This window comes from Micromys minutus, assembly GCF_963924665.1.
Source record: "Micromys minutus genome assembly, chromosome: 15".
Taxonomy (NCBI): Eukaryota; Metazoa; Chordata; class Mammalia; order Rodentia; family Muridae; genus Micromys; species Micromys minutus.
Window position 1 is genome coordinate 48,093,320 of NC_137984.1, and position 144,179 is coordinate 48,237,498.

A 144,179-nucleotide genomic window follows, 5' to 3' on the forward strand; every position below is an offset into this window, starting at 1 on the left:
AGTTCAAAAATAGTGAGGAGTCCTTCATTGTAAGAGCAAAGTACCTTGTACTTTGTCATGTGTGTCTCGTAACATGGTCTCTGGAGAAGCAAGAGGCTATCCAGCATCTAGGGATGAAGCCATGAAAATGAGACTTGCAAAAATAAATGTCAACAAGGCCATTTGTAAGATCAAAATGCTTTAAAGTGTGAAATCTGTCCAATAGTTTAAGTCAAAGATGCCTCTCCAGAAGTAACAAAGCTAAGAAGAAAAAGCATTGGTTAATTCCTTTTGTTAGTAGACTTGGTTGTTTGCTTTTTTTCTTTTCGTTCTAGTAAAGAGATGAACTTGAGAAATACAAGTCTTTAAATTAAATTTTAGTAGTTACTTAGCAATAATTAAAATAAAATCATGGTGAAATGGGAAATCTCATTCAAGTCCCTCATTAAGGTCTCACTTTTCCCACCATCTGTGTCCTTCTCTCTCAAGGTAACAGAAAGTTTCTGACACGCATGCATACAGATTGTATGTTCTTGCTTCTGGTTCTACACATGCATAGATTCCTTTCTGTATAGGATACCAAGTATCCTTTCATAACTTTTTTCCTAATTAATTCTGTGATCTCAAAACTTCTTTCCAGACTTTGACTTTTACAGTGACCCCATATTCATCATAGTCTAATTTTATTCAGACATTCTCTTTTATTCCTACAGAATTATAGTGACTCTTTAGCTAAAAACTGCCAGATATCATGGCCATAAGTAGCAGGCTGATGCTCAATTACTTTTACTCTATGGAACTTCGCTTTGGTCTGAATTCCATAATGTACTAGACAAATACAACACGGCTGCCAGTCATACATCTGTCCTTCACCAGGGAGATCAGTCTCTAAGCCTGGCTTCTGGGGGTGGAATATGTAAGCGATCTTTATCCTGTCAATAAGAAAATAGATTTTCAGGGGAAAGAAACATGTTTATGAGTGGTTCTCCCTCTAGGGTAAAACTGTTGCCAAAGAGGGCAACATGGAGACATGACAGTTGGCAAGTAAAGTTCCAGTAACTGTCCAGGGTTTACCAGGAATTTTTAAACTCAATCTTTGTCTCCTGGGGAAAATTTTCTTAAAACACAGAAAGTAATAGAAAAACTGCATATTAGGAATGAGAGAAAAATCTTGCTACACATATAAGTAAACATATGGAACAGTTAAGGATAAAGAGTGAGGTATATTTAGATAATCCAAAAGTTGAATAACACCAGAAGCATGTTCACTATGAGATCCAGACAAGATGTGACCAGGAATTCCTCAGAAAAGCATGTCTACTTTCCCTAGCCTTCTTCAAAATGGTACTGCCTCTTCAAATGCTCACCTACAAACACTTACACTCAAACAATTGTCAACACTCATCTGAAGTCCTTTTCATTCTTCCTTCTCTTTGTAAATCACATTTATCTCATAAAGTTAAACCTCAAGCCAGATGAAATCTCTTGACAAAAGAATCGAAGAAGACCAAATTGATCTCTTAAGTGGATCAATAGAAACTTAACTGAAATGGATTGGGGATTTTATCAAACTTGATGTAGTAGAACACTAATAAAATCACTTCCAATTCACACATATGGAGTTAAATTTTCAGCAGAAATTTATCTGATTACCAAGGATGACTGGTCACCTTTAATAATGGGTTAAGGTGGTAAAGAATTCTTTCTCTACACACAAATGCCTTCTTTCAGCGCATGAAGACAGCTTTCACTTTTCTACTTCCACAAAACTGTATTTACATCTTACATTATCAGGTCACAATTTTAAAATGTTCTCAATTTTTAAAATTTGACTCAACTTGGAAACGCTTCCAAAAGAGAATTTTGTAGCAGCCAACAAAGTCATGAGACTTGTATTCTTGTAGGGAAACATGTTATCCCTAAAAGCTATATATAAAATGCTACAAATAATAAGAAAAACATTAGTATAACAGAAAACTCCCTGCTTGAAGTGCTTACTTTGCCTATTTTATGTTTATTCATTTGATAATTCTGGTGGTGTCTTTTAACATGTTACATATTATAATTTGTTAGTAATCCCCAAAGATTTTTACACAAGAAAATTCCCGATGATGTTGACACTATATTATAGTAAAGATTTAACACAATGCTGAGAAGACCTCGATGTGCTTTCTCTCCAGCTGAAATGTTAGAAGACTCCATCTTTTCAAGACTCAACAATTGTATCAAGTGTTGGCTGCAGGATGAACAAGCCTTTTACTGAGGAGTGCTCTGACCCTGGATATCTTTTGGTCCCTGTGCTCATGAATGCATTTCAGTGAAAGCCACGGAGGGTCTCCTCCTCACCCTTCTAGGGATCATTCTTTTTGCTCAGACATTGATCTTTGAGGTTTTGTTTCTCTCTTTTATAATCTTATCTTTGTTAGGGAAATAGACCCCATAGATAAAGAATTCTCTGTCCAAGAAAAAAAGCTGTCAAAGTTGAAAATAATTCTTGTGCCCCCCACCCCAAACAAGCCCCTCTAAATTAAGAATCAGAATGCACAAGGCATGCACAAGTCTGCATAAAATGATGTCTTAAAGCTGAAAGGAGGTGTAGACACATGCTTTCATCCCTAATGCACAAGCAATCTCCAATTGATAACCATTTGCAAATGCAAAGTTATTTTTCTCCAAGGGAGTTGCATGGGAAAACAGACTACTCTTAAGGGTAGGCTTCATGCCCAGGACTAGATTATCAGCAAAAACCAAACTCAAGGACACCTTCTTTTTGTTAAGTTTCAGACCAAGGGAAAGCAGCTTTGACTTCTATCAAACAGACCAGGGCTCCAGCCTCTCCCAGCCTCTCTCAGTTCCTACCTATTACAAGGTATAGCTGCCATATTCTGCCCTCTACTCTGACCTCTCCAGTCCAGATGTTTAGGCTGCCTTATCACCAAGGCTCTTATCTATATAATCTAAACATTTTGGTTACCACCTCTGTGTCTCCTTTTGCTCTGTTTTGTACCTTTGACCTCCTGGCTACTGTACTTGGTTCCCTTCTCCTATCCCTGCCCTCTCTCCCCTCACCTTTCAGGGTCATTAACAATCTTGGCTTTGCCAGATGTGTCTACCTCTGGCCAGTGCTCTTCTACATATCTGCACTGACTTTTCTCTTCCACCATATGTAAGAGCAAACATGTCCTTTCCTTTTTCTTTCTTTTCTTTCTTCACTCATCTTGTTTCATAATGTAGTGGCAGGGTCTTTGTTTCCTTTTTTTAAATTATAGATAGATAGATAGATAGATAGATAGATAGATAGATAGATAGATGGATGGATGGATGGATGGATGGATGGATGGATGGATGGATGGATGGATGGATAGATAGATAGATAGATAGATAGATAGATAGATAGATAGATAGATAGATAGATAGATATAGTGTTTATGGAATTCCTGAATGTGTGAACAAGTGGGTTTTTGTATCAATTATCTTTTTCTTTTGCTTTTCCTTGGGTTCCTTTTCTACTGTTTTTTGTTGTTGTTTATTTGTTTTCTCCTATTTTAATGTTACATTCATCATAACAGATTATATATTTTATTATTATCCTTTAGAGGCCTGTTTGTTTTATAGTGAGGGATAGAAAGGGGGTGGATCTGTGTAGGAGGAGAAGTGGAGAGGAACTGGAAAAATAAAAGGACGGGATATTCTAATACAATTTCATTCATTCATTCTTTGCAATATTTATTTTTCTTTAATTTGACGAATTTTCCTATTTTTAAAATTTTGTCTTCCTCATGGCATTTTAATTTTTTTATTAAATTGAACAACTTTATTTTAAAAAACAAAGATAAATGTACAGATTTTAAGCATTTTTGCATAAAAGTATATGAATACATTTTCAGTGCTTGATTATTTTAAAGCTTTAATAGTATGCATTAAAATCTTACTACTTACACTGAGCATAAAGTACATGTAAAACAAGATGTAGCCAGGAAGTAGTGAAAGTTTTTTTTGGTGTGTAAAGATGAAGCATAATGATTTTTTTTTTTTTGGCCTTTGTTTTTCTTGAACTTCATATAGTCTGTGAGTTGTTTCTGGGGTGTTCAGAGCATTCAGGGGTTAGTATCCAGTTATCAGTGACTGCATATTATGTCTATTCTTTTGTAACTGGCTAATGATGTCCAGCACTTACTTAGATGCTTCTCAGCCATTCAATATTCCTCAGTTAAGAACTTTTTATTTAGCTCTCTACCCCATTTTTAATAGGATGTTTGATTCTCTGGTGTCTAACTTCTTGAGTACTTTGTATACCTTGGGTATTAGGCATCTATCAGATGTGGGGTTGTAAAGAACTTTTCCCATTCTCTTGGCTGTTGTTTTGTTTTCTTGACACTGTCCTTGGCCTTACAGATATTTTGCAATCTCATTAAGTACCATTAGTCAATATTTGACCTTAGAGCATGAGCCATGGGTGTTCTGTTCAGGAAATTTTCTCCTGTGCCTATGTGTTCTAAGGTTTCCCTCTTTTCTCTTCTAAATGTTTCACTCTACCTGGTTTAATGTGGAGATCTTTGATCCACTTCCATTTAAGCTTTGAACAAGGAGATAAGAAAGGGTCTATTTTCATTCTTCTGCATGCTGAGTGCCAGTTGGACCAACACCATTTGTTGAAGAGGCTGTCCTTTTCCTATTGAATGTTTACAGCTCCCATGAAAGAAATCAAGTGACCATACATGTGAGGGTTCATTTCTGGATTTTCTATTCTATTCCATTGATCCACATGCCTATCTTTGTACCAGTACCATGCAGTTTAGAACAATTGCCTTGTAATATAGCTTGAGGTCAGGAATAGTGATTCCCACAGATGTTATTTTGTTGTTGAGGATGGATTTCGCTGTTTTAGGTCTTTATTATTCCAGATGAAATTGCACATTGCTCTTTCCAGCTCTATAAATAATTGGTTTGCAATTTTGATGGGGATTGCATTGAATCTGTAGATTGCTTTTAGTAAGATGGCCAGTTTTACAATGTTGATCCTTCCAATCCATGAGCATGGGAGATCTTTCCATTTTCTGAGAACTTCCTCGATTTCCTTCTTTAGAGAATTAATGTTCTTGTCATACAAGTCCTTCAATTGCTTAGTTAGAGTCACACCAAGGTATTTCATAGTTTTTGCGACTATTGTGAAGGGTATCTTTTCCCTAATTTCTTTCTCCCCATGTTTGTCTTTTCAGTAGAGGAAGGCTACTGATTTGTTTGAGTGAATTTTATATCCAGCCACTTTGCTGAAATTGTTTGTCAGCTGTAGAAGTTCTCCTGTGTAATTTTTGGGGTCACTTACGTACACTATCATGGAATCTGCAAATAGTGATACTTTTACTTCTTCCTTTCTGATTGGTATCCATTTGATTTCCTTTTGCCATCTAATTGCTCTGACCAGGACTTCCAATACTATATTGAATAGGTAGGTAGAGAGTGGGCAACCTTGTCTAGTCCCTGATTTTAGTGGGATTGCTTCAAGTTTCTCACTGTTAAGATTGATGTTGGCTCTTGGTTTGCCATATAGTGCTTTTATTTAGTTTATGTATGAGCCTCGGATTCCTGTTCTTTCCAAGACTTTTAGCACAAAGGGGTGTTGAATTTTGTCAAATGTGTTCTCAGCAGCTGGTGAAATGACCATGTGTTTTTTTCTTTGAGGTTGTTTATATGGTGGATTACATTGATAAAATTCCATATATTAAATCATCCCTGCATCCCAGGGATGAACCTTATTTGATCATGGTGAATGATCGTTTTGATGTGTTCTTGGATTCACTTTGCAAGGATTTTGTTGAGTATTTTTGCATCAATGTTTATAAGTGAGATTGGTCTGAAGTTCCCATTCCTTGTAGGATCTTTGTGTGGTTTAGGAACGAGGGTTACTGTGGCCTCAAAAATGTGTTGGGTAATTTTCCATCTGATTGTATCTTGTATAATAGTTTGGAGAGTATTGGTATTAGGTTGTCAATAAATGTCTGATAGAATTCTTCACTGAACACATCTGGACCTAGACTTTTTTTGGTTGGGAGGTTTTTGATGACTGCTTATAATTCTTTAGGTGTTATGGGATTATTTAGATGGTTTACCTGGTCCTGGTTTAATTTTAGTATCTGGTATCTGTCTAGGAATTAATCCATTTCCTCCAGATTTTCCAGCTTTGTTGAGTATAGGCTTTTGTAGTAGGATCTGATGATTTCTTGAATTTCCTGTTTCAGTTGTTATGTTTCCACTTTCCTTTCTGATTTTGTTAATTTAGATACTTTCTCTTTGCCCTTTAGTTAGTCTGGCTAAGGGTTTATCAACCTTATTATTTATCTCAAAGAACCAGCTCTTGGTTTTGTTGATTCTTTGAATGTTTCTTTTTGTTTCTATTTGGTCAACTTCTGCTGTGAGTTTGATTATTTCTTGCCTTCTACTCCTCTTGAGTGTATGTGGGTCCTTTTGTTCTAGAACTTTTAACTGTGCTGTCAAGTTGCTAATCTATGCTCTCTCCAGTTTCTTTTTGGAAGCACTCAGAGCAATGAGTTTCCCTCTCAGTACTGCTTTCATTAGATCCCATAGGTTTGGGTGTGTGTGTTTTCATTTTCATTAAATCTAGGAAATCCTTGATTTCTTTCTTTATTTCTTCTTTGACAATGCTATCATTTAATTGAGCAATGTTTAGTTACCATGTGTATATGGGATTTTTGTTGTCTTTGTTGATATTAAAGACCAGACTTAGACCATAGTGATCTGATAGGATGCATGGGATTATATCAATCTTTTTATAAATATTGAGGCTTATTTTGAGACTGATTATATGGTCAGTTTTGAAAAAGGTGCCGTGAGGTGCTGAGAAGAAGGTGTATTATTTTGTTTTAGGATGATATATACTGTAGATGTCTATTAATACCAATTGGTTCATAACCTCTGCTAGTTTCACTGTTTCCTTGTTCAGTTTCTGTTTCCATGATCTGTCCATTGATGAGAATGTGGTGTTGACATCTCCCACTATGATTGTGTGGGGTGCAATGTATTTTTTGAGCTTTAGTAGGGTTTCTTTTATGAATATGTGTGCTCTTGTATTTGGAGCATATATGTTAAGGATGGAGAGTTCCTTCTGACAAATTTTACCTCTAATGAGTAAAAAGTGCCCTTCCTTATCTTTTTTGATAACTTTTGTTGAAAATCTACTTTATTCGATATTAGAATGGCCACTCCAGCTTACTTCTTGGGGCTGTTTGCTTGGAAGGTTTTTTTCCCAACCTTTTACTTTGAGATAATGTCAGTCTTTGTCTCTGAGATGAGTTCCTGAATGCAGCAAAATGCTGGATTCTGTTTATGTGTCCAGTCTGATAGCCTATATTTTTTTATTGGAGAATTGCATCCATTTATGTTAACAGATATTAAGGAATAGTGGTTGCTGTTTTCTGCTATTTTTGCTTTTGGAGGTAGAATTGTGCCTTTGTGTCTTTCTTCTTTTGATTTTCTTTCTTAGGTATTTTCTTGTTTTTACTAGGATGTAGTTTCTGTCCTTGTATTGAGTTTTCTACCTATAATTTGTTGTAGTTCTGGGTTTGTGGTCAGATATTGTATAAATTTAGTTTTGTCCTGGAATATCTTGGTCTCTCCATCTATGGTGATTGAGAATTTTGCTGGGTATAGCAGCTTGGGCTGACACTTGTGTTTTCTTAAGGTCTGAATGATGACTGTCCAGGATATTCTAGGTTTCATAGTGTCTGTTGAGAAGTCGGGTGTGATTCTGATTGGTCTGACTTTATATGTTACATTACCTTTTTTCCTTACTGCTTTTAGTATTCTTTCTTGGCTGTGGTCACTTGGCGTTTTGACTATTATGTGTCGGGAGGAATTTCTTTTCTGGTCCATTCTATTTGGAGTTCTGTAGGCTTCTTTGATGCTCATGGTCATCTCATTTTTAAGGTTAGGGGAGTTTTCTTCTAAGATCTTGTTGAAGATACTTACTGTGCCTCTTAGTTGATATTCTTTGCCCTCTTCTATTTATATTATCCTTAGGTTTGGTTTTCTCATTGTGTCCTGGATCTCCTGGATATTTTGTGTTAGTAGCTTTTTGGCTTTTGCATCTTCTCTGACTGTTTTGTCTATCTTTTCAATGTTGTCTTCAGCCCCTGTGATTCTCTCTTCCATCTTTATTAGTCTGTTAGAGATGCTTGCATCTGTAACTACTGATTTCCTTTGTAGTTTTTCTACCTCCAGGGTTGTCTCTTTTACTGTTTTCTTTATTGTTTCCATTTCCATTTCAAATTCTTTCTTCAATTCCTTCATCTTTTTGGTTCTGTTTTCCTCTAGTTCTTTGAGTTCTTTGAGTGTTTTTCTTGTTTTCTCTTTAAAAGCTTCTAATTCTTTCTGCCTTTCCTCCCGTTCTTGTTTAAGGATCTCTATCATCATCTTGAGGTATGATTTTGGGTCTGAGTCTTCTTTTTCTGGTGTGTTTGGCATTCTGCTGTTTGCTTTGATGGGAAAGCTGGGTTCTGGTGTTGCCAGGTTGTCTTGGTTTCCCTTGGATAAGTTCTTTTGCTTTCCTCTTGCCATCTTGTTGTCTGTGGTTATATGTGGTCTTGTTTTCAGTGATTGGTTCCCATCTCTCCTGTGTACCTGACCTGTGTCCCTGGATCTCTGCTGTTCCTGGTGGCAGATGGCCTGAGCGTTTGTCCTGCACACACGGGCCCTCCGGGTGGAGACCAAGTTCCTATGGGAGAGTTCCTACTCTCCTGAACCACTGGTGAGGGGCATGCTTTCCGGGCACTCAGCCCAGACTTCTCTTTGTCCCAGCTACTCATAGCGCAGTCTCACCAGGCTTGTGTCCCTGAATCTCTGCTGTTCCTGGTGGCAGATGACCTAAGCATTTGTTGTGCATGCAAGGGCCTTCCAGGTGGAAACCGAGTCCCTACAGCAGAGTTCCTGCTCACCTGAACCACTTGGGGTGATGTGCTTTCTGTGTGCTCTGCACAGACCTCTCTGCTCCCCCTTAATAAAAAATTTTTAATAAAATATTTTATAAGAAAAATATTTTTTCAGTGAAAGGAAGCAGAACCCACTAAAGTCTCATGTTTTAAGATCTGCTTATTGTCAGTGGTGCTTTGAATTAAGAATATTTAAATATTGTACCTCACCCACACAAGAAGAGATTAGACTATGCAGATATGTTTTTCCTGCAGAGAATTTTTCCGTGTAACCCTGGCTGTTCTGAAACTCACTTGGTAGATCTGGCTAGCCTTGTACCTAAGACATTCATCTGCCTCTGTTTCCTGAGTGGCTAGATTAAAGTGTACACTACTACCACACAGCTTGTCCCACCCCAGGTTTTCTGTCTAAATACATCTAAATGTATCCAAATAACCCCTGTTCTTTCAGCTTAGGACAACTAAGAATTAGGAATTCTTCTTCGCTATAATGTGTTCTTTAGAAATGTCAATAGTATTTCCCCTTGTTTTAGTTTCTCTGTTATTTCTCAACAAGATCTCCACAATAGAGTTGATTTATCTAGCATAGATTCGGAACAATTATAACTGTCACTCATATTCGAGACAGACATTTGTTGTCCTCAGTCATTATGATTTGGGGTCATTCACCTGCAGTGTGGCAGAACCCATTCTGACAAACCTCCACACTCTGCCAAAAGTTTTATCAGCTCATGGATGGTGAAACAGATGATTCCAACAAGAAGTGCCTACTGGAGCTGTAATCACCACATCATAAAAGAGAGTTTAGAGCGGTGGTTTTCTATGGACATTGAAAAGGGAATGTCAAGAGGCTATGATGAACAAAGTTGATTTTTTTTCTTCTCTGATTTGTGTTTTCAACATTTTGTAAGTTATTATTTTAATAACTATTTTGTCAATTTATTGTTGCTTACCACTTATTATTACATTATTGGCAATTGGTTTATCTTCTGTTTATCTGTCATTGAAACGGAAAAAAAATTATCTTCCCTATGAAATCAGGTTTTCAAAGCGTAATCTTAAAAACTTAGTTGGTTATAAATTTTACTGTTTGAAAATATCTTTTTGTATCACCTTTGCATTAGCTTAAGGATGATTTTTTGCTATTGGCATCCTCCTATATTTACTATGGTGGGTTTCACAGAGCTTGTAGCCAACTGCGAGTGTCTTATTAATATATTTTCTCTGGCTCTTAAAGACAACTTACAGAAAGAAGAGAGAAAAATTTCTGAATGGTAGTTGTGTCTATTATAGTGGCAGTATGGCAGGCATGGTGTAAGAGGAAGAGCTGAGTACTACTTCCTGATCCACAGGCAAATGGAGACTTGTCCTGGCATGAGAAAGGCCACCCCACAGTGACACACTTCTTCCAACAGGGCCATATCTACTCTACCAAGTTCTCACCACTCCTTCCCCTCTGGTGACTGAACATTCAAATCTATGAGCTTATAGGGACCATTCTCACTCAAAGCCCTTCACTAATCTAATTGGAAAAAATATTAAGAATAAAAGAAAGAAAACAAGACCTACACAAGTCATCTGTAAATGATAGATACATATCACCTAGGTAATTATTAAAATAAGCAAAGGAGAAAATATTAACATCCCAAAAAATGGTCTTCTCTACATTCTAACTAAACTCTAAATTTTCTAATGTTGAACATGTATAAAGCTATGGAGTAGTTGAGAAAATAGACAAATTTCTAATTTGAGCAATAGATCATCTATTAATATGATTCTCTAGAGAGAAAACAAGTGGAAACACTTGAATTGAAAGGGGCAGGTCTCAAACAGAGAGGGTGAGAAAAAATTCAGCCATGGAAGTTGATATGTGTGCATTTGTTTATGTGTCTGTAAGTGCAGGGGCAATGTCCTACACTTATCAAACTAGTTGGCACAGTGTTAATACCATTTATTAGCTTGTTCCATGCTGTGATTTAAACTTCCAAGAGAACAGAAAAGCAGAGGAGAAATGGAAAGTGTTTTACCAAGACAGTAAAGTAGTGAAAATAAATGCGCACACAATAACATGCTTTAACTCATTTGGAGTAAGTGCTGGCCGTTAAATATAGTCAAAGCAGACACTGTGCTGTGAATTACAAGGTTGTAAACATTCCTTTAACTGGTATTTGACTTGTTAGAGTGTGATGGTGGGCGGAGACAAGTCTCACAATAAATAATAATAGACCAATGCTAGGCTCGTCAGCAAGGTTTTCTTATCTGTTATTTTCACTTAAACATTGAAGGAAATGACAACGGCTTAAATAGAGCCAAAGCCAACTTAATGAAGTCTCTATACAACTCAGCAAAACTGAATCTAAACCATTTTCCAAACAAGGCACACAGGCATTTAAGTCAATCTCAGCCTGGATTTCCTAGGATGAAAACTTAAATAGATAAAATAGAATATCATGGAATTGTATTTGTTAGGTTTATTAGTGGGTCAAAATCTCTGTGTCAGGAGCTTTTTGCATTTTTTGCAATGCTGTGGTTTTCTGCTCCTCAACATTGATTGGGTTTGCTCTGTAGTGAAGATATGCTGGGGATTAATGTTGACTTAGTCATGCCGGAGGTTTGAATACAGCAATAACTCTAAAGAAAAAGAAATACGGTGAACTCTCAAAGGTTAAAAGGCCTTCAGTCAAGCTAACCCAACTGTTAGCTTCTAAAGATAAAGCTATTTGAATTGGGATTGATCCAATTTATGCTCTCACTGGAAAAATCAGAACATGTCAAAGATAGTCCTGAATTAATTTCTAAAGAGCAATTGTTGTCTGTGAATGAACATGCCACAAGAAATTTGATTGTAATGGATTAGTATATTGTACCATTTCACTACAGTTCTCCCTTATGTCACACACCCTGTCATACACCAAGAACACAAAAATTTCAGTGCATCTTCCCTGTACATCTTAGGGACATAGTTATATGGCTTGAGTTACATGTCCTACCATTGCTGTAATTCCAAAGACTTGCTATTTCTTGATGCCATCAATACTTGCAGACTCATTTAAAAACATGTTTCTTTAACAGGGAATAGACACATAGACCCCTTTGCCTGTTCTCTACAGTAAGGATGCCAAACACACGTATTCACAGGAATGGATATTTTTGCAGGCCACACAACTTCCTCTCAGTTTTAAAATTCTCTGAGTCTCTATTACACCTTTCTTTCCCCATTCTTCCTCTTCTCTCAAAACCCAATCGCCTTCTTACTTTCATATCTAACATCTCTGCCACACTTCACTGGAATGTTCTAACAGAAAAGAAAATGATCTTTCTGGTTCATGGCCCTCAGTACAATCTCCATCTCCAGGAGGAGTTTGCACAGCACCTGCTGAGATGACTCCGTGACTTACATTCATCTCATGGCCCAAGAGACACAGCTGTGGGAAACTGCTGACCATTTTCAGTGTGGGCTGGTGCATGTGATGAACTGAATTGCTGACAATTTGAGTTTAAATTATTACATGCAGTTAGTGGCTCGTGTTTAAGACAGCCCAAGTGGTCATACATATGACACGTACATATGAGTAACACTAAAGAGACTCAGCATGATATATAGATACATACATTCACATATTTGTGCATATATATAATGTGTATATGATATATATATCATATATACATAGTATATATCATCTATCACATATATTTGACATACATGATATATGCATATGTTGCACATATGCAACAATAATATTAAAGAATAAGATGCTACGAAGCTGAAAGGAAGAGGAAACAGAAGTGGAGTTGGAGGAAGAAAAGTAAGGGGAAATGGTATAAATACATTACTAATACATAAAACTCTCAAAGTAAATAGAGATGAATGCAGAAGGGTGGCTTTCAGTTAGAAACAGAAGAAGATTAATAACAGTGAACAAGAAAGAATGGTGGGGTGAATATGGTCCAAATGCATGATGTATATATGAAGTGAAGGAACCACCCCCTGAAGACACTGTCCTCACTCTACTACCTACAACATACTTGCTTAATAGCCAGGGCTGATTTGCAATCAAACCATTAAACATATCTCCACAGGATTCATTTTCTTCCTATAGGTCATCAAATCACACATGAGCACACCATTTTACTAGCATCTATTTAAAGGGCTCCATCTACAACCCTCCCTCATTCCTACGCAAAGTCAGTGTTATTTCTCAAACTGTCAATAACAGAAAAGCTTATTTGATAAGAAAACGTGGGGGGAAATCCTCAGTTGCATTTTCTCTTGACATCTTATAGGTAGAGGAAGAGAAATGGATTGGAGACCTGATGTCTAACTGTTTTCTTCTGACACGAGAAACCACATGCACTGATGTTGGCATAAGGCAAGAACCACTAACCACAATGGGGAGAATGTGCTTCTATTTGTCCTTCAAGAAAAAGCACTGTTTTATCCAAGTATGTCAATCACAAAGAAACCCTTAAATACTCATACTCAATGCAAGTAATCTATGCTATTGAATCCTGATGTTTTAATGTTGTGGAGACCATCCCTGTATGTACAGAATACATACCAGATCCCTAAAACAGTCCAAGACAGAGTGTAAGATATATCATTTCTTTCCATATAGCCTATGTACTGAGGTAATAATGCTTTAAATGTTGTTTTAGCTCGCTTTCTATTGCTATGAGGGGCCCCTGCAAACACTACCCATTCCCCTCCCCAGGAATGATCCACAAAATCAGGAAGGAAACCTACTTCACCACAACTTAATTACACAGTTGTTTCAAACTCTTAGAGCCTCAACTAGAGCAGTTTATTTCTTACATATTTCAGCACAATCCAGCTTGGACAAAATGTTTCTTGAGAACAGTTATCACAACAAAGCTTAAGGTGTGACAGCACTGAAACATCCTTACAAAGTACCTAAGACGTCTTCCATAAGAATTGCTTCTATGACTAATGATGTTTGGGATAAGAGTCTAGGGAGGAAGACTCTAGAATAAGCATAGTTAGTAGATTCCTTTGCCAAGTACATGGGACCTCTTTCATAAGGATGTGTTCTATTGGCTGAGAAACAGTGCTCCAGAGTCTGGGGGATTCCAGTGAGGCAAAACGATCACCAGGTTATTAAGAGCATCCATGCCCAGACTTCTGGGTAGAAAACACTGTAAATCTCTCCTATCAAATAGGTAAGTGCGTGTTTATTGGTCCTGATTCTTCTACTGTTTATCTGGGAGCATGAGAGAATCTCATGCTGTCTATATAATGCTGTGATAAGCATATGGCCAAAAGCAACTTGGGAAACAAATGGTTAATATTACAGTTTATAATCTACCATGAAGGAAAGACAAGGCAAAACCTCAAATCAGAAACCTAGGGGCAGGAGCTGAAACAGAGGCAGTGGAGAATCGTTGTCTCCTAGTTTGCTCCCATGGCTTTCTTATGCATCCACAGTACTCATACCAACAACCAATCATCAATCAGGAGAATGCCCCCACAGACTTGCCTATAAGCCAATTTAATGGAGGCAATTTCTGAATTGATATCAACTGAGATACGAATTCAAAAAATAAGTCTAGGTTTGTGTGAAGCTTTTAAAAATCCAATCAGCATGGTTGTATTGTATTAAATTAAAAGTTATTTAAATTAATTGTCATCTGTTTATTTTTACTTTATATGTTTAAATGTGATTTCTAGAACATTAAAAAGTGTATGCTTGGTTCATGTTTGGTGGTTAGATTTATGCCAAATGAATGTCTCTTTGTGGTCCTTTTGAATTTTGAGATATTCTACTTTTATGAAACTTTTTTCAGATATTTTCTTTGTATGCACATTGTTTTGGGTTTGTTTTAGCTCAACCAAAAATTTAGAATATTTATACTAGGAGGATGGCTCAATGGATAAGGTGCTGTCTACACAAGTATTAGAAACTGATTTTGAATTTCTGAACACAAGTAAAATTGGGTGCAGTCATGCCCACCTGTAATCCTGCTGCTGTTTTAGGAAGATGAGGAGAGATGAAGATAGGAGAAAGAAAGGAGGATTGCTGGCCAGCTGTGCTCCCCTACTGCATGCAGGGATCAACCAGAGAACATGTCTCAGACAGGGTAGGAGGCAAGGACTGGTGAATCGCTGATCTCCACATGTGTGTTTTAGTCCTTGTGTGTTCTGGTCCATGTGCATTTACACTCACACATCATACATACATGCATGCACATATCACGCATGCACACACACACACACACACACACACACACACACACACACGCACGCACGCACACACACACAATTTTTAAGAGTACTGGAAGATAAGGATTGACAGTGAACAGACTGCAGAGCCATGGGAGCCTCTTCTTCTTCCTCCACCTCCACCTCTTTCAGCTCCCCCTCCTCCTCCTTAGCACTACCTCTCCCCTCCCTGCTTCTCTCTCCTCTCTGTGATCATTCTCCCCTCTGTCTCTCACTCCTCAGGAACAAACCATTCCTCTCCTCCCTCCTGCACCGCACTTTACTAACATGTCTCTTTGAGTCTGTGGTTGAGATCTGCCTCTCTCTTCTGAAGACAGGAGGTTTGCTCTTTGAGACTCTAGTGGACAGAATGTCCTTATCTTTTTACTCTCAAAATGCAAAGATGAAAGTTTGGAGTGTGTTCTGAATCCAGAGAAGTCAAAACCCAAATGGAAGAAGGGATACTCTGGCTGTGAAGTGGGAGCTGCCTAAGGGAATTAGAAGCAGTGGAGTGCCGTAGGCACACTGTGCTCTGGTCCAGTGATTTAAAAAAAATCTGTCACTCACTCCACATTAAATTCTCTGCACAAGAAGTTTTCAGAATGTAAGTATAACTTTGTTTAAAAACTAGACAATTAAACAAAATGCTATAAAAATTCATACAGATCACACAAATTAAAAGGTAGTATCTTTCACATTCGTAAGTGATTATTCTTACTTTTTTTTCTGCTGTTACCAAATGTTATCCAAGGAGGGCTTTCGGAAGCACCGTGTCTTAGGTTCGCAGAAAGCAAGTTGGGAAAGAAAGGATTTATTCAGCTTTCACTTCTACAACACTGTTCATAACTGAAAGAAGTGAGGATAAGAATTGGAACACAGTAGGAACTTGGATGCAGGAGCTGATGCAGAGGCTATGGAGGAGTGCAGCTTACTGGCCTGCTACCCCTTGCTTGTATAACCCACTTTCTTATAGAACCCAGTACCAGCAGACCATAAATTCCATTACCCATAATGCTCTGGGCCCTCCCCCATCAATCAATTAAGAAAATGCCCTACAGCTGGTTCTTATGCAGGCATTTTCTCAACTGAGGTTCCTTTCTTTTAGTTAACTCCAGCTTGGGTCATGTTGATATAAAGCTAGCCAGCATACATGGTATCAAAGTCTCTGGGTTCTCACCTTCCTAGACCCTCATTTTCTACTGCCCCAATATCACAGTCCTCAATTGCAAGTGATTATTCCCAAATATTGTGATCAGTGGATAACACCACCATTATTGAAGTCAACAAAATTAAATACTAGCAAGTGGTTTTTGTTGCTACATTGGTTTCAGCCTTTATTTCTCCTCTTATCCTCTATTACCACATATATAAATTATTCCACCCTTCCAAATATGTTTTTAGCTCATGCTTTTTGATAGACATCCTAACAGTGGACCTGGATTCTCGCCCCCTAATGCTATTAGTGTGTTACCTCGAACAACAGCATGTTCTGTAGGTGCAACTGCTAAAATTCAAGCTATTGTGATAAAAAGTATTTGAGGTCCAGGTGGGTGGGCACAACTCAATGTCCCCCCCAAAGGGTCTTTGTAAGAGGGAATCAGTCAGATAAAGAGATGTGACAAGAGAAGCCAGTGAGCCAAGGAATGGAGTAACTGGGAAAACTGTCAGCAAACAGAACAAAAACAAATCCACTGAAACATTGATTTTTATGTTCTCACTTTAAACTTCTGACCTCCAGAATTTCAAGATAGTAAGTATGAGTTGTCTCCATACATTCAACTTATAATAATTTAAGATCAAGGCAATAAGTACAGAATATACCGCTCATCTCCATTTCTGTAACTCATATCCCTGGTTATATTCTGCCTTGCCCAGAACACCTATCAATCTTTTCATTTCAAGAGTTCCTTTAGAAAAAGTATGTGTTCATTTATTTTATGCATATGTGTCTTTCCTACATGTATGTCTGTGCCCCTTGTGCATGCCTGGTACCAGCAAAGGACATAGGAGTTCCAGATGGCTACAACTACCATGTGGATATTCGGAATTAAACATAGATTCTCTAGAAAAGCAAATGCTTTTAACCACTGAGACATCTTTCTAGTTCCACTGTAAGCTTTCTTAGCCTTCCTGCCAATGTTTAGGAGGAACAGTGGTGCTCCCCTTTACATAAGCACCAGGGCCTGCAAGACTGCAAAGGCATCTCCTGCAGGAGGTTCTAATTGAGGACTGCCTTAGAGACCAAAAATTGCTGATGTAGATAATGCCAGGCACCAGGAACTGCTGTTTAGAAGAGATGCTTTCTTGGAACCAATGGGGTATGAGTGGGGGTTACTAAAGGAGCTTGCAGCAGCTTTAGGACCTTCAGAGTTTCTCACCTGTTCCCGGGAGTACATGATTTTACACACCTCACTTTCAACCCCCAAGGGCAGGTAGGGTTGGGCAGGGAGTAGTCCAGGGCTCAAGCAGCACCAATAGCAGGATTCTAAACTTCTTGCAGCCCACCCCAAGCAGTCATATAGGGATTCCTCCTCATGATGACCCTTCTTTGGCTGTCTTTGCAACCTGTATCTTCTTCCCCTTTTGCTTGCAAGAACATGATCTGTGTGTCCTTGACTTTCTAATCATATAACCCATAGCCAAGATGTTTTCACAACACAATCCTTCATAGTCCTTTGTACACCAAACCTTTAGAGCCTTAATAATCAGTCATCCCTCCAGAGTCTCATCTCTTGGTTTCTTAGATGTCACAAGGTGTGACTACCAGTTATTTGAGGGTATGCCTCTTCAGAGCCCTTCCCTGGTGTTCTACATACATCGGTTTACTGCTCTGTCTCTCAGCATCACTTAAGACATGATAAAACAGTTACTATGGAAAAATTGTGGTTTGTCTCTGGTTGCACAGCATACATCCTAAAATATAACAGTTGTTTATTATTTGTTGAAATGAGTTAAATTGTTGAATTAAACTACATAGTACTGTGTTTCTCTTAAAAGATTCGTTCCTAGCAAAGGAGAGAGATTATTTAAAAGTTAATTGAAATAACACTGAGAAATTGTGATAGAGGTATCTGTCGTGAGGGAAATAAATTTTAATGCATTTTATTAAGTGTCACAATGCATTCTGCTATTTATATTCTGGCAAAACCTCTGCATGACAAGAAATAGTGTAAAAGTAATCAAGATTGCAGTGGCAGATTTCAAGCTCAAAAACACAAATTAATAGACTAGAGAGATGGCTCAGTGGGTAAAATGCTTGCTACATAGCAATAAGAGCATGAGTTCAGACCCCAGGCATCACTGTAAGAGCTGAGTGTGGTGGTGAGACCTGTTACTCAAGCTCCGGGTGATGGCAGACAAAACAGCTCACAGGCCAGTTAGTCTAGTCAAATAGCAAGCCCCACCTTCAGTAAAAAGGATAATTTCTTGGGTCTCTGTACATGTATGCTCAGCCACATGCATACATTATGTATTAGACACACACACACACACACAGAGAGAGAGAGAGAGAGAGAAAGAGAGAGAGAGAGAGAGAGAGAGAGAGAGAGAGAGAGAGAGAGAGAGAGAGAGAGATTGTGTCTGTATGATTCTAATTCTAATTCTACTAAGATTGATTTAGCAAATGAAGGAGAAGAAAGATGTTTCAGGTAATGCATAGTTTAAAATCTGCATTTTTATTGCAATTCAATGAAACTCTCCTTAATGATATCCCATTGGCACATTCATTGTATTATATGGCTAAAAGGTTAAGAGGGCCTTCTTGAGCCTTATTTTTGTTGCTTCATTTACTGCAGAGCTAGAAATAAATTGTAAGAGATATCTTACTTGAAAATTACTCTACCTGGGTACTGCAGATTATTAGGCCATAGATCCTATCAGAAAAGCTGGAAAGTGAGCAGAGCCAAGCTAACTTGGCTTTTCTCTATAACCCAGAAAACACTAGTAAATTCCCTTAACAGGGAAGCAGGGACTTGCAGCGTTCTACTTGGGAAATGGACTTTTTGCTAAAACAGCAAACTAAGTATCTTAGCTCTTTTTCTTTATTTTCCCCTTTCCTTTTCAGATCTCAAGATGCACACATAACTGAGGAGACTTGGTCATTTGCCAGGCTTTTGATGATGTTTCCATTAGCACACACACACCTCTAACTATTCAGCATTATCCTCTGTTCCTGTTAAACACCTTCCCTTCCTGTCTCTAACCCGATGTTAATGCACTGTGCTCCTAATGTATTCAACTCAGCTCCTTGCACTCAATTGTCTTTGCAGTATTAAAAATATTACCCAGCAGTACCTCGTCCCATAGCCCTGATTCTTGATGAACTCATTCAGTCTCTCTACTGGCTGCTACCATTGTTCTTTTCCCTATAACCACACCTTCCTCTCTAAGCCTTCCAAATTTCCCTATGCAAACAGTTCTAAGTTTAGCTTGAACATGGAAGATTGCCATTTTCTTTATTATTTTCTATTTCTAAATATATTTAAAGGCCTTTTCCCCATGATTTAAAAAAATATTTATAGACTTGTAGAAATGCAGAAATTTAAGCCATCCTTTTATACCATATGTATAATTCTGCTACATTGTCTATATAATACCAAATCATTGGAATTTAATATAGAAACCTAAGCACAATTCTTGTGCCAGCTTCAGGGTTAGAAGGTATCTGCTAGATTCCTGCCTTAACAATTCACCTAAATTATCAACATAGCTGATGCGATTTAGAATCTCATGTTTGATATCCCTCAGTGTGTTTATGAAGGTTTGTCCAGAGAGTTTTCACAGATGAAGAAGTGTGGGACAATCGGTGGGCGATGAAGAGTACCCTGGTTCTTTGTCAAGATAAGTGAAACCCTGGGTGAGATGGTAGGAAGCTCCCAAGTCTCCCAATAAATCAGACCCCTTCACACTGCCATGAGCGCCACACTGCCCCCTGTAAGGTGCATTGACCATGCCCCAAGTCCCTCCTCTGCAGGGGAGGATGTGACATGGACTTCAGGAAGATCAGCCACACCTCAAATTCTTCCTCCACAGGTGAGGTAGACTCAGTCACACCCCAAGACCCTCCTCCAAAGCTCCAGGAAGAAGCAGGAATACACCCCAAAAATGCAAACAAGGTTTTCCCAAGCCCTCAGTCCAAGCCAATAGGGGGCACCTGTTGTCAGACTCCAAACCATTTCCAAAGCTGTATATATATGAGTGGTTGCTCAAGAGTAAAGGTGTGCAAGAATCATTCTGCCTTTGAGAGCTTCTGTCATAAGAGCTGTTAACACTGCCATTTGGGAAGAGATTTCCTCTCTCGAAGCTTCTTGCACCCTACAGCAAAGCCTCTGGCTGGCTTGGTTCAGCCTGGCTCAGCACCTCGTTACAGTGTTGGAAACAGGGACAGGCAGGACCCAGCAGCAGAAGCCGCAGAATTGGTTCCTCCTTCCCTGTCTGGGGCTTCTCCTCTCTGCCTGATCCTGTGGGCTTAGCTGGACCTAGCAGTGGAGGCAGCAAAAGCCACTCCCACCTCTGACCAGAGATATGTGTGGGGCTTCCAGCACCCAGCCCAGACCAAAGTCACACAAGGAAAAACCCAGGATGCATGTAGGCAGTATCATTCTATGGACCAAGGAAAATTGCAATAATCTAACTATTCATCTCGATCCTTTCAGTATCTCAACTTATCTGATTGATAATCTTTAATTGATGTTTAAAAGGAAGAAAGCAAACATATCTATACAAATGTCTTCTTAACAAAAATAAAACAGACGCATTCATATCATAGTTAATATGTGGCTCTGCAATGAATCATATGGCTTTGCAATTAAAGTAGGAACTTAATGGAGGTCAAAAGATTAATGGAGTTTTGGTTAATGTCTGTCTCAGAGTAGATCCAGTGGGTCCCCAAATACATCCTGTGGTCATTTTTCCAGTTTCAGAATGTATAGCTGCAGTAGAGATACTTACAAGTTGGAAGAATTCTCACATTGGATCCCTGACCTGTGGAGTAAGGACTATTATGGTTGGAAAGGCTAAAAAGAAGCCTAAGAATTGCCTCTGCCAAAGAAAATAGTGAATCAAATACAGTATTGTATTGTTGGAGGAATTGCAGGGATTTCTGCCACTATCAATAACTTGAAAGATGCAGGGGTGGTGGTTCCCACCACATTACCCTTTAACTCTCCTATCTGGCCAGTATTGAAGACAGATAGCTCATGGAGAATGACAGTTATCTTTCGAAAACTAACTCAGGTAGAAACTCCTATTGCAGCTCCTGTACCAGATGTAGTTTTGTTACTTGTGCACATTAACACATCTCCTGGTACCTGGTATGCAGCTATTGATTGAGCAAATGCCTTCTTCTTAGTACCTGTCCATAAGGATCATGAGAAGAAATTTGCTTTCAGTTGGCAAGACCAGCAAGATTCCTTTACAGTTTTGCCTCAAGGATATATTAACTCTCCTGCCCTGTGTCATATCTTAGTCAGAAGGGATCTTGACCATCTGCCTCTTCCACAAAATATCACAATGGTGCACTAAATTGATGACATTATGCTGATTAGACTAAGTGAGAAGAAGACAACAACCACTTTGAATTCATCAGTAACATATATGCATATCAGAGGATGGAAAATATATCCAACTGAAATTCAAGGACTGTCTACCTCAGTGAAACTTTTAGTAGTTCAGTGGTATGGGAAAAGCAGATATATTTATTCTAAGGTGAAAGATACCTGGCCCCTACCACCACCGAGAAAGAAGTACAATGTTTAGTGGTTCTATTTGGATTCTGAAGACAGCACATTCCTCACTTGGGTGTGTTACTCAGGCCCATTTATCAAGTGATTCAGAAAGCTTCTTTGTGTGGGATCTGGAATTGAAGAAGGTTCATCAACAAGAACTTTAGGCTGTGTGCGGGCTGCTCTAACTCTTGGACTATATGATCCAGCTGACCTGGTGGTACTTAAGTTGGCAGTAGCACATAGAGAGACTTCCTGATATGGAAAATCCTTCCAGATTATGATTCCATATTCTATATCCCCCAGAGATTATGATTCTATCTTCCATATTCACAGAGATGTTTGATTCCATCTTCCATATCCCCCAGAAATGCTTGAGGTATTTCCTGGTAAACACTAACATGCCCTGGGACCCATTCATGTCTATAGAGCTCCGAATTCACAATTACTATTATCACTTAGTAAAGTGGCTTCTGCTTTTGCACACAAGTAGAAACTTCTAAAATGATGCATAAAAAAACATAAAGTGCTTATTTGTAAGAGAATAAAATGTAGACTCTTTAAAACCATTCACACAGTTATTTGTATAGACAACCACTGTAGAAGCTAAATGTTGCAGTAAATATTAAAAAAATATAAAAATGGTTTTTCTCTTTACCAGCCTTGATGGCACACTCCTCAGGCCCAATCCTGATACGGAGCCGTGTGCACCTCTGGTGCCTGGTCTGAGCCACTCGGTCCAACTTGTTCACGCAACTCCCTTTTCTGACAGTTTTCTACTGCATGTTCTCTTCCTCTGTCCCGGGGTATTTCTCTACTCCAAAATCCCACAAACACAACTCTACAGCCCGATAGCTTTTCATACAGGTTTATATATTCAACTCTCAATTCAAAAACCCTCTACCCAACAAGATTGCATCAAATAGACAAAGACACAAACTGCCCATCTATATGAGATATTAGACCTGTAAAATTCTTAATGTTCATAGCTATTTAACGCCAATCAATCCCACCTGGGTCTATCAGGTACTTGGGAAACTCCATGTTGCCACGACCTCTACCCTTCTCCTCTGAACTTCTCAGACCTCTCCTCTATCTCCCCCTCCCTCGCCCCACCCAGTCACTGACTTTCCTTTATTTTACTAATTAAAATTGGAAGGTTCAGATGAAGTCACCTCTTGAGTACATGACTGGGCAGCCCTTCTTGGGGAAGTGGAACATTAAAATACAAACAGCTTCAGGACGATCTACAGCTAACCTTTGGGAATTCAAATTAAGTACTTGGAATTATGATGGCATAATTTTTAAGTAATTTTTTTATTGAGAAGGTTGTATAGCATTGTTTGGAGAATGACATGTGAAAATGGAAGTATAATAGTCACACAGAGACATGAAGGTAAAAAGATAGAGACTGTTGCCTAGTTTCTATTTTTGTATTTGGAGCCCTTTCATCATCATCTTCCTTTTCTCCTTTAATTCATTTAAGTGGTTTGTGGTTACATTGTACCAGATAGCAGTAAACAGCAGAAAGCAGCAAATGTGTTAAACTGAGAAATGTATCTTGATCAGAAGATAATTGTAGTAATATGCAATTAAAATCTTAGATTGATTCCTGTAGTGGCTCGTTGTCTGCCCCAATGTTCTGGGTTCCTGAATGAAACACACACACAGCCTTTATATTATTTTGATATGCCTGAAACTATTTCAATGACTAGGCCACTTCCTAAAATCCATGTAGCTAATCTATATTTCTCCAATATTCCCAAGTTATTGGCAATCTACACTAAAATCTATATTCCATCTTTGATGCGCTGGACCTAGTTGGGCAGCTCTTTTGGGGTTGCTCCCCCCTATCTCCTACATGGAGGATATGCTCCTTCCTGTACCTTCTCAGGTGTGGTTGTCTCCTCTCCTCCACCTTTCTTGGCATGGTAGATCTCCCTCCTCTTTTTCACCCCAAGCTGAGGTAAATCCTAAGTTCCTGCCTCTGTGTGATCTGCCCAACCATTGGCATCTTTATTTATTCATCAGAACCAACTGGGGACAGAGTCCATCAGTAATGTTCAGATGTGTGGATTCCCATGTGAACAATTTTGGGGACCCAAATTAACATAATACAAGCAACCACAGCAAATTCAGTCCTTATGTTCACTATCTCTTTTTCACTACATACATGCTCGGACCACAAAAACCACAGAGTCTGGATTGCTGCCTTCCATCCAACCTGAACAAAAATTTTAAAATAACACCAGTGGAAGATTTCCCAAACTGCAGTAAGTTCTGTCATCATTGAGAAGACCAATTCATCTTAGAACCAAAGAGTCTTAGTAGGAACACACTGCCCTCTCCCACTTGTAGTTCTTTGCGGAATTTTATGTCTTCCCTGCTGCTCCTGAGCTTGGTGATGGGCTTGTGTTCTTCTCATACTCTCTGCAATGGAAATCCATCAGCTCATAGTCAGCTGCCAATTTTCAGTTACTGCAGTTAATCAAGATTACCTCTCAAGTCATTAGTGTCTCCAGGCACCAGGCTTGAGTTAGGTTAGATTTACAGTGGGTAAAGGACAGTTCTAACACTAAACCTACCTCTGTACAGGGTACTCATAAGTATGATGAGGTAGAGAAATGAAAGATTTTGAATGTGGTATCTACATTTATGTAGAAACATGTACATGAAGGGAAAGTCTTGACTTCTTTCTAAAAGAATGCAGCTTAATTACATTAGTGACTTTGGAAGAAAGCAAAACAAAATGCCCAGGAGTTTTTTTTTTTGTCCCCAGAAGCAGGAGTTTTTTGTCCCCTGCTCCTTTATTTCACTGACTGGACAATCCCCAACTTTTTAGAGGGTTGGGAACCCACATGAAGAGAATTGATTTTAGACAGCTTCTTGAGATAGAAGAGGTAAATGTTTTAATCCTAGAGTTCACTTGCTTGCCACAGACAGAATCCCATTCTCCTGTCTGCTTTATTAGCAGTAAAGATGCTGTGTTTTTCTCCTATCTGCTATGCAATGTTGACAAATGTCTTAACTGACCTATAATTTGACTAAGAAAGAGATTACTAATGAAATCTGGGTTAAGGATATTAGCAATGCCTATCTCAAGCCCAGCCCTGTTGCTGAAGACCTTGCCTTGTTTTCTAATAGTAATGACATACGTCCACATTGACTATTCACTACCTCAAATTTAGCACTTCACAAATAAAACTGTTCTGTAGTATACAGTCTCTACATAAAAGAGAAATAGACATCTGCACTGAGTATTTCTGTCTTAGCCAAAATTCCTCATTTACCAAATCTTCAAGGTTCAAAACCCAAGTCACTAATGACAGTATCTCATGTATCTTTGTATTCATAAGAGGTTCCAGTTTAGACTTCTGTATGCCACACCTACCCCAGCCTCACACGAGTCATCACTCATGTCAGGGTAAGCTTTTGGATCATGCAGTTAAGTGCCTTTTAGCATCCTGTAAGTAACTCCTTGCCCATATTCCTGAAAGGAAGTCCAATAAGCTCGCTGGTTCTGTAAGATACACTTAGGTAGAACAATTTTCCTGGCTGGTTTTTCAATCCTCTGCCTGGGGTGAAAGGATGTTTGTATCGTCAGACAAGTCACACTGCACCTTCCCACTCTGCTGTTACTGCTATCATCTGCTCATAATCTTAGCCAAAGACAGAGAAGCCATTAGCCCTGTTGCTCAGAGTGAACTAGTTTATGAAGCAGTGTTTCTACTATATGGCTTAGCTTAAATTGTGATCAGCCCACACATCATCACCTCAAGCCAGCCTCTCAGCTCTGTCTAACTCCTCCAACTATTTGCACAGGTGGGAAGCCCAGCATCCTATCCTCCAACATTACTTTTATAGCTGCAATGCAGTTTTTCAGTTAATCACACACTCTATGAAATTGAGTGTTCCTGTGGTTTATTACGGCGACGTCTTCGCCCAGGATGTAGTAATATGAGTTTCTGTGGCTGGAAAACCAGAACCTGTATTCCACATCATAAAATTCACTGATGGTCACACAGTGGCTGTAAAAAATTTAATGACTGATTGACTTATAAATAACAACAAAGTAACTGTCTTCACTTAAAAGATGGCTTGGTTCAGGACTCTGAAATCTCAGAGTAATTTAATCATCAGAATTTCTACTCTGACCTCTTTGACTTTCTCTATTGCTCCAGGCGGTCCATTTTAGTGATTTTATATTCATTTTCTTAATCCAAAAATGTAAGTAAGGCTTGTCATCTGTCTTACTCATGGAGAGAGGTGAGGAGTGTCCTAGTCGATGCAAGGCACAAGGCTAATACAAAGTTTAATAAAAATGATAAATAACATCCAATATAAAATTGAACCATTGTTCAATTTCTACTGCCTTTTCTGTGCTTTGATTCAATTCCCCCTCACTAAAATTTGGGGACTTTAATCTGATGAAAGGTTTTACTAATAACCACTGGCTTCCTGCATTAAACTTTTCTTTCATTTGGTACACCTGAATGGTATGAAATTATTCTTTTAAAGAAATCAATATATCACTGTAAGTGCATAGAAAACATCTGTTGATGAGCTTCAAGTAAGAAAAATCTGATTTATAACATGTCAGACCAATCCTTGTTTTTTGATGGAATAACTCCTTAACTAAGCTCATACCATTTATTCTGTGATTTCTTAACAAAGTTCTCTTTTTCTGGCCAGAGTAGTTAATTTTTCTTTTCTTTAGATTTCATAGTGTAAAACCCAAAACAAATCATTACTTTTGTATTTCTAAATAAATGGCAAAATATAAGTCCCCTTAAATTACCTCAGTACCTTAAAACTGTTTATTGAAAGGTACTAGTCAAATAATGATATCCTGTGATAAATAAAATGTCTTCAAACTGAGTAGGTTTGGGAGTTAGGAGTAACTTCAATCAAACAGCACCTAATCTGGAATGAGAAGGCAAATGTGCTGAGAGAGCAGTAAAACATCTGGAAAGTAGATTCCCATAGTGACTGGTTATGTAATTCTCTGAGTTACTTCCTCCTTCAAAATATGTCTTAGAGCCTATTACAGTTTATAAACATTCTTGACAGTGTGAACTAATTAAGCAAAACATAGGAGTGATAAAATGAAGTAAGCCTCAAATCCTTTTTAAAAAATGATTCCATCTAGAGGCATTGTGAGGGGGATGTGAAGGCTTTTATTTTTCTTTTATTGGAAATAGATTCTTAACATTCTCATACAATGTATCTTGATGTCTTGGGTCGGCTTCTGCACACTGGGGTATCCAGGCACCAATGCTCTTCAATGAAACTTATCATGTGTGGGTTCCACATGATCTCATCTAGTGTGAGTTTTTATAGCTCTCCCAATTTGGGGATAAATGGAGCTTTAAGGGGTGAGTAGGAGTTTTCAGGGTGAGTATGCATTTATCAGAAGGGTTAAGGTGCTAGGAATTCTTTATTTGCATGGTGAGAAATTCCGGGTGTTGTTGGACATATATTTACAGTGAACAACGTTTAACCTGTAATTTGGCCACCAGAATATATGACTGCCTCAAGTGTGCTAGAGCTGTAGGTCATACATATGTGAACTAGGACATGCAGACCCAGAGCAAAGAGAAAAACAGTCATACTCTTGAAGGTCTGAAGACAAGATTTAGGGGTTTGGACCAGTTTCAACCCCACAATCTCACTCGTCTCCCCATATGGCTTTCCAGCCTCACATATTCCAATTTAGTTTTTCCTCCTTACACTGCTCCCAGTCCTTCTGCCTGTTCCCCTGCAGATCCTCCCCCTTTCTGTCTCCTCAGAAAAGAACTGACTCCAAGAGACAACAACTAGCCATGAGAAACTGGAGACTCCTTCTGGCTCTTACATTCTTTCTGCCTCCTCTTCTGCATAATTCCCTGAGCAAATCCCTCCCTGCTGAAGGAGAAGGAAGTCTCTCTGATGATGACCAGAGAAGGCACTTATCTATGAGTGTAGTGGAAGAGCATTAAGAGTCAATTTATTGATACATTTTTTAGAGCAGTAGTGTTTGGTTTTACTCTAGGTCTCTGATTCCTGATTACTCAAGCAGTGTTGGGCATGGATTTTCTCTTGTGGAGTCAGGCTTAACTCAATTGGCTGGCCACTCCAAGAAGTTCTTTGCTTTCCCATGCATAGGATCTCTATCACACACTATATTGGTAACTTGCCTCCCTTAACCTTCCACTTATTATCTGGTGATAGGCACCCACCCTTCAGGGTCAACTCAGCTACCCTTAAGTCCAATCCAAGCCATTTCCACAGTTATAATGACTTAAGAACTTGAGACTTAATCTAATTAATATCAGTTCTAAGGGGTTTGCAACCCCATATGAACAACAGTATCAACCAACCAGAGCTCCCAGGGACTAAACCACCATTCAAAGAGCACACAAGCGGGGACCCATGGCTCCAGTCACATATGTAGCAGAGGATACCATTGTCAGACATTAACAGAAGAAGTGCTTGGTTGTGGGAAGGCCCGACACCCAAGTGTAGGAGAATGCCAGGGCAGTGAGGTCAGAGTGGGTGGGTGGGAGAGGGAATATACTCATAGAAGCAGGGGAAGCGGGATAAGAGGGGAGAAACTGGAAAAAGGTATAACTTTTGAAATGCAAATACTAAAATATAAAAAGGAATATTGTTTCCCAAAATATTTATGCTCAGGAAACAGAAATAATACTTAAATTGTTGAGCCCTGAGCTCTAGTCCCCATTGGACGCGGTGATTTTGCTAAATTCAAAATACAAACAACCTTTCAGCATAATTAATTAAATTTAAAAATTAAGAATAACCTAGCAGCGGGGGAATAAGAAATAACCATAAGTGAGATTAAAGCAGACTTCAGAACATGGAGAAATTAGATTGGCTTTAGATTTTTAGGAAATTAGAAACACACAAGTGTAACATAAGCAGCGGGTTAATTACTATGATAAATAAGATTAATATCCTTATCTTTAGGAAAATAAGGGGGGATAACTAGTCTGTTATTCTTGGGATTATAATAATTTATTAAATTTTTATTGTCTCTGAAATGTATTTCAACCTTTAAAGTATTTAGCCTGCATAAGAAAATCATTTTGTGTCTTTCTGAATTAATAAAGTTTAAAGGACCATGATCTTAATTATTTTTTTTACTTCATAATTCTTTGAACATCAAACATTTATTAACCATATAGTAGCCACTGCCAGCCAGTAAGCAGGTGTTCTTAAACTTAAAGCCATAGAATCCCAAGAGAGGGCTATGGAGGTTCAACCTCTGAAGTCCGCATTCGAGCAAGCCTAAAAATGTAATCTTAAAAGTAGAACGGGGGTTACACTTACCTACACAATACCTGCCTATGCATAGTTGGTGCAAGCCTTCGTTATTCATCAGACAGAGGCTGGAGTAGGAATTATGGGCTGGAGCAGCACGTGCAGGAGCCCGCTGAGAGTTCCCATGCAGAACACTGGCCATTGTGTCCTCTCATTAGACACACATTCAGTCCTAGTCACTGTTTCAAAATAAGAACAGACTGTTGCCATAGAATCCAGCGGATTACTTAACTTTAGTGTGTATAAGAATACTGCACAATTTATTCATGTTTTCATTGTCTTATTGTTTATTCTTTGATGATGGCACAAACATGCAAAATCTACTCTAACCATACTATACCACCCCTACTCACATCACTGATATCACATAGTTTCCATTTCTGTTTAAAATGTAAAATTATGTACATTTTACAGGTGCCAAATTTATTAGATTTGCTCAGTAATGTTTTTCATAACAGGTAAGGGAAATGTTGCTTCATTTCTCACAGCTGTTTCAGAATGAAGTCTGATCATTCACAAATTATGTATTCTTCTGTTCTATACTTCAGACCATAACATTTATCAATAAAATATATATTATCACATGACTAGGATAACTAAGAAAAACCTAAAAACTTATTTACAAAAAGAACTCATAGTATATTCTTTGACTTGAAAGTTCATCCTAATGATAGAAGGAAAGAAAAAAGCAGAAGACAAAGAGACAAAAAGGAAGAAAAAGAAAGGGAAGGACAAAGACTGAAAGGGAAGAGATGGAAAAGAAGGGAAGAGAGTGGAGGGCAAGGGAGAAAAAAGGTGCGGAGGGGAGGGAAGAGAAGGGGAGGGGAGGAAAGGAGAGAGGAAGAAAGGGGAGGGGAGATGAAGGGAGGGAAAGCAAAGTTCATTTGCTTTTATTTTTAATGTAAGAGGTCTCAGAGACTTTGTCACTATAGAAACTTAGCCTTAAAGCTGTAAAAGTATATTTTCCAAATCTACTCACGCATTTATGGTTTTATTAATAGGTCATTCTTTGACAATTTTATACATGTATAAAATACACAGACTTTACCCTCTGGCTTCTCCCCAGCATTCCTATTTACCCCTTTTCTTTCCTACAAATATTATCTTACATTTCATGTCTCTGATTAAGTTTGAGAATGACCTTTAGCCAGGTGAATAAACAGACTGAGAAGTTTGTCTGATGCTGGGTCAATTTAAAGATCGGGAGTAATATTCCCACTGGGGACTGTGACATCCTTGGAGTGCTTAAGAGCTTTGCAGCTTTGTGAGATCCCAAATTTTGTTATTGGTCTGATTTCTTGTCTTCTGTGAGTCTTATTCAAAAGTCTTTATCTGTATTTCTATGTGGGAATATTACCTACTTTTTTTTTTAGTTATTTCAGAATGTCAGATCTTATGTTGAGTTCTTGACCATTTAGAATTGAGTTTTGTGTAAGATAAAAGTAAGTATCTAGTGTTATTCATGTTAATATTCAGATTCTTCCAGGCACCATCTCCTGGAAATTATGTCCTTTCTCCAGTATATACTTTCAGCATCTTTATCAAAGATATATATATGTATGTATGTATGTATGTATGTATGTATGTATAGATAGATAGATAGATAGATAGAGATAGAGATAGAGATATATAGATATAGCTATAGATATAGATTTATAGATTGATATACATAAACATGCATATATATTTGTGTGTATTCCCTTATGTTTCACCATTGATCCATATGTCTATAGGAATTACAGTATGATCCTGTCTTTATTACTATGGCTCCGCCACAGTATATAACTTGAAACCAGATATACTGATACCTCCAGAATAGCTTTGTCTTTCTTTGGTCCACATAAATTTTAATATATGTATACATATTTTATCTGGGAATAATGGCCCTGGAATTCATTGGTATTGCATTGGTTATTCTTATCTATGAATATAGACAATGGGCAGCCTTCTGCCTTAAAGTATCTTCCTTGATTTCTTTCTTCGGGTTATTGTTGTTGTTAGATTGATTACTGTCTCTCTCTCTCTCTCTCTCTCTCTCTCTCTCTCTCTCTCTCTCTCTCTGTGTGTGTGTGTGTGTGTGTGTGTGTGTGTATTGTGAATGGGATTTTTTCCCTTGTTTCTTTTTTTTTGTACTGTTTGTCATTGGAATATGAGAAAGCTGTTTTTGTGTAAATTTTCACATCCTACCAGTTTGATAAAAAGTATTTTTATTAACTCTAAAAGTTTCCTTCAGAAGTCTTTAGTGGACAGAATCGTTTCATCCTTTCATTTGTTTACTTCTTTTCTTATCTGTATCTTTTACTTTCCACCTCTTGTCATGATGCTCTAGGTAAGACTCGGGAACTATATTGAGCACAATAAGGAAGTGGGTAGCCTTGTTTCCACCTAATCTGAGTGGAAATGCTTTTTCCAGCTAACTGGATGCTGATGACCGGATTATTGTATATAACCTTGGCTCTGTTGAAATGTACCCCATATCCTTAGCATTCCCATGACTTTTATAATAAAGCAATGTTAGATTTTATCAAAGGTCTTTTCTACATCTCTCACACATTAATTTTTTGATATTATGTCATTAATTTGTGTAGGTTGAACCATCCTTGAATGGAGTAGCTGAGCATACTTTTATTTTTATATATTTAATAAACATTGCTGACTATTTTCTATGCTTTCCTGTCTAGTTTCTTAAAAGGTGGTTTCAATTCCATATACTGGCACCTAACCATATGCGCTAATTATGGTAAATTTTGGTAAAAGTTGTTCTGAATGCACTATGATTAAAAAATTATTCATAATCAAATACACAATGAATTGCATCCATTGTGAACTGGGCAGCACCCTTGGATTGCCTCCCACAACCCCACATGAGCCTTCATTATGAGTGTGCAACATATCACACTGTGCACAGCATATTCTCTCATGCCATACAGCACCAGCTCCTGCTCTGAGACAACAAAGCTCAGGACTGACAGCTCTCTACGTGCACAGTTTTTCCATTCTGGAAGTAGAACATCTTCATTATGAAAGTTTAAGTTTAGACTCTTAAAAAAACTGATTTTCAAAATTGTGAACTTGCTTTTTTTTTTCTATTAAAAACAATCAGTAGTATAATGTTTGGGATTAAGCTACAATTTCCAGGGCATCCTGAAGCTTATTTCTACCGTGTAGTCATACGTGATTATGTACAATGTCATTCACAGTATTGGTGTTTATAAATTCATCAGTCAACTCTGAAAAAACATCAAAGATCCTCTCCATCCTGTAATATCACATATTTCAACAAGATTTGTTCTTAGATAAAAAAATAAAGAAACATGTCTGTCTTATTTATATTCAATTTGCATTGAATAATTTCTATTAGTAAATATTTGATTAAAATACCCTTATACTTAGAATTGTGTAAAACTTTCTTGGACAAAATGTGGTTATGAGTGGGAAAAGATATGACCTTATTTTAGTCCAAGAAAGAAAAAGTGGGCAAATTCTGCCAGATAAAAAATGACCAGGCAATCAACTGCAATAGTGCGTAATGAGTTCTAAAAAATGATGTCCAGGGTGATGAAGATCTTGATGAACCAGGACCTAAACCAAGCTCATGAGGATAGCTGAGCAAGATCACTTTTTTAACTCAGTGTGTAATGTTAGCTAGAGCTTTGCTTTGTGTGGAAATGGAAGACAGGATCTAGGACGTAACATGTGATTCCTGTAAGAATTTTCATTGCAGTATGTACAGTAATATTGACACCTTCCCTTTATCAAAGCACTGAAAAGATATTCAATATGGTTCCAGAGACTGTCGCAATGGAGAAAATAAAGGACAAGCTATGGAAACCCCTATATACTACAGAAGGTCTTAAACACGCTGGAATAAATCTCTACACTCCAGAAAGCTCGATACACTATGGAAAAGCTTTACACATTATGGAAAACCCTCTAGACTTTGAAAAGCCCTATATACTATGCATAGTTCTACACACTATATAAAAATGTTTTTGGTTCATTCAGAAACAAGCAAATGGGAAGCTGTTTTGAACATGTGACCTGATTTCAGTTTCACAAAGAATATTCTAGTGAAACACAGGAGTCTGGATTAGAAGAAAACAAGAGACGATATTCTTGTCGGAGGTCACAAATGAAAAGACTTTGTCCCACAGTTGAATGGAAGACTTTAGGTAAATGAGAGCAGAAACTAGACAGACTTGTACTGTGGAGATGATGCAGAGATGGGATCTGCCTACACTGTTTCATCACATACACCAAGTAATGACAAGAGATGGTTCAACACACATAGACGATGAATGAGACAAAAATCAGACAAAGTACAAGCTTCAGTTTAAAGCAGAATTTATTATCGAAAAGAAACATGATGTTTAATATGTAAACTACCAAATATTTATTCCAATGTCCATTTGAGTATTTTCAAGTAAAAATATAGAGAAGGCAGATATACAAAGGAACAGCTAGAAGCTTAGAACCAGCTCCACAAATACAACTGAATTATAATTCAACAATGCAAACAGGAATGATATCATTCTGCACAACAGTGCATCCATAGAAAGAGATGAACAAGAGTTCTCATCAGGAAGTATACTCGTGCTTTTCCAGTCATACAAACAGTCCCCTAACACCGTCTAGCAATGAGCTCGTTGCAGCACCATCCTCCCGAGAGGAAGTCATTTAGCTTGAAAACCTACTTTACCTCACACCTCACAGGTTTGTACACCAGTGCCCAGGAATTCAAACACACGTCCCTCTGCAGTGCTCACAACTCATTGTTCAGCAACTGCGTAGCAAAGCCACCTTGCCCTTTAAGTATTCTCCACTCAATATAAGCTATCGTGTCAAATTTGTACAAAATACAGCCATCACCTTCCCCAAGGTTCTGCACCGCAATGCCAGAGTAAAGAATTTAGCTAGAGGTGAGGAACGCAGAGACCATCTTTGTCTAGGCAGCATATTTCCAGTAGTGTATTGAGACCACCAGAAGAAAGGTGCTATGCAATGTGGTCACTGCTCCAACATCGTGGAAAAACACTGTCTAGATTCAATACATAGCTTAGCAAGTTTGTACGTTATAACTGAAGCACAGATCAAAGGGCAATTGTCAACATAACCCTAAGGGTAAACTGGTTACCACTGGGCTAATGTGATTCCAGCAGAACCAGGCAAGGCTGTTTGCAGAAGAATGAAAGCAAAGCTAAATATATTTATATACAGCACCTAATACATTACTACAGACATACTGGTAACACATAGGAATGTTTCTACTCCTAGAGGTAAAAAGAAAAAGTTAGTAGACTACATATTTAGATAAGCTTACAAACTCACATTTTAACAAAGAAAATCCAGATATATTAAAGAGGATGATGGAATCGACTGAATTCTGAATTAAGAACTAAAAAAATCTTCCTTTCCCAGTGCATGACTACCATGTGAGTCTCACTATACAATAAGAACTACATGCTATGAAATTCAGGGTTCAAGTCTTACTGGAGACCGAAGACAAATTAAATTGTCCAGGCTTCCAACACAGCATTAGTGAGACATAACTACCATTTTTTTATCTTGTGCAGCACAAATAGAAAACATACATGATGCTTATGATTGCAAAATTCCCACACGTTAAAGACTACTGACCCTCAACACCACTGGATTGAAACTTGTTGACAGAAACAGAAATTCAGGGTCATTTTCCTTGAACAAAATATGCAAGTTTTGAAATGACATATATATACTTCTATTGCTATTAATTCTAGGAGCTTCCTAAGGGCAAAACTCTCTGAACAAAGATAATATCAAAAAGAACCTAGTTAAAATTATAGTTGCATTATTTTTACAGCAGCCGTAATAAAATTCTCAGATAAAATGGTTGGCTAACAAGTTTCTCCAAGAAGACGGTTAGATTGCTCAGAATCATAAAAGAATTCTGGTGACTTGTGAAATAAACGCTATGAGATGTGTACATTGACATAGAAAAATATTGGTATGATGATGCAGAATGATTTTGTTTTAGAGTAATAAAAATGCTGTTGACTAGTATCTGAAATAATTAGAATGCTAAGTTATTTAATATTAAGTAATTTTTTCCTGCTATAAACTTTTATTCATTGAAAATAATGTTTTTTCCCCCGAAAGTACTCCTCTACTCTAAGATAAAGTCTTATATTATTTAGTAAGTAGAGTGATGGAGAAATTATGGGCATAGACTAATTCCCAGAGTCTTTGAAACAAGACTCTTTAATTTCAAAAGTAGGAACTCAAAATGTCTTGTCTCCTGCTCGGATATGACTGTAGTTCTGTTCCTGTGGCTCTTATGGTCATGGTCAGAATGAGTGAGGTCTAACCATACACAACCCACTTATCCATCCAAAGACCTAACACATTTTCTTGCAAGATACTGTGGAAATACCATTATACAAAGTGCTCAGAATCCAGTTACAAAAGAGAGAACTGAGCAATTGGTCTTCTCTTTCTCTCGCTGGCCTGTAGTGGCTTCGTGAAGAGGTAGTAAGGACATACATAGCAAGCACGTCCTCTAAGTAATAATTCATTCACTCTAAGAATCTGTAGTGTGTATGCTAAAGTAGGCAGGGGGTGTGCTTCATTTTGAATTGCCTCTGCCAGCCACAGGGCTCTCAGATGCATAATCAGTAACTGTGTCTTTGAAAGTATTTTCTATAAAACTGTGCAGGAGGAACTGATATGACAAAAGTACCTTTGTTCTAAACAGGCTGAAATACACACATCATGTAGCAGGGAGCTGTATGAGGCTGAAATTACCCTCTGTATTTCAAGCCAACTGGAAATAAGGAGAAGGGAGGAGCAGATATTTTCATTAAGAAAATCTTAGGAAATGAGTCTTTCAATAGTTACCATCTTGAAGGCATAATATCAAAACTAAAATACAGGGAGATGTTGTTTTATGTAAACAGAACAGAAATGATGAAGAAGAAAGGGGTAACAGTGTTGTCATAAGTTGATTTTTTTAAAAAAGGACAAGGTCTGATAAAATGAACGGGTAAACTTCCTATGTACCCATAACTTATGCTTTTGTATCTGTCATGTGACGCAAAGTAAACAGAGCATCAATTTTTAGATACCAAATAATTGGAAAGAAAATTAAAAGCATTACTTGTAAAATTGGCTATTGAATCATCTATTTTAAGGTATAACATTAGCCACTCAAAGGTCTACCTAGAGGGCACACTTTCAGTTCTCAAAGGTATTGAGAATAGACTTTTGAAATACTGTTTGTGGGGAAATTTAGCTAAACGAGGTATGTGGGTAATCATTCTTTTATCCATATGGACAGAAAGCTATGCAAATGACTCATGGCCTTCTCTATAAGCTCCTTGCCATTACACAATGCCAGGGTCTAATTCCCAGATTACATGATTATAGACATAAAATACCACCCTGTATTCTATCAGTACTGACACATAACACATCGTGAAGCCAATAATATCCAAATAAAATAAAGTTTCTTGAGTCATTTTCACTGAAATCTCAAGTCTACTTCTCTCCAAAAATAAGAAAAAGAAAGGAGCTACAAATAAAACCATATTTGTGGCTTTTCTGCTTTTCACAGCCTAATGCAGCTGATATAGACTTTACAAGACAGCTACTAATACTTTTAATGTATATACTTCAGTTACCAGAGTATTTAAATATTTAAACTGTGTTTTACAAATATTCTATGATTTCTTTTAATGGAAAAATAATGGGAACTCTTTTTACCTTATTCACAAAGAGAATATCGATATTAATGTATTAAAAGTCTATGTACTTTTTCTTGTCTTTAAATTTCTTCACATACATTTAATATAGATGAGTGTGTTGTCTGCATGGATCTATATCCACTGTGTGCATGCCTGTGCACACAAGTGAGCACTGCATCCCCTGGAACTGTATGGGAACTGGAGAGTGAACTTAAGTTTTCTTCAGGGTAGTAAATATTCTTAGAAGCCAAGCCAACTCTTCAACTTCAATCCCTGATCTTTTAAAAATATATAATCTTTCCAAAGCAGTGCTAGGGATCTTAGGTGCATTAGAGGCACCCAAACTCGTGCTTAATTTGCTTCTCAGGACACTCATTTATATTCAACCGCCAAGCTTGATATATCTCTTATTTGTTGCTTGATGTTAAAAAGTGGTAGTGACCTTGAGTTATCTTTTCACACCTTACTGATAAGACATCAACAAAAATGAAAGAAGCAGGCTTTCTTAGCATCCCAAGCACTTGTAACTGGAGATGAAGCAGGGAGTTTGCCAAAGGCTGATCTCAACTTACTAAGACTTCCGGTAAGGAATCATCCTCAAGGTAGCCATCTGTTGCTGTTCAAATGGCAATTAAGAAAACAATTTAAGCAGACATATAAGGCAGTCTGAAAAACAAAATGCATCTATATGCATATTTTAGTGTTATAGAAATTGCAGCGCATAGAAAACTAACCTCATCAGCTGTCCCAACCCTGTACCTCAGGACTGTGGGTGTACACTCATGATACCACAGGTAGACCCAGACCCAGTCATGTTTGCTAAGAGAAATATTCAATTTCCTGATGAAAGACAAGAGCAGGACTTGTCTGCTAAACAGAGGCACCATTTACAAGAGCCACTTGAAATCAAAGAGGGAGAATCTGGTGCTTTCAAAGATGAGATAAAATAGCACTAAAATAATATCAGTCAATGGAAATAGTTATAATCATGTGAAGAGAATAAAATTGCACCTAAGCTTTGGAAATCTTTCCTGATGCTTTAAAAGTTACATGTTTGACGCTTTGTATACTAAACAAAGAATGCTTGAAAACTGTTTAGGCTACATTTAACTCTGTGTTAGAGTAACCAATTTGTGTTTTTATATAATTCAGAATGTACATCAGCACAAACATTAAACACATGTATCACATGTGTAGATACTTACATAAATCTAAGATATGAAAAAAAATTACTTTGTATAAAAACACACATTCCAAGTGTGCAAGAGTATTCCCGAATAAAAACCTGTTCTATGTGATCTCACTAACAATTATGAACGTGACTTACACGAATAAAGATACTTTGTGTTCTCTTCTGGTATAACTTCAGAATAAGCAGAAACACTGCTCCATGGACAGTACTTCAAAGAAACACTGATTTGTTTATATGCTTGGTTAAAATGGTATTGCAATGGCATTATGAATTTAACAATGCAAATAAAGTCCTAGAAACAAGAGGAGGAATAATACAGGATATCCTGACTAGCTTGCACACGGAAAGGCAATCAAAGGAAACAATGATCAGCTAGGGAGCACATGAGCCTCAGGAAGGACCGACCACAGAGCCCTCTCCACCGCTTTACTCTATTCCATACGTGAGCAGAAGGCCCTGCCCTAATAAAGCTCATGGGTCTGATATAAAGACAACAACATAATAATGTGCAGCTCTAGCCACATCTGACAGAGATACATGTCAACAAATAAAACTATGTTGGCTCCAGAGACTAGACTTATGGTTTGGAAAAGCTCGTGTTAGTAAAAGCAGAAAAACTTGTTAGTAATTCACTTAGGGAGATAAACACTTGATTTGGCCTTTAGAAAACAAGTCAACTGTGGGTATATATTAAATGTTATTGAGACTAAAGATGCTGAATTGGTGATTTGTTCCAAATTAAGATGATCGTCTTTACTTTGGGTAATTACCTATGAACTCAATGTTTGTTTTGTTTTGTAATTGGGATAATACTCTTTGTTTGGTTGGTTTGATTTGTTTTTATTTTCGAGACAAGGTTACTCTGGGTGGCTGTTCTGGAATTCAGAGATTTCCTATTCTGCCTCCCACGTGCTGGGATTAAAGGTATGTGCACCATGTCTAGCTTAGGATAATTTTTTTAAAAATCTTGTTTTTAAGTGGTCAGAATATAGGAGGTGAAATTTAATTTACTGTGACCATGCTGAGCATTTAATTTTTGGATATTAAGAAGATGTTTTAAAAATCCCACCATTACATTAATCCCATGCGAACATTGCTAGTGTTTTCTAACTCTGACTTAATGTCATGTAAGTGAATAGCAGTACTAAAGATTCTCCTTCAATGGGTTTGGTCACAGTCCCCTCTTTTGCAAATTGAATTATAACTAAAGTGAAGTAATGAAACAGCCTAGATTTTCAAAAATCAGTTGAAAGTTTTACTGAGGAGTGGCATACATTTCTTTCACTTTTTTAATGTAAATCTGTGCTTTTCTATAATTAATCCAGATACTTTTACCCAGAGACATATTTAACAGAACTGTAAAGGGAACGCACACACTGTCAAAAACCATTACCAGGTAAAAACAGCCACAAAGCAAAAGGGGAAGTGAGTAGAATTACCAACAGTGCGTATAAATGTGGCTTATGAAGATAAAGCCTGCTATTTTGAGGTTTATGGGCAATTTCTCTCATGTTCATGTTGTACTGTGATGAGTAAAATGGTTTTGTCCACCAAAAAGTGAACTACCAAAGACGTGGTTCACCAATGGGTGTCATACCAAACCTAACAGGTTTTCAGAAAAGAGTCAAACCACACTGAAATCACAATGACATTGCAAAGACCAACCTTCCTGACAATGAGCAATGATGTAGTGAATCCAACAAGTTCTCAATAATTTTAGTCAAAATACAGTTTAGGGTTGCACCATAAATAGAAGCCCCTGGGAATGCTTTTTATATGCATTTAATAAAATTAGGGTGTAGATGTATCTCAATAGTAGAGTGCTTACCTAATTTTTGTAAAGCCCTGAATTTAATCTCCAGCTACACACACACACACACACACACACACACACACACACACACACACTACTCCCTCATCTTTTGTTCTGATGCTCTGAGTATAAGCCCTAGAAAAATAAGTGACAGTTATGTTGGTCACTAAGGGAAAACAATCCAAGGTCAATGTAAAAATTATTCTGCTTTCTTTGCTACAAATGACTTTTTTTAGAAAAATAAAACAACAAAATACTTTTCACAGTATCAATGTCCCCAGTAGGTAAAGCTATGTTTACAGACCTCGTATATACAGAAACCAATTTGGTCTTCTATTCAAGGTTCCAGTCATGATAAAAAATGTTGTAGAGAATGATACTGAGGTACCAATGCCCATAGGGATTGTTTTCCCCATTTCCCTCAGCAGATAGGCACTGCACTCAAGAACTGGGAGCTTGCCTCACTGTATGACTTGCATATCAGTTTGCTACAAATATATGGAGTTACCAGTAAGTTACTCAGAAATTAATTCAAATACACTAGAGGATATGAATGGAGATTAACTGATTCCGTTAGTCCATCATCAATGTTGTGTTTTCTTGAAATAAAGATCCATTTTGTATTTCAGTCCTGGGCAGATGGCCAAGCTTTCAATGCATTAAGTTCATAATTCTTTAGAGTCTTCTGGTACAACTTCTAGTATAATCTGTAATGTTCTGGTTATTCTGTCTATAAAGAAATGAAGAGAAATTAAAATGCATGAAATTCACAGTGGCATAAAAATAGCAAAATGTGAATTATTTGGGATGAATGCTGAGAATACATAGCTACCTTCCTCACAGAGCAATTTCAAGAATCATCTACTTCATTACAATTCTATCATCCTCAGTTAGTGTGCTGTCATCTCTACAACTTCCCATGATGCTTTCTCAGTAAAAAATTTATTAATATTTTGCATTTGAATAAGAACATTTATTTATGAACCAGAAATCTGAAAATATTTTGAGACAATGGGACCAAGATATAAATAAATGTTTACAAATATTCTTCATGTTCAGCTCAAAATGGGTTTGTTCGTTTTTTTACATAGGGGATAATAACCAATTTCTCATGACAGTCAGGAAGACAATAGTGTTTTCAGTGTCTAATCTGTAGTAGGATTGAGAAAATTACCTTAATTATCAAGACCTTGTCTGTCTCATGAATAGAATGAGAAACTTGAACTAATTTGGGTCACTAAAATTTGGGCCTTAGACCAATCATATTATGCACCCTGACAATTCTGACTTTGCTTTAAGTCTAGGTCTCAGTCTCCTAATTTAGAAGCTGAAGGTTTAACCCACAAGAGGGTACTCTGATGAACATCAAAATATAATAACCCCTGGGTTGAATGACTTCTAAGGACATGGCTCTGACCACAGACCTAGGGTGCTGGGCTCAGTGGTGATGGTTGTAAGGGGCATTCTTGTTTTCTTGTTATCACCAATCCCCATAGAACATCTTCCAAAGTCTCCTAATCTTAGGGAAGCCTATGTACCATTCTCTCAAAGGTTCCAGACCCAAATCATCTTCCCTCCAGACAATCTTCTCTCCTCTGATAACTTGTTATTCTAATAAGCCCTTGCAAGTAATACTCAGCTACATTTAAAAGGTTATTCTTATCCTTTGCTCTCTGCTCATTGTGATATTGCTAAATGCCCCTCATTTGAACACTCAGTCCTTATCTGTTTGCGCTGTTTAGAAGGGCTGGGGAAGTTTAGGGGTACAGACCCACTGGAGAATGTGGGTTGAAGACTTTATAGCCCAACCTTGTTTCCTGTACAGTCTCTTCTTGGTTTCTGCTCCCTTGCTAAAGACAGTAAGACAGGCCACCTAGGAAACTCCAACAGTGTGCCTTTTATTCTATGATGGGCTGTCTTCACCTGAGCCAAAACAAACCTTTCTCCCTTAAGTTACCTTTTGCCTGGTATGTTGTTCCAGAACAAAGAAAAGTAACAAACATAGTAGTAATCCCTGAGGTAGTTTGCCTCAGGACCCATCTGGGGGTTTTTGTTTGTTTTGTTTTTGCTTTTGTTTGTTTTTAACCCTGTGTTTATTGAAAGGGGTAATGTACAGTAATGTCAAATAGTAAACCTTACATATTTCTTAAATAAACTGTATTTTATACAGTCCACTCTGCCATGAAAGCAACAATCAAACCTCATATTTGCAGAAAAGGACAAGGGCTTATGAGAAAGCCCTGTGAAAATGGGTTTATGGGAAAGTTGTCTATCAATAGTCCAGGGAAGATGGCATTTATAGATAAACAAGGAGCTAAGCAATTGATGGTAGTTGGCTAGGAAGTCAAAAGGAAAACAAAAGAAAAAGAAAAGCAATGGGGTTAAAGAACTAAGCGTTTAAACCCATGTTTCAAAGGCATCCCTGTATAACCCCTAAGCTAATCTCTACATCCAGTCTTCTCGCTCAGCCTTGGCCCTCCACTCCTGACATCAAAGCTCTTCCCTGCTGCTTTCCCAGAATGTAGGTTCCCACGTGTTCTCTTCTTAGATCCCTGGTGTGGGAACACTGCATGCATCCCAGACAGCAGCACCTGGGATGCCCCTGTGTCCCTTACCATTCTCCGCTCAGCAGAGCAAGACAAAGTCCCAGAGTGTGTGCTTCTGCCTAACCAGCCCTACTGACATTCTCCCAGCTCTCCCTTCGGGGCCCTCGTGGCGCCGTAACTTTGATTTGATTCAGAAAGGTATTTGGCCTTAGGTACACATTGGTTTCCCAACCATTCCTCCTATGCTGTCCTACAACAGTGGGGCTGGCACAGGTGCTCAGTGGGACCAAGGAAGCTTCTAGAAACACTGCAGCACATGTAGCTTTGGAGTGTCTCACATCCTGTTTATACTCCCAATAAGATTAGTCGCCATACAATAATAAATCCATATTATTACCTTTTCAAGGTGGGCCGATGACCTACAGTTGAAGTTTTCCGTAATTACAACCTACAGAAATTCACAGCCATACAGTGACTAAGGTTTCATGTTTCCTCCCTTGTTTCTCAAAGTAGACCAGAACTACACTGACTTTCACAGTCTTATCCACCCATCCCATCTGGTATCCTCAGAGGATCACCAGCCAGGACTGGGGGAGCTTGGGAAGCCGCGCAAAGCTATCCTGCCCTGGAAATTATATTAAAAATAGCAGTATGTTCTCTTAAAGGGGGGAAGAGGTGAATTATTTTGTATTTGTTTACGTTTGTTTTTATATTTATTTTAATTTATTTATGTTTATAATTATTTACATCTACTTAGTGGAACATCTCTTGAGCCCCTAAGAAATATCTAGGCAAGCTTAATGAACTAAAATGGTAAACGCTAGCTAACCTTCAGGACAAGTGTGTAAATGTTTTCACCAGCTTTCAGCGGACTGTTCCAAATGAAGCTACCTTGACAGACTTCGAGCAGCATATGCTCTTGGCTCTCAAACTGCAAGCTTGCTGTCTACAAAGATGGATTACAGGCATTCTGCTCATGTTGACCACAAAAAAAAAATTCTTTTTTCTCTTCCCTCCCTTTTTTACAACCAAAGATTTTATTTAAATAAGGATGCCTCTGTATCTCTCCCTGAGCAAGAGGGGCTGACTGCCAGTCACCCTAATGGCTCTCAGCTGCAATAGGGTTCGGTGGTTAATGAGCGGCTCATTTCTGGGTTTAGTGCTCTGTGCATCCAAACATATTATGGTGAACCTGTACACTTTTCCTCCTCTGGGAAACTTGTCTGCCTGTAAATAAGTGGATAATATAAATATAAATATATCTATAACATATTCATAATGTAGATATTACATATGATTTGTATTATCTGCATCATAATTTTTATAATTTGTATTACAAAATATATACTAAACATATACATTATAATATATAACATAATACAAATATATGTAACATATAAAAATATGTACATAAATATATTTATATCATAACATAAATATAATATAAATAATATAAACAACCAAGCATCAGCCCCTTCATTACAGACAGAGGAGAAAGTTTTCTGCATATCTGACTACCCCCTTAAGAGAGTGCTTTCTTCTAGCTTTGGAGATGCTGTTGTATTAAAAAGTGGTTCAATACTGGCATCCTGTGGCCAGAGACATTCATCAGATCTCACTAAGGCTCAGAACACTCCCTGACTGCCAACCAGCCTTGCACCAGTACCTACATCTCTGCACCAGAATGATGTCTAGTTACAACTTCTGGAAATAGCCCTGGCATGGTGCATTTTGGTAGATGGCCACATTTTCCCAGGGTTAATATATTCACACATACTAAGGTTAAAGAAAAACTAAACAAAAACAAACAAACAAACAAAATCATAGAGACTACAGAATTTCACCGGGCAAAACAACGTGATATTAAACCACTGAACCAACTGCTCTGGGCAAGGCTCTCCTGCCTCCAAGGTCACATGGAGTTTTCTCTCTAACACAAACATGTCTTTGGGGAAGGGTCGGGTACTACTGCAGGACTCTCTGGTTTCATCTCTGTGCTTTGTTTTGGCCAAAGGCTAAGAAAATACTTGCTTCTGCAGCAATAAATATTATGAATTTTCTTTATCTTACTCTAAGAACACTGCCTCAGAGGAAAATCAAATGGAATGACAGAAGACTGCTGTTTTCCCCACTTCCTTCCAAGGCTTCTATAAAGATAAAAAGCGGCAATGATCTCAGTTCAAAGCAGAGCACTGTGCTCTGCCGCTGGTTCAGAATCAACAGCGTCCAGAGAACCAACAACCACCCTGGGCTTCCTTCACTGTAGTTCCTTCCACACATGGAGACGTGCAAAACATCATCAGAGGAAGAAACAGCAAAAACCCCAACACTACCAGAAAACGGAAGAGCAGCAGAGTTAAGATCCTGTTTGAAAATGTCTGATCTGAACTGACAGACCTGTGTTCGTAAGAGGAAAGACCTGCTCGGACAGGCTGACTGCACAGGGAAAGACAGAAAGCCATCTTGTTGGGACAACATGATGAACTTTTTCTCCCCAGCCTGGTCTCAAAGGCTGCTGGCTCTTCTAGGCCGTGGTCTGCCGGGTGCAAGGCCTCTCCACTGTTTTGATCTGATATTTTGCCATAGGATAAGGACTTAACGCAGTGAATTTGGTTGTCCAGCAAATGTGAGTTCAAATCCTAGATGTAATGCTCCAGGACCTGTATACCTAATTGTAAATTTTCTCTCTTGATGAGCTCTGGTTCCTCACCTGGGTATGGGAAACAGAATCTGGAACAGGGGTCTTATAGTGAAGGTAGGGAAAGAGCTCACCAGCTCCCCTGACACCAAGGCTCTTCCAAAACGACCTTCTGACCCAGAGACCTTCCATATTTCCTCTACTGAACAGGCTACCAACCTGAACTGGCGTTTTTTTCTTTTAAAGTCCTCCTGGTCCTCCTGCTAATGGGACCCACCCTCAGACATCCCTCAGCTCTCATCCGTGTCCTAAAGAAACCACCCATGCTCTTTCGGTATCTTCAGGCTCAACCCCGTCTCCACCATTCTTGGTGTCCAGTATCGCCTCTGCAAAGCCAAGTGGCTGCGTTCTGGTCCCAGCTCTTTTACTTACACCTCCATGACTTGGAAGAATGACTTAAATTCTCTGGTGATATTACTCAGATCTACACACTATGGACAATGGCTTCTACTACTTAAATGGTTGTTAGGAGAAAGTGGTCACACATGCACTAACATATAGAAACCATACAAGAAAGCTGCTACTCTTGTTGTTGTTGTTGTTGTTACTGGAAACCTCTTTGGCTCACGTTTCCCCATGTAGTATTATAGCCATGAGGTTTAGGACATTTGCTAGCTTGCACCTCACTCCCTAACAAACTTAACATCATTGGTCAACTTAATGTTATGATAGTCACTAGACTGCATTTAACCAAAGAACACAACCATTATGTCCCTAAGGGAGTCAAAAGAGCAGTGGGCAGCATCGATAAACTTCTACCTAAAGAAGCCATCCTTCCTCTAAAAGCCCAGTGACTACGATCACCAGAATGAAATCCCCCATGGGGCTGCCCTCTAGGTGACTTTCCTGTCTTTCTCTTCACACTGCACTTACAACGCAGTAACTGGGTTTACCTGACCACTGTACCACCTGGAGCTTTAGTGTTTAAGAGATGCGTATTAGCTGTGTGCAGATTTATGGATTTTCTGCAACACCGTATGTAGCCAGGGCCAAGATGCTCAAAAGACTTACCTGACAATCGTCTGAACCACTTGGGTTTCTTGTCCCAAACAATGAAGAGATAATATGCAGGGACCCCAGTCAAGGTGATAAGGAAGCCGACGCCGGTGCTAAATGGATCCGAGTAAAGGGAGAGAACAACCATGAAGAGGCAGGTGAAGGAAAATAGTGCCGGGATGAACAGAGGCACCTGAAACACAGCCAAAGGAAAACAGCTTCACTCCCGAGCAAGAGACCAGGGTGACCGTCTCCTCAGAGAGCATGCATCAGGTAGGTGTTGTTAACTGATTTAGAACATGTGATCCAAGTCTCGAGCTAGGAAAGTGTGTTGTTTCCTGGCGGATGCTCTACTCAAATTTCTTAACTGGGAACGCATCAATCTGATTTCCATTTCTCATCTTAAAAGACTGGTTCTTTGATAATGACAATTAGAGCCCGCTTTCACATGGAGTGGAAAGGCAGTGGCTCTGCTACGTGTTAAAACCTTTCAGTGAATATTGATTTCCTGTTGAGAGTCACAATAAGACCCAATGGGAATAAAACAGGCCAACTCCTAGTCACCAGCTAATAAAGATGCTGCAAGCATGTGGCAACGATCAGAGGCAAATCCTGATAGCCTGACTGGCAGCATTATCTGTGCTCCGTCTTAAAGGCAAATGAACAGTGAGATCACACCGACCCACGGACGTCTGAGACTGATGACAGGGCTGTTCTCCAGCCCTCCCCACCCCTGCCAGGTCTAGTAACTGGTCACCTACTCAGTGATGAGCTTTTCCTTTGGTATTTTATATTTCTTTAGAGCGCTGGTTCTCAGCCTCCCTAAGGATGCAACTGTTTAATACAGCTTCTTATGTGGTGACCTCCCCAGCCATAAAATTATTTTCATTGGTACTTTGTGACTGTAATTTTTATACTATTATAAGTCATTATGTAAATATCTGTGTTTTCGATGGCCTTACACAGCCCTGTGAAAGGGTCCCACTGGTGGAGAGTTACAGCTTCATAGATATACATAGACAGTAGGGAAAGCAGCCAGCGGTAAATTTACAATAGGGACTAAAATACCTAATCTATACAGCAGAACCTGTGACTGAGTTTTAATTAATGAAATATTCTTTTTTCGCCACCCAGCTCTCTGCAAACATTTAGTATGAAGGCAGGGTTAGGCCACGCTCTAAGAATACCCAGCTATTCATGAAAACCCAAAGTGCAAAGTATCTTTGAACACTTTCTCGTCTTGACAGGTAAAATCGCCAACAGGTTCACTATATCACACCTAAAATGCATATAGTTTCCCCAGTGAAGTGCAACAGAAGGCACCCCCTGCAAGAGTTAAATATTTTACTCCTCAGGACCCTGCCCCCACTCAACCTCCCTAGCGTCAAGTTATGGCAGAAAGAAATCTTGGTATTGGAAGAGAGATTTATGCAAACTCGTCGAGTTGGCTGAAGCTACCTTGAAAGGACGATGCATATCTGGACGTTTGTATCGAAGATAAATCAGCCCGGCGACAGCCAGCCCCATAAAAAGCCATCTGGCAAAACTGAGGAAATTCAGAAGGCTGTAGAGGTCTCCAGAGAAGAGCATTATCATTGTCAAAGGAAGCTGGGGGTGGAGGAGAAGAGACAAAGTAAGTGAAGGGAACAGGTAATACCAAACAATAGCATTGCCTCACACTGAGTGTCCTGTCCGGTAGTTATTTATAACGCTAAGCTACCATCCTGACCAAAGCCTAGATTCCACATACCTCTTTTCCATATTCTGCCCTTAGGCTGCAGTGAAGCCTCCTTTAGAGGATGCTGTCACGAGCACCATTTCAGTTTGAATTCTGAAAATTTGCTGTTTTGTTACTTTGTCAGTTCCTTTGTCATCAGAAAGGAGGCGGTGTCTTTCCTGTTGTTTTGCTTTTGTGTGTGAGGCTGTCCATTTTCTTACAGATGCACATGTGTATAAAGGCAGAGATGTTTGGAATGCATGTGGAAGCAGGAAGACTTGTGAGACAGAGTCTCTCACTGGTCTAGAACTGGCCCCGTTGCTAGGCTGACCGGCCAGTGATCTCTAGGGAGCCTCCTGTCTCTGCCTCCCAGTAACTGGGATTATGAATGCAAGTCACCATGCGGGCATTGGTTCTGAGGGACTAAACTCAAGTTCTCAGGCTTTCGAGACTAGCAGCGTGCACAGGCACACTTTACCGGAGACATTGTGTTTTCAAAGAACAAACATTTTTTAAAAGTCCAATCACTCAAAATCATGCAGAATCAATTAGCTAGATGCCAATCATCAATATTAAATACAGATAATGGGAAAACTCAAAGGAAGCTCTGAAGTGGTTTCTGAAGTGCTCTTGGGACCCACACATGGGCAGCAACTATGTGAAGGTGAATTTCTTGGCTATTGAATGTGCAACATTGACCTTTTCCTACTCCAGGCCAGTTCTCCCCCAGTGCTAGCTGTGTGTGACCCTCAGGACCAGGGAAGAATAAACAGAGATCGAGGGTGTCAGAGCAGAACTCTGCAGCTGAAAAAGCCAAGGACAGCATGAAGGGTGGCAGAGGCTCCACAGGAAAGCCCTCTTTACTGACTAAGACATCATGTTCCCACAAGTGACGTTAGCTTCCAGATTGTGCGCAGAGTGTGTGCGTACTTTCAAAAGAAATTTCAAGGGAATAATCTGAAACCAATTAAATGCACGGAGAAGAGAAAAATGTCCAGTGTGTCTTAGGGCGCTCTTGACAGAAGATTCTAGTTAAGAAAATAAAGTTACTAAAATCAGAGGAGAAAAACAATGAGAGCAACTCTGCCAATGGGCATATGAGGGTTCTTACACTTCCACAGCCTATTGTATTCCACATTCCACTAATAATGTCCCCAGTCTAGAGAATTCTAGAGAATTCTAGAGAATTCTAGAGAATTCTAGAGAATTCTAGAGAATTTCACAGCCTCCATTTACATTTAGGATTTTTCTTTCTCCTCTTAAGGTTTGCCTCACAGGCCTCAGTTACTCTTGGAGAATCTTTCCGCTGCCTGGTGTTTTGTCTAGGCTTTGGATCATGTTGGATGGCAGGAGCCAGGAGGAGGCCGCAGATAATTTTTGCATGGTCTGCTTCCATCTGAACTCTGAGTCCCGAGCTTAGATTGTATCCTTGTGGTTTTTCCTTTTTCTTCCCTTTGAGGTTCTCCGCCAAAGAGAGAAACCGCAGCCTACATTTCCCTTCACACCTTACAAATGTCTGCCAAGATGAAACAGACCTTGAGGTGGGTCATATCCCAGGACATCCAATACACATCAAAAGCACGGAGTCAAGGCAAGCCATGGCAAGAATCTCTGGCCTCCCAGTCATGACACACTGAGCAGCAACTTCGTGGGGAATCAGGATATCTGTCCCATTGCCTCCTTCCTAACCGTTCTTCGAAGTTACAGCTACATGACCTGTTCACAGGCATTACCATAGCTACATAAATTTTTCATAGGCATTACCAAAACAATAACAGCCGGCAGAGGAGTGTGCTTGTGGACATGAATCATAGAGAGGATTTCCGGTAGGTGCCCTTCTCGAGATGCGACATAGAATAACCTGTGGGGGAGGGGAGGGGAGAAACGGTGATGTTGACTACTGAATCAATCATTCAAATGGGAACAATCCTGAAATCCCGGAAGCCACATGGACACATCTTTCTCGTACTAAGCCTCTTGGCATTTCTGATCTTGATCGCTTGGGTTGTGTTTTGAAGACAAAGGGCAAATTCCATCCTGAGTCTCGTTTCAGGACATACAGAGCCTGGGCAAGATCTTATATTGCTCTGAGGAAAGACGATAGCAATGTAAGATCCAAATGAAGTTCTCCCTATACGTGAGTAATTGGTGGCAAATTCAGTGCTACAATGCTAGTGTCACGCCAAGCCAGCACACACGCATTCCACATATACACACATGCACACGCAGGTAGTATTAACCTTTCTCTAATTTAAGTTGTAACATAAATAGGCAAAAAAAAAAGGTTTTTGTACCCTCAAACTAAGAAAAAGAGTTACAGATGGTGGGGTGGTGATTTCTGCTTTCAACTTTACTGTTCTTCGTGGCACCTTCACAAAAACAAAAGACTTCATGGCCAGAAATAAAGACCCCGTAGACAGACTCTTAAAAAATGCAGCATGCCCTGCTCAGAGTGAGCTTTGTGTAGATGCGCAGCGCCCTCTACTGGACAGAACGAAACATGCGTCACTGGAATCTACTAGGAACGTGCATATCCCTTTAAAAACAACAGGTTCGGAGGAACTATTGCTTTTCTCTTTAAAAGTTATCCTTATCACATCCAATCTCTAAAACAGAAATGTGTTTCTCAAAATACATGAACTCTCTCACCTGGAGACAGCGAACACACCTCCGTTCATGGAGCCGAAGCAGGAGAGGGCAACAAAGATCGGGACTGCTAATGAGAATTTTCCCAGCAGCCGCTCAGAGAAGGTCTGAGGAAGGAAAGAACGGAGCAAATTAATGCTTTCCCCGAAAGTGGAATAAAATGAAACAATTTAGGCCAAACTTGCTCTTTGACTTTCTATTAGCCTGGTGCTACGTGAATGTTTTATAATCCTTCTTTTTCGTTAGGGTCAAACTGACTCCAGAAGACAATCATCAGAAGCGGGTACCATGGCATTGCCTGTCTCAGACCTGCGGGCAAAGGTCTGAACAGTCGCCTTCTCTGCCCCTCCAAAGCAACGATCCGTTTACTGACTCTTTATCAACTATTGCCTCTGCTAAGAGGAAGGGGCTCGGTTCGGAAATTCTACTTTTAGAGACAGAAATTGTTCTGCACGGTCCCAGAAAGCCAACTTTGCATTAGGAGGTATAGATATGTGCTCGGGAGTGTTACCGGGGCTTGTTTCCTGTACCAACCTTCGTGCTGGGGAGTAAATCAAAACAATAGACAACTTGACCATTTCACGACACGAGTGAGTCAGTCTGAAGGCTCTTTGCCCCAGTAAGTCGTACCAGCTGAACCTGTTTATGGACTCAGCCCTCCCCACCCTAGGAGGCTGTCGTTTCCTTCCAGGGTTTCCTGTAAAAAAGCTAGAACACACGTCTAATCCCGACAAGCGACTGAAGATAGAAATAAACGGTGGACGAAGTTCTAAGATTTCCTCCTAGGCTGTCACACATTTGCAGCTTTGCACATTTGCATAAAGGGTGCTTTTTATTTTCTTTTTGGTTAATACAGGATTTTCCCCCCCATTGTCCTTGATGCAGCTGGTGCTATGGGATTAACAGAGCCCATTACGCTCTCCACAAATTAGTACTGCCCTTTGCCCAGAAACGTGAGGCAACCAACCAGACACCCGGAAGCTCTGTGCGTTTCAGGGCCTGACAGCACCGCAGAGGACAAAGCCCTTTTCAGACCGCGACCTCAGACACACAACAGGAGATAACGTTCCGTTCCCCGCAGGGTGTTGCTGATAGGAAGTGAGACTATGTTAAAGGAATCGCCTTAGGTGGATGGGAGTGTCACTGGACCTGGACGGGTATTAAGTTTTCACCCTTCCTGACTTTGAGTTAATGAGTGGATTCTTTCTTAGGAGTTAAAATGTCTGAGCAAACACAAGTCTGTGTTACTGAAAAAGCAGTCTCATAACGTGATCTTCGAAAACAAATAGAGTCCCAGTGTCAAATAAATGTGTGGAGATGCTTTGGAATTATATGGATGCAGCTCTTAGGGAGTTACAGTGCTCACTGGAATCTCCAAGTAGCACAGGAACAGCTCCACTACTCCTCCAAGGTCATGCTACACATGGATAAAGACACAGGGTCCTCCTGAAATTTCTAGAATGATACTTTGGGGAGAGAAACCAAGTCAACATAGCTAGAGATGAGGAGCCTGGGTCCTACTTTGCATGTCAAAATTCCATCGATTCCCATTAGGAAATTGTACCTGTCCTTAGAAATGTGTTGGAAAATACTCCCCCCTTCTAAGAAAGCCTAGACGGAGTTTCAGGCAACTTTATAGAAAAAATAATAATTTTTATGAGATTAAGAAAATAATGCCAGAGAGATCCCATGGCAGAGGATAACTGTATCCTATGACATATGCTGAGTAAGGTATACTCTAAATCTCCAAAATATTATCATTCAGGGCATGGAAAGATTACTGACTTCAGAACACTCTCTCCTGGAGGGAGCCACGATAAAGCTGCGTCCTCAACTCATTAAGCTAGGTTCGAACTCTCAAGGCGGCACTGTAGACTTACCACCGCCACAGCGCTGGACTGCAGCAGCTCCTCAGCGCTGATGGTTGTGAAATAGGCTACATTGGTCAGGACATAACCAACAGTGATGATGGCCATGGAGATGCAGATTGCAAGGGGGATGGTTCTGAAATACACAAAGACATCAGGCACAGGTCATCGCTCAATGTCTGCCACCGAAACACACAGAAGACTAGTTCCAGGGATGGATGCTGTGCCGTGGCACTAGGCATCACTGAAGGCTTCGTTGGTACATGGAAGAACATTTTATCAGAACAAAGTACCTTTGCAACGTAATGAGATCCATGGGCTTAGGCATTTTGTATAACTCGTCGATTGCTCTGTTCCCTGGTAATATAGGTCTACCCCATGCTTTACCCCCATGAATGTTTCCGCCCCGCTATCCTCACGGTCACCTGGAAGGCGTGTTAAAGCACAGGCCACTGAGCCCATCCCTGGGTTTCTGATTTAATGAGATCAGCATCACTCCTGTGCTCCTCTGTGATCCTGATGCTGTTGACCTGAGGACCACATGCCTTTCCACTACTAAGCCACCAGGCAGACAGCTTTCTAAAGGGAGCTCTCCAAAGCATCTTCCACACTCAGGCTTTTCCCCCAGGCAACTTGTGGTGCAAAGGAGGGTGGGCTGTATCTACCTTAGTCAAAGACAGCAATAAGAATTTTGCATGTAAAGGAAGTGTTCACAATAAAGACTCTGCACGTCCTGCTGTGAGTTCAAAGGACTCTCAAGATCACAAGCATCTAATAAAGCAGCCGTGCAGATAATCCCAGGAAATTAGAGGTGACATGCTGTGAGGTATGGGCGACTGGACAGTGCTAACACTGTGTGGCCTCAGGAAGGACCCAGCACAAATGCAATCTTATGTCTTCATTTAATGCACTGGGAGAGCCAGGAAGCTACTGACCCTCATAATTTGATTCCATGTTACCGATACACATTACTTGCTTAACATAATCGCCTCTTCAGACCCTTTCGAGTTCAGGCATCTTAAACCTTCAACTCCCTGCACAAAAGCTGGCCATTTTTATTTTATTTTTTTTATGTATTTATTTTTTGTAAAGCCATCCTGCTTATCATCCCTTGGAGAAGCTGCACCCTGTAGGGTGCCTCTAATGAAGACCTCAATATAATTTCTTCCAAGATGAAAATGCAGTACAGATCCAGGAGGGGAAAGGCATGGTCAACCTCACTTGCAGAGCTAGATGTGTTTAACACACTAAGTCCCAGCTCATTATACTGAATGGCAATCTCCCCTGCTGAGAGCAGGCTAAAGCGGCCAGTCAGCAACTGCCATTCATTATGCTGCTTGCAGCCTGACACTAGCCCTGATCCCAAAAGCCTTCAGCCTTGACCTCCAAACCCTGGCATCAGAACATGAAAGTAGATGTTCTCCATCCCCAGTGTGAAGAGGGTCCTGTGGAATTTTCCCGTGGGCACCATAACAGACCTTGCTAGCCATAATTGATATGTGCTAAATTTAAATCGAAAGAAAAAAAAAAAAGTCACCAAGCCAGTGAAATACAAGGCAGGGAAAGCCATCAAAGATGAATTCTATGTCTCTGGAACGGAGGGCAATGCTGGGGGTAAGAAGGAAGAATGAGGATTCCCCTTCCTGGCCACTGTTTGAACTTGGGATCTTTCAGCTTGCGTAGTGGCCCCACCTGGAGGGCACACCGTCTCTGTGAAGGGAGGTGGTGATACAGGGAAGGGGAGAAACAGGCCTCCCATTTCTTCCAAGCTCATGGTTGATTAAGGTATGTCAAGGTTCTGTATTAACCAAAACTGACTTGACCTTGCTCAGTGCTGTGTGATGACTAACTTGTGCAAGAAAGGGGGTAGGACCACACTACACAATTCTGAAAAATAGCAGAGAAATGCATGTGAAACTTGTGAGTATGGTCCTCCAGCATGGAACTGAGCCTCCTTCCCAGGCACCCGGAAACCAGCCCCGCTGCCTTTCTTGGGATGAGCGTTTTCTCAATGGGGCTTTAGATACCTTAACAGAGGGCAGGCTTAATTTTCTCACGTAACCACTATCAAACAAAGCAGCCAGCCACTGGTCTGCCACCCACCCCCACCCCACCTCCACCCCGCTCCCACCCCGCCCCAATGTTCTATTAAGCATTTTACCCCCCACTTTATCCTTGGAAATTCCTGGGAGCTGGAAACATAAGCGCTGTTTTGTTTATGAAAAAAATGGGGTCCTTGGGGTTTAAGTAACTGCCCAGGGGTACCAAGCCCGTAGAAGCTGGAATCTGGATATGTGCATGACCTAGCCTGAAATCAGGGGCTTTTTAACCCTGAAGTATGTATGGCTTCCTCAGCTCTAACGTTCATGAAAATTAAACATGAGACTATGAAGCTGAGAAAGTCTTATGAAGAGTGCATTCCTCACAGGCGTGCAGGAATATAAAGGGAGGGGGAAAATCTGGAGATTTATTGCATGTCTGTAGAGCCCAACGGATAATGTCGGAAGAATCTTCTTAGGTATTTTCTGTTTTCATGAAACAGGTCCCTGATTATTATTGTTGTTGTTTGAAAGGAAAACGTTCACCTGGTGAATTTCTCCAGAGGTGCTTGTGTATAAAAAGGAGAAACATCAACATGCTTATTTATAATAATTTGTAATAAGTTATTAAGAAAAGTGCTTTGGAGCCAAGCATGCTAGGTAGCCCTTGGGGGGAGGGGGTAACCACAGGCCCCGGAAAGAAGAGCACAGAAAGTGAAAGGTCATGCTGCGGAGTGCAATATACCATGATTCTACCTAATTAGTTCAAAGGCAGCCCCGGGAACTGGAGACACTGTGGCTGTCTAGCCACTAGCATTCCTGACTGTTCTCGGGTTCCTTTCTACTTTGTGGGAAGGGGTGGGGCTGGGGCAGATTTTGTGGTTGCTTCGGCATAAATAGCATCCTTTGTGAGCAGCTAACCTGATCAGGGCTGGGCACCATGTGGTTAAGTCCTGGTAACAAGTATCAAAGCACCAGAGCCACTGGGTGAGCAGATCTAAGCTATTAGGCTAGGTCAGAGTGATCTTCCTGGAGGCTTTAGATGCAGAGGGTAGATAAGCATGGTTAGAACCCCAAGAGGAAGGCCAGTGGGACAGGAAATGGAACTGATTAGAGGAAGGAGAGGAGAAACTGTGGGTATATGAAAGTTGCTAACTGACTGAAGAGTTGACCATCCATCCTAAAGGGCAACAGGAATTTCATCTTTGTGGTACGAACAGCGCACACCCGTAAGCCCTCTGCTTTCCCAGGGTTTGAACCCGTTTGTTGTTGGTTATAATGAACCAAACACCAAACTGACTAAGAAGAATTCCTTTGCCCACAAGGAAATTCTACTGTCTCTAATGCTTTTTCCGATTATCAGGCAATAAGGGCATCTGATAATTTTATTAGTTGAAATTTGTCTTCCAAAACATCTTAGGTGGTCTTCCCACTGCGTAATTTAAATTGGCATCTCTAGCCAGTCTGGTCCACACAGAAGAATGTTTCATTCTTTGGAGATACCAACTGGCAGTCTAAAATATTTGCTCGGGAGACACTTTCCATTTCTTGTTGTTATGGGTGATGGCTCACTTTTAGAAATCTATGTAGCCCTCCTCTCTCACCACAAAGACCATTGATACTGAAATGGAGGTGTGGCATTTCAGATCTTTGTGGAATGGAGCACAAAATAAAATTTACAACGGTATGTTTAAGTCGAAGTTAAATTCTATATTCTTCTGGGCAGAGAAGCCAAGGTCCACAGAGGTCAGAGACATGGGCCAAGGTCCCAGAAAGCAGTGAGTGGAGAACTGGAAGGCAGATCCAGCCCCCTCACTGTTCAAACTACCAGAATGTCTGTTGCAATGACATCTGGACTGTTTAGTGATGACTTTTATTTCAACTTCAATATCCGCAGGGCCCTGGTTTTATATAAGTGATACATTATCAGACCAACAGTCACATTGTACACCATATGCCTTGTGTCTGGGTCTATGAACTAAAAGCCACCACACATGGACCTTAGGTATGTTGTGATTAAGCACCAGAGAGACTATTTCCAGGAGTTCTATTTAACCAGGAGCTACTGCTATAAAATCAGAATGAGTAAACCCCACTTGTTGATATTCTAGCCCTTCAAGGAAAGATCGAAGCAAAGGGAGTTTTGCTACTCAGATAACCAGAGTAGTGTCCTAATAATTTGAATTCAAGATGGTCCAAGGTTGTTTCATAACATGAGCAAAATCTTCCAAGACTGTTATGAATCAAGTCTGCCCTCTCTGTCACCATGAGGACCAAGAAACTAAACCCAAGGGATGTGTTCTTCTGTTTAAGATACATAACTGGACACGGTGGCAAACAATACAGTTATTTAGAAATCAATCAAGCAAAAAAAAAAAAAAAAAAAACAAACATAAAAAACTCTGCCTACATACTCTCCTATGTTCTGGAACCTTCTAACCGGTTCAAGTTTCAACTTTCAATTTAGAATGCACTAATATTTCAATGCATATATTTGCCATTCAGCAAAGTAAGAAGAAATATCATAAATGATCAAACAGAGCAAAAGAATGGGAAACATTTTTATGTGAAATAAGTAAATAAATGAAAATTTATGTTTCCAAAGGAAAACAGCTGCTGAAAAATGGGGGAGGGGAGACTTTGCTTTTATATAATTGAAGTGTAGCCATGCTTCATTTCAATATAAAATATTTACAATCATGTTAAGTGCCTTCCAAACTTGATGCACCTTCCAATTCTAACTATTTTAGAGACATACTTGCTTCAGATTTTTCTCTATAGTGACCCTGCAGGGATTTTGAAAGACTGATATAATTTTTTTCACAGATTCAACAAAGAAATAATTCAAACCTCATTATCTCTCATTTAGATTCACCCAACTTACGTTTGTGAATTATCACTTATTTTATTACCATTACTATTACTTTTCTTTAATGCTTCAAACTTTGGTTGTATATTACAGATCAAATGTTAATAAGCTTAAAAAGTTTTCCATGTATCTCACATTCATGATTTTATGTGCATGTGTTACCCAGTTGTTCTGGGTCTTGGTCATAGTCATATCTTAAGTAACCCTTGGATGTTGGACTGCCAAATGTGGCTACGTACTTCCTCACACCCTTAGCTAGGGGCAATTACAACTGTCATTGACAATTTCCCAATGTTTGAGTTCTTTGTATCTCCTACTTTTGTCAGTGAATTTTGCCTCATTAACATTTAGTGTAGTATGGCTACATCTCTAGTTATCAAGTAAGCATGGGAATAGACTATTAAAAGGTACAAAAAAAATAAATAAATAAAAAACCCATCTGGGTAGATATAGCAAGCAACTTGGGTGCAATTTGACAGTGAAAGAAAAACAAAAACTTATCAAGAAGAAGAAAATACCAGATGAGCCTGTTTAATGTTCTTAAAGGATTTGTGTTTATGCCTAATGACTGTTCTGGAGCACAAATGAACGCATAGACACTCGAAGTTCATTGTGACAAAAGAGCAGACAAATGTACCACTGAGTTCAAACCTATCTGTCCCCACTTCCTGCGGAGCACAGCAAAACCATGAGTTGTTCTGGGACACTGCAAAGCCAGTCATTGTCACATCTAAACCTCAAAGTTTGTTCTCTGCATCCATGGATGAAGAAGTCCATAAAGAGAAGAAAAAGACAGAGGGGCATAGAAGGAGACCTGAGAAATTAGCAAGCAAGATTGAGACTGAGAGGCCACCGGAAGCCTGGGATAAAGTGCACATATTGGAATATGTAACAGGGAACACAGAAGGAGGACAAAGGAAAGAGCTAAAAGGATCATGTTTTCTCCCCAAACTTCACAGAAGAAATGAAGGAAAACTCAAACTTATGACTCAGAAATACAGGGTAATAAGCAATCACAAACATAAATATAAGCATTTTATCCCATAAATAGTTTATTTCTTGTCCTACTCCTAGAATAAATTCATGACTAAATAAAATTATACAGCAAAATGTAGCGTAAGCATAAATTTTCATTTGCTTCCACTTTATACAATCTCAAAAACTTTGCATTATGTGTATCTCATTTTTCCTCATTTTCTGAAGATTTAGTATGTGTCCTCTGGATACATTATAGTTATCTATATTTATCATGAACAAACACAAGCATATTTTAGGCAAGTTCTAGTTTATAAAGATGAAACTGTCTTTAAATTAAATGCTTGCAATTAAATCATAGGATGAAATATCTTAATAGTAATAAGTTAAATTCCACAGTAGTGGCTAGTTATTATTTTTGCTATGATGTACGTATAATATTTCTCTTAAAATTCCATTAGTTTCCTCATGATTTGAGCCAAAGTGCATTGAGGTTTCAGTGAACCACTTTTTACAATGGTGTTACTGAAAGTCAGATTTATGAACAAGGCACATAATGACATACTAGTTTGGGTTCCTCTTTCAAAACTGCGTTATTACTGAGAAGTAGCTAGCCAGAAGAGAATCCCCAGGCTTCCTCATGTGTAGGAAGGAATGTGACTCATTTTTAACAGCAGGGATTGAGTGGATGAATAAGTTAGAGGCTGAGATGGCTTACTGCCCTAGCTGAGATCTACCCTAAGATTTCTATGGTACTCAGTGTTCTGTCACTGTAACAAACTCCCCCAGAGAATCAGTATCTGAAGAGATGAATATCTTCTGTCTCCCTGATTTAGAGAGTTTTGGGCATAATCACCTGACCCAGATGTTTGGGACTGTGGCAAGGCTGTGCTTCATAGCCAGAGTATGTAATGGGATGTCTTTTATCCCATTTTGGCATGGCCAGAAAGCAAAACTGAGGTAAAACAAGGAAACAAGGTTCCATAATTTCCTGTGAAGGTAAACTTTCATTGACCCAAAGACGTCCAGGGTGCCTGTGTGTAGAGGTTCCCTCTCAGATAAAGAACTCCAGTGAGACTAAGGATACTCTAAGAGGAGATGGAAATTCCATCCTAAAGGGAAGCTCATGAAAACTCACAAATAAAACGACTCAGAAACTTTAGGAAGTCCTTTTCCATATACTTTTGGTAAGGACTGCTGAAGAACACTCTCAGGCATATCCAGATGCCTCTAGGAAACAGAGACCAGCTAAGCAGCCTGGAAGACACATCTAACCTGTTGAGCTGCCTGGAGATTGTGCAATGTGTTCCTGGTTCCCAGCCTGTGAAAACCCTGTGATAGGTTTCAGTGCCACAGTTGTCTCTGAGTCATTTCTGCTCCTGTAAGTAACTCCCCACCCATATTCCTATAAGTAACCTCAGTACATTCATCGGTTCATCAATTTGGACTCCAGGGTATCCTTACTTTAGCCTAAAATCAGTTCCTTTCATTTGTTCACTTCTCCCCAGTGTCAAACAATAAGGCCACACACACCTCTGAATCATAAGATCACCCCCTAATACTACTACACTTGGACCAAGTCTTCATTTCCTGCCCGTTGGTGGGACAGGGGGAAACATTTATTTTGTAGAATGCAGCAAGACTACTTCCTGAGGAAGCCATACCATGGTAGGAAATCTGAATTGCCAAATTAACATAGACAAAAGACTACTAGGGAGGCAGACATACCCAAAATGGAATGTTGTAAGTTTTACAAAGTAACCTTTTGGTGGTTTAGAGACAACCTATGGGTTGATTGTTCATTCAACAAGCATTAAACTTAACTATTCGAAGCATAAAGGACTTCCTTTGTATAATTCCTTTCTCTATGTTTGTAGATCTTTAATTAGGTTAGATAAGACTAAAAATGTGACCTCATTAAGTCGTATTGTATAACATTTTATTTAGCTTACAGTGGATAAGCAAAGGGCATAAAAATCTTAATGGCCTAAATGACAATGTGAGATAAAAATGGATATTTGTCTGATCAAGTTAAAAAGAGAAAGTAAATCATTATTGAAATTCCCCAGAAACAGCAAACATCTTATTGTTCATGATTTCGAAACAACACGAAATATCTTGAGCTCCTGAAAAATACCAATCTAACAAAGAGAAAAAACACAATTACAGACTTTTATTCTCAGCGATGCACAATTAAAGAAAGTCGCTGCTAAAAGCACGGTGATGTATCCGGAGTTTACCCACTTCTGGGTGGTATATGCAAATTGGTATCAAAATTCTGTCAGGCCAAAATGTACATTTACTGGAAACTGACAACGTGTCACACAAATAAACTAGGCCAATCACATATCTGACAATCAGTGAGAAATGGGGCAGATAAACATGTAGCCTTTCAATTTGGACAAACTATTACTTCTGTTTCCAAACTTGGTTCCAATATCTCTGACCAATGACATCAGATTAAATTAACGATCGCTTAAGTGTTCATATCTGTTAGGCAAGTAGACAACTAGTTTTCGAATTGGATCTCTAGGAATCAAATAGAAGGCGAAGAGTAGACAGGTGGACCGTGGCGATACAGTGACCACGTCAACCACCTACACCTGCTTTTGTAATTTCAGTGCAGAATCATCTCATTAAAAATGATGTGATCTGAAACTTTTAAATAATTTTAAAATTATGGCCCAAGAAATTTCCTTTATGCCTTAGTAACATTTGGAGCTCAAGTGCCGGTTTCTAACAACTTAAATGCATGAATTTGTTTTTTAAAGTGCCTATACGTGAGTAATTACATAATCTGCTTCTGACCTTATAAAGTTGAAAATAAATTTAATATTATACTAACTGAGGAAAAATAATCATGGTAGATAAAGCTAATCTTAGCAAGAAAAGTATAAAGTTGACTAAGGAGCCAATAGCCATGGTCCAGCATTAGTGGCAAATCCCCTGTTGTGGTGCACATGATATAGCAGTTCAGGGAAAAGTGGTAAAGAGAAAAATAGAGTTGATGGGCTGAGCACCCTGCCAGTCTGGAAAGATAATATGTCATTTTCAAGCAAGTAAGGATGGAGACTCCTAGCTCGAACGGTTGATGGCTGCCTGAAAAGGTCACAGAGGCCCACAGAATGACAGAGCCTGGTCATGCTCTCCGTTTCCTCTTCCCCACGCTGTCTGGCCATCAAGATTCATATTCCCAGAGATGTGAAGTGCTACTATCATTTTTCATTCGGGGGAAAAAAGTCAAACCTTTTGGAAACTATGCTTTCATGCAGTTATCTTATATTTACTAATGTCTTTTCTTAGGCCACACTTTTACAGGCAAACCCCTATTGGAAGGAACATTATACCAAGGTAAAGACACTGTTCCATGACTCAGTGACACGTGACACAATCTTAGATAGGCATCTTTCACCTTTTGTTTGATATGGGGGTCTCTCTTAGCCTGGAACTTCTCCAAGTACACAGCCAGCTGTCAGGGGTCTGTATGTCTCTCACCATCAAAAAGAACACGTCAGTATCCTGTTTTGTTTGGCTAATGGGTTGGTTGGTTGGTTGGTTGGATTGTTTTGATTTGTTTGTTTGTTTATTTGTTTAGTTAGTTGGTTGGATGGTCAATTTAACAGATACATGCTAGAGTTATCTACAAAGGTAAATGTCAGTTAAGAAAACATCCCTGTTAGATTGCCTATAGACAAGTTTGTGGGAACATTTTACCAATTTCTGAATGATATGGAAGGACCTATAAAGTTGTGGGTAATGCTACCCTAAGCATTTGGTCCTATGCTATGTAAGAAGCTCATGGTTGGCATAAATGTTGATCAGTGAGGTAGAGTCAAAGACCAGGAAATAAACCCACACACCTATAGACATTTAATTGTTTGTAACAAATAAGCCAAAACAATACAATGAAGAAAAAGCATCTTTAACAGATGATGCTAGTCCAACTGTATGTTTGTGTACAAATAGATCCATATTATTCACCCTGAACAAAGTCCAAGGGAATCAAGGACCTCAGCATAAAACTGGATACACTGAATCTCATAGAAGAGAAAGCGGGAAATAACTTTGAGTGCATTGGTGCAGGAGACAACTTCTTGAACAAAATACCAACAGCACAGACATTGAGACCAACAATTAATAACAGGAACTTCATGAAGCTGAAAAGCTTCTCTAAGACAAGGGATACTGTCAATAGGGCAAAAACAATAAGGCTAGTATCCAAAATACATAAGCAACTGAAGAAATTAGGTACTAACAGACCAAATAACCCAATTTAAAATGGGATATAGAGCTAAACAGAATTTTCAACAAAGAAATCTCTAATGGCCAACAAGCACTTTAAAAAATGTTCAGCATTCTTAGTCATCAGAGAAATGCAAATCAAAATGGCTCTGAGATTTCATTTTACACCCATCAGAGTGACTAACAGCGCATGCTGGCTAGGATGTGGAGCCAGGGGAACACCCTTCCATTACTAGAGGGAGTAAAAACTTGTACAACCACTTTGGAAATCAATTTGGTGGTTTCTCAGAAAACTGAGAATGGTTCCATCTCAAGTTTCAGCTACACCACTCCTGAGCACATGCCCAAATGATGCTCCAGCTATGCTCATAGCAGCTTTATTCATAATAGCAGGAAACTGGAAACAACCTAGATGTCTCTCAACTGAAGAATGGATAAAGAAAAAGTGGTATATTTACATAAGGTAACACTACTCGGCTATTAAAAAACAAGGACATCAGGAACTTCGCAAGCAAATGCATGAGAACTAGAAAAGATTATCCTGGGTGAGACAATCCAGACCCAGAAAGACAAACATGGTATGTACTCACTTATAAGTAGATATTAGCCATAAAATACAGGAAAATCATGCTACAATCTATAGATCCAATGGAGCTCAGTAACAAGGAGGGCCCAAGGAAGGATGCTTGATTCTCACTCAGAAGGAGAAATAAAATAGACATCAAATGTGGATGGAGGGGGAGAACTGGATGGGAGTGGTGGTGAGGAGGGAACAACGGTGGGGATCAGATGTGAGGAGAGCAGAGGGGAGAGAGGACAGGAGAGAGGAAGGAATTAGTAGACAGGGGTCATCTCTGGGACAAGCTGAAATCCCAGGGTGGAGAAGCTCCCAGGAATCTATGGGATGATTCTAACTGAGACTTCTAGCAGCAGGGCATATGAAGCCTGAAGTAGGTACCTCCTGTAGCCAGGCAGGACTTCCAGTGGAGGGAGAAGGACCAACCCACCTATTAAACCTTTAGCCCCAAATTTGTTGTGCCTATAAGATGTTCAGGGAAAAAATATGGAGCAGAGATTGAAGACCAACCAATGACTGGCCCAACATCGGACCTATCCCATGGAAGAGAGCCAGCTTACTAATGCTGCAAATACTCTTAATGATACAGCACGATTGATAATGCTCTGCTCTGCTTACAGGCAGCAGCTTATCACAACTGCCTCCCAAGAGGGTTTATCCAGCAGTGGATAGACACAGATACAGAGACCCACAGCCAAATGTCAGGCAGTCTTATGCAAGAAAGGGAGCCCAAAGAGTCAAGGTCACTACAAGAAAACCTACAGAGTGAACTAACCTGGGCCCATAGGGGCTCACAGAGACTCAACTCCCAACCAAAGAACATGCCCGGTCTGTAGCTCGGCTCCCTATGCACATGTAGTAAATGTGCAGCTTGGTCTTCATGTGGGTCCCTTAACAACTGGAGTGAATCTGTCTCTGACTGTTGCCAGCTACTGGATCCCTTCCCCCTAGCTGAGCTGCCATGTCTAGCCTTTGTGTGGGAGCATGCATTTAGTTCTGCAGATTTGGGTTGGCATGAAGACCTATTCTTCTCTGAGGAGAAAAGGAGAGGGATATGGAGTGAAGGGGGACATGACATAGAGAGGGGGGCTATGATTGGGAAGCAAAGTGAATACACATACATGCATATACATACATACATATACATACATATACATACATACATACATACATACACATACATACATACATACATATATACATACATACATACATACGTACATACATACATACATACAGCAAGCTGAGCAATCTATAAGGATCGAGCCAATGGACAGCCTTCCTCTATGGCCTCTGTTTCTATTCTTGAGCTGAGCCCCTTCTCTGACTTCCTTCAGTGACAAAGTGGAAGCTGAGAGCTGTAAGACACAATCAGCCCTTGCCTTTCCAAGTTGCTTTTGGTCATGGTGTTCACCACAGCAAAAGAGACCGAACAAATGAAGCCATTATGCCCAGTTCCCCCAGCAAAGGTTAAAGAAATGAAGTTCGGGTTCTCACACTTACAGAGCAATTGTTGAAAACTAACCCAGTTCTCCAGCGCAAGAATAAAGTACTTTTACGTAACTTCTAAAGGGTGCTTGGCTTCTTTGGTTTCTATTGTTCATCTTTATCCTCATCCTCATCATCATCATGTGTGTACAGGTAATATTTCCCCAGATGTGTGTTTGTGCACCACGTGCCTGCAATGCCTGAGCGGCCAGAAGAGAGTTATATCCGCAGGGGACTGGACTCACAAATGGTTTTAATTCCCTGCACAGATGATAGAAATCCAACCAGATTCTCAGTGCTCTTAAGTATTGAACAGTCTCTCCAGTCCTGGCCTCTGTTAAATTTTAAACTAATATATTTTCTTTCTAGGACATTTCCTACAAGAAAGATGGTTCGTTAGAATAGGAAGAGACACTTTCTCCATTGGAAGCTCCAATTTAGCAATTAAATAAAACAATTAAAGTAAAATTAAAATATTTAAGTAGCAAGAAGTCATAAAAAAAAAAAAGAACAGATTTAAATCACTTCAAGCAAACTATGATATTCCTTAAGACACATTCTTTAAATGACTGTCATCACTATGTAATAACTCAGCAAAGGTCCCAAAAAAGATCCTAGATAAGTAACTGAAGCAACGAGGGAGCTTGGTCAGAGAAGGAAATACACATCCCACCAAGTGTCCTTGCAGAAGCCAATCATAAAGTCTCTCAGGACATGCAATGTATGAACAGGATAACATTGCTCACAGCCAAGACCCTTTTTAATGAAATGAAGGAACCTCCTCGATTCCTGCAGTAGCCACACGCAAACATTTCTCCATAAAACACAGGCTGTCTGGAAACCAGCACTGGACCAGAAAGGAATAGGGATGAAGTAAACCACTTCTAGGCTCCCTGTCAAAACACCGCATGACTGGAGATACGCTGCAACTGTGCTGGTTTGTGTTTGCACTTTCCTAATGTAGAATTTAGATATGCCAAGTACACTGAGACCATCATATGGAAACAGGCTGGAGATGAAATAAGTTAATATCACCATAACCACTTGTAAGAAAAGTAGCACACATGTATGTAAGAAGGTCGGAACAATATGATTTCTGTATTTCTTCAACAGATGTTTTCTTTTGGAAGAGAAGAAATCAAGGAGAAAAGGGTGTTTTCATCTTTTTAAATGCGGAGTAGAATCTACATAATTGCTTAGGAAACACATTCATTGTTTCTCCAACGTGTGATTAAAGGTTAATTCTCATCATTATAAACCCCAAAGGGTTGGATCTATTTATGTACAATAAACTTAGCTAATATGTAATCTTCAATGGGCAATGTTGGCAATTGTAAATATCATAAGTAATATTTCTTCATGCTAACACTGGTACTTCTGCTTATATTTTAACATGTTGTTTTATTAAAAGTATTCTGAAAAATAAAATATCATGTACTATGTTAACGTATTTCAGAGGGAAATGCAGGGGAAAATAACCAAAGTAATGGTCACAGCCACTTTCCTTCGTTAATTTTCTTCTAATCTGAGAAGACAACAGAATCAAACTTAATAATTAAGTATGGTGCTGGGTGAAAGAACTATATGGGGAAGAATATCTGCCACATTAATTGTACAGTGGGGGCATTATTATAAGAGATAACATATTCAGGATGACTCGAAAAGCCATAAAGCTTACATTTCAAAGTACTATTTATATTAACTCCATATACAGAAGAAGTGAACAGAAAATCCCGCCATGCAGACCTAAGTTGTATTCAATATGGATTTGCTTAGGGTGATAAGGTAATAATTGGAGCAGCATTCCTCTCCAAAGTAAAAAGAGATTCTGAACGTTTTTAATAATAAAACTGTATAGTAACTGGCTGTTATACCAATAGAATGATAAATGAAGTGGAATAAATTACCTAAAAATATCTTAGTATAGAACATAAAATTTAATGTGTATTATCATATCATGACAAGTGCCATAATTTAGGAGCTTCATAAATTTGGGGATATTATTAGTTTAATAATGCTGAGTTGTTGAGAGATTTGGGGAGGAAATCTAGAAAATAGACAGATGGATAGATGATAGATAGATAGATAGATAGATAGATAGATAAATAGATAGATAGATAGATAGATAGATAGATAGACAGATAGACAGAGATAGAGATATCTATGTGTGTGCGAGATTTAAATGTTGTATACAAAAAAGGGTATGACCATAAAAGTAATATACATGGATAAAAATGTTTACTATGTTTAAATGCAAATGCAGAGGTTCTGCAAGCTGGCAATCTCAAATGAACAAAACAAGAGTGACATCTAATAAAATCAGAGAAAGGGACTCCACCACTAGGTCATGTGTCCAGGCCCTAGAACTACAAAGAAAGAAAACGGGAGCAAACAACAAAATGTGGTGATGTCCAGTGCCAGTAACAGAAAAACAGTGTCTCTTCTTTACAGGGTATTTTCTTATCACAAACTGTGGCCATTTTAGTGCCCACTGCATACAAAATAGTGCATAACACTAGTATCCAATCCTAAGGAAATAATTGGGTATACAGATTTGTATAGAAAAATCTATAATCTAGCATTATTGTATCAAGGAAAATGATATGCTTTCAAATTCACCAGAAAAAAAAAGAAATACTAAAGGTATGTCATCCATCATTGAAATAGTGTCCACTGAGAAATTTGGGACAGGGAAGTGAAACGGAATAGCATGAGATGAAAAAACTGGGACAGACCTCTAGGCACACAAGTAGAGAATGTTGGGTGGGCTATAGCAGGGCTGTAAAGCAGGACTAGGGAGGGGCGTTGATGAGTTCTATGATGCCTTGGGGAACACAATAAACTAGCAAACAGTGAATGATGGAATGCCAATACTGAAGAGAAATGTGTAGGCATCTTTACCTAAGCAACATAATCAAACACACATGACTACACACATGGGGGCGGGGAGACCAGCAACCAGAATTATATAAGTGAGCACTATTTTTATTCAACATGATTGACAAGACTCAATTCCTCTTTCATAATTTCTTAAAAATTTCAAATTTAGCCAGTTGTTACTATTAAAGAGAAAGTAAATATCTCCATATTGAAAATCCAAAAAGGAAAAAAAAAAAAATTCTTTTCATTGCTATTGAACATGTCACTTTTACTCTTTTTACCAGAATGTAAAATACACAGAAAAAGATTTCATCATTTGACTAAATGGATTATTGGGTTACAACTGTTTTTTTTTAAAGTTCCATCTACATTAAAATTTGATAAATAATACGTGCTCATTAGGAGACTACAAGGTAATCAGGATGGTTGGGTGAGTGGGGGGGGGGTCTACAAATTTCTGCTCAGAAGGGCAGAGTAGGCGGGCAAGGCTTAGAATCCCAGAAATTCCACTCAAGTGTCTTCGAGAAATGGTAGCCCCACTAACATCATACCTAGAGAACAAGGAGTTTTTCTCTTCTGCTTAGTCACAGATTTCTGTCATCAGTCTGCAGGTTTAAAAAGCACCTCGACACCCAGCATGGAGCTTTTTCCCATGCTGGGTCCACAGGTTACTCAGCTTGTGGCTTGGTATAAGGAGGGAAGTCCCATGACTCAGAGCATGGTGTCACTGAATCCAGTGTGCGCTTGCTTTCTCCCAACACTGTCCTTTGGTAATTAATATCTCCCTGGTGAGAGTGCACTGCATCAGGAGAAACAAGTAGATAAGCGTGTACATATGTTCAGGGCATATTTAACCTTTCTTACCTAAGAGTCTACACAGCTATAAAAGAGCACCTGAGATCTATGACCCTCATCACTGACCAGCTCAGCGCTTTTCTCATATCAGACAGAAAACAAAAGCTAACTGTGCCTTCTGTGTCAATTTCTCTGTTTGCTACCTGAGGATGAAATACAGAAAGTGGAAGTTTGATTGTTTGACTGTAACAATAATGGAAAAATTAAATATAGCCACTCAGAGAAGCCACAAAGAATCTTTTAGGAGCCAGTATACCTGGGAAGGCACCAGAACTGATAGACTTCGCTATTCCTTGACAATATCCTGAAATTCCAGCATCCTCACCTTATAATGTTTCTCATGGCCTTCACTAAATGACCTGGAGTAAATTACTTACTTTCACTATCCTATGAACCACATTCATTACCTGTTTGCACAACAAATTTAGAAATCTGAATGGCAAAGCTACTGACTTTATTGTTTGAAGAGCAGTTTTATGAAATGCCACACAGTAAGTATTTAATGGTGATGTTTCACCACCTGCTAATTTCAAGGCAACAATCTTGCCATGGCCACCTGTCTTAGCTTGTAGATGTTTACATTTTAACTCTGACATTATAGACTAGTGTGACTTATTTTCTCAAGCCAAGTTTATCATGTCTTAACCATGACAAGAGGATACTTTAATAAACTAAGGCCCACAAGACATTTCGATGTTCAGGTGTAAAAGAAGATAAACAAAACATAGCTATTAGTGATATATAAGGTGATAACATGGAGATTTTTTTTTGAGACATTGCTATTTGTTCCTGAGAGAATGGAAATAGAATAGCAGTAGAATCAGAAGGAGGAATGGCATCATGGGAAACCAGTAGAGCTGATACTTTGGAAAGTTTGGATCTGGGGTGCCTATAAAACCCCTGTGTAATGTAGATATCTCAGGCTTCCAAAGTGACTTCACTTAAAGCATCATGTATTCTAACCTGTTTCCTTCATTTTGTGTAGGAAGAATACATTACTTAAGTTTAATCACTCACACATTAATTGACATTTGAATGGTATGCTATAAAGCTAAGTTAATTTTCTGTAGGGTACAGTGTGTCATCTACAAAATGTGAACGTTTCTGATTATAGCATTCTCATGTTAAAATGCATACCAAGTCTGAGAGCTGGTATGCCTTTCCCATGGGTGGAACTATCTATAAGGACCATAGCCTATTTCCTTAGAAAGACAAGTAGAGAAATAGCTATGACTTTGTAAAATAGCCTGCAAGTCAAAAATTATACTTATTTCTAAATTTGAGATAAATTTTGCTTCGTAAAGAGTGGTGTTTCAAACAAGGTGTCGTTTACCTTGTGGTGATGAGAAAACTGAGTATTAAGTCAGGAGGGGAAGAGAGAAAAGAAGAGAGAAACAGAGACAGAGAGACAGACAGAGACAAAGAGAAACAGGCAGAGACACAGAGACAAAGAAACAAGAGACAGAGAGCTCATCACATATACAAATCCTGGCCTGGTAATTCTTAGAGATTGCAAGTAGGTAACATCATGTTAAGAAATAGAATGATTCTCTGGCTATGATGGTGCTTGCCTTTAATTCTAGCACTCAAGAGGCACAGAGAGATGGATCTCTGTGTGCTTCAGTTGGGAGCTAAGTTCTAGGATATCCAGAGTAACATAATAAGGAGAATTTGTCTCAAAAGAGCAAGAAGGAAGAAAGAAGCAGAAAGAGAAAAGTCGAATATTCCATCATTAAATGTCTGCTGTGAGAATGCATTGTCAAACATACCGACATATATTATCTTTAGTGCCCACAAGAAGTGTATTAGGTGAGGGTTAGAACATACAAACAGCAGGTGATTAACATATATTATCTTTAGAGCCCACAAGAAGTGTATTAGGTGAGCGTTAGAACATACAAACAGCAGGTGAATACCTGTAAATTGGTGAAAATTATGACAAAGGGCTCTCTTTGGATTTATTAGGCTAGCCAGTGCAAAAAACCAGTAAGATTCTAAAGGGTTTACTGCAAACATCTTCAGTAATGCAGGAGACTTGTTGAAAGAATCTTTCCTGCTTGTATTCATGCTTTTAAGAGCACCAACAAAGCACACAGAATAATAGTAACTAAAAATCTTCCAGACCACTGAGATTTACCAGGAACTGTTTGTCTCCTGTGAGCATATTTGATAAAGAAAATAAAGAGAATTAGGAATTCCTTGTAACGCAACATGACTGATTCCCTCACAAGTGTTCTTGTTACCTGGCACCCACACAAATCATGAGCCCTGCCCTTAAACTGACCTCACTGAGTTAGATTCCTAGATATGGCCCTTGGTTTTATAGTCTAATAAATTAGCTCATTTTGCCCATTTGCCCACCTATACCTCTAACCATCATCTGTAATTCATTCTGGCCACTGAAATAGGGTTTCTTTTATCTCAGGTCTTGGCCCTTCCCACACTTGGCATTTTCTGCCATCTATGTGGGGTAGGCTAGAGCCGAAAGGAAAGGCAGCCTGCTACCATAGCATCCTTCACGAACAAGCAAGATGCCGAGAAAGGACAAAGAACATAGTGAGCTAAGTTTAAAGCAAAAGAATCCAGAAGCAGCAATGGTATCTTGGCTGATGTGGTGGTAGCATGTCTATAGAGTTACAGTGCTGAGAAGGCAGTGGCACTCTAAGTTCACGGTCCCAGCCCAAAGATTCATATATTTCACCAGACTGTGACACCATTCTGTCTCCAAGAACACAGGCCATCTGCATGACTATTGACGTCTCCATATTTCCTCATCCCAAAGCAGAACTTGAATTTCATAGAACTCAAAGCAAAGTTAGTCACTAGCATGTCCCATATTTTCAATGCTAAAACCTCAAGGTTGGTATTGAACAAGATCCTGAACAAGAATCCTTTACATTTACATTTTGGGAATTGACATGACTAACCAAATTCTCTGGTGTGGATAATTTTGAGTTATAAATATTCCTTATAAATGAACTATCTCCTCTCATCTCATTTGCTCTTCCAGTGGCAGAGAGAATCGATAACTGGATCATTTTTTTCACTAATAAAGAAGCACCTGCAGCCCCGTACACGGGTTGTGTACAAGTGAGTACAGGGACCCAGTGTTGATTCATCCTGTTCTCTAAGTAGGGGGCCTCTGTCTTGCTTAGGCCGGGGATGGTGTTGTGATTATGTTGCTCTCTGCTACCATTTCTGCCACATGCCATGTCACTGTGTCTGCCTAGCAATGAAGCAAGTGCAAATGTCAATTGCCTTCTCAAAGATGCTCTTTTATTATGACTAAACCTGCAAAAGAAGATTAACAAGTGTCCCCATCACTACAGCTCCATTTAAACTCAGTGTCACCAGAAGAAAACCCACTGGACTTGAAATCAAGTTAATATTTTTCAAGCACTGATTCCCAGTCTCTGAAGACTTTCCTTGGCACCTGCCTGTCAGTCTCAGTGGCAGAGAGATAAGGTCCTGAAGCCTTCCAGCGGAAGTTTAGGCTCACCACAGCCCAGCATCTGTACCATCCTACCCAGGATGTATGACGAATTATTCCCTAAAAGTAATCATCCTTCTACAGCTTTGTGCATGCCCAGGCCCTGCCTCAGACACCTCCACCTCTCTCTTCTGCTTTTCACTTCCTCTTCTTCTATAACGTTCTATCCTTAGTTAACACTGATACCTCACTGCTGCCTTTCCTCCCACAAGATTAGCCAGTCTGTGCAAACGACTCTGAGCTCTGGAGCTAGAAAGTCGTAGATTCCCACCCTAATCTCCTCACTGGCCAATGGGACAGCCGTAAGAATGAAGGCATCCCACTCTTTTGATCATCAGCTTTCTCCTTTGCACAGGATACATACCAATCTACGAAGAAAATCTTGAGAGTTACTAACTCCTGTAACCCATCTATGAACCAGATTAAAATGCTGTTTCTATAAGTTACTAAAGAACTATTCTTTATAAAGCTGAGCATCTATATGTCTAAAATACCTGGTGTAAGCCACGCAAATCAAGACTTTGCTTCAAGGATTTCATAAAACCATTCCCTAATAAGGTAGTCAACCTCAGAATAGGTATCTCCAGTTAAATACAAGCAGTCCATGTATTCTACCTGTGCCATCCATCAACTGTGTGACAATGGCTATCCGGGTGAGGGCATGCTAATATTTATCACAAAAAAAGAAAAAGTCTGCCAAGAAATTCTTTCTGACTCAGATGCATGCATGAGTCGGGCATTGCCTGAGGGACTTGGACATCAGCACAATTCTCCCCTTCCCTCAGCCCCCTAACTTCAAATGAGAGAGTGATTTGCTGATGCTGTTGCAATGTTCCAAGCTGATTATTAGTTCACATGTGCAGAAAAGGCACCCCCTGCTCATGAAACAATCATGTTAATCCTTTAATGTTTTCAGAGCTTACGCTTATAAAATATTCTAATCTTCAAAGAATATAGGTGTGGGTTGCAGCTGCTGTTTGTAAATTACTTGTTGAGCTCATTAACATGTTTGAATTTCACAAATTCATCCTCAGAACCTTGAGGGGGCCCGATGTGAGGATTGTTATGGTCCGCACTAGAGCGGTAAACAAAGGCCCACCAAGCAGTGCAGGTCTGTGTGAGGTGAAACAGATGCTTACTGCCAGACAGGGTTTGAGTGTTTATCTTCTGCAGCAGCACTATTTGCAAGGACTCTGAAAGCAGCATAGTTTATACAGGGAAGGAACGCTTCTTCCTCGCTGGAAAGTCTTCACGTCCTTGGCTTCCTTTCAGATATATTCCGGGGGTAGGTCTTTCTTGTGTCTGTACAAACCCTACCATTATTTTCAGAAGATAGATGACTGGAAAAATTATCAAAATAGCATTAAGGGACAATGTATATGAGCATGACCTTCTTATGTCATGAGGTATAGACTTAATAACGTGTCATCTACACATAAAGAGTGACATAGGACGTCACCTTATTCTGGTGGGACTGCTAAATAGAAGTGGGTAAGGTGAGTGCCTAAACAGCACCAACCCATGCCTCGGAGTTTACAGTTCTAAGATACGTTTGGTCAATTATAACGCAGACTGTGAAGCTTCTGGGCCACATTTTGGGAATAGTTGCTTTTCTTTCAAACACAGGCATGCCAAAGAATGAAGGTAGACTATCTGAGTAAATTAGAATATGGATAATGGGGGGGGGGGGAGTATGAGCATTTCCAATCTCAAAATTGGAAGACAAGCTAATTGCTGACATGATATTTCTGAACACAGAATATTCATGTTGATGAGTAGATATAAACCAGAGTAGATGCTTGAATACTACTCTGGCATAAATTCTAGATTTCAGAGACTCTGACTTTGACACTGAACCCAAAGTGTGAGCTATTTCATCCCTCATTTGGATAATATCTACTGTGATCAAGACAGCAACAACCACACTGCTTATACCATTCAAACAATAATTTATCCCAACTAGAAATGGTTGTAAATTGCAAAGTTGCTAGTCAACACACACAATGACTAGCACCATGCTTTAAAAGGCACAGACATGGTGGTGTGAGGCTTTCATCCCAGCAATCTGGAAATAGATAGATCCTAGTAAGTTTCCAGCCATCCTGGTGTACTTAATGAGTTAAGTGCCATCAGAGCTCCATCACTAGAAAACCGCTGAATCTAATAATAATGAAGGATATTATTAAGGTAGACTGAGTCAAAGACATAATAATTTCCCATTTTGTCTCATGTGACTCCTTGCTGTTTAAAGCTCTGGCAGAGGAGATTCATGCTCAGAAACTTCAGTTTCCCCTCTAATTCCAACCCTGCATCCACCCTATCATTCTAACCATGCCACTGTTTGTCTCTTGTGCTAAAAGGAACAGAAATTGGGTGAAGATAAATAAATTAACCACTTTTGTTGATTCCAAACATGACTTTTCCCCCCTCTGTTCTAGATGCCAAATATAAACTTCAATGAGATTAAAAATAGAACTTAGAAATGACTGAACTGAAAGGAAATAATGTTCAAAAGCACTCTTCTTCAGAACTCTGCCTATTGATGTGGTTGGAACAAAGAAAGAAGAAGTACTGTGCCCTCCATGAAGCACTTGATGGATTAGTAGCTGTCTTCTTTGATTGCCCCGGGATAAAATATTAGAATATAATCCTGTAATTTATGCATCACTTAGTTTATACTTCAGACTTACAGGAACAAAGGGTCTTGGAGCCAAACATATTTTTTATGCATATGTGAAACTGAGAAATGCAAGAATTTTGATCCCTAAGTATACCAAGCCCATGTCCCACTAGGAAGGAACTGTCATACCTTGTGCAGCAAGAGAGAAGAAAGAGCAGTCACTGGCTTTGCTTGGTAAGGGTCCAATCATGTCTTCTTGCCATGTGGTTAGATGCTGGCCCCTGTGTGCCTCAGTGGCCCAACAACATCATTAGATTTTGATGGCCAATCACATTGGAATTGAAACTACCAAATTGTGTATTTATTTCCGAAGAAGCACAACACAGAAACATTTTAATTTGGGTGTTAATTGTTTCAAAATTGAAAAACAGCAGTGTCCTGATTTAAGATAAATCCGATGGTGTGTGTTGATATTATAGCAAAAAGATTGCATTTTGCCAATAAAAGACCTTTTTAGACTGAGGTGGAAGTGCAGTTTTGCAGTTTGTATTATTTGTCAGACACATTACAATTTAAATCTTTCATAGATTTCTTACTTATGAGAACTATAATATTGGGATAATTACCATCAACTTAAAAGTCATAAACAAAGGCTCAGAAGCAATTTGCTTCACCATGGGGTTGAATCCTTAAAATCCTCTATTCAGAATCTTTATTTTTGAAGAGATTTACTTGGCAAATATGTTTGTAAGTTAAATTGGCTTAATAAAAGTTTGTCTATAAATTATTTTAAATGGGCTATTTTTCTATAAAAAAATCAGTTTCTATACCAAAATAATCAAACATGAGTATATGTAATAAAAATTTGGTTATGTTCTATGATTGTAAAATAACATTATTTTGTAATGAACAATTTTACAAACTTAGCCACAACACACACACACACACACACACACACACACACACACACACACACACACACACATACAGAGGCATATGCTGTTATCTTCTAAGGAGTCATTATCTTTTAACTGAGCACATAAAGACAAAGATTTTGATCACATAAGGTTGAATCACAATAATGACAAAGTGAAAGATAAAAAGAATTCCACAATTCTGCTTCAGTCTCTCTCATGAAACTTCACTGCAGAATGTTAAGACAATTCCTTTTGCTGGTTTGCCAGTTTGGGTTTTTGCTTGCTGGCTTGCTTTGGTTTGCTATTTTTAATATGCCTAATGGTTTTATAGAACCTGGTACTTACAGGCCATTTAAAGAGTACAATGACAAACAAAACAGGAGACAAATCAAATGCCTATCATAAAACTTTGAATCAAATAGAAACATCAAGGTTGTTTTGGGGGCCCACAGAGGGCCAATCAAAGGTTCGCTCTGCCTTACCAATCTGATCTTAGTGTGTTTTTCCCAAACCAAGTTCCTCTTCTAAGTTATCATTAGTAGAAGGAGCGATGACTTTGAGGCACCAATTAATTGGAAGCAGAAGAGATATTAATTAAACGTGACACTCCGATTATTTAAACCTTCTATTTAAGTTGATCGTCCAGAGCACAATGAGGGCCTGTTCTTCAAAAATGATGGATGGCATTAAGCTTTCCTGACCCCCCCCCCCATGTCTGCCGTTTCCAACAGAAAGAACAAATGATGTGAGAAGAACACCCGAACAAGTCTCATAGATAGACTGACTAATCTCAGACTCCAAGGTCAAACCAAAGCAATTCATTTCTTAGCTTTCATCAACACAAGACATGATTTATCAATCAGTGAACAGGATTTCAAACAGTATATATCTAAATGATATGTTCTTTGTACTGTGTAACTTTGTGAACAAAGATAGATTGTGTGATATATCCCCCACCAAAGTAATGTCATAAGGAAAAACTCATTATATTTCCTAAGACACATTTAAAGAAAAACCTGAATATGTCATCTGTCAGTATCACTTCCTGTGTCATCTGGGGAGATTACATTTCCAAAGTATATCTCTTGGAGTTCTTTGTTCTTAGTGGTTCAAACATTGTACATTAATATCTCCAAAAAAACACTATTTGTAGTTTCTTGGGTAGTTACGAAATGTAATGCCTTTTGAGAGATGACTTAGTTGGTGAAGTACCTGCCACACAAACCTAGGGACCTGAGTTCAGATTCTCAGCATCTGTGAAAATTCCAGGTAGGAAAGCATGTGTCTATCATTCCAAAGCTGACAAGGTAGAGACCAATGGGTCCCAAGTGCTTACTGGCGGGCCAGTCTAGCCAGTCAGTGAGAGAGTCTCACAGTCTCAGAAAATCAGATTGAGAGGGGCTGAGGAAGGCTTCCAGCAGGGACCTCTGGCTTCTACTGGTATGTACATACATACACAGGAACATATTCACCAGCACTAATATTTATAGAGGAGAAAGCATTTTTAAACAGGAAAAAATAAGGCCAGGAGAAAAAAAAATCTTTTAACTTAAATGTAACTGTTCTCTTCCTTGTTAACACGCCTTTAGAGCTGTTTTTTAAGGTCTGTCCTATGACGGTTTAGAACTGAGTTCATAGGGTCCTGTTAGATAATCGGAGAGATGTCTCAATATGATAACATGAGCAGTGTGGGCAGCTGAGAACATCAAACTTCCCTCCGCATCTTATTGCCTTAAAACCTATCGCTATTCTCACTGACTTAAATTAATTATCACCTCTTTCTGTGAGTTTGGGGGGGGGATCTGATTACTTGCATGGACGAGTCGATAGAAGGGTCAGACCCTTCCTTGGCTGATGATTCATTGCACCAGCCCCCAGCATGTCGCATGTCTCGGCACACCTGGGCACATGCACCAGTGACTGATTAGGAAACACATTTATCTTGGCTCATCACAAAGAAGATGCAACCATAATTCCTCTCCCTTGTAAGGAAAGACACTTTTAAGTCTGTGTCCACCTATAAAATAACCCGAAGTACTCATTTAGACCAGATCCATATAATTGCGCCGTCTGTTCTTGATACTTGGCTCTAAATATTTCCCAAATCATTCTTGTGTTCTAAAAATAAAGCACAGTTTGAAAAGGCCTACTCTGGCTGTTAAAACGGTCAGTCACAAGATGTCATTTTAAAGGCTAACAGTTATGAATATGAGTAAAACTCTGAGTTACTTCTGGTCATAATCACAGGACCTGACAGTATACCTGGGAAGGCACCAGAACTGATAGACTTCGCTATTCCTTGACAATATCCTGAAATTCCAGCATCCTCACCTTATAATGTTTCTTATGGCCTTCAGCCTTGACTGCATACTTAAAGAAATTTTGTGGCTTTATCATGTTTTAATTTTGAGAAAATGACTCTATTGGCTAAGTTTTTTCAGAGTCCTCTAAATGAGAACTGACTTAACTAGCTCTCCTGTGTGAAGTAGGAAAAAGGAATCAACACTTTTGCTCTTCAAACTGTCTCATTATATTGGACTCACAATTCTGTAGACTATTAATGTGTACTGAGAAATCCTACACACTACGACCTTAGTAAAATGCTATATTAAGGAACTAGAAATAGTTCATAGCATTTAAGAGCATGTTGGGTTACATGTAATTGAATTGTTGGTCAAAGAGGTCCCAAGGGAATCCCCAAATAAAGCAGATGGTTGCCAAGGCAACTGGTTGCTCTCTACACTGATGATAAGGCCCTGCAGCTGAAGACAACAGTTACACGTACTCATTGAACATGGAGGAGTTGAAGTGGTAGCTACGTGGAGAATTTACCTCCACATTCTCCCTTCTTTAGAACGGGAAGATACTCTGCACACTCTCATAGAGAAATAGAAACACCAAGCCAGCCATGAACCCTTTATGTACAGTGGGGTACTATTTGCAAGTTATGCCAGGGCAATGGTAGCACAAAGCTTATGAGAGTATCCAACCAATGACTGACTTGAAGACCACTCCACGAAATGAAACCCACACCTGACTGCTTGGGTGACCAAGAACCTGAGACTTCAGAGCCCAGGTAGGGAAGGGAAAATCAAATAAGACTGGGTCTATAAAAAGGGGGAAATGTAGTGATAAAATTACTTCTAATGACATTCAGCTGTATTCATAGATCAGCTGAATCAGTGAAGCTTCCTCCTGCAGCAGATGGGAGCCCCTACAGAGACCCACTACACATGGAATGAGAGAGACCTTGGAACACTCATCCCCACATGGGATGTCTCCATCAAACCCCTCCAGTTGGAGTCCAGGGATCCCAGAGAAGAGGGGGTAGAATCATCTTAGCAGTCAGAGGGAATGGAGGACACCAAGAAAACAAGGACCTCTACGTCAACATCAGCAAAGGCCATAGAAACTCAGACATAAGCAGCATGGACTAGGTTCTCTGCCCATGTGTTGCCTTCCACCTTTGTGTTTTGATGAGACTCCTGAGGATGTGAATGAGTGGGTTTCTGACTCCTGGACTCCTGTTCTTTTTGTTGGTTTGCTTTGTTCTATTTCCATGTGATAGATTTTGTTTTATCTTATTATATTTTATAATAATGAATGAGTGAAGGAATGAACGAATATGAAGTGCACTTTCACTTATACCAGCTGAAAGAGGGAAAATCAATTTTCTCAAATAGAGCAACAGTGGGTGAATCATTCATTCCAGGACAGGCCTTATGTCCTGGAGTAGTTGATCAACTTTGGTGTGTGTGTGTGTGTGTGTGTGTGTGTGTGTGTGTGTGTGTGTGTGTGACACACACTAGCAACATGTGCCTGACAAACTGTCAAGATAAATCTAAATTGTTAAGTAACTCAACCTAAAACATCATTTACTTCTCTAGCACTAATATTGTAGCCTAGGATATGTCTATAACCTATAATTTGCTGTTTTTACAATGACTAGCCCCTTACATTAGATGTAAGAAATCTCTTTAAAATATTTTACCTTTAAATAAGTTCTAGTTGTTTGTTTGATGTAATGAGAATTCAGTAACTACTTTACATAAAATGGAGTATGAAGTGTCCTTTCTCTGTGTTACTCCATACATGCTAATGACATACAAAAGTAGCTGTTTATCTCTATAATCAGTGGATTCCTGTCACTGGGTATCCTGCTTATTGTTTACAAAAAAATGTAAGTATTAGTTTTTTGTAAATATTTTCTCTACCTCTAATTTCAGTTACAAATATAAAAATATTCTTATAAATTGGCCATATTTCTTGATAAACAGGCCTACTTCACGTTGAAATTACATATTGATTTACATAGCAGTTGAATCAGATTCTATGACGCATCGCGCTAACTTCCACCATTGGCTTGTATGTTCTAAGCTGTAGTGCCTTGCGGAATGTAACCAGCTAGCGGCCTCCTAGTATACTCGGTGCCATATATTGACAGTTCATTGAACTGGCAAGCCTTAGGAGAACCCTCTGACTCCAACCTGTTCCACAGTGGTGCTCTTTCTCACCTCCACGAGGCTGCTTTTCCCACAGGCCAGATTTCTCTCTCCCTCCCTCTTCCCTCCCCCCCCCCCCTCTCTCTCTCTCTCTCTCCCTCCCTCCCTCCCTCCCTCCCTCTCTCTCTCTCTCCCTGCCTTCCCCTTTCCTACTTCTCTCCCCCCTCTATCTTTCTCTCTCCATCTTTCTTTTTCCCTATTTCTTTTTCTCTCTGCCGCTCCAGATTCTCTGCCCATTTCTCTCTCTTCCCCAATTCCATTTACCTGCAAACACTTAATTACGTGATACCCTTGATGAGCAACATGTTCCACATTGAAGTTAAGAACTTTTCACTTACTCTTAGTTTGCTAAACATGCTACTGTGGTGACAGTACATTATTACATGTTGTCTTCGTGCATTTCATTCACAGAGAACACAATAAAATATTTAAAGATAAGCCTCACTCATCCTGAAAGAGGCTCCCAGCACAATGGGTAGCCTATAAATACCATGATAGTTTACATTTCTTAAATTTCCCTTCTTTAATTCATAGATTTTAATATATAAAGCCAAGTGTTCATTTATAAATCATATAACTTACTTATTTTGCAGTTCACTTGACACAGTGTATAATTAACATCAAACCATCTATCAAACATTTTTAAGGAAGAAAAGGTAAAGAAAAATCACTGAGCCCCCAAATTTACAAGTCCCTATATCTTTCAGTTACTTCATAAGTTTCCCTTGATTATATTATTATCTCTAGTCACACAGTTGTTCTTTAAAGTACAAGTACTACCAGAAATCATCAACTTTTTCAGATTAGTCTAAACTTGATAAAAGTTCATGTTAGGTTATATATGTATATGTTTATATAGGTTACATAAAAAATAACATTACTCTTTTCTAAATTCAGATTGTAAGGCAACTTAGTATTGAATATGCTATATTATTTTATATGTATAATATTCAACACATATTACTATTAATATGTGATAATTTATAGATGATGAAACTTAAGTCAATTTATCTAACAGACTAATGATAGCAACAACAGTGAAGTTAACTGGCCCACACTGAATTTCTCTTTTATGTCTATTATTTAATTAAATAATCTAAATTTTATGCCTAACAAAAATCTCACAGTGAATGAGGTTACTTACTTCTCAGGGTTGTCTACTTCTTCAGTAATAAAGTTCAGGTAAAACCTGTATTATAAATAAATAACTATTAGTACATTTTACCATCACAATCCAAAGTTTCACACATTAAAGTGCTTAAATAAAATTAAGAATCATGAATATTGTATTAGAATGTATGAAAGAAGATAAAAATAGACAACCAGTGAGAATTCCCAGAGAAAACTTTCTACTAAGTCATAGTGGAGCCATTAAAGTGTATAAAACATGATGGCTATAAAACTAGAAAGCCTATAACCTGAAGGGCACGCTTACAGTTTACAGGATATCTCAGAGCCATGTGATGCCTGGAGCCAAGGTCAAGAAGCATTTCCAGATGAATTTCCTCCAAACTCACGCCTTCCAGAATGCATAGCATTTACCCTTGTAAGGCGTTATGAGGTCATTCCAGGTCGAAGTGGGCCCAAAACACAGACGTGCATCCCATGTTTATGTGCTCAAGAAAAAGAAGGATGGTATGGTGTTCTGTCTTAGGAGAGTGAAAGAAAGTGTGGGAAGGGAAAGTAAGCATCAGGCAGCCTGTGCTTCTTGCACATTTCAGTCGAGAGTTAGGAACAAGAGGAACCACCTGTAGGACTGTGGCCTTGTAGGAAACTGCTGTTGTCTTTCTACACAGAACATAAACTGGGTTAAAAAAGTGGACAAGTGATAGTTTATTATATGTTTTAAGTTTTTCTAAAAGAGTAAATTTCAAATGTTTTACCACAGAAAATTAAAAACTATATGGTGTGAAAATGTTAATTACCTTGACTTAATTATTTTGTGTTCTATTTACAAACCATAACTTAATTCTGGATATGTCAGGAGTACATATAATTTGTCAATTTGTAATTTTGATTAAACTTTTCACTCACACTTCTTCCTGTGGAGTATCTGCCAGTATTTATCCTCCATAACCTGACCCACAAACCTATGGAGGAGGGGAAGTCTCAAGGATGTTCAGACATGTCATTCTAGGCACACTGTAAATTACCACACTGTTCATCAAGGATGAACAACACATTTTAAACATTTCCCAGGTCCATTATCCGTTTCTAGGAATTATATGCAAAATGAAAGCAGCTTAGGCACAAAATATTTCACTTTCAAGGTCCATGGGATCTCAAATTTTTATCCCAATGTCAGGGCCTGAGGAACTCTGACCCTTTGCTTCACTGTGAGCTTCTGCCACGCCATACAAGGGTGGCTGATGTCTTGTATCCTTGACTTTGTTTCCCAGCTAAAACAGGCTGTTAGTGGCCCTTTAAGTCCTACTATGTTCTTTCTAAGTGAGGTTACTACTCAAGTAAGGTTGAAGGAAATTCCATTCTCAAATAAGAATAGGGGACTGTAGGCAAACAACAGGGAAATGAACTCTTCCAGAGTACAGCACCATAACAAGCAAACTCGCTCTCTCTCCATCGTCAGCCCAGGGAAATTTCACAGATGGAAAGTCATTCTACTGTTAACTTATTCCTTAGATGCTAAACTATCCTCGTGGGGGAACATGGAATCCTAGTCTGAAAGTGAAAATCTCCTCTCTCTAAAACCAAATATCCAGAACATTAATCCCACCACCATCAGCCACATACTTAAAGCCTCTCACAGCCTTGGAGAAAGGGAGGAAGCTTGACTTGCCACGTGATCGTGACCCTCCTGTCTGAATCCACCAGACAGTTGATGCTCAGCCACAAGATGGCTACAACTTCAAGGACTGAGTTGTGAATTAATATTTGAAATATGTAGGCTGAAGAAACAATAGCAATAAGTACACTATAAAAAGTACACACACAAACACACACACACACTCATAACTAATGATGTGTTTTCACAATTAGAAAGCTAAAATTTGAAGAATAGCAGTTGTTGTTGCTCTAGGAGAATGCATATAATGGTGCTATTCTAGGAGATAAAACTGTCAGTGTGACCCTTGCTGCGAACTCGCTCCATCTTTAACTGTATGATTCAAGAATGGCTGGCAGAATTCTAAGGGTGGACTGCAGATGAGCTACTACTCCCTGGTCGGAGTATACCAGCGACAGTGCAGTGGAGGTACTAGTTGAGACTGATTCGATATGCCTGTTATAAGCCCGAGGCAGCAGGCAGTATGACAGCCAAATAAAAATAAATAAGTGAATATATAAGTACCACCCCAAAGTGAATTAACCACATGAATTAAGGAATATGCCAGATTTTGTATGTCAGAGATGGCCAGTTGCTTCTTAATAGTTGATGAGCTGGTCTTTCCCAACAACCTTAAAGCAAGAAGGGAACTGTGAAAAACAATATGACTTCAAGTATTTTCCCATGGCCATAAAGAACAGAAGAAAAGAAAATGCCTGAGTACAGTTTGGGGAAAAGAGGAGGGAAATGGATCCTTTCAGCACCAAAATCCACACACTGTGGAAAATACACCTCTATGCCTGTCTGGTCTCTAGTATGTAGGCCAATGTATTCTCTGTCCCCTGGTTTAGTTCTCAAGGTCCCTGGAAACTGCTCATGAGGACTGTCCTACATTCCCTATGACTCTGCATAAATACGATGCTTGGCCCTGCACTGTAACTCCCAACCTTGTACATGGCTTTTAAAGGAAGCAGATTCTTTAGGTGAGATTTGACATAAAGGTGTACACTAATCCGGGCTGATGCTTCAGGGAGACTAAATCCATCGAGCATCCGATTAAAGAGGGCGACAAAAGACACTGAAAACCAATTTTCTATCACACAGTGAAAAGAGAGGGAAAATCTCACTACGCTATGCTTAGCGTTGGACCCAGATATAGGACTGAAATTGGTTGACTCCCCAAGGCCACAGGCTGACTGGCAGATTCCTCTGAATACGGACACTGGAAATAATATTAAAGTTGTGGTGGCCTGACTCTGTGACCTGACTGGGTTAATGACTTCCCCTAATCATGTTTCTGCGAAGGGGTAATCATTCTGGACAGGTTCCATGCCCCTCAGAGCTAAAACTTTACTCTATCCAGTATCCCCAAGGGCTGGTGGAATCTTTTTCTTATTCTGCCTAGCAGCTGGAGGTGACTGTTCCTTCAGCAAGGTATCCAAGACAACAGTTGGCTAACATCCTGCCTGTCCAAAAAGTTTGCAGTTTGGCCGGCAATTCCTCATCATAACCGCTTTTGCCTCATTGCAATGTCTCCACATGTTTTTGAGTCAAATATTGTCCACAGCAATAAAAGGATTGGTAGCCACTTAAAGTCCTGATTTCTGTCTGCAAACCAGCTTTGCAATCATCAGGTAAAAGATGGAGACCTCAGAGAGCAAAGATTGTTCTTAGCATTCCTCTGTCTGTAACACTCAGATTGGACTCCATGTAAATATCTGCACCTCTGGATTGCCCAACCCACAGGGTCTTTCTTGTTATTCTGATTCTAATTTTTTCTTCTTCTAAAACTGAGGGCCATAGATTAATAGCCAGATCATCTCCCCTCTTCACAAAGCAGCATTCAGCCAGCAAACAAACCATTACAGCTAAATACTTCCTTATCATCCTCGAGCTAAGCCATTTGAATCAGATAACATCTCATTTAAAATCCTAGACTTACTGTCCAGTGCTGTGACTGACCCTCAAGAACACAAAGAAGCTGATGGCTCCTGGCTCTCCAAACTGGGGTCGAGACCCGGAGATCGTGTAGACAAAAGTACAAGTAAAGTTTTCTGTAAGCTTCTATTACTGTTGGAAGTGGTTATAATTTGGATTTGGCATTGTCGAAATGTAATATTAATAAAAAAAAAGTCAAGATGAAAAGGGTCTTTATTCACATCAAAAAAAAAAAAAAAAATCCACAGAAGTGGAGAAAATTGGCTATACACAAAGCAGGTGACCTGAATATCCAGTGTGGGATGGTGACGGAATGGGGGGTAGAAACGTTTTAAGATTCCGTGGGAACAGACTCATGGTGCTCACAGGCAAAAGAGACTCCATTGAACAGAATTAATCAAATCTGCCGTGTGAAGAACCCCACGCTCCACATTCTTGAGAGACTACAACAGGCTCCCAGCACCCAGCTGGAGCTAAAAGCTCTTGTTCGCTCCCCTGCTTTGCTCTGGGGCTCCCAGGGACCCCCATAGCGGCTTGGCTGCTGCCCCAGGGCATGGAGCCCTGATCCAGGCTCAATAGCTAGAGAAGAGTTGATTTTGCTTCTAACACTGTAATCACACTCAGTTCTTTTCTCTGCTTAGCACCGCATTGTGCTTTGGACAAAAGTGAAAAGACTTCAAAAACACAAGAGATCCGAAACTAAAGCAGGCATTCAAGTGACTGCAAAAACCCTTCTGCGGGTACACAAATAGTATATGCTGATCTTCTTATGTTATAACGTAACCGCCTTCAAACACTTCTGGCTTCAAAGCTAAGCTAAGCTCACGTGGCTGGAGTCGGCCGAGTTTCTTCCAGTGCAATGTTTTCACCATTTGTGAGAATAATAGGGTACGTACTGTTTACTTTGGAATGCACTTTTATAGTCTCTGGAAGGTGATACAACAACAGTGGAGGGGGGACAGAAAACTTCGTGTGTGTTGCTCATATTTACATAATTACATATCTTGAGATAGCAGAGTTTCTTGCTGGCCTTTGGCTCACAGAGGGTCGTAACTGCTGGTTTTATAAAGATGCAGACAGAGCTACTACACATTAGTTACCCCCAAACAATGAAAATTCAATGTTTCTGCAATGGTTCTGAGGTTATACCTGGTGGGCTTTCTGGATCTAGTCATTTCATCTAATTCTTACAAGGCCAATAAAGTAGTTACAGGAATCTGATGTTTGATGGTGTGACTCATGTTCCTCAACATGACAGTATTACATGAAGACAGGGGGCTCACAGGCAGATGGGCATGAAGGACGTAGAGCAATTTCTGGTATCATAGTACCTATTATATTTGCTACCCAGTTTTATTTTCACTTAATGAAACATGTGAAGGCTGAGCATGTGCTGCCTACCATCTGCCCACTTGACTTTTATTATTGTGATTTCTCCCTTTCCTACCTTTATCATATGGACCATCTTAATCTCCTGAGACCATCTCATTTCTACATATAAATTGTTTCTTCCCCATGACAGAGTAGGAAAATGTCACTAACCTCTACTTATGGATCTGTAGCACGACACGGCTTTTGGACAGGGCAAGTACTAATCCTGAGTCCCCCTTGGAACTCTATTGTTCCCACTGATGAATAGTTAAAAGTAATTTATACTGGACACTGAACCCCAGAATTTGTTTGATTGTCTGTTTGCTTGTGTGCCACTGGACTAAATCTAAATAACATCCTTAACTATTTGATGGCCTCAGATAATGACACCATAAGCTTCAGGCTTTGCCATGCTGTAATAAACTGAAGGGACCTCTTTCTGTTATCCTTCCATCTTTCCTTCATTCTTCTCTTTCTTCTCTCCCAAGGGAAGCTACAGAAACTAGAATCTATCTTCCCCTAAGAGGCTCATAGAAACTAGAACTGATGTCCTACAAAGCTTAGAAAGATGTCTCCCGCATTCTCTGGCTCTCTGTGGAAGGAAGTGACACGGTTTCCTGATGGAACTTGTTTCACAGTACATTGTGAGAGTCTTGGGTGAGAGAGGTCCTATCCAACCCCAGGAGGAAGAAATACTACACCAGGAAACTAAGGAGAGTCTGAGCAGACCGTGCTCACTTAGCTTCCTCCAGTCTGTTTCCATTGCATTATGTCCTTTGGCAGGAAAAATAATTTTTACTTGCTTTTTGGGTCTTTGGTTCTAAGAATTCTGTATTACTTGAAACTTTGACTAGATAACTTTTGTAGACATGACATAATAAAATTTCAGTTAGGGTAGAAACATGTGATATGACATTTCTACAACAAAAGGATTAACAAGACAAAAGGTAAATGAAGGCATTTAATACAAGTACCTGGAGATATCAACTTACCAGCCAGCATATGCATACATCCCATAATAAAAAGCCAAGGGCAACCCCATTAGACTCGTATCTCTTCCGGAAAATGCATCTTTAAAATGATGTGTTTGCCCTGCAATTAGAATGGGAGGGTTTTTAGAATGTGACAAAGAATTGGTTATTTATTCCAGCCCTATACACAGTTGGGAGCTGAGCTTGTCTGTTCTCATTCTGTTCATGGTCAACTCTATCTATTGATGCTGTACTCAGTCTAGGGCAGGACTCCCAAATGCATATTGTTCTCACCTAAGCCAATTGAAAATTCTTTGGTAGATGACCAGAAAGATTAAAGTGGCCTTTATAATGGGTAAATCCATTTCTTTTGCTTGGGTGTCCTCCGTTTTAATCTGAAACTGCAGTTTTAAGAGTTTGACAGAATTTGTAGACAATACCTTATGACCTGGTGAGAGATGAAGAGAAATCTTGGAGTCTCCTTTGAGTGAGGAGGCATCCAGAAGCTCCTGCATCCCTCCCCACATCACCTGTTATCCTGTTGTATAACCTTGTAGTGCCTTGCACATCTGCCTCCTAAAGCAGGGAAAGGCTGCAGACAAAATCCACTCCTGAAGCACAATGCTTGTTCATATACAGGTTCCCTGGAGCACAGGAATACCCACTCACACCAGATGTCTATGGTCAATGTCAGCCAGTAGTATAGTGTAATTAACTGTGATAAGCCATTCTACCTACAGAATTTTTCTTTATGGAGATACCTTATGGACCCTGTATTAATCAATGCCACTATTTTCCCCTATGGAAATGAATAAGAGATTAAACCAAGCCCCAAACCAAGTTCTACCAACTTTGTAGACAGAACACTTTCTCCCACCATATCTTATTTTCTCATTCTTTGAACAGTGGGGCACCTTTTGTTTTCCATCTTTGGGATAGTTTAAGAAGTTACAAAATCAGCTTTGTGTTAGTCAGCACAAATTAAAAATTAGACAAAGAATGTCTGCCCCACCACCGAAATAACAAATGAAATTATAGGGAATGGTCAAATGATCCAATAGGAAAAAAATCTTGCTGAAAAATTGACTGGCCTTTATATAAATAATGAAAGGTAGTCATGAGGACAGGAGGTGGATCATGTATCCACAGTACTATCCTGTAAGTTAGCTATCAGCTATTGCTCACACCACAAAACCATCATTCCTAAGGACAGAATGTGAGGATGGGGACCAATGAGGACATGCTTCTTTCAATCAATGAATGCTATTTCTCTCAAAGCAACCAGGTTCTAAATATAGGTTTATGAAAACATGACAGGAAGAATCCCAAAGTGCCCATTTTACTAAAATATCAATATGCCTTAGTAGGAAGCACACTGAGATTTAGAAAAGAAACATCTGTAGGAACTGGAGAAATTACTCAGCAACTAAAACCACACACTATTCTTGTAGAAATCCTGAGCTCAGTTCTCGGCATTCATGACAAGTAGCTTCCAACCACCTGTCACTCCAGCTTCAGGGCATCTGATAATCACTTCTGGCTTTTGCAGGCACCTGTACTCAGACAAATAGGAGTATACACACACATACATGCATACACACCAATTAATTTTTTAAGAAAGAAATATCTATTGTGTATTCTTGTGTGATCTTTGGTATCCTTAGCTTAATAAGAGACTATCCTGAATAGTGTAGCAATTAGCAATTAATAATAGAAAATATCTAACTGTATAGACTGATCCACAGTTCTTCAAATGAACCCTTTTGAGAGTGTTGCAAAAGAGGAACATTGTTTCTGAACTTCAAGAATATTTTGGATGCATAGCACAGGGCTTGGGAAGATGAAAGTTAACATATTCAAATGGAAGTATTGGGCATTGTAAGCCAACACACAATGTCCAGCTACAACCTGGATCTGAATAGGGTAGAAATAAACATGTCATACACATCAGTGAAGCCTTACTCTTCCTGGGGTGTCTGAGAAATGTGGAAAAACTAAATGAAGATGCTATAAATTAAAATCTCAATTTCATAAAATGTAATAGTAAAAAGGGAAATATGTTTGGTTTTCCCAAGCACTAAAATATGCTCCAAATGCAGAAATATCCTCTGGGAATTTCTCTGTTTTGTGAAAACAGTAAGAATTAGAGTGCTCCTATGAACTCCTGATACTATAAGCAATAATTGAAATATCACTCTATTGTAGCTGACAGAAAAGATACAGGAATTCCATCATGGTTTCTGTTCTCCAGGAGTGTGTAATAGAACATCAACTATTAACCATGCCTCACTTTGCACACACACATAAGTGAGGGATCAGAACCAACTACAAAAGGTAACATCTGGCATTACAGAGAGGAAAAGCCAGAGAACAACCATGTCTAGAAGAGCCAGTGACTTACCTCCCTCTCCTTTCCAGAAACTAAAGGGCTCCCTACAGATGACTAGAAAGTTAGCTCAGGAGATGGAGGAGCTAAGGCTGTGGACAGTTTTGGCTCAGGTCATGGTGGAATGGAGCAGGCCCACTCTATAGAGAGTGTGGTGAACTGAGGCAGAAAGCCCACATCTTCTCTCACACAGACCCTCCCGCTGAAATTCTTCCTTGCGTTTATTCTGGGGCTAAGATTGCTAGATTTGACAGATGCGTTTTACCAGTAGAACTCTAAGGTCACCCACGAGGCTGGTTAAATGGATAAGACCAATTCCCTCTTCTAAGTAGAGTGACCAAGTTCTTAAGGTTGTTGCTTGGCGCCTCTATGAATGGTGATGGCTTTGCTGAACTTTGCCATTTCCTTTTGTGTTGTAACACTCCTCCTTCAGGGTCATTACTTTTCTCTATAAGTTCCTTTGCTTGGAAATGACAATGTCAGTGTAAACAAGAAATACTTAACATGCCCACATGATATGTCACCTTTTCCCAATCGGTCTGCTCTGTCATTTGTATTTCCTGCTGCAAACTCAGTAACTTGTTGGGTCCTCTATCTCTCCCAAACATGTCCACTAAGTCTAAGCAAGCACACATACTATCTACCAGGGCCAACCATATACTATGACACCATCGCTAAATTCTTATCTAATTAAATAGGAAGCTCAATCGCAAATCTACAAACCACACCACTTCTTCAAATAGGCAACTTTTACATAGAAAATAATCTAACAGTAAAAGCTAAGTTTTTGCGACTTTTTACCATCCTATAAGGATCTTGTTGTTAGAAATGCTATTTCACAACTCTTCTGGGGATACGAATCCCAGAGTGAAGAAACACAAATGAAAAGAATCAAGAATTATCATCATCTTCCATTAAGTTCCAGAAATGTTTTTATTTTTCATGTTTGTTTCTCCTATTGAAGCGTTCTGGAGCGCAAGCAAAGGATATATTGATCTGTACTTAAAGCTAAAGACCAAATTCATTTTGGTTTGTTTGCTTTTCACTTTGGGGTTGACTCCAAGCCATGTGTATCAAGGGAATTCGCAGACACCTTATTTTAGTTGCTCGATCTAGTCTTAATTCTCTTGCTGCCATTCAACTATAAATACCAACTCATCTCCGATGTAGCCTTTTAAATCAATTACATGACAGTACAGAGTTTAGGTTCCACAAGCAAAGACTAATTAAGGATTCTGCTAGACAAGCGAAAGTCGGTGTTAGAAGAGACCAGAAGCAGATACGCAGTTTAAAACGCATTTCCTTTTCAGCCCATACCTTTAATTAGCTGTATAACTCCTGGGACTATAATTATCAGAATTGCTGTGAGCTTGCAAAAGGTTAGGAAAATCTGGATCCGGGCACTCCAGCTGACACTCGTGCTATTTAGGACCATCACCACAGCTGCAAACAAACAGACACAGTTACAAAAGGCAAAGCCCTGTGAGCACCACGATGTCTTAGGTCCTTGTCAGTCGAAATTCGATCTATAAACCTGCAGTGCTGGCATGAACTACCAGAACTTAAGAGGGGCAGAATCCCAGGCTCTGCCCAGATGCAGGCCCTCCTGCATTAAACTTCTGCATTAAGATGTTTCTTTGAGAGACATTCATGCCCCAGAAGTAAGATTCCTGCACAGTCAGAGGACCTCTTTTGTTCTTTACACATTGGCAATAATGAACATACATTGATGTGCATTAGTAATAAAGTCAAATATCTTCATCCTGAAGTCATCCAGTGGTCATGATGGTGCTGAGTTTGACTCAGGAAGAGGTAAGAAGTGCTATGTCTGAGATCCTATTCTTCACCATCAGGACCAGCCCTACTCAGTATTATTCTAGGAATTTCTGATTTTCAACTAGATAATGAGGGATGAGTCTTAATCTACCCTGCAAGTGTTTGTTTTCAATACATCTTTGCTATTTAAGTATAAGGTCTTGAGACTTTTCAGCTTAGGGTGCACAGTGGATTTGAAGACTTTGTTCTTAAGATAACGTTGACAGTGTCCTAAGTAGCCACCACTGTCCACATCAAAGACAGAAAATGGCTATTCATTCTGGCATTGCCAATAAATTGTCAATAATTTATTCCTTGACAGGTAGATACTTAATGTATTTTTGTTGAATGAATTAATCAATGAATGAACAGGGTTCTCAAAAATGTTAAGGCACAGTTTTATGGTGGTATTCTAGGCTTTCATTTTCTTCTCTGATGGAGTGTTCAGGGTTATTTTATACAGTGAATTTCTACTTTCCGTACTTGCCAAAAACATAGGCACAGTATAGCCCAACACAGCAGCTATTCTATTTCGGACACTTATGGGTTTCACCAATAAACTCCTCCCTAAACAAAGATTTTTTTTTCTCAATAATTTATTTAGTCACGTTTCATCCCAATTCAAGCTGCTTTTTTCTTTACATGCATCCCCCAACATGCAAGATGGGTAACCATTTTAATAGTTAATAAAACAGACTTTCAAACAAAACTACTAAAAAGAGACAAAGAAAGGCACTTCATACTCATCAAAGGGAAATTTGATACGTAGATGATCCTCAGTTCTGATCATCTGTACCCCAAATGCAATGGCTCCCACATTTGAAAAAGAAATATGCTGAAGCTTAAAATGCATACAATTATTTCTCGGGGAATTAAAAGGAACAGCAGCATTACCATTCAGATTGGAATTGCGTAGAGTCAGGAGTTGTCACTATGTAATATAATCATTAGCTCATTTCCACAATTAGGAATTGGTGAAGTTTTATTAATATACAATAGCCAATGTGAGAATTAAAACAGTCTATATCCAAATGGTGCCTAATTAATGTATATTTTAATAGTTTTGGACAGCCATCTAAAATCAATATAGTCCATCATGCATCCCATGAAATGGTGTTTATGATGTGCCACTGAACCACAGAGTAGGTTGAAGAATCATTGATGGATGCATGAGAAGATGAGAAATCCAAAACAGAGGGAAGGAGGATGTAAAAAGAAACATTTATAAAATAATACCAGGGGCTGGAGATGGCTCGCACTTAAGAACACTTCCAGAGACCCTGAGTTCAATTCCCAGCACATGGTGGCTCACAACCATCTATAATGTGATTTGATGCCCTCTTCTGGCATGCAGATACACACACACACACACACACACACACACACACACACACACACACACTCATACATAAAATAAATAAATAAATCTTTGAAAAATAAAATATCAAGAACTTATAGATGACAAAACATCAAAATATTCCGACTTTGGAATTTAGTTTAGAGCAACATCTCAATACACTTGGGGGAGGATAGCACTTTAGTGACTATGGGCAAACTAGGTAAATCTGCGTGCATAATTAAAACTAAAGAGTTAATGGGGATGGGATGTCAGATACAATGAAGAACTTTCACCAACAAACACTTCGCATGGTTTATGCAGATGAACTCACCATAGTGCACATAAATAACACAATTTTATTTGCCAAATATACCTCAATGGAGGTGGATATTTTAATAAGTAAGTAGAACAGCGAGTTAAGGCTTATTGAAAAAAGGGTATGTAGGGGTTCAGAAGCATCCACTGAAAGTGAAAAGGGGGCAGTAATAAAGTATGTCAGGGCAACAAAGATGAGAGTAGGCTGAAAGTCCTGAGACAAAACAGCATGGTTTAGCTATGCTTGGCACTGAGTACATGGAGCAGTAACTATATCCACTGTCAGTGCTCAAAGGCACTATTTTATCAAAAAAATAATATAAAATAATATTTGTCTCTAATACACATGGAGAAGTTGCACATAGGAAATGGTCAAATACAACCTTGCTTCTCCCCAAATTCTCTAACCCTAACCCTAACCCTAACCCTATTTCTTTATGCAAGTGTGATTAATGGCTCATCACATTAGAAGGATGCTATTTTTTAATTGAAGAGGCCAAACTTTGATATAAAAGTAGAAAACAGACCTTGGCTTTGGTTGTCATGAGTCACAAAGGAGCACTGTGTTTGCCCTATTTCAGGTAGTCCAAAGTAGGAAGAAGGCCCTGGGAGGAGAAAGGAGAAGAAGAGAGAAAAGCAGACACACAGCGCATAAAAAATACTATCATTTCAGGAACACCTGGCCATGTGCATCTCTGAGGAAGTAAAGGTTTGCTGTCTTCAAGGGAAAGCAAATGCGTGATGTCTATTGACACGGGAAAACAATGAAGATCTGGAATATTCTTCTGTATTTTCTAAAGTTTAAAAGACAAATGGGAGACAAAAAGCTCAAACAAATATCAGGAATTGTTTTCCACCTTGCTTTCTTTTAGTTGAAAAAAGAAGTCTTAGTAAGCCTGGCTTTCCTCAAAGGTCCCTCCTAACTTGGCTTTTGTCCTGAGCATTTAATATCTCTCTCATTAATTGCTACACCATGTTCCAGGAAGTGCACCTCACTGACCCAGAGGCACCTACAGCTTAGCAAGTGAGGAGGCGGCTTGTGGTGCAGCCAAGAGAGATTCTTGGGCTAAATATGCACCTCTGTCCTATGTCTGAGCACTGAAATTTAAGGGTGCCTAAGCCACCTATTCAACAACATTCAAGAGAGACATGGGGTTCAGTAAACACAAGAGCAATCCGAGTTTCTGACATAAACCATATCTAAATTCTTAAATACACACACCATTTACCCATACCTTAGTAATAAGACATAGGCACCAGAGCTCTGGCCGGAGTCTTTTAACTAACCATTAATTTCCTACATGGGAAAAAAATTGGGGGGCTTACTTCAAACTTTTATCAAAATGAAAATTCAGAGATCTTCGGGCTTTATTGACTTACTTAAGGTGCAGTTTCTTAGAAACAAAAATGTAGCAGGGAAAGTTATATCCATAAATCTCAAAAACAAGAAACCCATTTTTGAAAAGAGCTATATCTTAAAAAGATGTTTAAGGGAATCTTAGAGACTTGTGTTGTGGTTTAAGGACTACCAAGTATTTCTTTCTGCACATGAAATCATTTACTGCTGTCTTTCATTTTGAAGAGCGATGTTGCAGATTATTGGGCAGCCTCTCAGATTCACATTCTTCCTGACTTCCGTCTTCGGAGCTCTTCGTGCTAAACTGATAAAATGTACAGATGGTATATTTGAATGGTACATGATGAGATAAAGCTGGTGCCTCCACTTCTCTCCGCAGCCGCTGATGGGGCTGCTTTATCTCCCAGCATCCATTTCCTGGATGCACTGATTTCAGAAAGAACCTTTAGAAGGCAGAGGACCAACTCTGTATCATTGATCTCACTATTAGGAATAGACAGAGCCAGCACTACATAAATGTATGATATTATCTCCTGTCAGACATTATGCAAAGACATCCATGGATAATGTTTGCCATGCTTCACATTTCTATGACATGGTTGCTATTATCAGACATGTATTTCATAGGAGCCGAGAAAACTCCAGGTTCTTTTAAACTTGCCCGTGTTCATAGACCGGCAGTAGAGTTTAGATTAGATTAAAAGGCTGGTAGTCTACATCTCAAGCCTTTGCCATCAGCTCACAGCTGAAACAATAAGGAAATAGCTCAGGAGGTATGTGTAAGCTCACTGATACAACCAGTTTCTTGACAACTTGCGACTTCTCTTTTTCTTGGTTTCCTGGGAGCGTTCATGTCTGACCTAGAATCTCAGGGCACTTGAATTCCACATTTTATGGACAATCCTCCTGAAGGATGCAGCTGCTATTCTGCAGTACCTGTATATCTTGCTGTGCTTTATTGTGTTGCAATTTAGCTAATGGAGGAAAGATACCTAAGCTTCAGATTTAAAGAGATACACACACGTACACACTATGTTTGAATTGCCAACACAGACTAATCATATATTTTCAATGCAATTTGAAGGCTTCAGAAAAAAAAGAGACAACAGTAACCTATCTATGAAATTATATGGGCTGATTTGAGTTTGTCTCTCTCTGTGTGTATGCATTTTCATTGGTTTGCACAGTGTGTGCAGGTATGCATGTGTGCACACACATTAAGAGGCCAGAGACAGATGTTGACCATCTTTCTCAGTTGTTCTCCACATTATTTTGGACATAGGATTTTTTGATGAACCCAGAGCTCACTGACTTGGTCCTGAAGGTCTTCCAGTCTCTAACATTTCAGTCCTGGGATTATAGGCTGAGGGTAGGTCTTTATGCTTGCTGAGCAGATACTTTAACTCCTGCACCATCTTCTAAGCCCCTAGCTATTTTTTCACAATGATATATAAGTGCCATTTTCTTTGTTCCTTCCAATACTTTTGCAAAGGCTAATGCTGTGCAATATGACTTTGTGTCCTGTAAAACTCACCAATGAGGGATATGAGCATCAGAGAGAGGCCGACGAATCACATGGGTAGATATCACACCACAGGGGAGAAAGCATTTTTATAAAGTTCTACTTGAGAATATTTTTTAGGGTTCATATTCCACTTGAGAATATGCTCTTTTTTAGGGTTCAGCGTTAGAGACCAGAACAATAGACACAGCATTTTAAATACTGAATGTATGTCTCCATTCTTTCAAGCTATAAGAACCATGAAGCATGTTATTTTCAATAGAAGGTTATTTATTGATTTTAGGATTGGGCTTAGGGACATAAGCCAAAGTCAACGCAGAAGATTTCCCAGTTGTACTTTAACATGCCTAATATTTTTACTAAAATGGACAGAACTTTTAGTAAACACAAGTGTCTCATACATAATATTGGCCAGAAGTGGGGTTCTTTGGAAAACGTGGGTAAATTAGCATTAAGATAAATCCTTCCCCCATTGTAATATTATCGTTCAGATGGTCGGTTAATATTTTACAAAATTTGAAACCCTTTTGAAGTTTGACCTTTTTTTTATACTAAACTGGAGATTTAAATTCCTCATTTCCCTCAAGGAGCTCAGGGAAGTAATTTATGCAATTAAACTCTTACTTTCTAAGTCTCCACAACCTTTTCCTGTAATAGGCAAAACACCACCTATATTCACTTTGAAGAATAAAGTATGTGAGATATTTGCCCCAGGTAAATTTCTCTTTCTCCATCCCCTCCCCCTGTTGTCCCATTAAAGCTAAATTCGTCTTAAAGGCCATTTGACTTCTCCAATTAATCCATTGCCTTAAATTACTTCCCACTGAGACATGAGAATATTCCTGTTTCTCTTTCAATACTTCTGAGTTTAGGAACTTGTTCTCTGTTCAGGATCTATAGCTTGTATCAGAATTTACAAATTAATATTATAGCTAGTGTCAGAAATGGAAGAAGACATAAAGGTTCCATCAAACCTCTTCTCCACTCATGCCTCCACCAAACTACAAACATAAGAGCCTTTCTTGCAATTGCTTTAATGGCTGTTTGGTTTTTTTTCCTCCCAGTGGGGAAGGGAGACTTAACATTTTGAATTTCATAAGACACTAATGTCTCCTTTAAAAATGCTTAAAATGGCCTTGATAACAGAATTACAGAGTCATTCAGACTTTCAAAGATAAAAATGCAAACATATTTTCATTATTCATTTAATGTCTTGTTCAAAGCAGGTAAAAATTGTGGCTTTGTGGCTTTGCAAATATCTCCATATCAGGGTTTGCCCTAAGATCTTTGGTTATGCATTTTAGTTAGGAACATGTATTGTTAGTCTATGGAGTTCTTTAAAATACCCCTTATCTCAGTCTTCATAAAACAACTGTAATGTGATGTGCTCTCATTCAGGGGAAGAGAATACACAGATGTAAAAATGATTGTTAGTCCAGCCCTTTAGTGCAACGTCAAAGTCATCAGGAGCTTCCCATGTTCTTTATGGGATTCTTCAAAACCTTAAAACGCTGATATAATTTTATATTTCTATAGTCATTCAACATACATTGATATTTCATAGGCCTATTTTATAAATCAATAAAACAGAAGCATAAATAAGTTTAACAGCCCCAAACCACATAACCAAGAAACAAGGACACTTTATTTCAACTCCAGGTTGTAGATCTCCAAGGAACTATAACCATTGTGTGAGATGATTCAGCACACAAGAGCTCATGGCGCCAGTTCTAAGGTCTCGTCTAGCGGACTGTATCTTTCAACCACTAATCTCCCTTCTCCCCGGGAACTGAAGCCACCTAAAACTTGGGTTTAATGGGTCACAAACTGCACATACTTCTGCCACAGGAAAAAGAACATCATTACACTTCTTCACATAAAGTCAGCTGGTAACAGATAGTGACTACGTCCAAACAGGCAAGCTAAGCGCTGTCAGGGGACTGGAGATGCAGCCTTGTGGAAGTCCCTGGTCTCAGGGGAATTCCAGTGACATTTCGTCACAGAAGTATCAATATTCATCAATTGCCCTGCATTCTGAATGAGCTTCAGTCATCATCACAAATATTTCATAGAGGATTGAATCCTCTGTTTTTTCAGCTGTTTCCTCAAAATATACTTAATAATTGGATGGATATAAATTAATGAACAGAAATTAAGCAAGATATACGTGACAATTTAGCAGAATCCTCACAGCCCCTACAACCCCAGCATAATTATCTCAGGAGAACACTGGCATACAGAGGAGGGGAAGTTAATTGTCCCTAGGTTTTCCTAGGTCTGTGGTGTGTGTAAAAGGGAGAATTTCATAAACACCTACATTTTAACTGGCCAGAACTTCAAAATGTCCGTGTTGAGTCATTTTCTTTGTCTTCCTAGTGATATCACAGAACAACTGTGTGTTTAAGATTCAGCTATTTAGTTCAGACATGCATGTCTGCCATACCACAGATGTTTTTCATAGACTCACTAACACTGTTACAGACTAGCCCCTGGGCGATGTGTTGTCAAAAGTGAGACGATCTTTGTGTTATTCTAGCAAGCTACTGTGAAGCAGCTCTCTAATCTGTCTTCCTGGGTGTGCAATTCAGTATTCCTGATGTTGTAGCATGATCATATGCATTCAGACAACAGTTCAATCAATCAGCAGTTATCCTATTCCATGAGATTCCAGAATGTTCTAGGAAATGACCCTCAGCTATGGCTCAGTATCACTATGTAATCTTGTACATGTTTCTCTTTTAATTTCCTCTGTTTCTTTAACTTCTAAAAATCTATGCCCATAAAAAATAATTTTAAAAGGTGAACAACTTCCTAATTTGTAGCCCATAGAGAAGTCGTCTAGTTGAGAAAGGCTGCTGACTACCAAATCTTCAGAAAAACAAAAACAAACAAACAAAAATACCTTATGATAGCTGGAAATAGGTAGAGAAAATGGTAACCCTAAGGGTGGCAGCTAGTATCACTGTAAACTACACAAACACAAAACATACACTCAGCATGTAAACTTAACCCCAGGGTCATTCATGAGCAATAATTCAATATCTCACTGGGGAAGGTGATTTCCAACACAAAAACAATTCCTCAGAATAGTTCTTCCTGAACAGTGTCTTCTGATACACAACCCTTTTAATATTTTACAAAGGAAGCAGTTTCTATTTGTCTGCTTTGGGAGACCAGCTCCCACATTGCTTGATGCAGTATAAAATTGGCAAACACTGTAATGACAGAGGCCACTTCAAACCTTGTGTTCCTGTCTCCATTGTCCAACACAGATTGGAAACTGAAAAGCACAGAAAAGAAAACAACAAAACAAAACACAACTTGGGGAATATCATGCAAAGACTAAAGAAAATTTGCCTCCAATCGCTTTCTTACGGTGCTTCCTTTTTGTCTGTTACAGCTCTAATACTCACTGATGCCCACAGCTGTTACAAGCTTGATTGCAAGTTCAGGAATTTCACATTGAATAAAAAATGGTTCCAGAATGTAGCGTCCAAATGCCAGGGATATCACAGCAGTAGCTCCGGGGCTGGGAGAGAGGATATTTAGGTTAACTACAGGAAACAATAAATAACATTCTTGCTGGTCTTCAGATCTTAGTACTTAACATGTGGAACATATTGAACATGAAAGTCTATCATGGTTAGAGCTTCATACTTCATTAAGGAGCCATACACTTCAAATGCAATATTGTCTACACCAGTAAGGGTTAAGTCTTAAGAACCTTTGTTGAAAAATAGTAGTTATAAATGTTTATGCCAACATGCGTCTAAATATTTAACATTGATTAATTTCTAGTAAAAAGAAATCTAGTAAAAAGCCAAGTAAGTAGTCTTAATTTCTTAAGAGCATTTATTTAGATTGGGCCACAGAATAAGAGACAGACTCGTCCTGTGAAGTCAGCAGTCCAGATAGTGAGTCGTCCTATTTTAATTGTTCCTCAAAGGGACAAAAGGAATATTCCATTCCATCTTAAATATGAGGGCATATGCTTGCCACATACAAGGAAATCCACAAAATTGCTTAACATCTCAAGCAAGAGTCCCTTTCAGCTCCTCTTCCTTCTTGTGGTTAACACCTAGGCCTGATCCCTGGATCACCAGAGACCAACCCGTATTACCTGCCTCCAGCACTGATCTCCTACTGCCAGTCAAAGCCACAAACATTTTAACTTTCTTCTCTCCCCAGAGACTCCTGCCTGCAAAGAGGATGTTTTGCTGTTCTCTACCTTTTATATAGGTCTTTGATTTCTAAACCTAAATCTGCTAGCGTCATTTCGGTATCTTTAAGACATGCTCTGACCATGGTCGGGCCTAGTACACACAAGCTTCCCAGGACCAAGAATTAAATCACTTCTGCCTAGAGCCATTTCATAATATAGATAGTTTTCAGACTTAGCTTTAGTCTTGGTCCAGAGAAGTGACTCCAGCCTTCCCCTTGTCCAAGCTTCCTTTCACACAGCACCAAGCCTGTCCCCTTCACACATCTTATCATAGTAGGGTTTTTAGTCTAGTTAAGATTGAAACCCAGTCCTACCTCTTGACTTTGAGGTCTGTGAAAACAATTCTATGTCTGTCCCAATCAGAATTTGATCTCAACGTAATGGTGAGCATAGCATGTTACAGTAGAAACTCAGTAGGTATCAAACATCATGTGACTAGGTGCCCTCAACTTTAAAGCCCCCATTATGTTCTGTTGGGTGACTTTGCTTGGATTAGTTTTTTAGATTCTTTCTGACAATACTGACTTAATGTTAAAATATAATTTTAATGGGGAACATTTAGATATCATGACTATTACCATTTAGATGCCATGAGAAGAAATGAATTTACATCCTAGGGAATCATGTTCTTCATGTAATTTGCTATTTTTCTTGTTTGAAAGACTATATTGAAAGGGAATATAAATGTATTAAAAAGCTTCTAGGATTTCTTTTGGTAAGTTGGTTGTGCACATGCATGCACTCATGCTTTTACACACACACACACATACACATGCACACCATAGAACAGTTCCTTCAAAATTAAGATATATCTGATTATCAGCTGTTTGGGAGCATAAATTGTGGCTCATTCCAATTTAGATCTCTTTATCTTGCAGTCTTTCATTCAGCAGCAATTTGTGAAAAAATAAATAAATTAATGAATGGGTACCATATCTGCCCATTGCAAATGGAATGATCATGTTGTCATAGCAAACTGAATGATTAGATAAAGTTACACCTCAAATGCATGGATGATGATGCAGTGAAGTTGAAGGACATTGGGCTGGGATGCTCAACAGCCTGACAGGCCGGCCTTCTACGGAAGTGTTCTTATTTCGATGCTGTGTATGTTACATTTAAAGTAACATCATCTTGATTTTTCTGACACTTGATAAGAAAGAATTAATTTCTAGGATACAAATGGCACTGATGTAAATAGTTTGAAAATCATAAAAGGTATAAGACCCATACTTGAAATGTTTAGAATTCTAATAGGAAAATACTAATTGGTAGTTTAAGGTCTTAAGATATTAAGGGATGAAAGAAATATTACAAACTAGGGATAAACATGTGTGTGTGTGTGTGTGTGTGTGTGTGTGTGTGTTTGTGTGTGTGTGTGTGTGTGTATGTGCCATATAGACATGCAAAAATAAACTTTGAAGAGTATGTTTGATTACAATGATAGAAAGAAGTACAGAAATAAGTTCCAGATAGAGAAATTGTAGGAGAGCAAAAAGAAAGAAGGATACTTTCTATCATCACTTAACACTAGCAATTTCTAAGCAACAAAGAACTGTTGTTACCAGTGAAGTGTGCACTACCCTGAAGTTTGCTATTAACACATAAGGACTGTTCCTGTTAGCAAACACTTAGAACTCTGCCATTGTCACCTCTGTTAATGCAGGATCAAAACTCGGCTGAGATTTTAGTACTCTGTTCTGTTTACAGGAGAGTAAGGTTCCCTAATGACTTCTAATGAACTCTTTAATCACAAAGTGCAAGTCACATCCCTTAAAGCACAAGCACCTGTGACACAAACTGCACATGTGACATCACAGGCTCCTCAGACTGTTGAGGGAAATTTGCTATTCAGAGTGACTTGGCGCTATTCTGTGCCAAGGGAATCGGGAAGGGGGCAGAGCCTTGCAGCCCTACAATCAAACAATTTTTGCAACTGCAGATCGCCGGTTTGTTTAATGTGAGGAAATGAATCACTCCTGCTGTGCTAACTTGATTTTTTTTTCACTGTTTGTAAAGCATAAGACTTGATAATACACTAAATTGTTTGGCACAGACAGTTCTTAGTCACAAAAGTAAAGTCAAATGTCCTGATGACACAATCAACAATAAGAAAGAAAAAAAAAACCCACTAATTCCTAGCACATTAAATTGTGTCTCGTCAGTCCAAGGTGTAACTTGTCAAAGTGAAGTTTGAAGATTTCCCCTCATCTCAGATAAACTCCTTTTCTAGAAAAAGCATATATGTATAAAATTTGGGGCTTAAAGAAAACTTTTTCACGTCTGTATTTTTTCAACAGTCATGTGACATGCATTTGTAATAATTTAAGACAGTCATGATGATCCAGAATAGTGATGAAATGAGTAGGTTTATTTTCCCTTAATTGCTTCCATATCCTTACCGTATTACGAGCAGTTCCACCCAGACTCGAACAAAAGCTAGCAAAGGACCAAAGACCTCCAGGATGTATGTGTAATGACCACCAGATTTCTTTATGCTCGTACCCAGCTCGGCATAGGACAGGGCTCCTGTGAAAGGTGATAATAAAAAGGCACAAAATTGGCACAGCATCTAGGTGTCATGACAGAGCATTGTTTAGGTTGCATGATCTGTGGCCACTTCCTTTGTTCAGAATGACCTTCTTCATGGGAACAGTCGTCATCCCCTAACTTACACCCACCAAGTTCCTCTTTGAATTTCCTCACACTTGAGACCTGCCTCATACTAAGACAAAAGAAATGCTAGGAACTGGAAAAATGGCTCCAAAGTTGAGAGTGCCTGCTTCTCTTCCAGAAGAACCAAACTCAATTCCTAACATCCATATGGGTTGCTAACATCCGCTCACAGCCATATGTTTCTCCCGTTCCTCCTAGGTCCTCCTCTGGCCTCCTTGGGCACCAGGCATGCACAGGAGCAAAACACCCAGACATTTAAAAGCCAAATAGGAGAAACTGAAAAAAAAATGTAAGGAAAGAAATTTTCTTTGAAATGGTACCTACAAACATGATTCAGAATTTGTGATCAGAAACCGGAGGGCAGAAGAAATAACAGGAAGCAGGTGTCAATGATACTGACCTATTATTTGAATAACTGCATCATCTCATACTAAGATAAGCTATTCACTCAAACTGATCTCACTATGGTATTTTAATAAATAATGTTTCTGTGGCAAATCAAAATATAGGTTATTTGTTCTTTGGGAAAGAAGAGACTACCTGTTGTGTGAGACTTCAGTTAATTGATACAATGTGCTTTGTCAGCAAAATGAATCTTGACTCTGTTGTTCTGTTCCCAGAAACAGAATTAATTTGTATGTTTTTGAAATGTACACCCTGGCAGTTAAAAGAACGACTGTTTTAAAAAGAAATTCCATAGTCTACAGTCACACACATAATGAAAGTCAATTATAAACTAAGATGTGAGTGTTTAAAAATAACACTCCTATAAGATTGGGAAAGTAATATTTAAACTCCCAAACCCTAAGGTACATACCCTTTGAAGTGTCTCATAAAAGCATTCTGGATGTGAAGGCGGGAACATGAACCACAGACAGGCCTGAGTCTCACACAGCAAACATGCCGCATGATATTGCTTTACTCACCAACTGCTTCATCGTTAGTTAGGAAGGACATGACAAACAAATCTTCATCTCATCCAAAAGCCAATCAATCAGTTAACCAATCAGTCAGGCACCTGAGTCTACATTGCTTAGTGCTCAAAGGTAACAGGGTTTCTGCCCAAAGCACCTAAAGAGGCCCCACATGTGGAAAGAAATTGCTGATCAGGTAGTGTCTCCTATATAATGCTCAAAATAAATATAACTTGGGAAATTGGAGAAACCTGAATATGACTTTGTCAGGGTCATCTAGAGAATTGTTTTGAAGAGTGAGCCTATGAGAGAAGACACTGAGGCCACACCCTGGACTCTTCTGAGACTAGACTTCATCAAAAAGAACAATCCAAGCAGCTGCTCTGCTCTGCAGTGCCTCAGGGACTGAGGAAGGTACAACTTTACAGACAGCTATGTAAGTACTTTAACTTAGACCTGAAGGCAGCTAGCAAACTTCTCTTGGAAATAATGATCACCATGTTAGTAGGTTGTCCAGAAAAGCAACCAATATAACTTTGTTATTGGAAAGGCCCCTTAAAGGCCTTGGAATTTACTGTCAGGGAATTAATGCCCAGACCTCTGTATGCTTTGCCCTGGCTTTAACTTGAGTTCTGGGGGATGGAATTTTCATTTAAAGGTCTCAAGCTCCATAACTATGTGTCCAGATGAAAAGAAGTTCAAAGCAGGCTATAAAAGTCCATGTGTTGACCTCGGTGCTCAAAAAGTTGGAAACCAAACACAGATGCTGCTCCCCATCCAGAGGGGTGACTTTGCCCCCCCCCAAACATGGTACATCCAAACACTAATCAGTGGGAACTGTATGCACCACACATTGCCCAGGCGCCATTCTACACACATGTCAGGAGCTAGACAACATCATCCTACAAAAGTTCATTTCATAACTGGTAAGATAGCTCAGGTAATTTATTGAATAACCAATTAATATCACCTACCATTGAAAGTGAAAAAAAGATACCATATATCGAACCATCTCAAGCTTGGAACCAGCTAGGTTCACCGTTTTGACTTGAAATGTCTAGACTCTTCCTTAAATTCTAGAGTTTTAGTATAAGAACTTTCTTTATGTATCTTGCTTCGCTTCTCATTTGTGAAGACTTTGTGTCAAAAAGCTCCCAGTAACTTAAGCAGCAGTAATATGAGAGTGCATCTCTAAAGTTGGCTGTCAAACGCCCGCTCCAGGTTACATCACAACCCCTTAGCTCAGTAGTTTCTAGAGCATCCACCAAAGATGTCCAACTTATACGTAAGCATCATTTTCACCATAGAAGTCAGTGTGCCTTTAACTAGCTCAACATTCCAAGTATTTTACTTTATTCACCTGAATAAGCATTGATTGTGTGTGAAAATCAAATCACACAGTGAGAGCTGCCTCCATGTATGTATGCAGAGTTCAAGGAACTGGTTGTAGTTTTTCTGATTAGATATTGATTTATTCTAAATATATCAACTACTGCAAGACGCTTGAAGCCTGAGGGTACACAGTCTTTAAGATCAACAATTGAGTTTCTCCTTGCTTCTCTGAACCTGCATATGTCAGAACCAATTCAATATTAATAATGATAAGGATTCTGTTTGAGTTTTTAATAACTATATTACTCCAAAGAATGAAGAAAAGGGGCACTGTCTCCAAACATTTCGTAAAGCATATTCTATTCACATAAATGATGACACCAAGTTCTCTAGGTTTTCAAAGTAGTCTCATAATAGGTCTTTTTGTAGCAAGACTCTTTTCAAGATTATTTGAAATGCCTCCTTTATGAAAACAGGTATTTGAGTATTCTAGGTAGAAAACTTTCCCCCAGGCAGTAATTTAAAATATCACAAGACCTGAGCTAAAAGAATGAATAGAACAAGAGTTTAACACTTGGTCCCAGAGAAACTTGGTTCTGGGTTAGCAAAGTAACTTTCAAGTGTAGGCTACTTTACAACCAAAGTATTTCCCCATAGTATAAATCAAATTTTAAAATAATTGACCATCCACAGGTTTTTGTGAACTTTACAATGAACTTGGGAGAGTTTTGTATTAGTTTGCCCTCCTGATCAAGGAGCAATTATTTTCTCTTCAATATTAACCCTCAACCCAATCAGAGAAACATACATTTTGAAAAGAAAAAAATAATAATCATGGTAATACCAGTTCTGATCAGATGAACTTCAGTGAATGGGCTGAGAAAGTATCATTTTCCCCAGAGACCTAGTAAAAAACAGATGAAGAAAACAGATCCAGGCAAGGAGGAAAGACTAACTCCCGAGTGAAGCTTGCAAACTAACACTGAAAACTTACGTGAAAATTTCCTTAAGGCATTAAGAAAATAAAGCACAGGAGAAAAAAAAAAGTTCAACCCATTGCCATAGTAGCATTTATGGAGACAAAGTCACATCAAACACATATCTTCCCAAGGACTTTTGAAAGCATGGTATCAGAATCGGACAAGCCCATGAATTAAAAAGTTTAGAAAGGCAAAGAGTGCCACCCATTCGTTTCGCTAATGAAAGGCCCGTGACACTGTTCTGAACGTTCAGTTCTGCGCGTAAATAGGCCACACCGGCTGCACCTCACAGGTGCTTCACCCAGCGACGCAGCTGCCAGGACAAAGCTCTAAGCATTCTTCACGAAACCCAAGCCCTCTGCACCGAAGGCTTGCTTAATTTTCTGGGTCATCAAAGTTCCAAAGTTCGTTTTTTTTTTTTTTTTTTTTTTGCTCTCAGCAAAAGAGAAAAAAAAAAGCCCGGCAGGAAAGGGGAGTATAGCCTGCAGGGAAGGAATCTGAGAGGATTTAGTCTCGTGCCAACAAGTGGACAGTGTGTTTGGGTAGTTCACATACCTGAACAACAAAAACAATTCAAAATATTTCCTGTAGTATCTGCCCATTCAGTTACTCCTCAGAAATAACCCCTTCACTTTCCCAGAGAGCCACACAGCCACACCCCCCCAGAGAAGAAGCGCACTCACCAAAAAGTGACAGTACTCCACAGGCCGACCAGAAAACCAGTGACATGCCCACACTGCCTGTATTCTGGAGTATGCCCTTGGGGGAGATGAAGATGCCGGATCCGATGACGGTGCCGATGATGATGGAGACCCCCCTCAGCAAAGTGATCTTCTTTTTCAGAACCACCTTCTCCTGCCCAGGTGGCTCTTGGTCCCCCATGGAGGGCAGCCTCCTGCTCACATTGCCCTGAAGGTAGCCTCCTTTGGAGATGTTGGCCACAACTGGCTTTCTGACCATGGCGATGTCCCACCGGAATAAGGGGATGAGAAAAAGAAAAGAGAGGGAGAAAAACAAAACAAGAACTTTCAACTTGTTTCTCTAGAGGTGGCTGAGGACTGTTCGGTCTTGGCTTTCCCCTTTGCTATCACGGACTAGCCGTGCACTGTGTCCACAGGTGACAACTCAGAGGTGTGTCTCAGCCTTCGCTGCTCTATGACTCCCCTGACCCCCGAGCACCTGTGTGGCACAGGCTCCAGGATCAGTGAGTTAGCTGCAGCCGCGGCTGCTGCCCTATCATTACACACCAGCTCAGCTTCCTCGTGGGCTGGTATTTAAGCTACTGCCTGTCACACCAACTTACTGGGCTGCATGATGATGCAAATTCTCCAGGTTTGCATCAGCCACATGAGAAAGCTCCGGCTTGAGAAAGCGCCAACATTACTCAGCTTTTTTTTTTTTTTTTTTTTTTTAACAGTAGCAGTGTGTTGCTCAACGGACCCAAAGCATTTCCCACAACAAAGCATACTTTTAAAGGGGGCCCTAGCCAATCCAGAGAAAGTAAGCTGGGAACTGGGAATAGACACTGTCCTGGTCCCCGTGACTTTTTAAGCAGCTCCGCTCTCAGAGAGAAAAGAACTTGGAAAATGAAACAGAAAACAATTACTTCATTTTAAGGAGTTGCTTCTTCATTTTAACACGTGCATAAAATGTTGTATTCACAGCTGTTTGGACAATAGAACGTGCCTTAGGGCTGCTCTGTGTGCAACAGCAAAGTTTATACTTCATAATTTGTATTCTACTTACTTCCCTGGGTGTTTCCTAGCAACACTCTCAAATCTAATATTTACAAAGCTAGAAAGTTTCCGCACACTAGAGCCCTGGCTATGTACAGCTCCGCATGAACAGACACAATTATTTCTTAAGACCTATAATACACTGGTGTCTAAGATCGCCATTTGAGTTTGAGAAGTTGAAAGATCACAGTGACTTCAGAAATAGTCTTTTTCTGATTCTTGTCAGCACAGCGTGATTTCCTGAACTCAGTAGAGGACTCCGTCTTCATTTGCATGTTGCTCCATCAAATTAAAAAGACCCTACTTTGAATCATAGACAATACTTATAATTTTTTGGATATAAAAGCTATTCTGATTATAATTTAAAATGCATTAACGTCAATAGGCACTAAGTTTTAGCTCAAAGCCAGTTTTCAGTAACTGTATCAGAGTGTACAGGTCCATTTCATAAACCTAAAAGAATGTTTTTTTTACATAAGGAAATAGTGAAATCTTGAAATGGAAGTGTTTAATGTGATTTAGCATCCTACAATGCACACATGTACTGAAACCTTGCACCCTGTTCATATACACAGCTTTCATCTTTGTTGGTTAAAAAGGAATCTAAACATATAAAAATGCAATACAACTGCATATTGGGGGACAAAATATTTACCTTGAAATTTTCTTTTAAAAAAATTAAACACTTAAACTTGAAACTTTTTGCTTCTAACCAAGTGTCACACACACACACACACACACACACACACACACACACACACACACACATACAAATACCAAAAGAAAAAGAAAAACCATCTCAACTATCAGCCTTGACTCTGGGTCTTGTGCTTTGAATTAAATGAGAAGAATCCCATGCCATCAGTATCCTGAAGCTATGTTCAGACCCATGATTAAATATGCTTTTAAGTTTCAGAATAAAAACAGCAAACAGAAAATCTCTGTCGAAGTGAGGTTAGCTGGGAGGGGGAGGGAATGGAGTGGAAGGGGGGTGAAGGATGGGGGTGATGGTGAGGGCAGGAAATAACTTGGAAAGTATCCATGGAAAATGTCAGAGACTCTGTTAGGTCCTTATGAGAAAATGCCCATGACATAATTGCCTTATCACGTGGACAACTGAGGTCACATGACTTCCCTTTTGCATGACCTATCCAAATTCTGTATAATTAGCTTTGGATGTATCAATCATCATTTTTTCCCCAGAGGGATAGGTTTATTCTGGCTCATGGTCTATTATGGCTAGGAAGTCAAAATGCCAATCATCATTTCTATAAAGCCTAAGTTAATACTTTTTTTTCAGCTGTTAGGTATTCCAAAAAATAATAAATGAAGAATGTTTTTTACTCAACCCTATACAGATTCTTCAAAAGGAAAATGGAGGCCTCCCCCACCTCCCCACCCCCATTCCATCTCTCCTGTTCTTGCTCAAATGTCCACTCACATAATTCTCCTGATTAATGAGCCCAAGTGAAACTCTCCCTTCCCCATTCCTTTTCTCCCGTTCTTGAGTGAACTTTCACTCACATCATTCTCCCAATTAATGAGCATAAGCAGAGAGCAGGAAGCTTTTGTTTCTTCAAAGGGGAACAATCATTCCAAAGAAATAAAAGTATAAAGCTGAGCCCTAAGACCCCAGGCAACAGCAGCCCAACTCAGCCATGGCACCAGACTTTGAAGACTAAATTATAAATGGTTGGGCCAATAAGACTCCAGCACTACTAAGACAGGATGTTGGAAGTATTTTAAAGAAGAAAAAAAATGTTCTTCCAATTCTAAATAATATTCTCCTCCTTAGCAATTTTAGTAGGAATTTATAGAGAAAAATGTCTGAAATTATACTAATAGCCAAGAAGGTGGGACTAAGTCCCTGTATGGGACTAAGACTCCAACTTTCTTCAAAACTGCACACAGCTAATAAAAACCTTAGTATATCTCTCTGAACCACCTACGAATTTACAAAAACACAAATTACAGGTTTCAAAGAAGATACTGAATTACCTTTAATGTTAACATGCCTTTCTAATCACCAGTGTTAACCTTATAATCTAAGAATTGGTTGGTCTTCAAGTATGTGTATGTCATAAAAACATCCAAACCAGATGCATGTTCTCCTGAATTCTGTCCTATTTTGAGCATTTTAGAGATTGTTCGTGAGCACTTACTTAATGTTTACTTTGTTCAAGAAATGGCCTCAGTTCCCTAAAAGAATCCCTCAAGTGATATGCTGTGTTAGCTAACATGTTATACTAAAGGTGTCAGCTCCAAGTGTATAAATGTGCCTGTATAATTTAGGTATAGCCAAACACATAGTTAATTTTCCAAACACTGTTCATCAGAATGAGACCTGCACTGAGATATTTCTAATCAGAACTAGAGTTCCCCTTTCTTATTAGTGACCATTGTAATGACTGGGATCATCAAACACTGGCAGACATGTCTCTGGGTGTGTTGACAAGATCCTCATAGAGACACTCAGTGTTAGAATCAGCGCTGTGTCATCATGGCCAAAATGGTCAGATTGGTGCTGAACTCATCCATTGGTCTTATCAATTTCTGTGGTTCCTTAGTAGCAATTCTGACTGGTATTCCACATATATATCACTCACACATGCACGGTGGGGTTGAATGTGAAGGCTCCTTATAAGAGAGTCTAGAAACAAGTTGTACCATGTGATAGTCATTAGCCAAATGTAGTTACCAGTTTTGGAAATGTGTTTCAAATTAACGTTTTATGAGATGACTTCCATAAGAAAGAGATTATATGCTTGGTGGAAATTTAGAGACTTTTCAATATAAAATAGATGAGACATATATTTTATTTGTTATGTTTAAAACAAGAGTATTCTTGTACTTTTAAAGAGTAAAAGCTGTGTGTGGTGAGCAGAAAAAAAATTGCTCAGCTAATTTTGAGCATCTCACCATAGTGCGTAAGCTAACAAATTTTTCCTGTAAGTAGCCAAGTAATGGGTAACTTAGGCTGTATGTTCATTGTTGGTCTGAACAGTGTTCTTCACTAATGTACAGAAACGGGTATGAACATGTGTTATAAACGTTAAAAAAGGTAAAAATCACTCTTCGCTTCTGTATAGTTCTCCAGCTGTTTGTCTGGCAGCATCATGACTGCAGTTAGGCTGAAGCAAGACAAAGCCACTGCAGTGGCTCATAGCGAGGGTTCTATTAAATGCAGATTTATTAGAATACACCAATAGATACTTATTAATCTGCTTCTAAAACTTTCATTCACTTCACAGCAGCATGGCTGGACCATTGTAAAAGAGATGAATGAACCCCAGGATGGAAATGTTTATTTGCCTCTAACTTAAGGACACACATAGGAACCAACCCCCGTTTATGTTTATCATTTTCTTAATATCCCTTCTTCTGTGTCTATCACCCTGAAAGGAAGGTGTGCTTCAGAATTGATTCATTAAAACCATCTTTCCCTCTACCTGTAATTATTTCACTTCACACACTGATATTGTTTACACACCCCAACAGTTACAATAAATTAATATTCACCAGTTTTCTCTGATTCTCGTTAGACTGGGTCTTCCCTGATATGGCAGTAAGCTCACAGCTCTGTGTCATTCTGAAATACTTAGTCTGCTTTGGAGTACAAATCACTTGAGTACCTTTTGTAATCATTAATCCCAGCACTACAAGCAACACTGGAATGTGTCTAAATGTAAAAAAAAAAAAAAAAAAAGTGGGACTCTGAGGCAGGTCAAAGAAGTGAAAGAGCTAAGTCATGATTGGTCATGCTAAAAGGTAGATGTGTAACATAAGGATTGAAAGCTACAACTTGCAGAATGTTAAAGACTTGGAAATAAACAAGGGGAGAAACAAATATCACACTGCCGTCTCCAAGGAAAAAGGAGAAACATTCCTAGGGATGATAAAAAGCAAGGCCATCATTTCTTAATGATTTCAGAATACTATGTCCTTACTGACTGATAACATGGAAACAGGGTAGGATACAAATAAAATCAAGGTGAAGAAAGGCAAAATAACAAAAAACAAAAAGTGATCCAAGTGGTACCTAAGATCCTTGAATAGGGGAGAAGATAGATGAGATCTATATGCTTACTTATGTGTGTCAACAAAGGAAGATAAAAACAATAAATGAAAATAAAAGTGAATGAGAACAGAGGAGTGAGAAATGAGGAGGAAGGAAGAAAAAAGATAGGGGCATGTTGAAGGAGAAAGGAAGAGAAGAACAGAAGGAAGGAGGGAGGAAGGGAATGAAGGAAGAAATGAAGGAAAGAAGGAGGGACAAGAAGAGAGGAAAAATAGAAGAAAGAATGAGAGAGAAGGAAAAGAGAGAGGAAGGAAAGAAAAGCCCATTGAGAGAAGGAGGGTGAAAGGAAGAATGTGAAAGAAAAAGAGAGGAAGGAGAGGGGAGGAAGTAGGAAAGAGGGAGAGAGATGGGAGAAGAAAACGAGGAGTAGGGAAGGAAAAAAAAGAAAACCAAGCAAAGAAATTCATAATTCCTACACCATAAAAAAACTCAATAATTCTAAATTATAATCAGAAAAGTTGAAAAAATGGAAGGAGTTGAGGAAAAAGAAAAACAAGTTTAAAAGTAACTAAAAAAGTATTCAAATGTATAAATTATATATCAGTATAGCTAAGTGGGTTAAATTCACCCATTACAAGGCATGAAGTACATAGTTTAAAAAACAGTATTTATCTAGGGTATAAATATAAAATAAAAAATAAAAATATAGCATGGCATTTAGATAACTTTGTCAAGAAACTGTGACGGCTGAAAGAGTCCTTGGTCGGATAAACATCGTTATGAGTTGAAGCACACAAGGTCAGAGGCTGAAAAACAAACAAGATATAATTACAGGAAAAGTGGAGGCATAAAAACTTTTGTGCAATTCCTTCAGTTTCCTTCAAACTCATTAAACCAATGAGAAAAACAATTATGACTTAGAACTAAGTTCTTGGTCTATGTCTCTTCCTCCTCCTTCTCATTCCCTTCCTCCACTAATTGACAGTCAGTCCTGCACTGGCATATATTAGATATTCTTGAGGAAGAATTTATACTATTCTGGTGGCAGTAGACCTTCAAAATGGCTAGTAGTAGACATCGCTAGAAGAACCGTGCCAAGGAGTCTCTGATCTAAGATTGTGAAAGCCTAACACTCTTGAACAGAGGTAAAACCTAAGGCATAGTTGATCTTGTTAAGTTCATTGTACAGGATCACAATATATGTATTGTGTCCTTAGCAAATATTTTGCATATGACTCCTCATCTTATCATCTTTTCCTAAAGAACCCAGATCAAGGAAGTTACTGTTGGCATTGTGTAAAAGGCAACCTCTAAGAAAGGAACTCAGGTTCACTCACCTGCTGGCCCATTTCACAAAAGACTGTTGCCAGTTCTTGATAGGGTATGGTGTTACTATTTCAAAGACTTTCACCTGGAAAGGATGTAAACAGGATAGACTTACCAAGGGATGTATTCCTTGTGCAGTCTCTTTATTTGGGGGAACTAAAGGTAGTCCCTTTAACAACAGCAGTAAACTGTGGACAGGTGTGGAGAAATAAGCTTGAGGAGATAATAATAAGAATTATATATTTGTGTGATATGTGGAATTACTATGAGTTTTCGTGCATGATCATAAATAGTGATTATATAAGGAAACACTGTTCCCCATATGTACATGTAAAATATGTACAATACATCCAGTTTTCTGACAAACGGCTTAGCCGAATGTATGCAGAAAAGACAAATCCATACATGATTACAATTAAAACAAAGGTTTAGAAATACCACTGATCATAATCCAACAACAAAGGAAATATTGTCAAAAGTACAATGAAGTTGTAGAAGTTCATTTAAAAATTTAAACTTATACTACTTATTAGTATAGATGGATTTCTGAAATATAATATGCATTTTATTAACTAATGAGAGAAGGGTAAAAAATTACATATCTATATGGACATGACTGTGTATGATCTCTACATAGATGGGGTATTATATAACTATTTCCTATAAAGTGAAACACTGTCTTCTAGGGTAAGAAGGAAACTCATAAGACTCAGGAAGCTAACAACATTTACAAGACTCAGAAGTGACAAAGAGAACCTCTTCTAAAACCAGGAAAGCATTTAAAAGTTGTTGAGAAAAGACAGTTCTCCAATAGAGCAGACAGCTCTTAGAGTGGAGCTTCCATATTCCCTTGCTGGAATGACCTGTTCCCAGATAGAGCTATTTTTAATCCATCATGCTCCGGCCTGTATGATCTTTCACCCATACTCCAATAAATAATCCCCAAAGAGTCATGTGGGCTCACTAAGTCAGAGTTTGAGGGAGAGTATTTCTTTGGTCTGTCATTAAGATGGAGGTAAGAAAACTTTGATTTTGATACAATACTTGTTTTGTCAGATACTTTAAGGATTATTTAAAACAGTTTAACTAATGACCATTTTTAACAACAAACAACTTTAAAAGAGCAATAAAAATAGTTAACCCAGTGGAGAGGAAGGGGGATGAGGTAAGGCCCCAAAACAAATGTGAATTCAATGATGAGAAACCACAAGAGCAGTACCTTCTTCTGAAAGCTAGCCAATTAATTGTGTTTTGAAGCAGGGTAGATAAAAATAAAAGGAGACAATCTATAGCAAATTTTAAAAGAATAATACACACAGTAACTACCAATAAAATAGAGGTTTGAAAGCTATAATTTGCTACGAACTCAGCACAACTTGTTAGAAAACTAAGTTTAAAGTAATTTTGAAGCCTATCATTGCTAATATGTACCAGAATAATAAGAAGAATTGAATGGATTTCTTCAATAGTTAGAGTTAATTGATAGTTTAACATCACAATTCACAGTAAATGAAGTTTGGGAAACTTTACAGGTATTTCTACAAATACTTCAAGGACATACAATTCTTAACTTATGCAAACTACTACTCCAAGTTATGTATCATAAACTGCTCCCTTTTTATCTTAAAAGCTTTTTTATCTTAGTTTCCAAAGGGTAGAAAAATGACAAAGAACAAAGAGAATGAAAATCCAATTTAATTTAAAACAAACACAAATGCATACTATACAGCAAATAAATAAGCAGAATGATTTGCACATAAGAGAAAGCCTTAAAGAGCGTAATATCTGAGGACATGTGGGCAAATATGTAAGAAAAACTGGTTCAATTGAAGAAAGTGAAGAACGTTTACAGAGTAGTCACCAAGAAAACCCTGCAGAAACCACCTTTAGGTATAAACTATTAGTTCACATTAATCAATAATAAATATTGACTGAAAGAGCATTGTTGCTTGTGAAAAATCTTACAAGACAGACCTACCTGAAGTTTAGAGAAGGGAACACATGCAGGTAAAATGCCCTTCAGCCGCAACCTTCAGCAGAGATGGCTGGTCAAGGGCCCCAGCCACAAACTCTATCTACCCCATGGATGAGATGAGCAAGATCTGTGGGATTTCTGTTTGTATACCATGCTCTTCCCAGATCTAGCTGGACAAAAAGAATGATGAAGCAATCTGCATACAAGCTGAATCTGTGTATATGCCAGCCAGCAACTGCACATCTATATAGGCTTATCTCATCCACCCCAAACTCCTGATTACAAGTTACAGTAATTTATATCCAGACAGTAGCAGACGATCTCATCTCTTTTTCCCAGCCTTCTCCTCAGGAGCATACCTTACTGAAGACAGGACATAGAATCAAACAAACAAAGTAACATGTGACCCACTGGACCATATACTGCCGTGTCAAACAAATACTGAAATATTTCGGGGAAGAAATGTAGTGACCATGTTCTCCGACTACATCTCCACTAGAAAACTGGAAGCATGAAATGTAGGTTACCAGTTTAAGTCTCTCGTCCAAATACATGGTGATTGATTTAAAAATACTTATAGAGGAAGGAATAGTCACAACACTACACCTAAATTTGTAAGCACTAGTTGTGGCCATATTAGAAAACCAAGAAAAACTGAGAAGTAAAGAGTAGGTCTCCAGTGCAAAAACTTAGGAACAATAAGTTCAATGAAAAGAAAAACAAAATACAGAAGTTCAATAAATTCTACCTATTTGAAAAGTGGACAAAATAAAGGTAAACCAATAGCAAGATTTATGTTAACCACAAGAGGCATAAAATAGTATGGATAGTAAAGGAAACGTCATACAAATATGACCAAGCCAAAGAGAGCCAGGAAAACGGAGCAGCAAGGAGAGGTGCTTGCTCTCAGCCTGATGACCTGAGATCCCTAAGACAACAATTGTAGAAGGAGGAGCCATCTCCCACAAGAAGCCTCTGACTCCTACATGTGTAGCATAAAAGGTGTGTACCTGAACACACCCCACACACACATACAAATACACACACATCACAACACATATCCACACACATAAATATACAACAAATGTTAGTTACTAATAAGATGTTAACAAGGAAATACTGCTCAACTCAGTCTTATTAGATTGAAATCCAAGAACAGTTCAAACTTTGCCAAACATAACATACTTGTGAAGACATCATGCTAAGATTTACCAGCTCTTCAATTCCCTTAATAGCTGTAAAGTTAACAAAAGGTCAAAATGAGTTCATAGCTAAGTCTTATAAATGTTTTCTCATCTTTTTTATTGGAGGTTTTTTATTTACATTTCAAATGTTATCCCCTTTCCTCATTTTCCTTTCAGAAACCCCCTATCCCATCCTCCCTCCCCTGACTACTATGAGGAGTTACTATGAGGATGCTCCCTTACAAACCCACCCACCCACCCCCTTCTGCCTTCCTCCCCTGACATTTCCTTGTACTGGGACATCAAGCCTTGGCAGGACCAAGAGTTTCTCCTCCCATTGAGGCCCAACAAGGTTATCCTCTGCTACATATGCATCTGGAGCCATGGGTACTCTTTGGATAATGGTTTAGTCCCTGGGAGCTCTGGGAACCCAGTTCTCAGTTCAATGGTTGGCTGTGAGCATCTGCCTCTGTATTTGTCAGGCTCCTGCAAAGCCTATCAGGAGACAGCTGTATCAGACTCCTGTTAGCATGCACTTATTGGCATCCACAATAGTGTCTGGGTTTGGTGGTTATATATGGGCTGGATAGCCAGGTGAGACAGTCTCTGGATGGTCTTTCCTTCAGTCTCTGCTCCAAACTTTGTCTCCATTTTTCTGCCTATGAATATTTTTGTTCCCCATTCTAGGAAGGACTGAAGTATCTGCACTTTGGTCTTCCTTCTTCTTGAGCTTCCTGTAGTCTGTGAATTGTATCTTGGGTAATCTGAGCTTTTGGGCTAATATCCACTTATCAGTGAGTGTATACCATTTGTGTTTTTTTTTTTTTTTTTTTTGTGATTGTGTTTTATCACTCAGGATGATATTTTCTAGTTCCATCTATTTGCCTAAAAATTTCATGAAGTATAATGAAAAAAGAACTTTAGAGACATGTTACTCTAAAAGAATTTGAGACAAGAGAATGTCATACAGAAATTGATGCTTTGTAATGTGTTGATTTCTAAGCATTCCTGCTGGCACATTACAGAATCCAACATATTACAAACAACCTAAGCCCTTCCTGCAGGAGGATGCTTACTGATTGTGTTTCATTCACACAGTAGAGTGTAGAAATACAAACCCTATAGCCTTGTTGAAAACCACGAAGAGTCTTACCATAATGGTGAGTAAAGTCCAACCACCATTCAATAAGAAACTCTCTTCTCCACCAAGCAAAACGAAGGTACATGTACATAAACTCATCGATAATCCCTAAAGCACATGAAAAAATTAAGGGGATGGGGCACAAAAGCAAAGGCCATGACAAACTTCTTGCCAAAAATCAACTAACTAGGTAAGAGTCTGTTTTGACTCAGTTTAAGGAAATGTGCCTTATATTTGTGGCGAAGGCATTGTGGTAGGGTGTTAAGCAAAGGGTCACATTGTGTCTATAGTCAACTGGTGCTTGTCTCACTTGCTCTAATCTTTTTATTTCTTCTTTCTAGAATCCATGGAGTGGTGTTTCTTACATTAAAGTTGGGACTTTCCTCCTAGGTCCAATCTCTCAGTAATCAATGTTATTGACATGCCTGAGATGTGTGCTCTCGATGATTCCAAAGTCAATCAAGTTGTCAAAAAAGGTAAAGCATGATTTATATCATCCCGGTCCATGATTATTGTATATTTTTTCAGTGCTAGACACAGAGCCTAGGTCCTCACACTTGCCAGACGTATGCTATTCTCTAACACTGAGCCACCACCTCAAATTCTTGTAACATGTTTTAACCAAATATTTTATACAAGGAAAGAGAAAAGGTTAACATTTTCTTGTCATAAGAGGACAAAGGTTAAGATGAATAATGTCTATGTGTTTGTAAGAATATGGAGAAAGGGAGAAGAAACTTGAACACTGACAAGAGTATAAATTTCTACAAGGTCTTTAGGAAGCCATCTAGAAATATCTATAAAAACTAAACTGAATATGGGATACAAATTAAGTATATCATCAGAAAATGCCATCTATAAAAATTCTACATAAATATTCAAAACAAAAACCTAACAACCCTTCTTAGCTGCAATGCTTTTAGCAGCAAGAATATAGAAGCATCTTAGGAGAATAGATGCACTGTAGTTTGTCCCTACCACTGAAGCCTGTGAAGAAATTTGCATGAGTAAATACCCCCAAAGCATCATGTTAGTGAAGAAAAGGAGGTTACACCCAGCACTGTCACAGCTCTGTTACAGGTAAAAAGCACACAGTCTTATAGGTTGTTTGTGAATCTATAGTAAAAGATCACAGGTTTCCAAGAAGATCTGCCAACTCCTAAGGATGCTTACATCTCAGGAGGAAAAAACAAAAAGTTTTCAAGATAAGGTTTGCCCCTAATCTATGTTCTCATTTCTTAAAAAATAAAAGCACACTTTTGAGTTCAAGGAAATGGACAAACTGCTGACAGTTAAACCCAAATCTCACATCCCGTGTTAGCTATACTATCTGCAAATGCTTTTGTCTATGCTATTCGATCATATCATCAATAAATGAGAATTTAGTGTGATTGTGTGAGAATTCTGGTGTGATACCCACAACTCTACTGAAGTCCCTGTGAGCATCTCCCTTCCTGGAAGGAATCTACACATACTGCCACAGTAACCGCTGGCATCTATGGGATTTCTCACGTGTCCAGTCTTGCCGGCAATTACCTCACTAACATAAGCCTAAATTCCAACCTGTAACAAGGCATGGAACTTGGAGGAAAGCACTTCAGCTCCTGGGGCCTACGTTTTTAACAGTCATCAGTAAATGAGACATTATGGCTCTAGCTTTCATTGGTTTGTTTGCTTGTTTTGTTGTTTTGTTTTTGTTTGCAGAGCATCATGGAGATTTTATTAAGCAAACTCAGATCATAAATTAGATCATCCATAAATTAGATCATCCATAAATTCAGAATCCCTTCTGTGCTTACTTCACATCTTGATGTGTGAGCACTATCACTTTAAAAGGTACGTATACTCCATACAGATATATAGGTGATGTAAGAAAAACTATGAAGGGGAGTACAGAGTAGAGTCATATGAAGAACTGAATGCCAACATGTGTGTGGTGTTCCCATCTCAGTCTCAGCCTGCCAGGGAATTGTGGGTCTGGAGTTCCATCAAAAGACTGAGTCATCCTACTGGAATTACAAGCAAGTTTCAACCTGGCCCACAATCCTTGTTCTTGAGCTGCAGGAAATCTTGGGATCTCTAGGACGGATCCACCCCTCATTTCTCTGAAAGGCAGATAGACAGTGTGACTAATAATGTCATTTGTCAGAGGCTCTGTGCTGCATACCTTGTACTGGCAAGATATTGTTCAAAGGACGTCACCACAGGAAATGGCTGCAAATGAAAGCATTACCAGTAGGGGAGCAACTGAGGATTGAGGTTTCTAACATAGATTCGCATAGATTTTCTATTAATCAGAACAAAACTTGTTGATTCATTGTAAGCTACACAAATACAAAAACAAAACATGAAACTCTGGACTAGAATTCACTAACTGCTTAATGAAATGATCCGCTGCGGCAGGTATTTCAAATAACTACAAATAACTCCTAAAGCCAACAAAAATATGCAGTAATTTTCTAGAGTTGGATTATGTACAATCTGCTTATGATTAATAATTAATGGATGGATTAATTTAACTAGGCAATGTTTCCTCCGGCCGGAACATGCTTTGAATGTAAGCACCCTTAGAAGGACCACTCACCATGAAGGAACAGCATGAATCCATGCACCTCTTCAGCCCATGTGTCTCCCCCAGAACCTGTTCATTTATCTCCTCCATTGGCAAACATCAAATGTCTATTTCCTTTGTAGGAAGCACTGTAAAATGCAAGAATAAGCGGCTGTGCCTAACAATAAGTGTCATATACCTGACACTATATAGAAACTACACAGCCCTTCCTTCATGAAATCGATGCACCTAATAAATTGATGGTAGCTGTAGTAAGTCCTGAGAAACCCTATAGGATTTGTGACAACAAACGGTAAAGAAACTCTGCTGGCTTTTATGAAGGACAGTAACATGGTTACCGCCAGTCCCTCTTCCGCATTTTGCTTCCTTCACCCAATACTGATTCTCTCTAAAACCAGAGCCTTAACTTAGTCATTTGTCTCCTCTCCATCTGCTAACGGGCTCTGCGGTAAGGAGTTTAGACTTTGAGTTTGAGTAGATCATTTCATAACTAGGCAGAGATGCATGTAAGCATTTGCACACAATTCTTCGCTACAGGGTACCAAAAAACCCAAAGAGAGAAAAAACAAACAACAGGAAGCAGGAAGTGCAGAGGGAAAGCTGTATCTTCATTGTACTCACATTCAGACAAGCCTAGTCTCCTTTTATACAGAAAGCTGACAGCAGAAGGCAGGAAATGGGTCATAAAGAAAGAGATAAAGAAGATAATGAAAATCCTACCAATGATCCAATCTCAAGGACCAGGGTTTACCTTTGTAATAAAATCCTAGGACTTAAAAGAAAAAAAAAAAGGAAGAGGAAGAAGAAAGAGGAGGAGGAGGGGGAGGGAAAAGGGAAGGGGAGGAGAAAAGGAAAATGAAACCAAGAGAATAAGGAAACAGAGCAGATGCGTGCAGAACTTGGATGAACCTCTCTCTCCCTCCCTCCCTTCTCTTCTTCCTCACACTTTGTGCTCCTCTTTGGCTAGCGACAGTCATGAGTGAACAATTTATGACTGATATCATGAGAGTCCCTAACAGTTGGAGATCCTATTGAGATGCAAAGGCAGGTCTGTGGGCTCTGAGGACTCTGAGTTCATGGTTCCTCAATGTAAGGAAGCTGTAGGACTTGAACTGGGACTGGGATGATTCTTTCAGGCCTTCCAATCCCAACTTTCTAAAGGACAGGGTTATTTTGCTTCTGCATTCGCTGTACACCAGTTCCACACCTTTGCTTTTTGTGTATGTTTGACTTCCTTCCCTATGCAGGATCTTCAGAGTTTTCAAACACACACACACACACACACACACACACACATACACACACACACACACACACACACACACACACACACCTACACACACACGTTGTACATCCAAGAGTCTGGCACATTCATGTTATTTAATTAATTTATTTATTTATTTATTTATTGATTTATGTATTTATTTATTTATGAAAAGGTGAGCATCACACTAGACCATACAGGGAAAAACTCAAAACTGAAAATCAGAGGTGTCTGCTAAATTAGTCCATAATGGGTTGATATAACAAAATGCCTGGGTAACTTCTATACTAGAAACAAATTATTTGGCTCACACTGCTGAAGTCTAGAGGGTCCAAACATGTTGGGACAGCATCTAGAAAAGCCTACATCATACCACAGTAGAGAATTAGCTTCATGCAGAACCACAAGCAAGAATGGGAGGAAGAGAGTGGGCAGTTAGGGTTCCCTTCACAAGCCTGCTCAGGAATCATCTACTCATGAGATACCAACGTTATTCTTTCCTGAGCACCAGCTTCCCATGATCAACTCATCTAGGTTCTATTTCTTAATGCCTCTACCAAATCAGCACCATCACAATGGGGTCAAGCCCCCAGAACATGATCTTTGGGGCATAAATCCCATTTGGGCCACAGAACCTGTCTTCCAAGTCTTCCAGCCATTCCCGGCAGCAGGTACTTCCACGGAGAATGCCAACTGTTTCTGAACTCTCTGTCTTCTCTCACCCACACAATCTTCTCTAATGTCTTATTTTCCAGTCAGAACAGTCAGCTTTCCTTTGCCTCAGGCCTATCCCAGCTTGTTCCTCCACTGAGAGCCATTTCCTGCCAACCATATCTCCCCTCATTTGTTTCACCTACGAGGCGTTCTTTCCCAGTTCTCAAGTTAACAGCCTATTTTTCCCCATTATTACAACTTAGAAAGCATAATTGCAAAATTAAAATGAAGCAAAAGTAAACAAAACAAAGTCTACAAGGATTATATTGAAAGGTAAAGCATGTTATAATACAGTGCTTAAATGTCTCAACCACTGCCTGGCTCAGTATTCCATTGAAAGCATTATGAAGATTTTTGGTATGTTTTTTTCTGCATCTACTTCAAAATAAAAGAGTAATAAAAAATCTAACATATCACAAGGATTATGTGATATAATACAAGAACAAGAAGAAAAGGATGTTGGGATTTTGGCTAAACAGCAAACAGAAAAGGTATATCAGAGTGCAAGCCTAGTTGCTAAGACTCCTGAAAGTCAAATAAATCATATGTCTATGAACGTGTGCCTGGGAAAGTAGGGGACCACACTGAAGGGGTGCCCACCATGAACCTGATGGTAAAGCTGAGGGTCTTTGAGCATTTGTGATGTAGAACCAGGAGGACCAGAGTTCAAGGTTGTGCTTAGATTATATAGTGAGTTTGAAGCCAGCCTTGGCTACATTCTCTCTGAAACAAAGACACCAAACAACATCAAAAACAGAGGGCAGTGGAGACCAGTGAGGATTTACTGTGAAAGTAAGAGAAGCTGAATTCCAATTCTAGAGCCTATGTTGAAGAGAGAGAGAGAGAGAGAGTAAAAAGAAAACCAAAGCCTATAATGGCTGCACATGCCTATGCGCAGAAGTAGTGGGTAGAGACAGGTGAGCCCAGGAGATGAAGCTTCTGGTTCCATGATTATTTTGCTTTCTCAAAAATAAAAGGTGAAGAATTATTCAGGATGGATTTTGCTCTGATCTCCATTTGCTTATATGTGAGCACATGCCCCAGACTTGAATATATCACACACAAACACACACACACATCACTCATACACACTACACTCACACACAACCATACATATACATACACACTTGCACACATGCAAACCACACACAATCTCACATACTTTACACATTCACGCACCATTTCACACATATACCACACACAAATACATACTATACTCATATACATACACACACTCACATGTACACACATACAGACCACACACACATGCATACAGCACACACACAGACATACATACATTCACACTCACAGGCAAACACATACAGACATGCATACACACTCCTCACACTCATATACACACTATTCTCTCTCTCTCTCTCTCTCTCTCTCTCTCTCTCTCTCTCTCTCTTTCTCTCTCTCCTCTCTTTTTCACACACACACAAACACACATACTTTCACACACATGTACACACATACATACCACACTCACATATACACAACACGCATACACAGACATAAACACACACACACACACACACACACACACACACACACACACACACCACATTCACAAACAGTAACTACAAGAGTAAAAAGGATGAGGATTTATACACCACACTCACATATATACAACACACATACACAGGCATACACACACACAGATATACACACACACACATACACACACACACACACACACACACACACACACACACACACACACCACATTCACAAACAGTAACTACAAGAGTAAAAAGGATGAGGATTTATACACCACACTCACATATATACAACACACATACACAGGCATACACACACACAGATATACACACACACACATACACACACACACACACACACACACACACACACACACACACACACAGACACCATATTCACAAACAATAACTACAAGAGTAAAAAGGATGAGGATTTATTCAAACAGCAAAACATAAAATACATGTCATACATTCCACTAAAACTCTGAACTGACTAATCTATGAAATCAACAACCCAAAAGAAAGCCAGCAGCCATTCCCTCCCAACTCACTACTAAAAGCACAACTGCTTATAAAAGAAACAGAAGGGAAACACGGGCTGTAGCCAACCCCAAGCACACATCCTGAGAGGGGAAGCATTAGTGAGTATGACCTGACACCTTTCTCAGAAGGAGACGAAATGAACAAAGATCACATGGCTGTTCAGAAGCAGTCTGAGAAGGAGGCAGAAGCAGGTAAATCTAATCCACGGGAAATCTGTTAGAAGTTGGAAATATTCCAGTTGGAATGCTGCTTGGGAGCAATTTATTCAAATGCAGCATAGTCAACAACCTAAACTTTGCAAAGTCTCGAAATTATAAGTAAGTTTTGGCCATGGCACGGGCCTCTTGCCTTGGCAAACCTGTCTGTCTGAATGTAGCCACGTCAGATAAACAGCCTGAAACCATAGGCTGGACCAAGTGGTCATGGCATGGTTTTCTAGAGGAGACATTACAATCACAGAAGTATTGTGCTGTAGACGTGGTATTCCCCTTATCAGGGAAGAGAGTTCTGTTCTGATTCATGCCCATATGTCTGTGTGGCAAACTCAACCAACACACTTCATATTTTAAGAAAATGTGGGAAGAAAGAAAAGAAACAGTTGTTCTGGAGTTCCAAATATCATGGCTGAGTAGTTCATAGGATTTTAGCTGAACATATGCCATAGCTGACTGAATCCTTCTAAAATTTATAGCTGGAAAACTTGATCACTGGTGCTTCGGTATTGAGGGAGGAACTTGGAAGGAAATCTCTTAGGAATAGAGTGTCTAATTACTTTTCTTATCACCAGGATAAAATATCTGTAAGAAGCAACTCAAGCGATGGAGAAGGACATACTTGGGCTGTGGTTTAAGGAGATGTGGTCCACTGTGCCTAGATGGCAATGTGGTGAGATTGTCAGCTGTGTCTGCAAAAGTCTGTTCACATGTAGGCTGGCCAGGAAGCCAGAGACAGTTGAAAGCAGTGCTAAGGACCCGAGGCTGGTCCTCATTGACCCACTTCTGTCAGTGAAGCCCCACATCTAAAGGTTGGACAAACTCTCAGGTATGTACCAGCGAGGGACCATATGTGCTCACATTCATGAGCTGTGGGACATTCAAACCACAGCAATGACTTTAGAAGAGAGGTCTCACAGGGGACACCGGGGACACAGGGGACCCAGGAAATAGTACCTCACCAGACATGAAATTGGCTGGTTCCTTGATGATGCTCAACTTACATTCTTGAACAGTGGGACAATGAGAAGTCAATTACCATCATGTGTCAAGTACTTAGGGTATGGTCCTCCTTACTCCACCCCCAGCATCCAGTTATAGTAATTCATGTTTCTAGATATGCTTTTACATATGAAAGAAAAACATGGCAGCCAGTCGTTTTTACGGGTTTAAAAAAAATTAATTTTTTGTTGTTGTTTCAAAAGTATAGGCATCTGAGCCATGTAGAGTCATCCAAAGAGGAAAGTTTCACTGGTACTTCCAAAAATGCCAAATTAGGAAGGATTTATTGCATCGTTCTGTCTTGCTTCTTTTCTCTTTTCAGCTGAATTGGGTTGTTCTGGTTTCTACTATTCTGTTTTTTCATCTGAATCCACCACGGACCTTCTCATAACAAATAGCCAATTCCTCAAAGAGAACACATTTAACTTTACTTATGGAAATAAAAAGAGCAATTGTATGAGAGAAAGGCACGGGAATGCTGAAGGCTGTTCGAAGCCTCCATCTCAGAGGAATATTTCTTGCTGAAAATCAATTGTGGAACCCGAAGGAAAGCTTTTTTGTTTATTTGTTTTGGCTTGTTTGTCTTGGCATGGAGCATTGGAAGCACACAATGCTTGCTGTGATGGAGTAGCCTTTCATCCCAAGTGTTTTCAGAAGAATTACCGATTCGATGGACCTTCTAGTATGCTTCCAAACCTTGCTAAGATGTGAATAATGTGCATGGCATTTGTAACACAGCATCATCTCCCTGTCTTCAGATGTCTCTTCCTCCCTTCTAGATTTAATAGCATAGGGGTCATTATTTCTCTCAAGCCCTTAGTAAGGTAACACTGAGGACAGGTAGTGAATTACCAGTCTCATGCAATCAAACCGAGACTTATTACTATTGTCCCCATGGCATGAGTCAGAGGCCACCCTTCTCATTAATATGACCACCTTATTATCCCTGTTCTCTGAGCACCACACAGTATCCCAGTGAATGTGAAGCTGTTACTGCGTGGGTTTATCTCCACTCCTCTCCTGCTTTGACTTTTACTTCAAAAAGTAAACAGAGAAGCAGGACTCTCCTCTTCCATTCTTCCTGATCACGATTTCTTCCCCTTACAAGTGTCTCTGTGTTGACACCAGTCTTTACCAGGTGACCAAGAGCAACCCCTACATCTTACGTTCCTTAGAACCATATCTGAAAAATCAGGGAGTTCACAGCTTGTGATGGTTCCATTTGCCATCCTTTGACTCCATAATTGCATGAAAGTCATATGCATTCCACAGAAACTGTGCTTCAGATGGCCCATTTGTTCCCAAGCTCATGATGTGGCATAGAATATACTCTCTCACTGTGGCAATGGGCAATGGCAGTAAGGCACAGCTCCTGGTGAGCCAGGAAATCACAAGGTTGAAGAACGGACACCCTGAAGCAGACTGTGTTGCTAAGCTGTGACCTTCACAGGTAAGGTGTGCTTAATCCATTTTCAATGCAGATCATTTCAATTTACTAAGCATTTGTCAAGATATTACCCTATCTATATATGAGACTGTAGCCACCAGTTTCGGGAATTGAAGTATGGACATGTCTGAACAGATATTTAGTCAATGTAGCACAGAGAGAAAGTGAAAAAAATGAAGCTCTTTAAATGAAATGGGTAACATTTTAAATATCTAATCTGATGTCAAAGGGGAAAGACATATTGGAAGCTAACTCTAAAGTCAGATTTCTTCAGTGAGACTAGCTAGCTCTGGGGTCTTACATATAACTTGTATAAGCTCATTTTTCTATGTGAAAGAGGGATAATAAATATAATAGCTCATATATTAGTTGTAAGGAATAAATGAGACTATGCACTACTAAATCTGAATAAGGATTACTATTGATTCAACCTCTCAATAAATACTTTGTTTGCTAAGTTTGAATGTGTCTCTAAAAGACATGTATCTTCAGGCCAGCCCTGACAGGAGTGATTTAGGTTGTAAGGTCTCTATTGCCATCAATTGATAAATACTAATTATTAAAGGGTTTCTGGCTGCAGTTTCCATCATTTTCAGTATTTTTTATGTGTATTCTTTTGTCCTTCCACCTTCATGGGATGATGAAGTTACAAGTCCTTTGCCAGATACAAGTCTAGACCTGTAGCCAGCAAAGCCATATAAATGGGTTTGTCTAAGGCCTTGAGAATTCAGCTCATCCCACCATGTGACTAGAAAACAGAAAAGGGTCTGCCTGGGACAAATATAGTATTTGAGATTTAATATTGACTCCCCTACTGATTTTTTTCTCTTGTCTAGAACCAGATATTGCAGATACTAATCCTTTCCTGACTATTTCTTTTTGTAGGTCTGTCTTATCCCAGAGTTTAGAAGGGACCACTTGCTTTGTTCCCAAGCTCATTAGAGAGAATTTGTCTTAAGATGAATTGTCCCTTCAAGCTTAACCCTGTTAAGTTAGCAGGGACTTTGCACACTGGAGTTTGATGTTATTACTAGGATGTTAGGGGGCTTTAAAATAAAATAAATGCAAAATACATTCTGAACTTTAATGTGGACTTCAATGTTGTGAGGAGCAAAGGGGGCAGGAATATCAGGCTACTAAGTTTGAGCATATCTCATCCAAAGCAGGTGTTGAGAATCCGATCATCATCATATATATGTTTGAGGTAGGAACTGTTGAGAAGGATTTAAGTTATGAGGATGCTACACTCATGAATGGGTTAGTGACAACCTTGAAGACATTGAAGTTATAATTCTATATCTTTGGTTTCTACGTCTGCCCTCTTCCATGGGTTGACTCAGTAGGAAAGTTCTTGCTAGACCCTCACTCATAGACGTTGTTCTTCCTGTCCTTCAAGTGATATGCTTACTCATTCCTCATTACGGAGTCTTGGAGGTTCTGTCACAGGAAGGCAAAGTGGACCAAGACACTCCTCTAACTATTCACGGTTGAACCTAGCTTTCTCCTCTGCTTTTCAGTGTTCTGAAAGATCTTTAGTTCAATGGCAGCATCTGCTCTTCAAATACCTCACAGTGCTGACCATACTGGCTTTTATGCTGTTCTTGGTGAATATTACCTCCAGTCCTACTTAAGCATACACTACACTCTTTTTATAATACTTTACTCTCATGTATAACACAGTAGCCTCAGAAACCTGCTGGCTGCCTATCTCTGTCTTGTTTCCAGTCTTAGAGATTGAGTCAGGTTTAGTCAATGGCTCCATGTATTCTTTTTATACTCAATCTACCCAATCAAGCCATGAGCAATAATGCTTTCTCTGAACACTCTGAATAAATTAACCTTTACCCATTGATTTTCCCCTGAAGGACTTTCTTCCTTTCTATTTTTCTATGAATTACCTTCTCATTGCATTTCATACCTACCTTCCTTATCCATATACATCCATATAAACTCTCAGAGATCTGGCCATGTTGTCTTCTATTCATTGTCAGATTTTCTTTGCCTGGAACTCTGCTGCAGAGCTGTAAAATATTCTAGCTCCCTTACTTAAATTGGCACTTTCACTTCTTTTTCCTACTGAGGCCGATCATGTTCAAAGCCTGTCACTCATTGCAAGCCTGTTCTCCACTCTTCAAGCAGCATTGTCAGAAACCAGGATTTTATGTAATCTTCTTCCTAATATCTTTTTATACATCTCCAACTCTTCACAGGGAAAGACCAAACATGGCAAGGAAATATATCATAAATGTAACAGCCCTGAGGTGCTCACCATAATTTGATTAAAAAAATTCTCTATGTTATATAATAAGTAGGTCCTTTTCTACTGCTGACTTTGCTACCCACACATCATTCCACTCAGGGCTCATGAACTCCCATGGGGTGGACATTACAATCCCATTTTACAGATGAAAGAACAGAGTCTTTGGAAATTTAGATACCTGATGGCTGACCATTCCCATTGCTATAATTCCCAGGAAGAGTGACTTGAACATTGAGTTGCCCACCCTTCATCCCCAAGAGTCTATGGTCAGGCCCTTCTTTATAACTAGGAAGAAGTTGACATCCATTTCAAAGCTTCTTGAAAGCCACAAACAATATTCACCTCTTCTGTGATCTCTAGAAAAAAATTAGTAGCTGAAGTATGTCTGAAATGATTTCTACTCTGTTTATGCTCAAATCAAGATAAGTGCGTTCTTTAAATGCTTTCTATGTACAAACTCCAAATATAACTCTACAGCAAAACCTCCTCTGTGTCACCAGAGAAGGAAGCCATTGCTTTGGGTGAGGGAACAATGCCTTAGCATTCATACTGATAGCCATTTAGGAACTTAATTAGACTTAATGGGCTTCTTAAGAATTACATAAGAAGATATATGTTCATAAAGTTGACTAAGTAATAAAAATGAGAGACATTCTCAAACACATATAAGATAAAACAGCAAAGGAAAGGGACTAAATAACAAAAACATTTGAGTTCATACAGGTGCTCTGTGCTAAGAATGGAATGAAAATAAAAACAGAAAGCATTCCGTCTTCTGGATGAACAGTACCAGAGGTCACATAAAACTCTCCAGGTAGGAGTTGAGTTGATGTCACTAGGTCCTAGAGGAGCTCATGTTCCTCATATAGTGTCTACACTACTGCTGCCTTAGCAGCAATTGTTTATTCAAAAAGAGCATCACTCAGAGCCTAGCAAAGGATTCTCACTTTATGGGAACATAGCCTATGTCTTATCCCTGCCTTTCCTTGAGATCATTATTTGAACTTCATAATATGTTTTCAAAATCGATTCCCGCCTATATTTTAATCTGAAAAGTGTCAGACAACCCAAAGTATCAAGTTAACTCCTCTTTTTGCAATTCACTGTTTAATAGACCATATACCTTTAATGCTCATATACTACCTTGTTGAGTTGAATGTACAGGATGCATCACTTCTGGTCATTTTCAAGGGTATTTTGTACCCAGAGGCTACTGTAATTCTCCTATTCCAAAATATATTAGTGTCTGTGCCACAACCACCCTAAAAACACTTGGCCTCATCAAAGACATGCATCTAAAATTTATCCCAAAGATTTACCCAGTTTTAAGCTTTCAGAGGGCAGTAAGCATGTGCTTTCCTGGCCAATCACTGCAATATGCACTGCATGTTGCCTTTGTTGACTAATAACTCTTTTAATTGACTAAATTGCAATATTCAAATGAAATACTTGAAAATACCAATATTAATGGTTTTAAGGTGTCATATCAATCATAACCCCTAACATCTAAAAACTGTCTCGTTGTTCCCAGAGCAAATATTCAGAAACGACAGATCTCACTTTTCCTCTACTTCTCAATGATTCATCCAATGCTGAGTGCCACTCTTATTTAGCCTGGCTAGCTACACGCCTAGACTAGAACACCAGAGATAGATTACCTCTTCCTTCCTTCTTTCCTTCCTTTCTTCATTTTCTTCTTCTTCCCTTTCTTCCTTCTTCCCTTCCTTCCTTCCTTTGTTCCTTTCTTCCTTCCTTCCTTCCTCCCTTCCTTTCTTCTTCCCTTTCTTCTTTCTTCCCTTCCTTCCTTCCTTTCTTTGTTCCTTTCTTCCTTCCTTTCTTCCTTCTTCCCTTTCTTCCTTCTTCCCTTTCTTCCTTCTTCTCTTCATTCCTTCCTTCTTTCTTTACTTCTTTCTTTCCTCCTTTTCTTCCAACAGTGTAGCTAGGACTCAAGCTCACAGTCCTCCTCCCACAGCCTGGCAGAGATTATAGACATGTGCCATTAAGCCTAGCTAACATTTACAGTAACCATATCTTTAAAGCTCACTTAAAAGTGGGTAAACTCTGGCTACATTCAACAGAGTAAAATACTAAAATTACAATGGACAAGTAATTCTTAAGAAGCCCATTAAGTTGAGCCAGAATCTAAAATTTTAGTGCATTCAATGTAAGTTCTTACATGACATTTATTTTAGGCAAAATCAAGTGTCCAATGAAAATGTGTTCATTAGAAACTCATCCTCAAGTTATACTGCATTATGTAGCTTTGCATAAGTATCAGACTAGCAAAGAGAAATTAACTTAAAAAGAAGAAATGTTTGCTTTGCCTCACAGATCAGGGATTTTAGTCTATGACTAAGCTGCCCCTCAGTTTGGGGTCTCTGATACTGAGAGTGTATCAGTGGACAAGGCTCATTCATCGTACCACTAGGATTAAAAAGAAAGAGAAGCACTGTACAATCCCTTTTGATTGTACACCCCAAGTAACCCCATTCTACATCCTATGTCCCAGTGGTCTTTAGAAGACATTCCTGATCCATTCCAGTCAGGTTAAGAAACAAACAGCTCCCTTAGGGCAGTGAAACAATAGTTATTTTATAAAAGCAAATCTTCATAAGGTAAAGCATGATTTACCTTCCAGTCTTCAGATGCAGAAATGAAGTTTGGATTACTAATTTTTTAATGATCACTATTTTATTTTACATTGATGACCTCACTACAACCTCAAATTCAACAGGGTATTGCTCAAATTTATGTTCATTTTAATTTGAAATTTTATTATTGAGATGATCCCAGATGCCAACTTACGGATTACTTTCTGTGTTCACCTGAGCATTTAGGGGCTCCACTGATACAAGAGAATTCAAGTTAACTCAGTGGCAGCCAATGAATTTTGCATATTTTATAGATTTAAAGTACTTGCTTCCTCTTATTTAATAAGAGTATAAGGACTGCTAAATGAGTATCAAGTACCCTATTCACACTTCATAGAGAGCACCTTTAAGTTACAGATAGTCCATAGTGGTGCACTCTTCTGACATTCTTTGCTTAGCTACTATGACATTGGACACAGCATAAGAGCAAGGCACTCCTTTATATTCAGTTTTCTTCCCACAAATTTTGTCCCCTGTTCTCGTTTTTCTAGCTCTTTTCTCTAAACTGAAACAATAGCTCCTAGAAAAAAAGAATGTTCCTAAGACTCAAAAAGCTAAGTTAGAAGGTCCTGAAAGGCACAAGATTTGGAAGACTTCACCAAGGTCATAAAATCAGTAAAGCTCTGTGCAAGTTATCCCGGGAGCACCAAGAACATAGTTTGTATCAGGTGCCATTCACACTAAGGTGCGGTTTTCAAAGATGCAGCTGCCCTTGGGTCAGTGTTTTAGGGTTTTATTGCTGTGAAGCGATACCGTGACCAAGGCAAATCTTAAAAGGAAGACATTTAATTTGGGGCTGGCTTACAGGTTTAGAAGTTCAGTTCATTATCATCAAGATGGGAGCATGGCAGCATCTAGGCAGGCATGGTACAGGCAGAACTGAGAGTTCTACATCTACATCTGAAGGCTGCTAGTGGAAGACTGACTTCCGGGCAGATAAAATGAAGGTATTAAGCCCATACCCACAGTGGCACACCTACTCCAATGAGGTTGCACCTCCTAATAGTGCCACTGCCTCAGCCAAGCATATACAAACCATCACATTATAATCCATGACCACCATAGGCTTTGTCAAAGACATGAGTCTATGGGGGACATACCTAAGCATAGCATAGTAAAAATGTACATTTAGTCCAACTCCCAAAGTCTCCATAGTCTATAGCAGTTTCAACAATGTTAAAAGTTCAAAGTTCAAGGTCTCTTCTGAAATTCATCCAATCACTTAACTGTAATCTCCAAAGCAAGACAGGAAACCACCTGGGCAAACTCCAAACTCTGCATCTCCTTTAATGATACCAAAGCAGTCTTCAGATCTCCAAGTCCTTTTTCAACTTGTTTACTGCTGGTTATTCAGCTGTTTCTACTCCCTGTTAGCAGCTTTCCTCAACAGATCGCCCATGGCTCTGGCATTTTGAAAATCTTGGAGTCTCCAAGGCAACGTTAATGTTACAACTTCTTATTTTAGTCTCTAGGATCCAGACATGATTTTCTGGGTTCCTCAAAAGGACTGGTGTCACTTCTCCAGCTCTGCCATTTGTAGCACTCTAAGGTCAGTTTGATCTACTCCACTGCCACTGCTGTTCTTGGTGGTTATCCCATGATACAAGCATCTCGAAGTAGGCTGGGGTCTTCTACTGCAACTAGGCTTTACCAATAGCCTCTCATAGGCTCGCTTCATGGTGCCTTATGACCTTTTCAGACCTGGGTCCTCAACTGTAACTAAGTCTCTACTTTTACCAATGACTTTCCATGGCCTCTCACAAGCAGCTCTTTAATACCTGCATGCCTTCAAAACCAGTGCCACCAGAGTGACTCTTAAACATAACCAAGTACAGCTGCAGCACAAGGCACAACCTTGGCTATCTCTGGAACACAGCTTCTTTGTTCTCTCAGAAAACACTGCCCAGAAGATTTCACTTCAGTGATGCTGGTCTCTTCTTAATCATCACTAAGTTTTAGCTCCAGCTGACCAGCATCAAATTGTCCCAGTGGTCCCTTCTATTGATGACTCTAAAACCAGAGCCACATGCCCAAAGCTGCTGAGTTCTGCTGCTTGCTGGAACTGGAACATGGTCCCCTTGTTCTATTACATAATCACCAGCTTTTTTTTTTCAACTCCTTCACAGCCTAAGCTTGGCTGTCCTGGATCTTGGTCTGTAGATTTACAGTGAACTAATAGATCTGCATGTCTATCTCCTGGAATTAAATGTGCATATCATCATGCCTGGACTTAAGCTTTTCTTTACCTAAAACTTGCTTTGTTCCAGGCTGGCCTTGAACTCGGAGATCTGCAGGGCTTTATCGGCTGGAATTAAAGATGTGTATCACCATGCCTAGATCTAAATTTAGCTGGGCAGGATCTTTCCTAAAGCCCTACTCCCTTAGTTTTTTTATCTCCTAGAACACAGAATTTGACCCCACTTCACTTCCTGGTGCCCCTTTAATACTTGAACCATATATTTTGTATTTTTTTTCTTTCTAAAATTGCTATTCTTGTTCAAAATGATCTTTATGAGACTTAACCAGAGAACAAAATCTCTGATGGACTCTTTTGAGAGTTCCTTTTTCAATGTAATTAATCTGAGTCTCTCCATCTTAGCCTCAGGCAAACTCTTCAGGCAAGGGCAAAAAAGTAGTGATATTCTTTACCAAAATATTACAAAAACAGTCTCTAGGCTACATACCAAAGTTCTTCTCCACTGAAATCTTTTGAGCCAGGTAAGCACAGATCAAATCACTCACAGCAACAACATCTTCCATACTCTACTAAGATAACTCATTAAGCCCCACCTAAAACATTCCATGGCTTTCCAAACCCAAAGTCACCAAATACAAATTATTCCAAACAAAAACATGATCATGACAACAATACCCCCCATTCCTGGTAACAACTTCTGTCTTAGTTAGGGATTTACTGCTGTGAACCTTATATAAGGCAAATCTTGAAAGGATGACACTTAATTGGGACTGGCTTACAGGTTCAGAGGTTCAGTCCAATATGATCCAGGCAAGAGCATGGCAGCATCCAGTCAAGCATGGTACAGGCAGAACAGAGAGTTCTACATCTTCATCTGATGGCTGCTTAGTGCAGGACTCACTTCTAGGCAGCTAAGATGAGGATATTAAGCCCACACTGACAGTGACACACCTACTTCAACAAGGCCACACCTCCTGTTTTTTTTTCAATTTTATTGGATATTCTCTGTATTTACATTTCAAATGTTATAACCCCCCCATTCCCCTTCCTCCTCCACCTCAACTTGCTTCCTAATAGTGCTACTCCTTCAGCAAAACATGTCCAAACCATCACAGTCAGCAGCACTTTTGTAAAGAACTTCAATAAACTCATTGGCTCACAAAGCCAGATGTAGATAGAACCATTTCTTTTGTCTGCCATAGGTGACTTCTCTCTGATGAAGAAATAGTTGTTCACATCTCTGCAGGAAAATCACAGAATACTTTTCTCCACAGCCTTCACCTCAAGCCCTCTTGGGCATGTCCCCTAGTTTGAGAGTGACCACTCAGTCTCAGCATAAGATCTTTCCTATTATTGAAACCATTTCAGCTGGAACAGATTGCCTCTGATATCTAATTGTTTGCGTCAAGGTCTATCTATTTTTTGAAGCTTTCTTGAGTTGGTTCCATCTCTTTTCAATCTCTGACATGCCTATAAAATCCCTGACCTCTTAATAATCTGCCTGTTTGTCTTTTATATTGACAAGTGTACTTAGAAACACACCTGTTTCTCTCTACTGGATTCCCAGAAAATAAGGAGGTAAATGGAAGTCTAGGTTCTTCTCCGTACAATGTCCCTGTGTACTGTAAGCTTTAGGGGTATTGGCATCAGAGGGATTGTCAGCATGAAGGAAGGATGATCTTATCACTCAAAATTTTAAAAATTTATTACATGATTCAAATTCTTAAATAGGATAAGGATGAAATATATGCCCCAAAATCAGAGTTCCTAGATATTAGGACTGAAAGAAATTTAAGAATAAAAACATACCCTACCACATGCTTAATAAAGTTCATGCTGTGTTCAGTAGAATGTATAATTACAACAGAATCCTACAGTATCAAATAATCAGTCACCTTGGGATTTAGAAAGCATTGTGCTATGATTCAAACCTTTACTAGAATTGTAAGGAGTTTTAATTGTGCTACATCAGAAAGACTATGAAATGCTACATGAGCTTTCAGTACTTGTTTTATAAAAATGTCCCAATGTTAGATTCTCTTTTTGGATAAATAATAGCATGGTCTTACATTCTAGAAAGATCCTTATAGGAAAGTATGAATGTGACAGTAAAGAATGTTTAAGTCTATCCCTTTCTACCCATTTTATACCACTGTTAATGGGACTTCAGGCAAATAATTTATCATGTCTAGGTTTCAATTTTATCATCTGCAAAATGAGTCAATTGTTTTGTGTTGCAATATCCTTTTCAACCCTATCGCCAATTTGTTGCATTTTCTTCTTCAACCCAAATAAACCCATTCAATGAAATCACAACTCAGTAATTAGGAAAACAAATTGCGGTCTATTTTGGGCAGATTTACCAGTAAGCTCTCTATTCCCCTCCTAAGAAATCCCTCTCACTTGCCATGAACAGTCCTCCTGTTCCCCTTCTGTCCTCCTTCCTTCACCTCTGACTCATCCTCTTCCGTTTTACTCTCTGACACCTCCTCTTCCATTTCCTCTTCTTTTTCCCACCTCCTTTCCCTGTTTAGTCATGTATTGCCTTAACATAAATCTACAGTTTTGATCTAGGTTTCATTTGAAATTTTATGAAAAATTGTTCTACTAGTCTATGTAGTTAAAGACTGGGAAATGCAGCATTCATTCATAATGCATTAATTGAGTCACTACATTCTACATTCAATACATATGACATTCACATTTTATAATTAAAAATTAATGCTAGTGTGTACACTATTGTTACAATCACTTTATGATTACTACTACTCTGAGAAGTTTTATAATTTATCATACTTAAGAAGGTTTCTATAATAAATATTTCCTTCATCTGTAGACAAAATAATTCTCTACTATGTAAGTTTTAGAAGAAGAACATAATATTCATCCATTTTTCAAGTGAGTACTTTTTTAAAAAAATTAACCAGTAATTTAAATGAATTACAAAAAGTAAATACATATTTTGAGATGCAGGATGATGTCATTTTAGAATAGTTTGCCCCATTATTAGGAACTGGCTTTTCTTCCCAAACTCTTTCTTCAGGACCTCTGTTGTTCCTCTCTCATTTAGACATGCTAAGTGAAGCAGGAGGAACATCTGAAAGCAATATCTTATGGAACACCATTGGGAATCACAACAGCTCCTCAGCTTGGTCACTGACACAGAGTCCTTCCTCTTAGGAGAAGCATGCTTTATGTTATGATCTCTGCCCATATTATGTCTGATCCCCATGATTTCTGGAATCATATCAGGACCAGAACGACATCAACACTGAGGACCAAGACGCCAGGAACAGATGATGACTTATCATAGATCGTTGATTTCAGCGAATACCACATGTTTACTCAACTAGATGGTCCCAGTTAGTGATGCCTGAGAGCTCTGGGAGACTGCAGAACTGGTGGCTGCTTCTCCAGGGACTGTCACAAATAAGAGCTTTTGAACTTTTTTTTTCATCCAGTGACCCTTTGTAATAGAAAGGAAACTATCAAGGAGACTGGAAAGCATGCTCTTTGTTGCTCCTCCCTGCTAGCCACTTGAAAACAGATGCGGAGTTTTCTTGCTGAGGGATTTCCTAGCAACTGCAAACGACTCCATTTTCAGAGTGAGATGAATGTGGAAAACATACCTATGAACACGTCGGATACCGTCTGAATTTCTCCCGGCTTATCACATCACTCAGTGTTCTTTTCTGGACACGAGCTTGATAATTCTTGGGAGAATGTATTAAAGGAAACATCATTTGAAAGAGAGAGCCAAAGAAAAGACCTAAGACCTAAAACACACAAAGATGATGAACAAAATCTTCATGTATCCCATTTTTCTCTTAGGATGCTGGGGTTTATTGGATAAAGGCAGAGGCTTACTGCTGGACAGGAAGAGTACAATCCTCCAGCCAAGCTCTAGGTTTCAAAGCAAAGGAATTTTTGTTTCATGGACACAATGCAAGTATCACTACTGTACTTCAATCATAAAATAGAGCCATTAAAGACTTCTGGATCCTGTCTTTAATATTATGATTTTTTTTTGAAATAACCTTTTCAGAAAAATGAAACTTGGAAATGGCATACCAACTGGCTCCTTTAATTTTGAAATATACTTAGAGCAATACTATCTACTTCTGAATTTGTAGACTTAGGGGCATATGTATATTTCTTTAAAAGTTACCCAGTGACCTGAGGACAGGTCACACTTCATCAAACTGGTTGTAGTATGTGCTGACCAGAACCTGGCCTGCTGAATCAATTAGAAGAGGCATAAAGTGAAATCTGGACTGAGACTCCCTGGGATGGAAAGTCAGACATTAGGTCTGTTATTTAGTTTGGTGCACACCCTGGACCTTCAGCTGCCAGAGCGACCTGGGGCATAATGGTTTTCTATAATTTAAGAAAATATTCAAAGTATGAAAACAAAATTGTCCTAAACAAATGCAGTATTTTGTCAAAATTCAAATGATAAGATGCCTACACTGGGATAGGCATTTATTATCACTGGGATAAATTATTATCATAAAATAGCAAAATAGAAATCTAGGACTTCATGGTCACATGCTAAATAATTTACATATGTATATTATATATGCACATTTGTTTCCCTATTCCAAGTCCACAATCATGTAATACATATGCATATATCAATTCTAAGCCACACAGCTAAGCATTACTATACAGTTTAGAATTTTACATGTTTTTCCCCCCAAAGGACATGAATTGAACACAAGTTTGACAGCTCATGGGAATCACAAACCAGAACCCTCTACATACAATAGCCAGAAATGAATATCTGGTTTCTTCCTGTTTCTGGGATTAATTCTGGTGAATTCAGAACATCAAAGCAAATAAACTTTAGAGAGAACAGAGAACCTGCAATTGCTAACATCTGTGACCCGTGTCACCATTCCAGCATGTGGGTACCTACAGTGAAGAAAGTAAGCATAGGGTCACAATGTGCACAGGCCACTCTTCCTGTTCCTCCAATTCCCCTGTGTGTAGTTAAGGCTGTGAGAAATCCATCTCCATTTGCCTCTGTCTCTTCCTTAGTAATAATAATATCAAGCTCTTCAAACATTATTTCTAAGATATGCATGTATCCAAAGAAAATTATATTTAGGAAATGGCATTCTACTAAACAACTATAATTGGAAACACAATGTGATGACTTGATAAGAATGGCCCCCATAGACATGTATGTTTGAATGGTTTGGCCATAATAAGTAGCGCTATTAGGAGGTGTGGCCTTGTTCGAAAAAGTGTATCACTGTGGAGATGGGCTTTAAGGTCATATCTGCTCAAGCTCTGCCCAGTGAGACGCATTGTCTCTCCTCGCTGCCTTCAGATCAAGATGCAGAACTCTTGTCTCCTCCAGCGCCTGTCTGCCTGTACCCTGCCATGTGTTCTACCTTTATAATAACGGACTGAGCCTCTGAAACTGAAAGCCAGCCCCAATGAAATGTTTTTCTTTGTAAGCGTTGCCTCGGACATTGTGTCTCTTCACAGCAATAAACCCCTAAGACAGCACCTAAGCCTTTTACAAACCTCCCTCCAATATTGTTGAATTTTCAAAATAGGAACTCCTGACATTCATGGATTATTGGGTCACTGTGTCTAAATGGAAGAAATAGTTTTGGAAAGGGCAACATAATTATGTTTGTCTGCAGCATTTTATATTCTCATAAGTGTTTTAGGCTATTTCACTGTGTTTGGCTACGGCAACAACTCTGTATAATAACTTACTGGCTATCACACACCGAAAGCCTTCTGTGCAGATGAACATTTCTCTATACAGTCAACCTGCTGCTCTTTTCTCCTTTTCCACATACAGCAATAAGAAAGCACATGAGAATAATCTCATAAGCTTCTCACAAGGAATTCACATCAGTGCATCCATGTTCCAAAGCAAGGTTGAAATGCCAGAAATTTAAATTTACATCTACAGTGATTATCTGAACACCCCAATATGTCTAGTCAAAGAGGAAAAGCAGCCACTACAGTCTGACCCCCATGCTGTGTCAGTTAGAATACACTCCAGAAGAATCCTTCACATGTGAACCCACATACATAATATACATCTATTCGTACATATATGTGATCACTAGTTACATTGCAAACTCAAAAGCAAAAAATAAGCAGCATCAAGAGTCACTGTGACAAGGGCCATTTTGTTCCTCTGCTGAAAAAGAGGCCTTTCCAACTTGATAATTTAGCCTTAGTTCAGAACGCTTAAACAGGAATTTTAATATAAAGTTTGTCTAGTGCTGGCATCATCTAAAGCTGCACGCATTATCAGCTCATTCAAGGGCCTTGACAAATCTCCACAAATTCAAACATAATTTCAATATTTAATTCTTCATCGAAATGAATAAGCATGAAATGAATACCAAATACCCATAGTTTTATGAACAAGTCAGACAGTTTTCATGTAGGCAGAAAACTGCCCTGGGCATCCTTGTCTCAAGCATCCCACAGTTTTCTTGACTCGTCGTATGTGTTCCTTTCCCAGAGTCCAACTATAGGTCATATATAGGTACAGACTCACCTAAACCCCTGGATGTACATGCTGACTTATATAGGGCTTGAGGTATCCTCAGTAGAAATAGCATCAAACTTATAAGGGTCTTTCCAAGTGCTTCGTAGGCCCTCAAGGTCTGGGAAAGAGCCAGATGACAGGGGCAAAGACAGCTGGGCAAAGACTTTTTCCTGTGTGAAAAAAAAAATCCACACAAAGCCAACTGGCAGCCTTGAGCAATTTCTAGAGTATAAGAGGTGGGAAGGAGGGAGGCACCATTTATTATAAAAGTAGATGAGGCTTGAGGCTCAAGGACATCTACTGAGCTAAGAGGAACCAAGGAAGGATTACACTGTCACGAAATTCTGGAAAATTCAGCAACTTAATGATGTTATCACTCTCAACTTTGAAGACTTCCATGCCTTCAAGCCAATCAGGTGCTCTGGTGTTGAAGTGAGTTAGTTGGCGTAGAGACCCAGGTAAGATGAAGTTCAATGCAGGACATAGTATTGGGCTTAATAAATATTTCTATAGTTTTCGGTCATTTCTCTGTACAATTCCAATGCGATAAGCTCTGGCAGAGTTTTAGGACTATTCTACTGGACAGGTAAACTAAAGACTAATCTAATGGTCCACTCACAATCAATCAAGTTTTGTAATACCGTGACCCAGAAACACATAGGGGAAAAAAGGAAGAAAAATAGGAAATTTACAAAGGCAAAAGCTAGATTTTGAAAATGTTTACCAATTATTAGCCAACTGTATACACTGAGGTTCTCTAGAAGGACAGAACTGATAGAATATATATATATATATATATATATATATATATATATATATATATATATATATATATATATACACATATATATATATTCATATATATGTATATGTATATAATGTATGGAATCCATGAGGGGGGCTTACAAGGCTCACAAGCTGCTGTCCTGCTCATCCAATAATGGCTGACCTGAAGGGAAGGTCCAAGAATCTGGTAATTGTTTAGTGCATGAGGCTGGGTATCTCAGTTGGTCTTCAGAATACAAGAGAATCTTGAAAAGAAAAGGCTCTGATCCCAGTGAGAATGAAGAGAAGCAAAGCCAAATGTGCTCTCTTCCTAGCCCTTCCTGTAGGGTGCCAGGAAAGGGTATAGTCCAGAATTAAGGTGGGTCTTCTGACCTTGGGTGACCTCAGTTGAAAGTGATCCTACCTTCAATGATCCAATTAACTAAAAATCGCTCTCAAAAGTATGCCGCATTCAAAATATACTATCATGATAGTTATTTGTCTGAAATTCAAAGCTAGCTGGACACTTTTAATTTACTTGTTTTCATCATGTATGTTGGATAGTTCTAAGAACAAGATTATATTTAGCACTAGAGCTCTTTTGACCTATTATCTTACAGGGAATTCAGAAGTGACCAGTGAGGAGAAGAGAGAAGAGTCCTAGAAAAGAAACAAAACTGAAATTCTAAACTAACACAGAGCAGACTGGAATTATCACCAAGTAAAAAATGACAAAGAGAAAAGACAAAGTTTCCTGCTTTTGAGCGTTCCCAAGTTTCAGATGTTCTTAAAACACAACAAATTGTGGACACCACAATAACAAGATGTGAATATGGACTATTATTAACTTAAGAATAGATACATCGCTCTACTTGGACTTCAATAACTATAATCCCTATGAATAGATGTGTTGAGATATTTTTGGAATAGTAGCCAGGATATTATTTGAAGACAAATGCAAACCATTTAATATAAACTCAAAAAGATCGGTTTGGGCTAGGGATACATCTGAGAGCCAAGATGGTACCAGAAATGGACTCTCCAGCCTCTTCTTCAAGGCTGCCCTGTGGACACCAGTACATGGTTAAATGTTTAGTGAGATTCTCATGCCTGAAACCTTGGTGGAATGTGATGATGATGCTAATGTTTCTACAATGTCTAAGGACCTCTTATAAAAGATGGATGTCTGGGGAATGATACCTAAACACCAACTCAACCATCTTTGTGTTTTTAAACTGATTATCCTTTTAAAAAGTGAAGAAAAAAGATGTAAGAGAATCTATAGCTTAACTTGGAATCCTTCTCTAATGAATTTGGGAACAGTATTAAAATAAAAAAACAGGCTTATTGCCTATAATAGATATATAACAGAGGATATCTAAGCATTTTATAACACAAAAATGTAAGAAATTCTGAGTTGCTCCCAGGGAATAAAACATTTGAGCTGCCAGAAAGGCTATATTTGCAGAACAGACACATAGGCTCTTTTCCACCTGGATCCACAGAGAACCTGGGGCACAGGCACAGTGAGATTGTGCCAGGAGTTTTCAGAACATAGATAGTACTGTGCTGTTGAAAAAAGGTTCTTTCTGGCCCACAGTGATGGGTTGGCCTCTGTCATACAGTCTCGGGATCTGCTCGGGAAAGACAGTGCTCAAAGATCTGTGCCACAGGTGCTTTTACACCTGGACAACAGGTGAGCCTGACACATAGGCCCAGGGAGGTCACACCAGGAGTTCTCATAGAGCAGAGAGTGCTGTGGTCTCTGGAAAAGGGTTCATTTTGGCTTAGAGAAAGAGCCAGGTCCCTGCCAGTAGCAATCAGGACCTGCGGACAGAGGGCTGAGCTTCCAGAACAGCTTCACAAGAGCTCCCACACCTGAGGCCACAAAGACAGAACTGAGTTACTGCCATCAGAACTCACTGCTTGTCCACAAAAAGCTGAACACTCAGAAGCAATTTTCTTCCTGAGCCCACAGGCCTCAGATCCACAGGAGAGACAGGCACCAGTCACTGATAACAAGACCACATATAGCCACAGACAACAAGATGGCAATAGAAAGGTGAAAGAACTTAGGCAATGTAAACCAAAACAACTTGGCAACATCAGAACCCAGCTCTTCCACCACAGCAAGTCGTAGATTGCCAAACATAACAGAAACACAGACATAGACTTAAAATCATACTTCATGATGATGATGATGGAGATCTTCAAAACGTGCTTGAACCAGGAGAAATCACTCAAATAACTACAAGAAAACAAAACCAAACAGATGATAGGATTGAAAACAGAAATAGAAACAATAAAGAAAAGACAAAAAGAGACAAACCTGGAGATAGAAAACCTAAAAAAAGAAATCAGGAGTCACAGATGCAAGCATCACCAACAGACTACAAGATATGGAAGAGAGAATCTCAGGAGCTAAAGACAACATAGAAAACATAAACAAAACAGTAAAAGAAGATGAAAAAAAACAAAAAGCTCCTTACCCAAAATGTCCAGAAGATCCAGGATACAATGAGAAGACCAAACCTAAGAATAATAGGTGTAGAGGACGGCAAAGAATATCAACTAAAAGGCACAGTAAATATCTTCAACACAATCATATAATCAAACTTTCTTACCCTTAAGAATGAGATGACCACAAGCATAAAAGAAGAATACAGAACTCCAAATAGATTGGACCAGAAAAGAAATACTTTCCGACAGATAATAGTCAAAATACCAAGTGTTAAAAACAAAGAAAGAATACTAGAAACAGTAAAGTAAAAAGGAAATGTAACATATAAAGGCAGACCATTCAGGATTACACCCAACTTCTCAACAGAGACTATGAAAGCTAGAAGATGCTGGATGGACATCATACAGACTCTAAGGGAACACAAATGTCAGTTGAGCTTACTATATCCAGTAAAATTCTCAATTACAATAGATGAAAAAACCAAGATATTCTGGGACAAAACTAAATTTACACAATATCTGAACACAAATCCAGCCCAACAAAGAATAGTAGATGGAAAACCCAACACAAGGAGGGAAACTACACCCTAGTAAAATCAAGAAATTAATTAAGCAAGAAAATCAAAAGAAGAAAGACATACAGAAATAATTCTACCTCTAACAACAAAAATAACAGAAAACAATGATCACTATTCCTTAATATCTGTGAACATAAATGGACTCAATTCCCCAATACAGAGACATAGACTATCACTCTGGATACATAAAGAGAATCCAGCATTCTGCTGCATACAGGAAACCCATCTCACAGACAAAGATAGACACTACCTCAGAGTAAAAAGCTGGGAAAGAACCTTCCAAGCAAATGGCCCCAAGAAACAATCTCGAGTAGCTTTTTTAACCAAAAAGATAAATAGATTTTCAACCAAACTTTAT

General features: G+C 39.1%; 1 protein-coding gene across 1 annotated transcript; it reads right to left on the reverse strand.

Moving 5' to 3' along the window:
- Positions 1–40,571: 40,571 nt before the first annotated feature.
- Positions 40,572–106,711, reverse strand: SLC7A11 (solute carrier family 7 member 11; the record flags this gene model as incomplete). Its single annotated transcript, XM_080929254.1, has 12 exons — positions 40,572–40,636; positions 46,162–46,339; positions 47,605–47,754; positions 49,628–49,724; positions 50,513–50,616; positions 52,390–52,513; positions 80,976–81,020; positions 86,915–87,014; positions 90,597–90,722; positions 99,041–99,156; positions 102,252–102,378; positions 106,435–106,711. The coding sequence occupies 12 exons, from the start codon at positions 106,709–106,711 to the stop codon at positions 40,572–40,574; spliced, it is 1,509 nt and encodes a 502-aa protein (XP_080785380.1).
- Positions 106,712–144,179: the final 37,468 nt, after the last annotated feature.